Source organism: Thunnus albacares, chromosome 21, assembly GCF_914725855.1.
Source record: "Thunnus albacares chromosome 21, fThuAlb1.1, whole genome shotgun sequence".
In the NCBI taxonomy this organism is placed as follows: domain Eukaryota; kingdom Metazoa; phylum Chordata; class Actinopteri; order Scombriformes; family Scombridae; genus Thunnus; species Thunnus albacares.
The window spans coordinates 14,687,143-14,797,970 of record NC_058126.1 but is presented as its reverse complement, the minus strand read 5'-3'; the positions used below and the strand labels follow the sequence as shown (position 1 = coordinate 14,797,970).

General features: G+C 40.8%; 3 protein-coding genes across 4 annotated transcripts; all 3 read left to right on the top strand.

The window, feature by feature from the left end:
- The first annotated feature begins 568 nt into the window (after positions 1-568).
- Positions 569-3,504, top strand: eloca (elongin C paralog a). The gene is made up of 4 exons (XM_044340384.1): positions 569-682; positions 1,199-1,224; positions 1,470-1,613; positions 2,997-3,504. Exons 2-4 carry the CDS (start codon positions 1,221-1,223, stop codon positions 3,185-3,187), a joined length of 339 nt encoding a protein of 112 aa, XP_044196319.1. The 5' UTR covers positions 569-682; positions 1,199-1,220; the 3' UTR covers positions 3,188-3,504.
- Positions 3,505-5,553: 2,049 nt separating this feature from the next.
- Positions 5,554-14,727, top strand: ube2wb (ubiquitin conjugating enzyme E2 Wb). Its single transcript, XM_044340137.1, has 6 exons — positions 5,554-5,646; positions 6,566-6,657; positions 9,571-9,673; positions 11,889-12,044; positions 12,164-12,239; positions 12,327-14,727. Exons 1-6 carry the CDS (start codon positions 5,632-5,634, stop codon positions 12,338-12,340), a joined length of 456 nt encoding a protein of 151 aa, XP_044196072.1. The 5' UTR covers positions 5,554-5,631; the 3' UTR covers positions 12,341-14,727.
- Positions 14,728-16,737: 2,010 nt separating this feature from the next.
- stau2 (staufen double-stranded RNA binding protein 2) lies at positions 16,738-105,682 on the top strand. Of its 2 annotated transcripts, XM_044339606.1 has the most exons (16): positions 16,768-16,828; positions 18,157-18,208; positions 18,677-18,884; positions 20,060-20,190; positions 20,419-20,578; positions 23,522-23,657; positions 40,647-40,806; positions 45,014-45,121; positions 52,120-52,332; positions 52,798-52,935; positions 56,405-56,533; positions 59,048-59,105; positions 67,124-67,482; positions 78,619-78,732; positions 103,379-103,444; positions 104,652-105,682. In XM_044339606.1, the coding sequence occupies exons 3-16, from the start codon at positions 18,686-18,688 to the stop codon at positions 104,685-104,687; spliced, it is 2,007 nt and encodes a 668-aa protein (XP_044195541.1). In that variant the 5' UTR covers positions 16,768-16,828; positions 18,157-18,208; positions 18,677-18,685; the 3' UTR covers positions 104,688-105,682. The 2 variants fall into 2 exon arrangements, with proteins under 2 accessions (XP_044195542.1, XP_044195541.1); XM_044339607.1 differs by lacking the exon at positions 18,157-18,208 and having other exon boundaries at positions 16,738-16,828.
- The last annotated feature ends 5,146 nt before the right edge of the window (positions 105,683-110,828 follow it).

Below are 110,828 nucleotides of genomic sequence, written 5' to 3'. Positions count from 1 at the left end.
CACAAGCGCCCCCTATAGGCTAAAGAGCACAATCTCATCTCCTCAAGAATGGCCTGTGCACTAGTGTAAATTCGGCAAGTCATCTCAGCTCTTTATTCAAATTAAAAATGAATATCCTTATTTCCCCTCTCTTATCTAAACTTATTATCTGGTGACACAGACTTATATCGGACAGCAGAAGTGTAAATGTGCATTATCCAGAGATAGCATCTACTATATTATACTTGCCAGAATAATTGAGATACCAACTTGGATTGTATTGCATTGTACAGGTGTGTCTAATGGAGAGGCTAGTGAGTGTATATTAAAATTCTCTATGTTCGTCCAGAATAGTTTTTGTGCAAATACCATGAAATAAAGAGATATAAATAGTTTCTTTTTCTGATACACAGACATTTTCAATATCCAGTCAAGCTTTACAGTCTCTATTCGGTGCAATCTAAAAGAGACCTCACTTACTTTATTATTAACCTTATTATTATCTATTACCTTTTAACCACATTTTTATGCCAATTCAGTTTGCCATAAAAGGATAGGAGGATCGTTTCTCTCTGCAAGTGAAATTCTACGGAATACATTTTAAAACGGACGGGTGTTCTTACAAACTGGTTCCGGGTATCGACAGCCTAGTGGCTACCGTTAGCAGAAACGCAATCTCCACTCCACATCCAGTTGAAGAGTGGTAAGAAACACTGTTACGTGTCGATTACACGCTCTTGTGTTTAGTATGTCTTTGGCAGTTTGTATGATAGGTGTTTTTAAAGACTGAACAACCGATTAAAGAAATTAAACCGTTCGTCTGTCGAGGCGTTAGCTTGTTAGCAACGTAATTTAGCCGACGTTAGCTAACGCCGACGGCTGCGAACTCAGTTAAAAACATTTGATTTAATGAAAAATGACACATCCGTTATTTGTTGTAAAATTGGATTAGAGCAGAGAAATTATACTTTATATATTCTGGTTTCTCTGAACAATATGTTTTCTGGTAACGTTACGTTATTGTTAGTTATTTTATCTGGTGTTGTTAGAAATAAGCTTAAAATGTTTTAAGGCCTAGCTAACGGAAACCTTAACGCAAGTGTGATTATTTTTCACAATATCATTACAGTGTCCAGCCTATAATACTCTGTATTTTATTTCCGAGCTGCTAATTGCCCTATTAACTGTTTTTTTTGTATGTTTCTGTGCTCTTCTTTAGGAACAGAAATAGCCGGAACAGGATGGGTGAGTTATTAACTGACTTATATTTTTTCCTGAACCTTTCCAGAAATTAATGTTGCTTGTTCGCCTAAAATGTCATGTTCATATTCAGAAAATGTCAGAAAAATTGTATGTGAATTGACACAGTGAGGGTTTCTTACAGAAATTACAAAATGTCCTGCTGCTGTTAGTACAGCTGGTCAGATGTGTGAGTTGTACCTTAAGCTTTGTCTTACACCTGTTTGAGACTGTCAGTGTGTGCTTCACAGATGGTGAAGAGAGAACCTACGGTGGCTGCGAAGGGCCAGATGCCATGTACGTGAAGTTGATATCTTCAGATGGCCATGAATTCATTGTGAAAAGAGAACATGCCTTGACGTCTGGGACTATCAAAGCCATGCTGAGCGGGCCAGGTGAGGATTCAGGCAGATTACATATGGAAAAGTTCAATGATCTTCGAGCTGATTTTAACTGGAGCCACTTAAGTTTTAATAGCAATTAGTAATAACCTGTCATTCCCAGAAATTTACATCAATGCTTAGCAAATTTCTAGTATTTTTTTTAAAATTGTATTATATCCTGTGGACCTCTGATACAGCAGTCAAATTTGATATGAAATAAGATATAATACAACAATATGTCTCACTTTTGACATTTTAGAGTAGGTCATGGTGTTTTCTATCTAGACTGCTAGATAGCAGCCATTCTTTAATCTGTTTGTGCATTACAAGACAAGACATTACAAGACATTTCTCAGTACTAAGGTTGAATATGCCTTTGGGATTAAAGACTTGATTATACCAGCCAGGAGAGGTGGGAAGTTGTCTTTGGTTGATTGGAGATGTGATAAATTTTGGAGGTTAAGCAAGATTTATTCTTCCAAGAGCCCCAATGGGAGACAAGAAACTAAACCAGGAACTGGAGGTTTTGGAGAAGAGTTTCAACTTTGACATTGAGGGAGTTGTGCTTTTTGTAATTATTGGTGCGGCTCAGATACATATGACTTTACTGTAAACTGTAGATACAACACTGAAAGTTATTACAGCTATAGAGGTACTGTAGAACAAAACTGTTCCACAAGAAGATTGAAGATCTTCAGGCAGCACTGTCTTAATCACAGCACACTGTACTGTACGTCCCATGGAGCAGTGTAACCTGAGATTATTTTTACTGGCCATTTAAAAGTAGCTAAAATATAATGGAATCTTTATTGGTGCAGAAGTGCACAGTCTGTAAAAATTACTGACATGTCCAACAGGCCAGATTACAACCAGAGCAGCTCTTCTGGTAATGTGAAGTAGGAACAAGGTTTGTCAGCCTATGTTGACATTTACATATATGGTGTGGGATACCAGGATCATAACTGTGCAACCACATTGTCACCCTCTTAACTGCAGTACTGGCCTGTCTCCCTTCAAAGTGTGTGCGTGTAAAAGGATTTGTATAGTCTACTGGTGATACTTTGCTTGCTTGCTTGCTTACTTGTGATTTGGTCAGACAGGAGATTGAGTCTGCTATACTTCAAATTAATTTGTTCTCCAGTTGGTGGCACTATGTTCCTTTTTATATAGTGGTTTTGTTACCTGCTGTTAAACATACAAGATACTATTAACGCTGCCATGCTCTTGTTTCTTTTCTTTTTGGAGGGGGGAGTATCTTGCAGAATTATCTATAATAACTGCTTAGCAGAATAGGATATTCAAAGATATAAGTCACTAATTGCCTGAGTTCATAATTGTATATGTTTCAGTTTTTGTTTTCATTACTGATGGCACCCTCTGTAACCTTCCATGCAGGTCAGTTTGCTGAGAATGAAACCAATGAAGTCAACTTTAGGGAAATCCCATCCCATGTCCTGTCCAAGGTCTGCATGTACTTCACCTACAAGGTCCGTTACACCAACAGCTCTACAGAAATACCTGAATTTCCCATAGCTCCGGAGATCGCACTGGAACTGCTCATGGCTGCAAACTTTTTGGATTGCTAAAGTTACAGAGATAATGTAGCAGCTTAAAATACTTTTAGATTATTTTGACTATTTAACTTGTTTTGCTATGTAAACCATATAAAACAAAAATGTGTATGCCACCAGAAGATGTTTCTTAATTTCTTCTTCTTCTTTTTTTTTTTTTTTGCACCTGTATTTCTTTCATAATTTTAGTATTAAAGGATTTCATTTTAATATAATGAATGAATATGGCAGGCTGCATCACTTGCCCAGAATGTGACAAATGTGTCCCCTTGCCCCCAAAATCTTTCCTCGCCTCTCCATCCTAATAAAGACTTGTTTGGTGAGCACTTTGATTCCTGTCGCTACCTTATTTCATGAGAAGTATATCTGACTTGTAATACCACTTTCAAATAGCGCTTGCACCATATTTTATGTATTTTAGTGTAGTACTAGTAAAACAATAGAAAAATATTTGACTGCAAAGAGCCTTGCAAAGCAGTTCGCAGCAGATTAGGGAAACCTAGTAGATTTGTTTAATTATCTAGGACATTAATGTAATAACAGTGAGGAAATGTAATTAAAATTCACAAGCTGTTACAAAATGAGTAATGTATCGTTATACCCTGTATCCTCTTGTAATGGGGGAACTGCAGTGGTTGATGTTTTCATTGTAAGAGGTTATAACCATTGAAATTGCATCATGAAAATATGTTGCATCTCAAATGTGGTCAGTTCATACAGTAGGGTCAAATTAGTGTAGGTGCTTCCAAACAGAATGCCAACTGTGAGATGAAAATTGATTTTAGGAGACTGACAGTAATCTAATTTAGCAGAACATTTTCCTGGAAAGACTTAATTTGTTCCTGCGCTGTTCCAGTGAACCACTAATGTGTCACCAAGCGAAAGATGTGTCTGATTTTTCCTGGATGATGAAGGGGGTAGTTCATAATGTGAGTACATTGTGACCTAATCAACAGATAAGTGTTTGGCCGGATAAGCAAATGCATGATACATGTTCAAGAGGAAAGTTATGGCTGTATAGTATATTGTAAATATCTTACAATATACATTTTCTTATCATCAAATGGGATCAAATGCAGTTGCTTTCAACACATAAATTTTCAATGTGTTAACATATTGCTGCATAATATACTGTAATACTAAATGATAATGAGAAATATGGAGAGTATTTTGAGCTATTATCTGTTTTATTAAATTACTCCTTGGGCGAACCATATCAGATAAGAGCTCACATCACCACCACCACACTTCAACACTGACCGCAGAGCGATGCTTTATTTTTTATGGGAAATGTAATGGGGCTTAGTCATATTACAGCTCACTTTAATCAAATGTGCCAAACTTTGCTGACACTGATAAATGAATATATTATATATTTCTGTGCTTTAGACAATTTGCCCTTTGTTATTCTTCTTTATACACAATTTTCTCAGGTGTTAATATGCTTTTGGGATATTACAGCTGGGACTTAAAATTCTAATAAAACTGAGCTGTAGATAACAGCAACAGTGGTGGAATGTAACTACAGTAAGTACATTTACTTATGTATTTCCATTTTATCCTACTTTGTACTTCTACTCCACTACATTTATTTGCCACTTATAGTTACTTTTCAGGTTAAGATTTTATATAAAATAAAATAATTTAATATTGTAATTGTTCTTTTTAAAAAAAGCCTTTTGTGCACTTTGAGCTGCATTACTGTGTGACTGGTGTTATATAAAGTATTATTGTTATCATTATAAAAACATGATACAGTAATATGATGCAGTATTATTACTATCAATCTATCTAAAATAGCCACAGTATCTAAAATTGGCTCCACTTTGATGAACTACAGCATTAAAATGCTCTTACATGCATTTATTAGTTTTTTATTTATTAGTGATAAAAACAAACAATATATTATACTAAAATAATATAACACTCTAAAAGAAGCCAGACTGCAAACTGAGTACTTTCACTTAAAGTCACCCTCCACTCAAAAATGTGCTTTTCTCCTTGTTCCTACAGTTGGATGTTTGAGCCTCACTGTGCAAAATGATGTATATGCAGGGTTTGACACTGGAAGACTGTTTTCACATTCATCTGCTGAAAGTGGAAAGTTTTCTTTGCTTTATAATGTAATTTAGGAAGAATATATAATGTTTGTAATCAGCAGTATGTTTTTAATATTGCACATCAGACAATATTTAGTGTGACCCTGGATCAGGGATGTGATGTATTCACCCTCCCTAATGTCCTGTGTGGATTTAACATCAGATTTTATCTATTTTATTAAAATTAGTTGTAGAGATTCCAAATAGTCGGCACAAAAAGAGGTAGGGGTGACTGGGGTCCTGCCTCTGAAGGGAGCACGTCGGTGGATTGTTTTCTTCTGTCAAAAACAACTTCTCCTGTCACGTGACCAGCTGACGTTTCCTCCTCCACTCTGCACTGATGCAGGGGGGGTTTCCATCATGGCGTCGATGCAGGTAAGAATACAATTGACAGCGATCGCAAATTTACAATGTACCTGACCTTCAGCGCGGTCTTTTCCTGGCATTTTATTAACCACTTCATTAACGTACATGTATTTGTTCGAAGTAGTGATGACATTAAAGTAAAAAGCGATGATATTTATCCTAAACTGTAAAAGGCTCAGCGCTTGGTGTTAGCTAGCAACACAACTAGCCCATCATCATCAACAGCAACCAAGTCGAGGAGGCTAAGCGTAGAAACCACTTCCTGGAGCTAAATGTTGATGACTAATTATGTTTCTTTTCTTAGGAAGACATCAATGATAATTCAAGGAATGTAATGTTCCCTAGTTGAATTGTATTTGTATTCTTTTTAAATGTGTACTGGCAGTTATTTGGCCGACGTTTACGTTAGCTTGCTAACGAGGCAGTGCGCAGATTGAGCAGTTTCCTCTTGGGGTGAACAGGTGCATCGCTTGTATAACGATAGTTAACTGTGTGTCGAGTCGAGGGAGATTTGCCTATTATCTGAGTTCACAAATGGGTTTGTTGCTTGTTTCCACTTATTGTTTTATCTGCCACTAGTCGTTCATTTTTGGCAGTATACAAGCTGCTCTTAGCGAGTGCAAATGAGTCATTTCTTCAGCATCCACCCTGGATGGTATTGCTTTTTTTGATTAACACTTACATGACTATAATTGCACTACTATTGAATTATATTGTATATGTCCATATAGATATGTTAAGGTGGGTTGTTTATGTGTCTTTTAATAAAGTGAGAGAACAAGTGGGCAGTATTTTCCATAAGTAAATTTGTTTATAATCGATTTACTTTTGCTAATACTTCATTATGGTCTTTATATTGTTGTGGTGCAATATATCAACGTTTATGAGTGTGGTAGAAACCCACAATACATTCTTTTTTTTTTAACAGAAAAGGCTACAAAAGGAATTATTAGCCCTGCAAAATGATCCACCCCCAGGAATGACGCTCAATGAAAAAAGTGTACAGAACACCATAACACAGTAAGTATTTTCCTCGTCTTTTTCTAAATTAAAAATGTATTTTTCCAGCATGTCAGCATTAAAGGTGCCTTTCAAACAGAGTACACTTAATGACACTATCACCTATGCTTAATAGTTATTGAATGGGGTTTACACATAGTCAATAAATGCCACAAATCCCATGCGGTTGTGCAAATGGGATCACTCATCACTCTGAAAGAGCAGTGTGGTGGGCATGCTTGGTGCCACACATGTAGTAAAGATGGCTGTTGTAGTTGGTATGAAGACACAAAGCTCTTGTAGCCTCAGCAGCGACTGTTGAGGAGGAATCAGGGTCATTCTAGTGACTGGCAGCTCTGGCCCCCTCAGTAGAGTGTCTCTAATGCACAGTGTCACTTATTCGTCCTCATAAAATATTTAACGGTTGGCATGCAGGAGTTGGACTAGGATAGCAAGGAACCAAGGCTACTTAGCTGACCTTTCTGTCTGGGTGTCTTGGTGATCCTTTAAACGCCCATGAATACTGTCTGTGTGAGTCAAATTGTGTCTGATAAGCAGTAAGGATGAACTGGGTTGTGGTCCTGAAAAATGATTCGAGACGGATTTCTGGCTGTCATTCAAATGTCCTTAGGCAGCAGGCTCACAACATTGACTTTGGAAGTTGTTGTGCTGTTCAGAATGTCTTCTAGCATCGTTGGCTCTGTCCGAAATCATCCCCTATTTACTAAATAGTGCACTACATTTACTCTCTGCTATTTTATTTGAGTGTCTGAATGCTGAGTGTGCATTATAGTGCCTTCAAAAATTCCACAATGGTACAAAAAAAGTAGTGTCCACGGCATGTACAGTACAGCTGCACACAATGCCAATGATTAGTTAGTGTCCAAAATCTTGTCTATTATATTGTCTATTATAAAGGGAGTAGTGAATGAGTGAATAAGGGGATGATTTCAGACACAAGCGTTGTCTAGAAAGATGGAATATGTGGACAGTGCTTTGGTTCTTAAAGGTTTAGGAAAATCTTGTAACAACGAAAGATCTATTATGTTGGCTTCATCCTCATCTGATAACAATCACCCGGTCAAATCAACAAATGTTCTGTGTTTTGCTTGACTGACTCAAGTCTCCCAACCAGTTCAGCTGGCTTCTGTGTTCACTGTGCGTCATGGTTTGAGACAGTTCGTATGGGTGTGTCTTATTTTCTCAACTCTGATGACAAACAGTGCGTGGAGCCTGGGTATGTTTATGTTATGATGACTGACATTAGTAGGGATTTTCCCTTTTTATCCAGCGAGTCCTAATCGAGTAAGACACAAATACTCTGTTCCTGCTTGAAAGTCAAGCTAACCTTAACCTCTTTCATAAACAAACATGGATAAAAAGCACACTATGTGTCAATACTGTGTGTGTGTGATGGTGATAAGGTGTCCATGTGTTTTCAGTTTTATAGCTTTTGTTTATAAAGTACGCCGTCTTTCCATGTAATCGTGCAGATGTTTTTGCTCGATAGTGCAATGAGTCAACCATTGCGAACAGGGGAAACTCCTGCTTCAAAGCACTGCAGAGTCACACATGTACTGTATGTGTTCAGATTGTCCCTTTTCCCTACTTTCACTGGGGCTCAGTGTTATTTTCGTTGTCTGGATCATATTATCACCTGACTGTGGGGAATCTGAGCAAGATGAGCCCAGTGTCCTTGGAGTCCTTTCCTGTTGTCAGCGTGGGTTGCATCAGGTGTAGCTCAGGCGCAACGTACAGTGATACTGCATCCCTTTCTAAGCTTTACTTCTTGAAGGGCCCCTTTCAGATGCTCTGAACCATTGGACTTTCTAAGGGTGAAGTTTAAAACAGGACTGACCTCATATGCTGGCCTAAATGATCATGCGCCCCAGGCTACATTTGACACAAGGCTATAAATCCGAACAACAGCCACAAGTCTCCTCAGTGTCCTATCTGCACTGCTTGCCTGGAAGAAATTAGGTCAGAGATTGTGATGCTGCCATCAGTGTTCCTTTTTCGTCTCCTTTTGAGGTTTCTTCTGTGAGCAGGCAATCCCCATAAATTTTTCGAGACATTAATATTTGGCTTTTTTTTTTTTTTTTGCTAGTGAAGCTACACGCATCCTTCGGGATACAGGCATAGAGGAATACTGAGAAGCTAGACTGTCCTTCACCCTAAGGTTCCTGGATCAAGCCCTTGTGTTTTCAATAATCTGCCATCCAGAGCCAATTCAAGACATTGAATCCCCACCAGCTCAGTCAGCACAGTTCCGTCGCCAGGCTACAGAAGCGAAAATAGATTTAGTCCACTGGATCAATAGAGTATCACATTATTACTAAACCCCTGTCATAACCCAGCTGAATATTGAATGTCACTGGAATGAGTCAGACTGAAAGCTTTTGATTACACACTTGCTGCAGCATTGGCAGCTCGCATTAGGTTTGATTCTTTTTTAATGATAATGAGATAGGATCCATGCAAGTTATTCAGTGCATGTTCCCAACTAATGTACTCCAAAATGATGAGAACACAGAGTACATTATTAACCATTAGTTTAAAACAAAACAAAACAGTCAAAGCATAGCCAAAACCATTCCCTCTCAGGAACAGTAAACTGTCATTGAGTGTTAAATCTAATACTATGACTTGACAGGAGGAATGTAGTTTGTTACATTTTTTAACACTTTAACACGAAGGTTGTCACATTGTTTGAAATAAATATAAAAATTTAGAGTGAAGAAGTGGTAGTACTAGAAACAGTTTGAACCCTCTTGGTATGTCGCCTCCAATCGAGGTTTTAGGGCACAAAATGAGACCTCTCAATGATCTGTTGCCAGTTTAACATTTGTTTTTGACTAATCGATGTTTAACGGTATTGACTTATTTTGTTTAAATGAGATGTTTAACATATGTCAATGTTGTGCCTTCTCTTAGGTGGATTGTAGACATGGAGGGAGCACCTGGCACACTGTATGAAGGAGAGAAATTTCAGCTGCTTTTCAAATTTAGTAGTCGATATCCTTTTGATTCACCTCAGGTAAGAACCAGTGGCTCGGTCGTCAGTGTGTGAGTGAGTGAGTGAGTGTGTGGATGTGGGTAAATGTGCAGTCTATTTACCATCTTGTCTTCAGGAGCTAGAAAGTCCTGTCTTCGCTGGATGCAAATAAACCAACTGACATACAGTCCGGTTCAGTTTAGTTTTGACTACACTGTTCCTGTGTAAATGTGAGACAACCATTCTCAGCGATCGATTGTTTAAATAATGAAGTTAACTTAAGGTGTGAAGGTACAGCGTACAGAGGTGTCACTTTTCCTAATAAAATAAAAGAACCGAAGACCTGTGTAAACAATCCTGTATATCCACCGTGCATGCCTGCAAATAATCACATGAAACACATCAGCTCTGCAGTTGTTAGTGGAATGAATCTCGGCTTGGAAACACTGGAGCCAGGAATCACTGACAGAGACACAGCACCGAAGCCGTGTTTGAGGGGATTAGTTTAACTCACCAATCTTATTTCACTTATCGGGAGGCGGCCCACCTAAAAATAGAGAACAAGCCAGTGTAGAGAAAATTAGATAAACATAGCTACTTAGCTGCCATCCTCTCATCTCAAAAGGAAGGCCAGGCTGTCAAAGTGGGCCTCTGTTGGACTCTTCTCGGGGGGGCCCCTGAGGGAACTTGAGCGATAACTGCTGAAATGCATTATTGGTTATGTGAGGGGCTTTAGTTGTTACTGTGTATTGCATTCTGACAGCGCTGAAGATGTGTGCTTCATTTTGGAAAACCCCCATGCTGAACGCTATCATTATCAGGAAAAAAAAAATGTGTCGGCTACCAAAAAAAATTGATGCCAGGTTTGTTTTCCACACTGTGGGTAAGCTGACTGGCTGAATTTGTTGAAATTTTCTCACAGCCTCATCCAGCTGCTTACAAAACTCTTTCATCTGCAGTTTTTTTTTTTTGACAATGTCAGGCGATCGGTTGCAACTTTTGTCTTTTTTGGGCTGTTTTTTCTGGTTTTCCCACCATATGTCTCCCTTACTTCCAATTGATTCTTTGAGTTTATCCCTGGCTGTGCAAATATTTATTAAGTTTAAGGCAATTAAAGTTAATAAGTCAAATTGATTTTGTTGATAATACATGTAAATCAGAGTGTGGAAAATAAGAGATCCAAGAGTTACACCCGAAAGAAAATGTGCAGCTTGCTTGCAAAAGTGAACATATTTATTAATATTAATTATATTTATAAGCTTTTGTTGCATACAGATCAACAAAAGCAGCACAGAGCAGGATACAAAAACACAAGTAGATGGGTATTGAGACAGGAAATCAACAGTATATTGCCTGCAGTACCTGTTCGCTCTAAGCTCGTGCTCTGAATACTGACCTTGAAATATGTTGCCTGCATGATGTCCTGCAGCCACTCATATGTTCATCCTCTGCACACTTTTCTTTGTATATAGCCAGTAAATATATTACATTTTTATCTTTTATGGTTTCACATTAGTGTCAGCTCCTATCCCCCCCCCCTCCTCCCCTCCTCTCCCACCCAGCCCTGTAATGTAGAGCCTCTACTCTCCTGTGAGGCCCTGTCTGGTGCCAGACTGCCTCAACCCATTGTTACTCTCCATTAGTCTCTTTACCCACTCAGACCCCCTTTCTCTCTACTTCAGCACCACAATCTTGAGTCCCTCTCCTCTCATCACACTTCCTGTATCTTCCTGTTCAGCCTCGACTCTCGCACCCTTTTAATGGCTAATACGCTTCCATCCTTTTTATAGAACATGTCCCCGTTTTTTAAAAAGTTTTTTTTATTTTATTTCACAAAACACGTCTCCTCTCCTAGTCTCCAGTCTCTATTCGCTCTTCCCCTCTCTCACCCCATCTCGGCCCCTCTGTCCTAATCCCAGAGCCTCATTTCCCTGTAGAGAGCTAAGCCTGAGCTTATACAGCAAGTCTCATTATTTTCTGTCGTTAATGAAAGTTTTTCCATACAACTATTCCTTTTTAATTTGTATCTTTGACCACCAAAATGCCCTCAATTCAGTATGAAATATGTTAGAGGTTATTAAACTTTTTTATTTAGCATAAAATACTCACCACCTTCAGGCTTAAAATGTGGCCAATAGAGTCAATAGAGGCAAGCGACAAATACAAACTCAAGCCTGCAGGCGACGACTGTGGAGCTACATTCAATGAATTATCTTAATAACCACTGTTTTGTTTTTCTCTATTTTCACTGTCACAGGTAATGTTCACAGGAGAGAATATACCTGTCCACCCTCATGTGTATAGCAACGGTCACATCTGTCTGTCTATTCTAACGGAAGATTGGTCGCCAGCCCTCTCAGTGCAATCAGTTTGTCTTAGCATTATCAGCATGTTGTCCAGCTGCAAAGAAAAGGTATGTTACCTGGAATGACGCTTTCGGAGGACAAATGTTTTGATTGATGTAAACTAAATGGCGATCTCTGTCACGTGTTCAGTCAAAATATTAATGGAATCCCGTTTCTCTTCTTGCAGAGACGACCGCCTGATAACTCCTTTTATGTAAGAACGTGTAACAAAAATCCAAAGAAGACAAAATGGTGGTATCACGGTGAGTATTTCAAAACAAGAGGCACAAGTAAAGAGAATTGTCACATAATGTAATTTAATAATCTTTGGTTATCATTTGCTTTCACAGATGATACATGCTAATGTACAAACTTTGTAATAATCGTAGAAGAAAGAAGTCCTACTGACCTACATAAAGCACTTTTTAATCATTCAGTCTTTGAACTCTGACCTTTGACTGGAACAATGGACACCATGCGCTGGAGGCTCTTGACTGCATTCCCCCCCCCCCCCCCCCCTCCCTCCCTCCCTCTGGGCAGTTGGATGCATGTTTTAGTCGGTTGTAATATAGAGAACGAAAAACAATGGAACATTTTGATGCACCCAAGATGGATCGTTTTAGGCAAAAGGGTAGTAATGCAGCAAGCAGGCAAGCAAGGTGGATTTGTAGTGAGATAATTATATTTCCTGTTTTCAGATTATTATTATTGTTACTTTTTCGTTTGTGTGTGGGTGCATTTTAAGGTCCTTGTGTTGTGCAATAATAACCGATGGATGCATGCTTGGGCCTACAAAGAGAAATCCAAATCTAATCGTTTTCTGGAAGGGATCTGACCATCATAACCCCAAGAAAATGCTTCATCTGTTTGTTTTATTTTCTTTTTTTATTATTATTATTATTATATGCACTGTGAAAGTATCTAGTTAAAAAGGCACTATTAGTACATTATTCCCAACTTGCAGTTGTGCTGTAAGCAGTCCTCCACTTGTTTATCAAGTTAAAGGGTTTTTTTTTTAGTTTGTAACCATTTTATCAAGAGTGAACACAGTATTCCTCTTCATCTTCCAACCTGAGACTTGGTTTGCAGTTCTTCCTGCTGTCGGCCAGAATGTTGGTACAGACGGGAATAAAACAGGGCGTGATATTAGATCTCCGATGACCTCAGCGTACATCTCCTCGTAAAGTTGGGCTGAACTCGTGTAGTGTTCGCTAGTCCAGCCTCGGAAGATGTGCGGCGGCCTCTCTCTTCCATTTAAAGAATGTCTGCAAGAGAACATTGTCGCATGATCCATTTTTATTTGTACGATACATTTATTTTTTAATATCATGCTTTAATCTTCTAAAATGTCTGATTTTTAAATGTCTTGAGTTCTTTTTTTGTACTGTTTTTCAACTAGCTGATACTTTGAAAAGGGGAGGGCAGGGTGTTTTTGATGGGTCAGTATGTTTTTTTTTTTTTTTTTTTGTATTATTTAATTTAAATTTTGGTTCGATCTCCACAATGGTAGTGAATGACGAAAAGGAGAGTCTTGATAGAAGTCGTAAAAGGCGAGGCTTTTGTGATTCCCCCTGGTCAGAGTTTTGGCTCAGGTACTTTTTTCAATAAAGAGATCACCTCTAAAAAGATACCTATCAGATATTTTAACTATATTTTCACCAAAAGAGACTGTTATGTTGTAAAATTATAACATGTCTGAAACTATTGTATATAAGTCTTTAAATTGTTGGATGATGTGAAAGACATTAGCAGGTGATGCGTTTACTTTATAGCAGAATGATAATAGGAGTGCTTTCATTGGAAGTTAGTCTGCATCTTTTTGCTAATTAGGATGTGTACAGTCAGCAGCAAACACAACTGTTGGTTTAAAAAAAAAAAAAAAAAAGTTTAGTAGTTTTACAGTGGGGGTGCATGCAATTTTAAAACCCTACTCTTTCTTATTGGCATCAGACATTGTGACAGCTACGAGTCTTTCCATAACTTTAGGTAATGGTTTATGGGGTATTACAAACCTCACCTCCAGAGGCTACGTGGCTCTTTTGTCATTTCCGACTGTAATCACTCCATTCCTAAAGAAATGTTTATCGCCATCCAGTCAGAGATACTTGAATTTTCCATCTTGGGTTTGTATTCCATTTGCTTATTATTATTTTTATTTTTTTTTTTCCCAGGGTCTAGCTGAGTTTCTTGAATAAACTTGAGTGAATGTGATGATACTCTATACTTTAGAGGAGATTACCACAGCACACCGCTATCTCAAAACTTATATTGATAACTTAAAAAGACATCTATTTAACCAATGATTTTTATTTTATTTTATTAGCTTCATTGTAAACGGTCTTATCTGCTGTCAACGTGCTGTGAGGAAAAAAAGACAGTAGGACTGAAACGATTGTGTAAAATGCAGTCACGACAGCATTCGCGTGGGGACAAAAAGCCTCCACCCAGTGGGCAGTAGATCAGTAGAGATTTGAAAAAAAAAACTTGCGAGTGACTATGTTACAAGGGTTTGGATGTGACATGTTCTTTTTTTTTTTTTTTTTTTCTTCTTAGGTTTTTTTTTTTTTTTTTTTTTTTTCCTCTTTTTAATGTGGTTTGAACTCTTAGCTTGCAGGTTGTTGTGAGTGATCAACACTAATGAGGGTGTGTTATTTATATTTGAAAATTTGTTCTGGGATGTGCAAGCTCCATGTAATAGGTGCCTGTTCATTTTCATAATCAATAATAAAAGCAAAGATCACTTTTATTCAACCCTGGTTTGCACAATATGTAAAGCGTCTGTAATGGATTTTATGATGGAAGTCATTAAAACAAAATATAGTCTCTCTCTCTTACATTGATGTGTGTGGGAGGTATAGTGTCATAAAAAAATGTAGATGCGATCACTTGGTTCCTACCCCTCTATCCTTTTTAAAGCTCAGTTTCATTGAAAAGTAAGTTCAATCAAATCCTGTATAGTAATCGGTTTATACAAAGAGAAGAAGAGAGATGGAGACTCTTGTGTTGGAATCCTGTAGTATTTGCTAAAAATACATCACATTAAGGATGTCTACAGTGACACTTTGAGAGCAGAGACAAAAAGGTGTTGATGAAAGTGACACATGGTCAGTCACATCTGTTAAGCAGTCTTTTCATTGCAAAACTTCCCGTTTTAAGTATATTTTGCACATTATCAGCTATGTGAATTTACATCTGTCAAACCATAAATGTCAAAAACATGGCAGGCTGAACCAAATCGGGGAATAATGTATTGCAGAAATGTAAAATCTTACATTGCAAGCCTTTGGATGGATTAATATATCCTGTTTGGTCTTTAAATTTTATTCAACCCCTAACTACATGTATTCTTCTTCCTTATTGTGTGCACTAATGTTGGCCAAACTTGAAAAGGTGTTCATTATCAATTACTCCTCATGAACTTTCATTCAGTTTTGTTTATTTTTTTGTTATTAAATTAAGTATGTAGCACCTTAAATAAATGGGGCAAATATTGAATGGTGAGCCCCTTTCCCCTAAATGCTTGAAATATTTATTCAAGCACAAATCAGTCACAGTTTTGCACAAGTTGTGTCCTTCGCAGTACCAGACATTAGACTGCTTGACATTACGTAACTGTGCTTGTGTGGGAGAGAGCAGAAGCAGACAAAGAATCCCTAACAGTGTGTCACACTGAAGAATTTTACCTTTGTACAAGAGAGCATACTTGTCTGTGACACACAGCTGACTACCATAACACAAGAAAAAGTGGTTTAGTAGCACCATCTACTGGGCACACCACAGCAGTATTCTTGTCAGATGTGCCTGTGACTATCTACAGCTCACATTCTTGCTTTTTGACTAATGCTCATATAGTAGCAGCAGGTTAGTCATATAATATTTTGTTGAGTCTGTTTTAATTTTCTCACTTCGTGTCCTAAACTAAAAAACTCAAAGTTTAACAGAATAGCACATGTGGATACAGAGTTGTAGCTAGGAATGATTGGCCCTTTGATAGTACACCTGAATAAATGGTTCCCACTGGGATTTATGTGGGTTCTCTCCAGCTGTGAGGCCCCAGAATCATCACCACCTACATAATAACATCCATGACCACCGTCATATCACCTTGTAGCAGGAGCCTCACTGCCAGGACGGGACGTGGTATCTTGTCTGAGGAGCCTGCTGACAGATCTGGTGGTTTATTATGAGACAGGTCTCCTCATTCAAGCCTGAGGTGAACACCTGTCCTGCCGAAGTGCCCATGAGCAGAGGCATTTAATCCTACTAGGTGCAGGAAGTGCTGTTCTCCTCTGGGCAGAACAGCCTAGGTCTAAGCTTTATAATTAACTCCATAATTAAGCTTACTCTATAGGTTTTTCTGAGGAAAAATAGGCCATTTTTTAAAAAGATAAAAACATAAAGGGTAATTTCAAGTAACTATAATAGTTGTGTCTAGAAATATGCATCACACAGTTATATGTTATTGAATCAAACTGATCCGCAACATTGATACACTTTGAAGAAAACAAGTTAGAAAAGATTCATTGAGGTTTTGAATCAAAGTTGTTTCAGTCTCTGAGGAAGCAAACTAGGACTAAACCACTGTGCTCACCGCGGGGGTGGCCGATTCATTCAAGATTCAACTCGAACTCGAATGATGGTAAGACAGCGATGTGCAATATTTAACACTGGCAAAAGAAACAAAACACAAACTATACACATAAAATATTAAAACGAACAGTCATTTGCCTCTAACTGGACGTATTTTCATTTTTTACCCAGACAAATAAGGTGGTCTGTTCCCACTTCCATCCAGTTCTCTTTAGTGTTTGCCAATGTTGGAGGTGTAACTGGGGTCTGGCCCTGGACAAAGGTAAAATATACCCTAAAATATTTGTCCCTGTGTTGTCAGATAGTGTCAGGATTATTCGCCACGCTGTCGTCAGTCCGTATACGTTGCGGCGGACTGAAATTCCCCACACTTTCGTGGAAGGATGGGGCGGTGTGGAGATGCTAGCTAGAGGGGTGCTCGGCCGATCAGCCATGATGAGCTTTAAACCGGCTAAACTACCGTAACAGGAGGCGGCTAGACGGTGTATATTCATTAAGAGAAATCACAGTGACCTAATAATGACAGCATGCATGCTTGCCCATTCCGTTGGCGCGTTTGGGGGAGCTGACATTTGCAGGAAACGCCGTTTGCTTGTTGGTTACGTTAGCTTCCTGCTAAGCTGGACACAGTCGAGGCTGTAATGTAGGTTCAGGGGTTGCAGACAGCCAGTCGACCCTAACACCACCTCCATGTTCAAGTTACTGTGCAAGACAACCATGCATTCAGGTTGCTGATTTCTCATTTATATTTGTGCATGTTGCTGCGAGAGTGTTAAAAGAAGAGCAAGAAAAAAAAGTGACCCCGAGAACTTCAGGGGCACTCCAAGATGCACCGGAGATATAAAGAGGAAAATATTGATTGCAACGGAATGAATTGTGGTCACACGTCAGAGTAGAAAATAGCATTTAATCCTGTGAATACAGTCGATATCAGTTGTTTTCGGGATATGGTCATTGCTGTGTTGTTTACCCCAGTCCAGCCATGGCCCTCAATTGTAAACAGTAAACACGGATAACACCTGTGATCATGATCTCAGGGGGAAACACATACAAGAGTTGACATTTGAAAACCTGCAATACTTCTCCATTTACCCATGTGATATCCAAAACCTGTCTTCAGTTTGATCTATTAATTAAAGATGATAAAGATACCAATGTTTTGTTTTTTTTACATACTCAGTTCAATGATCTTATAGATTATTTCAGGGTGACATGATGATTAAAGATATTGTCCATCACCTAGAGATGCCAGGTTCATAGACAGCATTTCATAAAGAGGCAGACAGTGAATTGTCTCCACACTCCAGGAGTTCAGCCCTGTTGCTGCCCCTTTGCTCTGCCCTCTGCGGGGACATGTAAAGAATTTCTCTCATTTCCCCTCACATATTAATGTGAACCAGTAGTAGAGCCCTCTTGGCAAGATGTTATTTACCTGCCCGATCTTCATCTCTCATTGATGAAAAATAGATGGTTGTATATTATGTTACTCATGCATACCCATAGGCCATGACCTGTGTGTAATTGCATTCACTAAAATGTTGCATGCATACAAGATAAAGAAGTTAATGTGTGTTTTGTTAACTTTCACAGGATTGGTGGTCCCTCTCTGCTGGTCATATTAATCTATGTCTACTTAATGAAGGTCTGCTTACGTCTCTTTAGTCTCAAATAAACTTGATCAAATGTCCATTGTCTTGTTCAGGCTGATATCACAGGATTCCCTTCCTTTTTCCGGGGAGCTTAGCAGCAGTAACATGAGCAAAGCTCCTTCAAATAAAGGTTCATTGTCTGGGTGTATTAGCTGCCAGCGGATCAGAATGTGAGATAGGGCTAGGGCTGCTCAGTTTGAAGTCTGTTCTCCTAGCTTTGCCTGCATAAATCTGTCAAATGACACTCAACAGTTTTAAATTGTGCAAAAACTGAATTTATTAGTGCATTTGTGTGTAGACCTGTGATCTGATTTAAAAAAAATCATTATTAATTTTGATCTTTTTCATTAAACAACTTATTCTTCTCATCACTAGTCTATTTAAAGTGATATGATTAGTCTGTAATGATCATTTTGCTCCTAACAAACTTTGAAGTTGTTGATGTTTTTGTCTGTTTGCAGGAATAGAGCATGGCTCAAGTGAAAGTACAGACCTCAGCACCCCTGGCTGGTCCTGGCCTCTCCCCCGGAGTCCCCCCGACGGCCATGGCCAGCCCAGGATCACTGGGTCTGCAGCCCTCCGTCAACGGCACAGGCCCGGCCCCCACACCCGCCTGCCCTGCTCCTGCAGTCGGATATGGGGACGCCCCTGTGTGTGCCTCACCGCCAGGTAGACTGTCTATAGAATAGCTTACCATCATTTTTGCAATACATTGTGGTCTTAAATATTATTCATGATAATTAGTTTCTGTTATTACCAGCAAATTACGGACTATTTGCTCGTCATCAGCATCTTTTATTTTGTATCGCAACAGGTTTCAGTGCAGATTTGCCAGCATTGTACAGTCAAAGTTTATATGTTAGAGTAATTTATATAAGAATATTAATTGTTTGACAAATTAATCTTTCTCTTAGCTGAGATAGATAGATACATATACTTTATTGAAACTACAATATTCACCATATGCAACACATGACAAGAGGAAAAAACATAAAACAAAGACAATCAAATCCAGGATAAACCAGTTACAAGAGTCTGACAGACTGAAACACTGATTCTGTGCATTATTGGATTCTAATCACTAGATACACACACGCACACATCTTTTGAGGCTTTGGATGCAGGTTGACTGTCAGTGGAAAAGGGTTGCACTGTCCGTCAACAACACAATATAGACAACCTACTTGAAGATTAAAGCTGTAGTTATGTGTAAAGAGTACAAACAAAGGTCGGCATGAGATGAGCAACTGACATATAGGGCTGCAGCACCAGTTCTCTCCACTGCTTGTTAAAATCTTATGGTATTGACCAGATAACCCAACCTGAATACAAATTTTTCCAATCCTATTCTGAACAGGAACAGAATATTTAACACTTCTTGTGTTCCAGACTTGCCACATGATTATGTTAACCTGATAGGAACTAAATTACTGATAATATCCCTCATCATTAAATCGACTCCATTGAAAGCAGTTGTGTATTCACAAGGATGTAAAATCCTGTTTAGACAGATCAAAACACACCTGAGCCCCTGCGCTGAGTGACGAAAATATCTTTAATTAACACTCACATCTCTCCTACAAATCGACTCATTTATGTCTTTAGTGATCTGTTAACTGAATTTTGTTTCTTGTGCATAAGAAATTATAATTATGCTTTCTGACCCGTGAATGCTGCACAAGACGCATGCTATAATATGTAAATATCCCATGCCAGTCCTGTGATCTGTCAGGCAATCAAATTATGTGTCAATACATGATAACGATTCCTGCGTATAGTTCTCTGTCTGATATTGTAACCACATTGCTCAGTATACCGTGTATTCTGCTTCGCTCTGTTTTCAGGCCCGCCCCAGGAGAACATGGCAAACCCTAAAGAGAAAACTCCAATGTGTTTGGTGAATGAGTTAGCCCGTTTCAATAGGATCCAACCACAGTACAAGCTCCTCAATGAGAGAGGCCCTGCACATGCTAAGGTGACTGGCTTGACAACATTTTTAGTTAAACCTACTGTTACTCTGAGATAATTCACGCTTGTTTATTTATCTCTTGCGATGATGCTTCGTGACTTTTCAGCACTTTTCATGAATGAATGTTGATTATGTAAAATACACGGAGCTCCTACCATATGGTCCCAGATGGATGTTGGTAAAAATTCAGTTGCTGTTGGGTAATGTCTTTCCCTCCGTGTGTCACTGTTCCAGATCTTCACAGTGCAGCTGACTCTTGGGGAGCAGGTGTGGGAGGCAGAGGGCACCAGCATTAAAAAGGCCCAACACTCCACAGCCGCCAAAGCGCTGGATGAGAGTGTCCTTCCCAGGCCAGCGCCCCGCTCCCCCAAAGTGGACATCAACAGCAACCCAGGTACTGCAAACGCAATAACACACAGTATCTATAGTACTATGTAGGAATGTGTCTTTGAAGAATTACCCCCTTTTCTCCATTACTGCTAATGTGATATGTCTGGAACAGCTGCTTTTATCCAGATACAAAAAGGCTTTTCTAACTGAGGCAGATTAAATTGGAAAAAGCTGCAAAGCAAGTTAATACTTGTCATCAGCATCACTCTCAATGCGGGGAAGTGTGTTTTTTTTTCTCTCTAACTGAAACATTTCAAGAAAATGGAGGCAGCACTTAGTGCACAGACTAATCTACAGTATGTCTAATATGTGTTTAATACTGTTAAGACTTTGAAACCGAATATCATCTAAAAATATTTTACTTGGTCTGTGTCTCACATGCAGCAACAGATAGCAGATAACAGATACTGGCTGCACCAGCCAGACAAAATAAAGTGGAATTATGACCCGTGTCAAAAAAAAAAAAGATTTAGAAATATCTTCTCAATAAGGCTGTCAACCACCAATTGTAGCTCCTACTAGCTGCACTGTATATTAAGCCTCATATTTGTAGTAAACAAGTGTTTATAATGTCAAATTTGCTCTCATGCTAAACTTGTTTTCTTGCTCAATATGTTGATCTGAAGCATCGCAACCAGTTTCATTTCCTCTAAATGCCAGTAGTAGGATTCTACAGCATGTTTCTATCTCACTGAAAGTAGTTTGGAAGTTTTTTTTTCTTAAATGTTGTTCCAAATTGAAAGTTTGAGAGTAGTTGTTCAGCTATAGAACTTTACATTACTCATTACATAATATAATAGAACCCACTATTAGATTTGATAGTGAGGTTATGGATGGGTCATCTTTTCTCTACTTCTCCTTATGTGGTTTAGCGGCAGGTTGCATCAGGTTTAAAGAGGTAGTTCAGATTTTCGTAAACAAATGCTATGAGTTACTGGGTGTTAATAACAGAAATCAGAAATAAATTGCAGTTAACAATGACATCTTCAGCCAACACACAGTTTTCAAAAAGTATTTGACCATCCACCATAAAATGCAACATTTGTAGTGTAGTTTCAATGCTAAATTCTTCTCTGACCTCTGCTTATAGATAGATAGATAGATAGATTATTATGTAACTATTCACCAAACTAGCTGATACACACTAAATATGTATATTTCTTTTGTGGATGTTTTTTTGCACGCCATGTTGTGGTTACATTTTTTTATTTTAAAGTTTCTGCTGTTCATTTCTGGCTGACAAGCAGGCACCTTGTGCTCACATGACTCATAGCCTGAGCTAATGTCCATGCATTGATACCACTACTACCAAGTCAGTGACTATGTTTACATGCACAAAATATTCCAGTTTTTGCCCTTATTCCGAAAAAGACAATATTCCCACTAAGCTTTTTACATGGCTAATGAAAACGAATATTCTACTAATATTCCCGTTTACATGCAGAGGGTTTTCAGGGTGAATCACAAGATCTCTGCAGGCAGTGAAGTAAACCAGCAAGGTGAAAAACATTAGTGAGCTGCATTCTGATATTGACAGTATAAGTGATATTGACATGGCTGACATTATAAACATATAGTTACAGGCACATCTAGTACCTATGTTGTACCATGATGTTTACTACACCGCTGAGTGTTTTTGGTGCATCACACCGAGTCGTCACTGTCAGTCCATGGCTACATGTCACAATAATAACCAATCCCTTCTGTCCCTGTCGTGGTGAAGGCGTGCTCTACTTTTCCAGCCCACCCTGAACAGCTCTCCACTCTCCTCTCATTCCTCTCCTCTGTCTGCCTTCCCCTCATTTTGGCTGCGCAGGGGTAAATAGGCAAGAGGGCAATGTGTTGCAGACTGTGGTAAAAAACCCCATTTTAGACACACATTCTGAATGTGCTGTATACATGTCCAAAGAATGCTCCTAAAATCAGAATAATATTCACATATCCCACATGTCTTAATCATAAAATGATACATTCGGATTATGGCCTCGTTCAGAATATCCAAACAGAATATTTACATACATGCTATTTACATGACAAGTATCAAATTCGGAATATTGTCATATTTGGAATAATAGTGGAATATTAGTGAGCATGTAAATATACTTACTAACTCACACTACCTCATATCAAACAATCTGAACCACCACTTTATTGTTGCATTGCTGCCCTCTACTGTTGTTAGTGAAAGGTGGTGGAATACAGTATGTCCAATTGGAGGGAGATGGGAAAGTCACTTTACAGAGCATTGTTTTACATTTCACATGTAATCATGAAGGCTGTGGTTAAAGAAGGAAGGAAATACTACAAAGCATTGCAATTTCTTTCTCTCTCTCTCCACTATTTGTGTTAAGTTTCAGTGTTTGTTTGAATTTTCACCTGGAAGAGTTTGGCTTCCAGGTACAGCTCTCAAGCCACATTTAAAATATCCATGTTCAGAGCAAAGCCGGTAAAGTCTCTCTCTCTAAGTGCAGCCTTATGTTTCACCGGCCAAATTAATACCACTAGCCTTGTCTTACCTCTCCTGCCCTCTGCGGCATTGTAGTAGTGAAAGGCCTCATAGCCAGCTCTTAATGGGATTAGGAATGCCCTGTGATAGATTATGCAACATCAGTTGGGAGCTGTGGGATTAGCAGTGCAAGCATCATACAAAATCAGTCAGGTAGGAAAGTTCTGCAGTTTTTGGTTAGAATGGAGACTTGAAAGGGTGAAGAGTACAGCTCGTAAAATCAGTCGGTACACCTGTGATATATTCTTAAAACCGAATTTGACGCAATCTATCTTCAGAGTCCTATTTTTTTATTTTTTGCAATTTTAAAGCTTTTTCAAATGTCAGATAGTAATATTTAATATTTTGACAATCTTTCATTATTTGCACATTTTCACTGCCTTGTTTTTAATCTTCCATATTTAATTTTCTGTCCTTTTCTATGCACACTCACTCACACAGGCAGTATAACACCCACAGTGGAGCTGAATGGTCTGGCCATGAAGAGAGGGGAACCAGCTATCTACAGGCCTTTGGATCCCAAGCCCATGCCCAACTACAGAGCTAACTACAACTTCAGAGGGATGTTCAACCAAAGGTGAATAAACTGTTAACCGTTTCAGTCCCACAGCTGTGTGGGTGACGCTGGCGAATTGCTTCAACAGTTGGCTTTTGGTACGATAGTCCCTGAGATATTCCAAAGTGAAATCAAGTCAAAATGTATTTTTGAAGACAAGTTATTAAAGTAAAATGTGAAAAATTAGTATTTTTAGGTCATTTTGCAGTAGACAAACAGAAAAATCTCTCCTTTTTCTGCATCTTTCTGTTGGCAAATACCAGAGTTGTGCATTACAGCCATCATCTGGTTACTCTGCTGAGTCTCAGCTGTTCTGATGTGTCGCTTCCTGCTCCACATTATGAGAGTTGAGATGTTTTAATTGTAAGTACATAGCTGTTAAACAGTCGATTAAGCTTCAATTTAATGCTTCACATCTCTCTGAAAACCTGAACATAACCATGGGAACACACCTGCACTGTGTGATCGACTGTATTGGTATTCAAAATGACTGATAACAGAAAAAGTTAGTGGCGGCAGGAAGTTGTCCTCATACATTACTGCCGCACAGTGTACAGCTATGTCTAAGGTGGCCTGAGGACACCGTAAGCTCGGTTTTTCCATCCACACTAAAGCAAGACACCAGCGTATTTGGATTTATCCTCTCCGGAGAGTGCACTGGCAAGGTTTTTTTTCAGCCTTTGGGTGCAGATAAAAGGCGGATGGATAGCTAGTTTGGATGTGGTCTTGATATGTTTCGGAAGTGCGTTATGCCTTTGATCCCACTGGCTCAGATGTGTGTCAGACATGGCCTTCCACTCCATATGTTTTCTAAACCGATGTAATGTGGTGCCCTCATGGGTCCCTTTGCACTCAGTCTCTGTCAGCTCTCTGTTTTTCCATTTGTTTTGCTTTTTTTCCCCCCTTTACTGGAGCAATCTAGTCATTTTCAGAACTCTATAAAATGCCACAGAGATGCAATTAATGATCCCATCTCCCTCAGTGAAGGAGTTATTTAGGCTAGTGAATGTGTTTGCTTGCCTGCCTTGAAATCCAGGTACACTGTGGTACTTTCAGTTAGGAAAGAACAGGGCACAACTTTTAAGATAGAACAGATAAATCATCATGGTAAAGTAAATTGTGAAAGAGCAATTGGTACAGTTCTTATTTCTCTCGTTAAAACCAAGGCTTACATTTTGTGGTTGGCTTATCCTGTTTAACTGAAATGTCACCTTAATCTAAATATTATTCTGCCATAGTATTTATGGTGTTATTAGAGTTCTAAATATTATGGTATCTTTTTAAATATGGCAACAAGGTGATATAGGTGGTGCTTACATTTTGACAGAAGTTGAGTTATGTGGCTCCAGAGAGAGCTCTGTTCTTGAGTACATTTGACACATTTGATAAAACCAAGTTAAAGCCAACTAAAGTTAGTTACACCGAGTCACTTTGAGGAGACATTGGGAGTCCCTCCAGATGGCAGTGTGTCCTCATTTTTAAAACCTTACAGCAGTGCATTTTGTAAGGTGATTGAGCACCCATTTTGTAACATGCAAGATAGGAATGTAGTGAATTAATATAGGTTTTCATCCGTTTCATGCATCTCTGCAGTGTAATATCTAGGATTTGCATATCTTGTGCATATTAAAACAGTAAATACAGAAAAGGGTAACTGAGAAACGCACGTCTGTTTTACTGTTTACATAAACTTTAGCTCATTAAAGTCTTATGGTAACGTGTTGTGGCGCCACATGTATGGTATTTATTTAGTAAATCTGGATAGATTGCCAGAAAAAGTCATTGAATCAGTCTCAGTGTTGGGTAACCGAGTCTAGTCAGCAGACAGTCTAGCATCTGGCTCACATCTTCTACTTGATCCATGCAGGAACAAACAGGGGGTGAAAGACAAATGTCTGTGGGGTAGAGGAGAAAATCTGTTTTCCAGCATCTGTCTGTCAATGTCATATGTCACCGTGATGAGTTTCTAAGAGACAGGCAGCATCCCTCATGGTCTGTTCTGTTTCTTATGCCACTTTGTAAGCGTGAGAGTAAGAGAGAGGGGGGAGGGGGGGGGGGTGAGTGGATGTGTGCGCGCCTGAAACACAGAAAAGACTTAAGAGCATGTATTATCTCAAGGTCACTTATGTTTTCACGAGGTCTCTTTCTTTCAGTGGAGTTGAGCCCTGGATTAATGAAAACGAGACCTTCTGAATATGAATTCTCTTCATCCGTTGACTGACTATGTGGCGGAGTGACAGGCCATATCCACTATCAGTCACCTTAACGACGCTGCAGTGAAGCGAAGGTTTCCATATGCCCATGTCCTCACCTATTATGATGAATAAGAGTGATCCGGAGTCATGTTGATGGAAAATCTCACCATTAAAAGGGCAACCTGGCTCTGATCCATCAGCGCTCTAATCACCACAAAGACCAGTATTGATTCATTCAGAAAGTGCCCTGATGAGAAAAAATGGCGATAATATGTAATGTGCATTTATCAGCGTCCAAATGAATCTTATTTATGGCGAAGGGCCCGTGCATAATTTCTTACCATCAAAGCCCACGTTTAAATCAGCCATTCATCTCTGTTATCATGCAGTCATAACCACACCATTGTTCATTCCCAAACACTGAATCTAAGAACATGATACATGTTTTTCACCTGATTCAATCAATCAATGAGCTGCTATGAAACATTGTATGGAAATTCAGCCCAAGTGATTCACATAAACGATCATCGAATGAGGAAAAATATTTTTGTTATCAAGAAATGTGGTTACATCAACCTTTTTCATGGTTAATCCCCGACTGCCGTGTTATCATTGGAACACCTGATTCCTATGAGTCATTCCAGGCTTTCCAGTCTATCCATGGCGCTCCCAATTTTCCTCCTGTTCCTCTTTTCCCAAGGGGGCGGGGACGCCCGCATCCTGTGTTCTGTCAGAATTTGGAATTTGGATAGGACTTTCCCTGTTGGAGCAACGCTGCACAGTCTGAGGCCACCCACCTCCTCCCAACCCTCATTTGATTATGACAGTAACATTATGTCAGCTGGAAGAATAGTGGGCTGAATGACTGGGGGTGCTTTGCTCTGTGACATTTCCTTTTGTGATGATGTTCAGATATCGTGGCTGGCTGTTGCTGCTTTCTCTGTAGGACAGGGAGAGGAAGAGTGGATCACCTGTGCTGCAGAGGATTCAGTAGTGTATGCTTCCAGACACTACTTCCAGATTTTTCCATACTGCATAGTATGTCTTATCGGCCAGTCTGGAAACATACTCTAACAGGAGCTTAAATAGAGCTCTTTATTTTTGGTTTATAATCTAAAAAGGAAAAGCATCCTTGAATTTATCACTGGTTTGGGTTTTTAATATTAAATCCATGCAAAAATCGAATCAGATTTAAAAAAAAATCTCTGTGGGCATTAGATTTGCATTGCAAACACTGTAGTTTAACCATTAGTTGTGCCTTTTTTACTTACTTTATGGGATGCTGGTGCTTATTCAGCTGCTCAATTGCGTTTTTTCTATATGGCTATAAATATAATTTACATGATCGATTAATCTGCCAATGATTTTCTCAGTCATTTGGTCTTAAAAACATCAGAAAATGCCCATCACAGTTTTCCAAAGCCCAAGTTAACCTTTTTAAAATGCTTAAACCCAAAGATATTCAAATGACCATCATAACAGACTAAGAGAACCAGTAAATATTCATATCTGAGAGATTTTTTTCAGCAGCAGTGCTGCCCATGATGCCAGGACTCATATTTGCACACACCAGCAGTGGAATAACTTAAAACTACCTTAGAATTGTTCCAGATAGGTTTATCTATGTCCTCAGAGTCATGTATGTGATCATTTACAGGAGCATTTGACACCAGAAGGGCTCTGGAGGTCCAGATGAGTCATTGTAATAAATGTCATTTGATGTCCTTTGACTAAAAACAATGCATTTTCACATCATTTTGGACCATTATCATTACAATATTTATAAAAAAAACAACACAAGTTGTAGTTTGTTTGTTGTTCACAGTACACTCAGACATCAGCAAGAAGAGAAGTGAAACAAATATGCCCTCTGATGAGGTAAGCACTTTGTCCGGAAATAATCCTAATTCAGAACAAGATTAGAATTGATTTAATATAACTAAATATTGTTTTCGAGAGCATCAAAAATAATATGTACAATAGCGAAGTTACTCAAATAAACTCAATAATATCTCACCGGAAACAAATATAATTAATTCCTGACATCAAAATACTGAGTGAAGTTTAGAAAGAATGAACACAGACAGCAGTATCAGTGATTCACCCTTTCCTCTGCCCTACTTCCTCTGCTGCTGATGTGATTTACTGTCAATAGGTACCGCTCGTAGAGGGAGGGGGGCTGCCGTTTCAGCCAGTGGCTAAGTTTACAGGAATTTGACTAGTTTTAATATACGTGGCAAAATCAACTAAACATTTACAGCAGCTACATACAGACAGCTTTTGTTTTAGCTTGTTTATAACACTTTATATCAGGTTAACAGGTGCGCTGTGGTTGAACATGCCGGATGCCGGCGGTGGACAAAACAATTAACATATTGCTTGTTTATGCTTGTTGAACAGGTGGTTTGATATATCACTATATCACATCTTGGCTTTTTACTCGCAAAGGTTTTATTGCATTTACAGTGAAGAGTGTACTTGTCATCAACTTGAGTAAAACTTTTTTTCACTTCACCTGATTAACTGTCTCCACTGCAGCCTCTCCGCTCTGTGTGTGTGTGTTTGTGTGTGTGGAGGAGCTGAGCCCCCGCGCTGACACAGAGAGCAGAGGGGAGTACAGATAGCAGAGGCTGCTGTACGACCGTACAGGACACCAGTTCCCATTCTCTTCCCGCTTGCTCCAGTCAGCTGCTGGAAGTGGAGAAAGTGTGCGTGGTTTGCGTTCGTCATGATTATTATGTACAAAGGGAAATTTCAGCGGTGGCGCTCATCATTTAGCAGCAGTGCTGCGCCGCTGTTGAAATAAAGGAAAACACTGGAATGACTGGAACTGGTGAAATTTGGCTTTAAAAACTGAGCTGTCCCTGTTGTGAGAGGACTGCCTCCTCAGTGTATTTTGTAACAGGAAGTCAAATGAGTTTTGGATGCAGTTTTACATGAAATCTCAGGAGAATCAGTGAAAACTGACGCACTCTTTTTTTAAAAGATACAACTGGGTATTTTTTTTAATGGAAAGCTGTAAAAAACATTGAGCCTTAACCATTAAATATAGATATCAGTAGTTTACTGACCCCCTTGACTGTTGTATGTTGCACATTAAGGGTTAAAATGCATTATGGCTGTGTTCAAAGACTTGCCTTATTGCTATGTGGCAGTGTCCTTGTAAAAATCAATGACACATGCCTCAGGTTCAAAGTGTGTGTGAGTGTGTACATGCACATGTAAGAAATGTAAAGAGAAAGTTGTGATGGAAAGACACTTATCCTTGAAAAATGAATAGCCTTCTCATTCCTGCAGGCCATTAGAATAACATCAGACAGCGAAATTGCAGCAGAGACACAAAGAGCACACACACATACACAGGTCATCTACATCTCTAATTGGGCCAACCTGGCTCGCTGAAAATGCAAATCTGCTCAGAGTTGTTGTATTGGATTGCATTAGATTGCACAGGTGTACCTAATGAAGCGGCTGGTGAGTGTTTATCCTCTGAGGTCATCTTCACACACAGTTTTTTGTTTTTTTTTGCTTACTTTCTCCCACTCAAGTTTATTATTTTTTTTATAAAGCTCACTGGCCTGTTGGGCTTTACAATCTCATATAGCCTAATCGGGACACTGTGTGCTCTTTCGTCCACTCAGGCATTCCACAGATATGGTTTCTCTTATCCATCCCATCACCATAGCTACCCAGAAACAAAAGGGAGCTGCCAAAGCCCACAAGGTAAAGACTTCAGAGGAATAACTTTTTATTGCATTAGGTTTTTTTTTATTATTTTTTTTTAAATCATCACGCATCTGCGTAGATCAGTAAATCAGATGCATTCAGTCAGAGACAAAATAAATTACTATGGGCAACACGCCAGGAACAAAGGATAATCTGTTCAAATTTTACAAATGGGTGTAAACTCATAAAGCAATGTTTTATAGAGGGGACTGGGGGTGGAGGAGTGGAATACAGGTCCAACATAAACAAATGCTCGGAATGATTTGTGCTCAACAGACCCAATGACACAGAAGTCTGGTCTCTCCTTTCATCTGCTTCCCTCTGAGTAGAGTTTCATGTTTGTGTATCACGGCGTGTCCTCCTCTCCTCTTTCGCCTTGATGTATTGAATGTAGAAACAATCCTGTGACCGCTACTCACCAAGCAGGTTACATCAGCAGAAACACCTTTCGTAATGCTGCCTTTCACTATGTTTGGCAGAGTGAGTCAGGCGAGAGATGTTAGCCTCTCTACAAGAACACACATCTGTATGTTCGTAGGAAACCGGATCCCTTCTTTTGTTGTATTACTCAAAGCGATTTTTTTTTTTTTTTGCACTTTACGGTGTGATCACATACTGATAGATGCCAACATGCGTCAAACATGCACTTAACATTGTACAGATCTTAAAAAAACACACCAAAAACCTGAACAACATGTTAGTAAAAATCAACAGATGCTCTTCTTCTTCTCCACCCGTCTGCGAAACGCCTCCTCAAGAAATTCCAGACATACTCCTATATTGGAGGCATATTTTGGGATCACCCTTTAGGATGTACCCTCCCAGGTTACACAGGCATAAAACAAAAAACAGCGGCAAACACAAGAAGCAACCTGTGGTGCATTAACCGGCCGACATTACTCTCTTTCAGAGGCTGTAGCAGGCTCAGTTTTAAAGCTACAGCGCAGATACTGGTATCACATGAAACTAGACGACCCAAGGCGTCCATTGGTACCAACCATGTCATGCAAAATAACGCTCCAAAGTTAGGCTACATTTTGACAAGGGAAAAACTGGCATAGTCATTTTCAAAGGGGTCCCTTGACCTCTCACCTCAAGATACCTGAATGAAAATCTATTCCGTGGGTACCCATGAGTCTCCCCTTTACGGACATGCCCACTTTATGCTAATCTCATGCAGCTTTTGGCAAAAACTGTGCACTTTTTTGCATGCAGTATAAATGTGTTATTTTAACTAGGGAGTGGCTTTTGTGTCCTTACAAAGTAAACTCTCTGGCCTTTTCTGTAATTTCTTAATTCATTTTCCCGTCAAGCTTATGATCCAGCAATACACAGGTGACTGGTGACTGTATGAGTCTACTATCTCCACCTCACTTCCTGTAATCCTGGCAGGGAGGACGGGCTCTTTTTTCTGAGAAAACAGATGCTTAAGCTCTTACCGCAATGAACAGCAGAGAGTTGTCTTCACTACACACTCCAGTCACTAATCATTCTTCTGTGGTTGGATGCATCACTGGAAGGAGTGATGAAGAATACAACAAAATCTCAAAATTTATACTTGGTTTACTTTGGTTTCAGTTGCATCAGTAGAAGACATACTGTTGGATTAGGCTTCTGGTTTTGTTTTTAGGGCTCACACTCCCGTATTACTATTTGGGGACTTGCCATCTCGAGTAATTTTAATACTTTTCGGTGCGTGTAAAGTCAAAACAAAGTTTGTTCTGTTAAGTGAAGCTGCAGGTCTTCTTTGGTGGTCTAACCAGTTGAGAGCTCACAGGGAAACGGTGGAATCTGAGCAACTGTATTTTACATCATGTAATTGGTTTGTCTTGAGTTCTCAGCACAAGCAGACCACACTTCAGCATAAAGATCCAAATTCTTATAGCGTTAGTGTTGTTTAAAGTTTAAACAGCATTGTTCTCACTTGACTGAATGAATCAAACTCAAGAAGTAAAGATCAAACCTGCTAGAATACACACAATTAACTCATTTGTAACTCATAGATTATACAATTAGTATGACAATATTCATACATTTCACAAGGAATAGTTTGCAACTGAATGAATGACAACAGCCAATTAAGTAAACCAATCATCAGTCAGTAAAATAAGTTGCATGTCACACTAGAGGTGAACTGAAAGATAAAAGAAAACCATTCTCAGGTTATAATGCTGTGTCATTAAGGCAGTGAGTGGGCTCCTTTCACAGTATGCTGGCATAGAAACCAAGTCACAACAGATTCATATGATTTCTTTTTAGAAAATGGCACCAGGGCTTTTTTTTTTTTTTTTTAACAAAGCAATTAGTTTTTCCCTCTTAACGACAATGAACACAAAACAGCAGGTCACAATGTAATATTCTTAATGAGGACAGCAGGGTCTGATTTTAGACTGATCCCCAGCCAGCCGATCCTCTCAGCCAGCCAAGTCATAACAGTTGGCACTCGAAGGGCACAAGGGTTAAGAAGCAGGGTTTGTTTTTTTTGGGTTTTTTTGCTATGTCGCATAAAGGCACACATGGTGTAATTGTTTTGCACACATTGGCAAGTCTTCTATTACTCAGATATTTTTTGTGCTTAAGGAGACAGAATTATTCACACGGTGCCTGTTTTCAGTCAAATGAGTAAAGAATAGACTATTTTCCAGCAGTTGCTTTTATTACTAGAATGGTAAAATCAGCTCTTTGGTTCTTCTTCTAGTGAGCCCATTTGCATTTTCTTTTTCCTGTAGTGTGCTACCTGTCAGTTACAGTGCTCTAAATCTATTACATTTGGAAATTATACTTGATGTACCACTATGACTCAGCAATAAAGTGTGACAGGAGAGCTCGGGTAGGTTTACACGGGGCTCTGACTTCTCGTGAGCCAGGCATGGTAGGAGGGCACTAAGACTAATTACAGAGCTTGCACAAAGAGCGCTTTAATCTCTTGTTCAAAATTGAAACCACAACAAACAGCAAAAACAATGAACACTGTCAGTCTGGACAATTTAATTAAAATAAGTTATGAAACCTCTGTTTTATGCACGGTGTCTGTTAGCCATTCTTGATAAATAGCTGTTGTCAGTAAAGGCAGCGATATGAGTATGAGACACCAGCTGTCTGAAGCACAGAGAAACGAAAAGATTACGCTAGAAGGATATGAGGGAGTAAGAAGATTGCTCCCATGGCAGACTTTAATGAAAAGGTTCGGTGATATTAAATTGAAGAGCAAGAGCTGTTGGCGACTTAAGCGTAATAACTGATTTGATGCGTGTCGGTCACAATGTGTGTTTGAACATTTAGAGTTTTTACATTAAAGCTTCTCCGCAAAAATTCTTAGATTCACATTTAAATAGCGCAACACTGATACTTTGACAGAGGACTACACATAAACCCTTTTAATCTTCCACCTTCCACAGTGAATGCATGTAGCATCTCTGAGTCAGAGTTGCTCCAGGGGATGTCTGATTGAATAATGCTGCGTGTTGCTTCTCTGAGAGTGCTACAGGACTCTCACACACACAGTTTTTCATTATCACCCTAAGCCCGTCTGTTTGCACTTGCAAATCAAACCAACACCTCTGAACACTTTCACTGTGTCTTTCCTAAACTGTTTACGACTGTAATCATTTTTTAACTTGTAGTCTTCAAGTAAAAGTGCATATAGTTTTTAATTTCACTTTTGTGCGAGTGTGTGCGCTACTGGTGTTGAGCTCTGTTGACAGTATAAAGGCGAAGTAAATGCTTATGACCCAGGGAGGTGGCAATCATGGTGTTTTCTGGAAAAGATGGAGAGTATCTGTATACTGGCTTAAAATCTTTATTAGAGGCTTAACAGGCTTTTGACTAGCATAACAAAGGACAAGCATACAATATATAGGCACAAAATTGATCACAGCCTGCTGATGTGATTAAAAAAAACTCTTTAGATACATTACTAAAACTTGAAATAGTAAAAAGTGATAGAAATGACAGAAGTAATACATACAAAATATTTTAATGTGTATAAATAAATGTGCTGATCCCCTCCACACGTTTAAGGACATAAAAAATATCTGCTATGAATAAGAATTTGAGTTTTAAATGGTTTTTCCACAAAAAAATGACATCCCCTCCTTCTCCCTCATTGGAAAAAAAACAGAATATATGAATATGCAAACATTTTTATATTCAAAAGAGTCCAGCACAAGATGTCTTCTGCTTCCCCGTACAATCCATTCTCAGTGTATTTTCACCGGAGGCTTCAAATTTCCACATCACTCTTGTGTAAGTTGCATAATGGACCCAAACTGGCTCCAAACTAGTTGTGATGTCACAAATCATGCGTTTTAATTCAGATTTAAAGTGAGCTCAGAGAAACTTTTCCTCCTTCAGTTTCATACTAACAGTCTTAATGTGAAACTCTGCACATACATCATTCTGCACAGAGAAGATCAAATATCCAAGTGAAGGATTTTTGCATAGGGGGGGGGGGGGACATAAAAAAAGGGAACTACAAGGATAACATGACAACACCACACAATATTCCATAGATTCTGTAGACCAGAAACACTGATAAAGGGAGGAAAAATCCCCCCGCATGGTCTCTTAACTATGATGCTATGCACAATAAATTGTTCTCTTCCGATCCAATTAACTTATTTATGTTACTTCTCATTAATTTAAAGCACCACTAGAATTATATCAGTAAAGGCATTGAACATAGACATCTGTGGTTTGGAACAGCCTTAATTTGTCTTGTTGTGTTTCATGTATGGGGCTTCATGGAAAAATATTGCTTAATGAGCAATTACTGACAAAGAAGCAATTTCATGAGAAACCGCTGCACTACCATCACATTGGGTTCTCTCTTGTGGGTTAATGGTTTCTAACCTCAGACACGGTCCAAGGAGCTTTGAATACACCCCCCCTCAACACCAGGATGTTGGCGGTTTAAGCACTATGTTTACTTGACTACATGGGCTGTTTTGTCACACTGCTATGTATTTTCTACATTAGCAGTTGCGTGAGGCAGAAGGGAAGAAAAGCAATCAATAATGGACACAAGGAATGAAGTATGGAAGGAGGGAGGGAGGGAAAACAAGTAAAAGTCTGGCAGGAGATTGGAAGAAAGTGCAGCTGGTGGAAGAGCAAGCCTGTCCAAGTTTCTGCTTTTTTTTTTTTTTTTTTCCCCTCCCCCCCAAAAAATAAAATCTGTCACCCTTTTTTTTTTACTCCCAGCGCAGCCCTGTCCCCTTTACAAGGCTCTTGTGTGTGTGTGTGTGTGTGTGTGTCAGTTGTGTGTGTTTATGTTTTTGTGTAATTGTGTTTAAAGCATGCAACTATTTGTGTTTGAATGTGCGGCCAGTAAATGTCTTGGTGGTCAAGCTCAGTGATGCTTGGAGACAAAGACGGCCAGTACGCTCCCTCATTCATGTTGTGTTATTTGTCTGTGTTTGCTTTCCTGCCTGCTGCTTTCTGCTGAAATCCAATACATATGTTTCCATGCTGTATACAAGTGCAACCCACAAGTATACTTTAATTATTTTAAAGCTACTATACTTAGATTATTCCAATATCGTTTAAGTGGATGGGCTATAAACTAAACTGCACTAAAATATATAGAAATCTGGTAGTTGTGGAGAAGTGAGATATGGAGCACATGTTAATGATAAGGGCTTTTAAAGGGGCAGCAACTAATGTAGTAAGTCTTCTTCAGGTAGTAATGACACTTAATGACAGTTGTGAGAGGAGCATGGTGAAATCTATGGTTGTCAATCAAAAAAGGTGTTCTTAGATCCTATTGTGTTTTTTAGACAGACTTTTTTTTACCCCAAAAAAACTTTTTAAAATCTGCATTTCATGTTGTCCTGTTTTTCCTGGTGGTGACCAGGTCCACATTGTCCTCCTCCCCTGGCATAGATGGATGATGTGAGTTGATGACATGTCTTTGCACCCGCTTTACACCTTCCTACTCCCTTTAATGAGTAAGCATGTCCAAACTTTTGACTGGCACTGTTCATTTTAGAGCCACAATTCACCATCTGACCTGCCACAACATACCGCATATAGAGCTGCAAGGATTAATCGACTAGTTGATTGTCAGAAAATCAATTGGCAGCTATTTTGATAATCAATTAATTGTTTCAGTCAAGCAAAAATGCCAAATATTTGATGGATTCAGCTTCTCAAGTGAAACAATTTCCTGTCTTTCCTTGTCATGTAAGACAGTAAATTGATAATCTTAACATGTTATGTTCTTATTTAAACAAAACAAGCAAATTAAATACATCAACATGGCCTCTGGGAAATTCTGAGCACCATTTTTTCACTATTTTTTTTTTAACATGTCATAGACTAAATGATTAATCGAGAAAATAATCAGCAGATTAATCAATAATGAAAATAATCGTTAGTTGCAGCCCTAATTGTGTGGTCTGACACAGGATTTTATGAGACTGATGTGACAGGCAGTAAATTTATATTATAAGCCTGCTAGTATTGCAGTCTGTTGCCAGCATCAACAGTCTTGCATTACTTAATTAATATCCTATGCAATTTTTAATGACTAATAAGTTGTATTATGTGGCCACCACTGGGGACACCTGCTCAGTTAAAAATAGTCTGGATCTGGCGCAGTTGCACACACGTTGCTCTCCTAGGACAACAGGAGCTCTAACAACAACTACAGTCGACTGGGCTGGTTAAGGGCGATGTTAAATTCCAAACGAAATTTCATTCGATGTGTTCTTATGAGCAAAAAAGACAGATTTATGACTAAAAGGAAACTCTGCATTTTGGTTTTGATTGCTGCGGTCTACGCGGGTTTGCCAGCCAAAGCTGTTGAAATTTTCACTGCTCCCTATACACTGCCATCTGCAACTGGTCAACAATGTTACGAGTCGAGTTACAAGAAGCATATTTCACTTTACTTCCACAGAGCTACTGTATGTAACGACAGAAAATGAGACAGGATTTCTGAAAACGTCACACCCAAATATAAAAACAACTAGAGGCCAGCTATGAGAATATTAAGGCATGTCTCTGATACATTTTCATTAAATGTGCTTTTCCGTGCTGTTTTAGATATTAAATATTTACTGAATATTGTCTAACTGACATCACTAGATAGATATGTCTTATATGGCTGTATCAAACGCACTTATGCTTTAAAAAAATGAAAGTTTTGAGGAAGCGGATAAGAGGTAGGTTGTTCAATTTAGAACAAATGTACCATATCCAGCAGCAGAGAAAATCTGCAGGTTTTTTTTTTTTCTTTCTACATGGCATTGAAAAGGAAAATAGTTTTGCATGCCACAGGAGAAAATAGTTTCCAGCCGAAATGTCACCTTGCCATTTATAGTAATAATTGCAATGCTGTATCTCCTATTTTCCAGTTTGACTGTGTGTGGGCTCAAAAACGGCAGGATCTTTGAATGCGTCTATCTCTGTGTGTGTTCGTGTGTGAGTCTTTGAATGATTAACATGAAATAGAAACCTTAACAAACGTGGCCCATGTTAAAGAGAGCTGCAGGGAAGCGTCTGCCTTCAAAGTCATATTCATTACTCACTGCTAAATGCTGACGAGTTATCATTTGATTGAGTTATGGCATGTTTTCTCTCTCTCTCTGTCTCTCTCTCAGTCACTCTTCCACGAGTCACACTAGATACATATACACACACGTCATCACACACACAGACGCACAGTGGTGCTTTTTTTTTTTTATTATTTTTATTTTTTTCTCTCCCTTCCACTAGTCTCCACACCCTCCCTACAGGTGTCCTGGTCCAATTCCCTCTCTGTAGTAATAATAATAATAAAAATAATAACTGATAACACAGAACAGGCAGATCCAGCCAGCATGTGCTGATTTTTGTACTGGCCATGGTGCGCTGACGTGATCTTCCTGCCTTTTTTGTCTGCATGATTTTGATGTGTGTGTGTACGTGTGCTCGCCTGTGTTCTTGGCTGACTCGCTTGTGTGTAAGCCACTACTTTCCCACGTTGTAGAGTAGGTTCTCCCACAGGCCTCCCTCCATGTCCCTCTCTCTTCTCTCTCTCTCTCTCTCTCTCTTTCCTTCCCTCTTTCTCTCCCCTTCGCTCTCCCTCCGCTCTCCGTCTTATCCCTCTCTCTCTCTCTTCCTCTCTGCACCTGTACTCAGTGCTCCAGCCCCAGCTGCTCCCATCTCGGCTCAGCGCTGTTGGCCGGAGCCCATGTTGCACTTGGCATGTCCTCTGAGACCCTGGGGCCACGCTTGACGTGCGAGGGCCAGGCAGGCCCCCGCCCAGGGAAGGCTCCCGTGGCCAGGAGGAGCTGAGAGCAGACGGATGAGAGGAGGGCTGTGGGGCTGGAGAAAAGACCTGCTGCAATTCTGGAAGTAAAATGCTGACTCATTGCTGGGAACGAGATTGTGTTGTAAATAATTATCTTTTTTCACCAGTAACTTAGAAATGAGGCAGTATTTTTGGAACTTTTATCTTCAGTAGAATTTTACTAAGTTCAAGGTTAATTCTAGTTTATTACAGCTTGGCTCTTGTTTGTGTAATTTTTCCATAGTTTTTTCTTAGTTACAATAAACATTGCTACAACAGAGTCTGACGAAGGAAGAATCAGGGTCTTTCAGATGATCAGTCAGGTTATAAACAAGCCAGCTCTTCAGTTAAATTATTTACCACTTTATCTGGTGGTGAAATGTTTTATGTGGATGTCCAATCAGCATGAAGGTAAATGTAGTCAGTTGAAGTAATAAATTCCTCAGTGCATGCTATATTGACTGAGAAAGCTGAGTTTTCCTGCTCGCAGAGCTGTGCCGACCGTGCCTACATGTACCAGGATGCATTGTGCACAAGCTTCTGATGTTCAACCCCCAAACCCACTCTGGCTCCAATAAATGCGGCTAAATATCCAAGTCAGCCATTTTACATCCATTGTAAAATGTATCTTCCTACATAACATCCTCTGAACTCATATTTTGGGATGCCAGTTTCACTCTTGGAAATGTAGCTGGTTTGCAATAGAAGAAGAGAAGTGAACAAGGACGTTTTGTTTTCGAGCGGCATCTAGAGCACACCCCCTGGCTACCCTGAGGAGAAATCCAAGCTGAAACAGCCTGTAGTTCTTCCTTGCCCCCAACTACATCCCTGTACATGTCAAATGAGGTGTTGGTGCCGGAAGAACAACAGATTTTGCAGCTGTGCCCCAGAGAAACACACGTTTTTCACACTATATCCCTAAGTCGGATAGCTAGAGATGAGGTTGAAAATCAGTGAAATGGTCCTTTAAGGTCTTGTATGATTGGTTGATCGCTTGTGTGTCTTACTCCATGTGACTTTTCTACAGATGTTTTTAACCATGCTGATTGGTCGGTTGGTCCACCACTTTGGTCGACTGTGATTGTTTTAAATGTGCTATACAAATCAATTTTGACTTGACTTGACTTTGGATCAGAGTGAAATATCTCAACAACTACTTGACTATTTGCCAAGATATGTGGTACAGATGTCTGTGGGCCCCAGAGGATGAATCCCACTGATATCAGTTACTTTTCCTTCAGGGCCCTCAGCATGTCAAAATTTTCATTTATTCAGTGAACTATCTCAACATATACTGGACGGATTTGGCACAAATTTGGTACGGATACTCATGGTTCTGAGACAATAAATACTAATTACTTTGGTGATCTTCTGACCTTTTCTCTAGCACCATCATTAGATCTAAATCTCACTTTATCCAGTACTTTGGTGTATGACCAAATGTCTTCAACACTTAGTGACACTCCGATAAGCCTGAACTGTACTTTGTGTTTAGTGGTAATTAGCAAACGGTAGCATGCTAACACGCTAAACAAAGATGGTGAACATTATACCCGCTAAACTCCAGCATGTTAGCATTGTCATTTTGAGCAGACTCACAGAGTCCGTAGCACGGCTGTAGATGCTTAGACTTGTCATATTTTAAAAGAGTAGGGAGTATTTGTGGTTTTCAAACATAAAAAAATCCCCCAAAAACATGTTGAGCTGCTTTTGAATATGGTGCTGCGACTCGACGTCTCCACATTTAGTGATGTGCGTGTGAGTGATTGGTTGTGAAAGAGACTGTGCCAAAGTTTCAACAACTTAGGTTGGCCTTCCAGTGCACAGTTTTCCTGTCTTATATGTTTGAGCTTCTCTGGTTCCCCAAATTCCCACACGTACTCAGTCAAGTATTAAATCTCACATCTCACAGCCGCAGCAGTGCCAAGTAGGATGTTCTGGAATAGCTGAAAATGAATAGAAATGTATACACGGACAGAAGGGATAGCTTAATTTTCGGAAAGCTTGTTTTAATTTTCTTCGGCATGTACTGCAATTAATGACACGTTCACTAAATATTGATTTTCATTCTCTTATTAAAAGCTAAATGCCTCAGCCAAACGTGAAAATATTACATTTCTCAGAATAAATGAGGCACCAGACTCATTCATCTCCGCTGCTGCTGCTGCTGTCCGCTTGTGTCTGCCACATATGGTGGCTGTGTGTCCTTGTGAATTCAAGTGTATACCGTCAGAGAAGAAACAAGACAGGGAGACGGATATTAAAAACTCCGGATTCCTCCCTTTTCTTGTTAGCTTTCCCACTATTTCTCTTTCCTTGTCCTCAACTCGGCAGACATTCTCAGCCTTTCTCCCCCTGACCCAGGAGGGGGTATCACACACGCGGACTTGCAGACCTCTAAATCTGCTCGGTGACAGCTCAGTCCCGCTCTGTCAGGACCCAAAGAAAGAGAGGAAAATCTATGTTCAAGGCCAGAAGAAAGAGGAGAGAATATATATGTTCCTGTGCTTTGTTTGGCAACCCTAAGCTGAGATCCAATGAGACATCAGTCAAGTGGTTGGCCAACAGGCTATTGTGCAGTAATTGACCCTGATGAAGTGGTGAGCTTTTAATTTGGGAATGGTATGAATGATGTGAATTCATAACTTTGCTCATAATGTTCAAGTCTCTCCCTTCGCTTGCTTTTCATGTGTTTTTAAGTCAGATATAAACGTTCACTGAGGGGTGTAAGCAATCCACTAATTTGGATAATTTTTCCTAATACATATTTCTTTCTCTCTCTCTCTCTCTTGTTTTCTGTGCTCTTATTCCTCCCAGGTACCATTATCCTGTTCCTAAGATCTTCTACGTGCAGCTGTCTGTGGGGAGTCATGAGTTTATTGGCGAGGGGCGCACCCGCCAAGCAGCCAGACACAACGCTGCCTTGAAGGCCCTGCAAGCCCTCCGCAATGAACCAATCCCTGAACGGCCACCACAGGTAACCACACACGAACTCGTATAAAAAAAGCTTACACTAGCATTGCGTGGTTTAACAAGCATTTGTTGACTTCCCCCATGGGAATCCCCGCCGCCATATTAAAAGGGCACCAATTTTACGCATAAAGATCAGTTTACTTGTCATGGGGAGTACTACTCAGCCTGTGAAAACACTTTTATAATTGGGCATTTACTAGACCGAGAGGGCCAAACGTAATGATGAAAAAATATGGGTTGCATTACAGGAAATGTACAATCCAGCTTTTTTGGATCTTGACACATACTAGGGACCAAAACTTAAGATGTTTTCAGCTTTGTTGGCCAATCTTTTGACCATTCTTTTTAAAAAATATCCCCAACTTCATGGAAGTACCATACTAAATTGCTGGAGTTCTTCTCTCTATACAAGTCTACTACTATAAAACTCAAATAGGCTTTTCTGGCTTCTGAACAAAACCACAATTGTCCAACTATGCACTGTATTGTACCAATGACTGTTTGGTTGTTTTTGACACACTTTGTACATTTTACATCAGTCCAGTTTAGTAAACTAAATGAATATAGTTTTATTACTGTATGCTGCTCTATTTGCACAAGAGCACTAGAGAACAACTGCAATAATCTCTTCATTGCATTAGTACTTGTACTGTGCAGTGATAATAAATGGAAGAAAAATTGTTATTAATTATTCTCAATGTCTGTGTTAGGCCCGCTATAAGTGCAAGTGTTTTTCATTTTCAGTGCTCCACTCCCTTTGGATCCTTCATCCTAACAGTGCGAGTGGCCACTCATGTCACGTACGGTGCCAAGTGCTGACTACAAGTGACGGCAGTTGCACTCAGCACTCGGGCATATTAAATGAATTTCTAGTGAAAAGCATCGTATGTCTACACAACTGATACTTGATTATCAGTCATTCTTACTTAGTCTTGATATATCAAGGAACAAAACATCAAACAACAAAATCATTCTTATCATAACATCCCGATTCTTTACTGCTTGAATGAGTATCCCAATGAAATGAAATCTTTTAATGTAGCTAATATGTTTGTGGATATTCTATGTTTATTAATAAGGAACCTGAAATGGTTATATAAGACTAGACATGATTAGTTGTGCTGCCTTCACACCCAACCTTGTGAAACGTTGCCTCTTCCCCCACAAAGCTCATTCATTCAGTTTATAAAAGGTCATTCTCCACTCAAATTGTCAATCATTGCAACCTCATCTCTCCAGCATTTTTGCCACCTTGTGACAGCGTTCACCTCAGATGACTGTCTCTCCACTCTCCACTCGACCCCCTCCAACTTGAAAACTCTTCCCTTAATGGAAAGTCAAAGGATTTGTGCTGCCGATCTGCTGGTTCTCTCCCTGGAGAGGCTCTATAAAGAGTGTTGGGCTGGTTTTTGCAGTTATTAAGTGGAATGCTTAACCAGCTTTCATCAGATTGAATCCAAATCCACTTTAGCTCTAACTACTCAAATGTATAATTTAAGCCCTGCAATCTCCATAGTTTTAGTTTGCACCTGCCAGGGGTCTTGCCCATTACTTTTTTTTTAATGTTCTTTTTTCTTTCTGCTTAATCCCAATGTCACCGTACCTTTCCAGAGTTTCCCCGCAGGCATAGCTGTTAACTGTTGTTATCATCTCCCACCGGAAATCAAATTACCCCATATCCTCACAGCCTGGCATCCCCGGCAGTTATTCAAAACGCTTTGGCTCCTCTCACTCGCCTGATTCACTGTCTTGTGGCGTCGGCCTCCATAAATGAGCTCTTTGTTTGCTGCTGCTTCTGAGTCTTGCTTTACAAATTGAAGCACATTGTGTCTACAGTATATGTCTTTCATTCTGTCTCTGCGTGCGTGTGTGTGTGTGTGTTCCTACACGTGTAAATGTGTGGACGCCCTCAGGCTAGAAGTGTTTCTTTCACCGAGGGCTGTCATACCTTTATTTTGAGGAAGACCACAGGTAAATATCAGTGACTCTCTAATTAGAGTGTTTACACGCAGGTAGAGCAACAAGATGTAACCCTAGGAAACACAAAAAAAAAGACTTCAAAGGAGTTCAGGCAATAAAACAGAATAATGAAACTGCTGACTTACTTGTAAATCCCTGTCAGTGGTTTCAGATGTTTGTGATACTGTTAAAATTGTGATTCAATAAATGCACTTCCCATCTTGAACAAAGCAGGTTGTTTACCCCTCAATCAATGGTTTAATTGTATAACTACAAGAGGAAATCTGCATCATCAGTTTCCAGGAGCAAAGGTCACTTGCTTATGGCATCGATGGTGTGCTCTAAGAAGAAAGACATATTTACATCTGGGGAAACTGTGTCATTGATAATAAACAGTTATGACAGAGTCATGTTGTTCTGTCCATTAAAGATCCCCTTCATCCCATCCTTTGATCTAGGAGTCTGTTCCCTTAATACGAAACCAGTATCCCAGGAGCATAGATTTGAATGTGAAGCATTCTGTTCGCCCACGGTCACTGTTCATTCAAACATTTCCTTTCGGGTGTTAATGTCTCCGAGCACTATATGGGTCTTCACTTGGTTGTATTTTTCCCAAGACTCTCTGTGCAGTAGATCCATAAGCAGAAGCATCACCAAAGTCACATTTGGTGTTCTATTCATCTTTGTCACAGCAAGGTTGCTGATCTGCTTGGTCATTCCAGTTTGCATGCAAATACACACCCCCAGACATACGCAGACTCTTAACACACGGCTGCTAGTAAATGCAGCCCTTAGAGAGGGAATTCACACTATTAATCACTGATATCAAGAAAGCCTCAAACAGTGGCATAAGAAAACCTAACTATGAAAACCATGAATGTATAATAGAAATGGAATGAAAACAGTCCACGGAAGAAGAATGGACTGAAGCCCTTTGGGCTCACTCATTCTCGGGTTTCTTTCATTTTCATCCGCCTATACTGTAAAAGACAGATAATGTATGTCTTTGAACGCAAAACAAAGCCTTAGAGCACAAATATATGCCTGGTGTGGTAGGTGCATTTTACCATGTGACTGTTTCCTGTGAAATACAAGAGATCTAGCAGTATGAATCATGCATTGTATCAGGTCACACAATGAGGCAGGAGATGAGAAGGAGCCCAAAGGGAAAGACCACAGCCATTCAGACTTAATCAGACAAAGAGCTGGACATGAGAAGATAAAGATCGAGACACAACTCTGAATTCCCATAGACAATTGGCACCGAAAAGCCCTTTGTTGTATGGCACCTGACACGATCCTGTTGCTTGAACTTGTTTCTTTATTAGTAGAAGCGACCATTTATAAGACTTGTATTCAGAGGTGAAAAATAATCAATTTAGGAATTTCTGAAAGTTATTCTTATAGATTTAGTCAGTCTGATACATATTTAAACACCTCAATGACTGAAGACACCCGAGTCATCTGGTATCAATCCAGAATTGCTTCATAGACTACTCATGGGTGGCAAACTTTGTTGATTGAGAACATTTTCTCTGGATTTGTTACATGCCGATGTGGTTAGGCCTGTCTGGGTCCTAAAAGAGTATGATTATCCCCACGAAGTGTAGTGGTGTTCTCCAACCGACCTCAACAATCTTTTCCTTATTCATCATCTCCACGCTTCGTGGCTGATGACGACTCAAATTTGAGTCCTTGCTCTCTAGTTTCTGTTTTGACGTGGATATAGTTCTTGATGTTCATAAATAATAATTTGACTATCTAGAACAGGGAGTTGATGTACAGTAATTCTTAAATTGAATGGACCACCCCTTTTAAGAGACTTTCCTGTACAGACGGGACCACCAGTCGTGATCTGGAATATTGAGTTCTCAATTCCACATCAGATAAGGGCCATTGCCAGAAAACAGACAACAGCTTGGCCACTATCCACTTTCTAGGTGTGTAATTCACAAAATGTGATGTGAATTTGATGTGCCACAGTTTCGGGGACATGGTTTTGTACATGTTTGGTACAGTCGGGGGAAAACAAAAGATAATATTTCTTTCCATTTATTTTGGAAAACCTCAACTTTAAACAGTGGCTCATTTATCATAATACTTGCTGCCAAAGTTTAGGAACTCAGAGATTTGCATATTATCATTAAGTAATCTAAAAGAAAACAAAAGACAATGTGTATTGCTCCAACTTAATTACAGAAATATCTGAACATGAAGGAATATTCGTAAACCTTTTTTTTTTTTTTTTCCAGAGCCCGGAGGAAAAAGGAGAGACTGAGGAAGGCACTGATGCCAGCAAATCAGAAATCAGCCTGGTCTATGAAATCGCCCTCAAGAGGAATCTGTCAGTCAACTTTGAGGTGAGCAAGACGTGACAGAAAAATGACATAATATCCTCAAATACTCACAAAATATGACCATGTGATAGCATTATTATTGGCACTGCTTTAAATTGCAAGTCATATTTCCTGCGCCTTTTTCTGCCTCAAAGTTATCACAGAGGTGATAAGTCATTAAATGGGTGTAAGGTCAAGCAGTTAGGGAATGTGTGAGTAGTCATGACGTATGTCGTACGTGGCAAGTATTACAAAATTTAAACAACTCATTAGCTTTGCGAACGGATAACGATGAGAAAACTGAAGGAGTACTGTGCTGTCATCACACTGGCAGTTCTCTATTTCTTACTGATAATGAAATAAGAACTGTGTGAGGACGTGTGTTGAGTTCATTTATCTGAAACGGAGTTTTGAAAAATGTGTGACTGGGAAGTTTTGGTTGGATCACTGCCTTTTAAGGACATCGAATGGGATCAGTGGCGTATTCCCTTTGACTTTGCAAGTGACTCAGCTGATAAGGTTCTGATTGTAGTGGGCCCATCTGCAATAGTAAGATTGTGTAAGATTAATCTGTAGTAGTCAGCCCTCTATACAGTCCTGCAAAACAAAATGAAATGAGCTTATATTTATCCGATTATTTTCTCCAACTCTCTCTTGAACCAGTATTCCTCTTAAATTGCCTCTTATTTATTAGCTGCAAAGTTTGATTCTGTGCTCTCATATGAGCAATCAGTACATTAGCCCTCCAATTAATCTTCCAAGGTCTCAGTTTCAGCAAAGACAGAACCTCATAAGGTTCCAGTGTTTCACTGACAAAATATCACACCTGTGATTCAAATACAGATCTAACACACTGTTTATTAAAATTGAAAATTCAAGATATCTTGTGAATTATTTTGCATATTTCAACATGACACTCTGGTTGTCTTTGGAGCCTTGAGATCTTGACTAAAATTTAAAATTCAATTCTGTTGACTTGGAAGAGTGCTTGCCTACACAATGTAACCAATATAAGTTTGTAGTGATGAATCCAGTAAAGGTATGAAAGCATAGGAAAGTAAATTAGATGAGATTATTTTAGATTGAATCTAATGTATGCCTTCATACCTTTTATTGGATTTATCACTACGAACTTATATTCATTAAATCAGTTGAAAGTAAACCATTCACTGAAAAAAATGTCTGTAACATTGCTTTCCGATATGCACCAGCAATGTCCCAAAGAAGGCAAAAAGACTACACAGTACAATACAAAGAGCCTTTTTCTTGTTCAGTTTACAGTCTGCCTGTGGGTCCAAAATTACAAAATGATTCCAATCTAATAAGGTGCATTTAAAACAGAGCTATTGAAAATAAAATACAGGTCCAGCTGCGGAATATCAAGCATCAAATTAACTTAATTTCAATGCATTGCCTAAAAAGTGATTCCAGCTGGTGATTATCAGAATGAGCTAACTTCAGCTCAGTGATTGACCAGCAGTGCTGCTTGTACATGTGTGGTGTGTTATTCCTCATACAGCTGACGGTGACATTTTCTTCCATCATTACCTGACCGGAGAGGTTTTCCTGTTCAAGCACCTTGCAAAGTGCTTGATTAATTGCCAGGAAGCAAACGTAAGATGTGTGATCCTGATCAGTCAGTCACTGTCACCTGCTGAGTCTCGCCTATCCCGACAGCATCTCATCTTTGGTGATCTATTTAGTCACAACTCAATAATTGTATAAACAAAAGCCTTCCCTATGTGATATACTATATGTCCTTCACTATGGGGAAAAGCACCTTAACTGTGGGAGACCCTGGAGCATGTTTGATATTAATGTCAAGATAAAAATGTATAAACTTACTGGGGATTTTCCCTTTCATGTCACGTCAGCCTCAGTCAATTTAACACCCAGCATGCAGTGACCATCAAAGGAAATAAATCTTAAGACACCTCTGCATTGCCGCACTTGTTCAGCTATGCTGAACAGTTCATATTTTCAGAACTTTTTCACAGCTGCTCCTGATGAATTGTTTTACATTAGAGAGTCTGACCTTGATAAACTCAGTTGGGTGCTGCTACAGTTTCCCACTGTTTGCCAATGTCGTTTTCCACAGGATAAGATGAGTGTTAACTGCTTTGCTCAAGGTTTTCCTGTTAAGATTCCTCCAGACATTCCAGGGAATCTCATCACCTAAACTATTACACTGCCACTGCTCCAAAATTTTCTAAAAATCCATGAAGAAATTTTGTGTGTCCTTACATGACCTGCTGGGTCTGTTCTCCTTGGCTTTCACCATATCTCAGCTGACTCATCCAATATTCTCTCCCTGATCGCCCCCTCTTCTTCTTCTGCACTCTGCAAGGTGCCAAAAACAAGGGAGGCTCAGTTTACTCTGTGTGCCCCCTCCCTTCCTCCACAGAATCCTTCCCTTCCACCTCTCCTACCATCACTCCCAAAAATCACACAGAGGGCGGTTGCGTGTTGAGGCTAGGGGGAAAGGTGGATGGGGGTGAGAGGAAATGGAGACAAGGATGGAAGGAAGGGAGGGAGACTCTTCTCACTCCGTTGACTTCGCTTGCTAATAAGAGTTTACACAACACTGGAAAAATTATCTGGAAAGCTGTCCAATCCTCCCCTTTCTCTCCCCTTCTCTGTTCTAAAATGCATTTGCTCATCAGAGCATGACATGGCTATCCTTCCTGGAACTGCTATTAATAATTTAAGCCAGCTAAATCTGGATTGATGTGATTCATTATCTGTCATGTCTTTGTCACTGTCAGCAATTACACCGCTTTCATTTTCAGTCCCTTTTCAAAATTGGAAGCTGAGAGTGGCGGTTTTAAAAGCAACCACAGCCACATTCCTTCAAACAGTCTCTCTTCTGCATGCTGTCAGTCTGGAGACTGGCTGTTCATTATTGCTGTCTGATGAGCAGTAAATCAGTAACTTCTCCTCCACATGCTTTCTCTCCCACTTTGTCTATCTCTCTCTCTCATCAGCTAATATTATTTGCCTATTTCACAAGTTATTGATTTGTGTGCCTTTTGATGACAGGGATGTCAAGCTGGGTTTGTTCAGAATTTTCTGTACTATAAATAGATTTCATGATTTAAAGTAGAGAGGGAACATAGAGACAGGTCAGACTAACAGTTTGTTTTCCATGGCTGCTCTCTTTTTATTTTCTTTACTCCCAAAAATTGTGCATAAAGATGTTGATGACTGCTGACCTCCTCCTCTGCATATCAGTCACACCACATTTATTTTCCTGTGCCATGTCTAAACTAAACTGTCTGAAGGCCAGGCTGCATTGAGGCAATCATCCTCTTCCTCTCCTGGCATAATATAACTTTTTCTCCCCCTCATAACCCTGATGGCTCTCCAGCAGATTCACTTTCATCCTCAATCAGTGGGTTGCATGCAATATGCTCTCACACTGCCACTATGCTGTGGCTCGAAACCAAGTGTGAATTACACATGTCTCTGCGGGTCTCTCTTTGCCCATTGGGTCCATTACATTATAACTCATTAGACTAAGTTTGGCTTCATCCCCTACCCTGCCATGTCACATCTCCTTTACCGTGTCTTCTTTGATGCAATGAGAAGAAATGGTTCACTCCCACATCTCCACTCACACACATACACGCACAGTTACGCATTCATGCAACCGACACAAAACCGTAACGGTCATCTCTCATGTGAAAGCCTTTCACAGCAGCCATGTTTTCACATCATCTCATCCTTGCCCTCACTGGGGCATGAAATTACCCGTGAGTCACCGCTAGCGAGTGTCTGCTTTCCCATCCCTCCGCAACGATGAGGGTCGCCGCCACCCTGAGAGCCAGTTGGCTCATTTAATCCCCCCGTCAGGCAATATCAAACAGATGTCAGCATCAAAGAGGAACCAATCTATAAATCACAGCTTGTGTGTTGGATCGGAGGCTCCCTTTCCAAGGAGGACACAAGAGAAGAGGGTCTGGGCCAAGAACCACCCATCTTACAAGAAGCAGCTTCCCTCAGGGCTTGTCCATCCACCACTCATCACAAAAGAGCTTTTCTTCCCTCTACCAGTCCTCACCATTGTCCTACCCTTCTCCCATAGCCTCCTCTTCCAGAGTACCTGAGGTCTCGCATGCACAGATCCTCAGACTGCTCAGGGTATTAATGTCTCTTTGAGAAGGCGAAGAGAAGGCCTCCCATGTTATATAAAAAAAAAAAAAAAGACGAGATGAAGAGACAAGAAGAGAAGGGGATTGAAAAAAAAAATCAACCTTGAATTACCAAGTGTTTCCTGTGTACAACCTGATCCTTGTCATTAGGTGGCAGACGGGTGTGTTTTTGTGTTTGTTAGCATGTATGTGTGTGTGTGTGTTCGTGTAAATGAATGAAAGCGCTGAAATACCATCGGTGTGGCACAGATCCCGTGTCGTCTGCCAGGAGACTGACTGCAGCTCGTCTGCCGCCATCCCGGGCCAGGAGTGTGCGATGTGTGTTCACAAACGCACACTTTGTCTCATATTCTTTGTTGACTGCGCCCTAATACCTATTCAGTCCACATTTGATTTCTTGCTTTTTGTTAGTAACTGCATGTTTTCACTTAAGATAGCATAAATTAAGTCTTATCAGTGCAACACTTATTCTGCGGTATTTGTGAAAGTTCCAAGTGTGTCGCCTCAAGAGGAGGAGACAACAAAAAACATCCTGATGGGGGGAAAAAAAGTAGTGACTCAGAAACAGGCCTCCTTGACAAAAGACTAGATAAGGGTGGCATTAGTTTCTTTAGTCTTTAGTAATCAATATACAGTATATATGCTTAAACAGTTTAAAAAGATTTTTAAGTGCCTCTTTAGTTATTTTGATAGCATGGCAGTACAGAGAGACAGGAAACTTAGTAAGAGAAAGATAGTGATGACATGCTACAAATGTTTCTGGCCAGAATCAAAGCAGGAATGTCGAGGTTACACGGTAGATGTCTTGTCTGTATGTGCCTGTATCTGTGTATGGAAAATTATCCTTTATGCAAATCCAACCACTGTTGCAGAAGTGTTTATTTTCTTGGGTAGCTTACAGTCTTGCTCAACCACATAAGATGAACAGTTACACATGTTAAAGGGAGCCTGTGATGGACAAGATGAGAAAGAGAGCTTGAGTACGTGATAAAGTGAGTGCAGAGACAGCTGAAGAAGCTTCCTGCCCCGCACATTCCATTATTCACTACATTTGCATCGGACTCGCGCCTGCTGGTCCATAACCAAGCTCCGTCCACATCTACATTCTGCTAAGAGCTCATATTTATTTTTTTTCCAAGTGACATAATCCCGGCCGAACCAGCAGGCCAGCGATGTGCGGTGTCATCATCGACATCATCAGCTGAGTTTCTAAAATTCAGAAGTGGGATGCATCTAGTCCCACTGAATGTTGTAATGTACAAAATGCTGCCATGTTACGTTTCCGTTTTGTAGTGATGAGCAAGACCAGAGCGGTTCCCCCGGGCGGGAGTAAGTTTGGCTGTTAGCTCCGACAGCTAGTCTCCAAGGCTTCTCTTCAACACGCATCCTTAAACATGCTTACACTCATCGTGCAGGAATGCTGACAGATTAACAGGTACATTGACAGCAAACACAAGGTCAATGTCAGCCATGTTAACATGAATGTTCTGCAGTTACACAATAGAATAGTAAGGATGAGGAAACCTAAGTATAACCCTGTTGATTCGTCAGCGTTTAGTCAAGTTGAAATGCAACTTTACAGCAAAAAAAAAAAAAAAAATTCAACAGCTATATCTAAGTTAATGCAGTAATTGCTGAGTATTTTGTGCCTGTGCTAGAAGTCATTGGTGTAACTATCGCTAACAGTGAAGTTTTATTGATTAACATTTAATATTTGAAGTTATTTGTTTTGGTTTTCATGCGCTAGACTTGCACCGTCATTTTAATTTGTTAATTGAAAGGAAACATTTTGTGTGGGAGAAGAGGGGGGGGTATTATCCTTTGTTCTCCTGATGGTCTGGTATTAGGCTGTGTTGATGTGTGAAGTATTTGAGGAATGCTCAAGGTTCCGCTTATCAGTTTAATCTGTTTTATCGGTCACTGGGTTCAAATTAACTGTTTCTATATTGCATCTGATTGCTACAATTTGTGCTGTCTGCACCGCAAATTGAGCTCTAATAAAGGAGAGTTGGGAGGGTTTGGGGAGGGGGGGGGGGGGGGGGGGACAGGCGGGAGTTGGTGAGACAGCCTGCGGAAACACACACTAGAGGGAGAGCAAGGGAGAAAGTCGGTGAGCTATGAATCGAAAAGGCGTCCACATTTGCTGAACATGTACTTTTGGACTCGGTAAGTGTGTGAAACCTAATTCTTCCTCCAGTGTGTTTTCCTAAATAAGGTTTGGGAGAACCCCACCTGCTACACACACAAACACACACATGCACACACTTACGCACTGTTCTCGGACTTCACAGGAAGTAGATGTGATTGCAGAAGCATGACCTAACGCCAGCCGGTGTTTGTTTTAGGTCTCCCAGGTGACCAGAGGCTAGAGGAAGGAAACTGAGCCCGTATCACTAGAGACTGTCATCTAGGAACATGTTACTCTTCTTATGTGTGTTTGTGCGTGTATGTGTGTGTGTGTCTGTGTGTGTGTTTTTGTATATGAGTAACACGCGCGAATGTGGGTGGGTAGCACTGTGACCATTGAGAGCAGATGTTGTGGACCACCTGGTGTAGCTGCTTGCAGAGTGCGCTGCACACACCCCCTCACACATATCATGCACAAAAAGACACAAACACATATTCATGGGAGTGTGCGGAAGCCCTCACTGTGCATGCAGGCTCACACACACACACACACACACACACACACACACACACACACACACACTCAAGCCTGGTTTCATTTTGTTTTTCTCTTGAAAAATACTTTGTTATCTCTTTGTCTGTTTTCTGTAAAACATCTTTGACAACTCTGGAATAAAATGAACTTTGTGGACATTTTATCTACACAAGTCCTTAATTTCCAACTCGTATCTCGTATCTCCCCAGGTGTTGAAGGAAAGCGGCCCCCCGCACATGAAAAGCTTCCTGACCCGCGTCACCGTAGGGGAGTTCTCTGCCGAGGGCGAGGGCAACAGCAAGAAGCTGTCCAAGAAGCGTGCCGCTCTGTCCATCCTGCAGGACCTGAAGAAGTTGCCCTTCATCCCCACGGTGGAGAAACCCAAGACACACTACAAAAAACGTACCAAGACCATCCTCAAGGTACTGCAGCTGGGCTGGGGGGGGAGCTGGGTTCTGGGCGTACAGGCATGCTATGATTTTATTCTGCGGATTCAAATCTGAAGGCATCTTTGTTTTTCTCAAAAGTGACATTAGTAGCCCATCATTATGTCTTTTTGCATGGCAGAACTCAATATTCATTGTTTTAGTCATTTACTTGTAAATGGGTAAAAGTTAACATGTGGAAATTCACAACATGATAGCTTCAGTGTTACAGACATTTAAAAAAAAAAGTGAGATATCGATCTACTGATAATTTCCTGCTTCTTGATCAATTGCAGATGAATCTGATTTAATTTTGTTCACCCATGTGCTGTATATTACAAACAAACACACTCTCCTCTTTTCAGTTAAACCCAGTAGACTACTGATGATTGCGATAATACCATAAATGAATGTGATAACTGGAACTGATAGTGTCTCTCTCTCTCTCTCTCAACCTCTCAGACGGGACCAGACTATGGCCAGGGCATGAACCCTATCAGCCGTCTGGCCCAGATCCAGCAGGCCAAGAAGGAGAAGGAGCCCGAGTACCTGCTGCTTTCAGAGAGGGGGATGCCCCGACGCCGGGAGTTCATCATGCAGGTAAACACTGGTTTTGTTTCATATTCTTTTCATTTCATTTTTCACCTTTGGCACGGTTCTTATTAAATGCTGCTGCAACAAACTGGATGTCTCATTTAAGAAGGATTAAGATAGCGAAGGATAGGGGTTATATATACCCAAGAAGAAAAGGAGGTTAATGATCATCTGCTGAATCTTTCTCTAATAGATAAATCAAAGGATAGGTTTATTAGGATGAGGGGAGGACACTTCTCACAGTTTGTTAATGTTAAAAATAAAGTTGTTGTCATCTTCCCAACTCATCTTAAGAAAAGAACAAGAGAGCGAGAGTGCGAACAAGTTGAAAGCGTGGGCGAGCGAGAGAGAGAGCTACGGCGGTTGAGCGAGTACAAGAGTGAATGAAGAGAGAGAGCGGCAGTAAGGAAAGCAAAGCCAGTTAATGAGACAAATAAAACATTATTTTCTGATTGTTTCATGGCGTTTATGTTCTAAAGCAGAAATAAATAACCATAAAACACGCAACAGATGATTAACTGTGGAGACAGGCGTTCTTGAGTTTCATTTTTCTTTTTCCATTATTCCTCCTTTTCATTCATTCATTAAATCAAACTCAAACATCAGTCATGCAGCAGTACAAACAAAGAACAACAGGACAAATCTGTGTTGTTTTTTCCTCATGTGTTAATACTGTATTTCAAGCACCGCTGTCTTTTTTTTTTTTGTTCGTCATGGATCCAATTTGCATGATCTACTTGGGTCCTCAGATGCAGGTGGAAACACAAACAGGATTGCACAACAGGGACTTTTAGTTCCAAGTTTAGTTCCTGAGATTAGTTCCTCTGGAACTTTTGGTAGAAAAGAGGCTATAATCTTGTTCTGGATGGTCCTGAACCCAAAAATCATATATACACATTGTATTTTTGATGAAGAAGGAGAACAAGCCAATGGCAGACCAAGAACAAATCCTCTCTGTCTGGCCGAAGGCAGCCAGCATAATTATATAACCTTTTTACACTGGAACACGAGTTTCTTAGTTTTCTCCTGGGACTATGATCTGGTTTCCTATTTCTGTCATGCGTGTAGTCCCAGCCCAATCCTGCATACAACCAATATACTTTTTTGTAGTATTGTCAAGCCACCAAAGTTGGCAGTGCAGTTGTGTACTGCTTTTCTCCACTTATGTGTGGATAATATGTAATTTAATTAGAGAGTCTCCTCTGCACACTGGTAGGATCCCTCTAACTCCGTCTCTCTCTCCCTCTTTCTCTCATCCTCCCCTTTCCCTCCTGAAAAGTTCTGTTTAATATTCATTATATTTATAGCAGGCTGTTAAAGCTCAGAATAGATGAACTTCCATTTTTACAGCCCTGTTTTCCTCTATAGAGCAGCCAACTACTTTATGCTATTAAATCACCATTTCAAGCTTTGGTTGCAAATAAAGAAAACACACAGAAACACACAGTCATGTGTACTATAGAAGCATATCAGAATGTGCGCTGTGGTAAGGAGACAGTATTCATTAACAGAATAAAATTTCATAGTCTTGCTGCAGGAATGATCTTTAACCTAGTTGTGGATGATTTGTTGTTTATCACTAATCCAGTAAATGAAGCAAGGACTTTGTATGGAACCTCATCAGATACCACACTTAATCTTATTCAGTGTCATTTGGACTGTTTGAACTGATGCATAAAAAGCCACATTACTAGATAACAGGAAAACAGATTGCTATGTCTGCAGGTTATGAAAACCTGCCGATTGGTGGTTTAGATTTGGCAGCAACATGTTACTTTTAGTCAGCCTTAAAATAGATCTGCTTAGTTTTTAATAGAAACTGGCGTTGCGTAATTATTTTATCTCTTTAACTTTTACAGCTCTCCATTACCATTTCTGCCAGTCTCAGTACGCTCACATGCACATGCTAAATAATTCAGTTATAACAAGATTAAGAAGCCTACATACATTAATGACCACTCAAAGCATAAACTTTCCTAATTAAAAAAAAAGTAAAAATGTGAACTTGTAATTTATTTTATCTATTTAAAGTGTTTACACTCATGCTTTAATGGGCAGTTCCCTCTAAGCGACCACATGTCCTCTCAGGCTGAAATCCAGTTACTCACAGTAATCAGGTTATTGCATGCATGTAAATATTTTGAATGGGTCAGAATCACAAGACTATAAATAAAATGTTCTTGTTCGTTGTTTTTATCGTTGTAATCTCACTGTCAGAGACGGGAAAATATGCGAAAAATGACAGGACTGTAGTTATGAACAATATGTCAATCAGCTTTTTAAATGTTGAGGTTGAAGATTTATTGGATCTACATGGGAAACACTGAACTGAGGACAAAGTTAGTTTGTTTCTTGTCATTTTGATTGTTGTTGCTGCAATCAATGTGTATCTACAGGAGCCAACAACAGCAGTCAGCCTTAGCTCTGTTTCTTGTATGAGACAAACAACTGGCAAAGTTGGCGTACCCCAGTCCGTTTTAATTTATGTTCAACATTTTAACTGCAGTTTCTCCCCTTTTTTCCTTGTCTCTCCTTCTTTTTATTAGTCTCTCCGTCTTTCCGTGTCTCCGAGTCAAATTCTCACTCTTTGTCTCTCTTTACATAATCCTCTTCTTTCATAAGAACAGAGCTTCTCTTAGCATCGGGCAGTAATTCAGCCTCAAATCTATTCTCCATGCCTCTTTGATACACACATTAAGCCCTTGCGAGTGTATGTGTGTTCCCTTTGTGCAATCCACTTACTCTTCTAAAATTTCCACATTGTTTCCCTTGGTAAGCAGCGGGGACTCAAATGAGTCTCTGTTTTCTGCATCTTTTGTTTGAACCCATCACCGGTTACAGAAAAAAGGCTCCACCTTGTGTCAAACGCCTTTTGAGGGGCTGATCATCTTTTAGAATTGACTAAAAAAGAGCGATTGTGTTTATTTTAAGCAATTTAGCCATTTATTGAGGCTTTCCTTCTCTTTGTATGGTGTAGCCGACTTGATGCATTCAGACGAGCACTCAGTGAGCATGTCAGACCACTTTGAGTAAGTGCACGGAGGCCTGGCTGTTCACAGGCTTTGGCTCCCAGAATGTTATTTGTACAGTGTAATTGTCTGTTTGCATAACATAACGACGTCTGATATTCTCTTGGAAATATCTGCTTACATTCTGTGTAGACAGATTTAATGTTTTGGGATCACTGAAAAACAAACACTTCACTTGGATCCTTTTTTTGTGCGATGTAAATTGCACGGCTGACTCGGCCCAGAAAGCGAAGCAAAGTATCCTCGAGAGTGAATGGAAGTGTGAAAAGAAGAGGAAACGCAATGAGAAACGTGCATTTATACCGTATTCACTAACACATGAAGTGATCCGTTATCACCTGAGAGTGCAGCCATAATACTCAGTCGTGAATCTGAAAATATTGTCAGTCTGTATGTCTTAATCTACATGTGTTTCTGTGCACGCCTCGGCGTCTATGCTCATGTAGGTGAAGGTGAATAACGAGGTCGCCACGGGAACAGGACCCAACAAAAAGGTGGCCAAGCGGAACGCAGCCGAGGCCATGCTGCTGCAGCTGGGATACAAGGCCTCCACAGTCCCTCAGAATGCCACCGAGGTATGAAATCGTTCACTTGTATATTTTGTAGCCAGTTTATATACATGCCTCCAGCTTTGTTAGGATGTGGAACCGTTCATTTATTTTATTGGCAGATTACTGTAAGTGTGGACACAAGTTTTAAACTTTTTGCATGTAAGCTGCTAGAGCTCTACTGAGGAAAACGTGCTGGAAAGGTAACTTAACACCAGGCTGAATAGAAGTGTTTCACTACCTGCTCTGATTGAAGGTCAAGTCTATTTCACCCCTAACCACTCCGAGCATCACTGATGGATGTGGTTGGGTGTGGTGCTCTTTTGTACCTGTAACCACATCCAACAGTGATGTCACAGTGCATCGACATGCTCTGGAGTATGCTTCTACATCAGTGCAGCAAGGTGAGAAGTTAAACCACTGGAGGTCAGTAAAAACATTTTCAGGGGGTGTTAAATTACTTTTTCAGTGCTTGTGGAAAGAATATATGGCTGCATCTAACAATTCTTTTCATTATCATTAGAGTTTAAACAACAACAGAAAACAATGAAAAATGCCCAATGTGACACCTTCACATCGCTTGTTTTGCCAACAAACAGTCTAAAACCAAAAAAGTTTAGATTAACAATGATGTAAAACTGAGAAAAGTAGAGATGTTTCACATTTAAGAAGCCAAAACCAAAGAATGTTTGGCATTTTTCTTGTTAAATGACTTAAAATATTAATCGATTATCAAAATTGTTTCCCCTAGCCCTGATGCCTGGATGTGTAAGATTACACCAGAGGTGGTTTTAAGATGAATTCATGTTTTATTATATCTCACAAATGAGATTTACATTATAATTTATAATTGTTGTATACTGACAATATAAATGTATAGTAAGTAGGGCACTATTTTAGCCCCACATAAACTGTTTCCATGATTTTTTCTAGGAAAGTACCTTTTCCTACAAATGACACACACACACACACACTGAATTTATTATATAGGACGCCTTGCAATTGGTATTCTAGCCACACTGGCAACAGAGCTCTAGGGATGGTGATGTTGGTCGATTGGTACTTACACAGCAGCACGCTGAAGGATTACATAAAGACACTCTTATTATTTTTTTTCTGTACAGAATCTCTTTTATACAACCCTGTGCAGAATTCAAGGAATACTGATGCTCAGGTGCTTCTCCGATTTATCATGAGTCCCTGTGCTGCTGACATGGTCGACCTGTTATGTAACCTGTTCAGCTCATCTGATCCGAACGTGTTTTGCAAGCCATCATTGATCACCATCATCTTTATTCACCTCGTTGGGTTTTAAGCTCAAGGGAGCCAATTCAGATAGAGATGATGTTACATAACTGCTCTCACTGTAGAATATTCATCCTTCCCCAGACATCTCATTAGGTAGATATTTGCCGCTGTATATATTTTACTATCACGATACCGTATAGTGTAGCTAAAGGATGGTGCATTGCTCTTATCAGAATGACTCCAGTTATTCTCCAGCCCAGTTTGCAATGTTTCCCTTTGCCTTCATCCTCATACTAAATAGTCAAGCTCTGACATTATTCAGTGTGTTCTTTTATGTAGTTGAGTTACCGCTGACAAATCTCTAAAAGCACTTAATATTGAACCCACTACACCCTGAAAATGTTCATGTTGCATGTGTAAACAATGAAAAGCCTTTTTTTTGTTTGTTTTGTTCACCCCATAAACTACTATGTTTTGATTTCTGATCTTTCAGATAAATGAGGGGTCTTCTGTATTGGATATAAGCAGTGCATTTAGTATCACTGTTCTCAGGCAAATTCCCAGCAGTAGATGAGACCTTTCTGGTTATACTCAAGCTAGAATATTTAGACAGAATGGAGTTAGCGGCTGATACATGGTTGTGCACTGGCTTGACAACTCTAAAAACATCTCTATTAGAATTAGTTGGACGGCCTACTTCTCTCTAGATCCTTAGACAACCCCGACCTCTATGGAACGATTAAACGGTGTTTGCCAAGCTCCTGTTTTGTAGGATAGGCTGTCTTTCTCTAGATCTCTCTCTCGCTCTCTCTCTCTCTCTCTCTCTCTCTTTCTCGCTATGTCTCTGTCCCTCTCCATCCTTCCCTGCCTCCCCTTCTTTGGGAGCTCTGTAGCGCTACATTCCCACCGTGGGATTGTGGGTGATCTGCGCGAAGAGACAGAAGAGTGAAGAGACTGTTTACAGCCATGTCATCTCCACAGCTGTCACACACATCAGAAATGATTTGTTTCTCTGTTTCATACACGTGTGTTTGTGGCTGGCATACCACAGAAGAAGTAACACACTGAATAGGAGCCTTTTTTAGGGTACTAAACATTGACAAACCCCCCCTAATTAAGTAGCTGGCCTAGACAGACACTAGGCTCCTTAAGCATCCCCTCCTGTGAGCGCTCGTCTCTTTGTGGCCCAAACAGTAGGAAGGAACTTGTCTGACATGCGTGAAGAAGCTGTCTGTTCAAGAATCTACATCTCTCTTACCTCCCCCTTCTCTCCTTCTCTCTGCATCACTACAGATGGACAACAAAGGCTGGAACGGACAAAAGGCGTCTTTTACCGAAGCGACAAGTAACAGTGAGTATCCGCACGTCTCCCTGTGTCTCTTTCCATTTCCTCCTCCTCCTCTCCGTCTCTCCGTCGCTCCCTCCAATCCCGCAGGTGGTTTTAGCCGGCGAGATGGCCCGGCGTTTAATCTCTGTGACTGGTCAATGGGCCTCTGACTGTCAGCTTAATCGGCCGTGCGTCCTCGTGGAGAGCCTGCGAATTCAGGCTCATTCACACCGGCTTACAGGGCCGGCACACTGAGGCCCTCCGGGGAGTCCCCCCACTGCCTTCCTGTGCAAAAAACATAGCCTTTCACTCAGGATTAACACACAAGCACACAGGAGCACACACACACACACACACACACACACATGCCCATAATCCTACACACACAGAGACAAAAAGCACATGCACGCAGGATGTATGATGATATGATATGAGAATATATGTGAAGATTTGATGATTGCACAGCAAACAATACACTACAGACAGTATCTTGCTAAGCTTTCCGTCTCTTCTACATACCAGCTGTAGACAAAATAAGATAAAGACCTAGATTATAAAAAATATAATGTATATTACATACTGTGCGCTACAAAGGAGGCTCATATTAAGCAGTTAGAAGTAGTACGTCATACTGTTTATCTCTGTCATTTCTCTTTTGGTTAGTCTCAGCTTGTGACTGCTGTTCATTTCTGTTGATGCAGTTTATCTGTGCTTGGCACAAGTTTAGAGGATGATCCTTTATTAAATCATTTGTCCCTTCGACTGCATATAAACATGCAGCTAAAAGTGGATTCATACTTGGCACAAGCGATTGATGGGAATCCTGCTCAGATGCCGACGTCGCAGGTTTTGATCGGTAGTTAAGCGTCAGATTTCACCCACTGATATCACCACCGCAACATTTAACGGATGAACCATACATGATTGAGCTGCACAGCGCTTTAATCATATTCCCCATGGTAACTGCGCTTACAACGTTTCATTCACTTTGTGATACGAGCGATATTCATTACTGAATATGAGACTACCTCCATGTGGTGCATATTAACGTTTCATTTGCATGAGCAAGAGGTTTGCAGTGGAGATTGCCTTGCTAGATGCGTGTTACTGAAAAGGAAAAAATAAATGCTTCATGTTGTATTCGCTCTGATCAATATCTACTCTCATCTGAAACTTGGAGAAAACACAAACAACCCACGCTGACCAATTACAGTCCTTGTGGTCCACACATGCTATCTCCGTAGCTGTTGTTGCTCTTTTGTTTAGTTCAAACAAGGACAGGTTTACAATTTTTCAAGTCTGTCTTAAAACAACAGTCAGGTGTTCATATGAACACTGACAGAGGTTTTCCTGGCTGTAATCATGCCTATTGTTCATACTGGCTGTCAAAAGATCCCCAGCGAATTATTATCATTATTATTAGGCTTTATTTACTCAGGAAATCTCATTGAGGCCAAGATCTCTTTTGCAAGAGAGACCTTAGACCAGGTTATGTATACACACAGGATCACAACAAGATGGTTCATTGACATCACAATCACATAACAATCGTCAGTCGCACTCAGACTATTTAAAACAATCACAAACATTCTGAGGAATAGCATCTAGTAAAACTTTAAAGTCCCTCAAGAGGAACAAGCGTCTCTAACCAGTCATTCCCACTTCAGACAAACTTTTAAAGGCAGCCTGTTCTGATCTGGTTATTATCTCTGAGCTCAACTAAAGATGTTAAATAACTCGGCAGGCCTTTAAAATGAAGACACAGGGATGCTGGTGCCCTCTAGACGCCAGTGACGACCATCCAACCATCTTATATAATCGACAGTGTTGAAGGTGATAGCTATGTGCCGTAATGAATTGAACGGCGCTGTGGTAGATAGCGTCCAGGGGTTTAAGGGTGGTGGCAGCAGCATGAGCATACAGTATCTCTCCATAATCCAATGTGGACAGGATGATGCATTGTATAATGTGTTCTCTGCTTTGAAAAGAGAAACAAGCTCCGTTCTGGTACAAAAACCCAATCTGAATTTTTAGTTTTTGTGCAAGATGTTCGACATGAGTTTTGTAGACAATCTGCTGTCTCACTAAAGTCTTAAGTGTTTATAATGCTGCACTGTGTCAAGTAGTTCTCCATTGAGAGTATGGATAGGTGTAGGTGGTTTGTGCTCTTGTGAAATGCACACATTGATTTTTTGTTTTTAAATTTAGAACAAAAATGCACTTTCAATCTAAGTGATGGAGGCCAAAATCCATAATTGTGCAAAAAATGTCTGATATCTGGAGCTTCAGTGGAAGTTGAGTAACAAAAAGAGGAACTTCGGCGCTAAAAATAATGTGATGTCGAAAGATGTCTACATGATTTGACTAATTTGGACGGCTGAAGCTTCATATTATCTGCAGATCAACTTTTAAATACATTTTTGCACAGAAGACTGTGGATTTTGGTCCCCATCACTTACATTGTAAATGCATCATGGAAGGGATCTTCTAATGGTCAATATGAACAGGAGGAACGATTATGTTTTAGGACAGGCTTGAAAAATCGTGAACCTGTCCTTTAATGCAGAACTATAGAATTAGCGAAAGTTTCCATCCATTTGTCTCTGCCTAATCTAGAACCAGATCTGAAACAAATGCAGAGACAGGGAAAAGACAGATGCTGTAGTCATCACCTCATTTGGAAAAAATCCTCCACTTATGGATAGTTTCATCTGTAGACAAATACAAAATACTTTCATGACAAGATTTATGTCTGAATTTACATGGGAATGCGATGGCCTTAAGGGTTGTTTCATTTCGCAGAGGGAGGTAGAGCTCGAAGGACCCTTCACTGAGAAGCGTCAGGATGCGATTTCGTAGGAAACAGCTGGTCTGTATCAGCTGTATCTGTTGTGAAGTTGGCTGTCTTGTCTGTAATCAAAATAAAAACAAAGAAAAAGCCTTCCGCTCACTCAAGTCAAAACTCTATTTCAAGACTTCACTTTCTATTTTCAGTTGTTTTTCCTGGTCTCCAGAGTCTGGCAGTGCAGTTATTTTTCCGTTTATTCCGCATAGTGTGGGAGCTAAGGAGGAAGTTAATTTATTACAGGTGAAATAAGTTATGCAAGGAATTCATAGTGTGGTGTTGCTTAAGCAGATTTACGTACATTATAATATCTGGGTTTAATTTCTAGTGATGTCCCAGCTTGATAAAAGGACACACTGCAAGAAGTTTCACTCTGGATGCCAGCAAAGTGAATGCCAGCAGCTTGAGAAACAGCAGTTTAGGGGACAAATGAATAGTCTGTGCGATGTTGAGCAGCAGAGTGGAAAACAAACAGATAGCCTTATTAGATTTGAATGTGCTGTCGTCACTCGGATCTAATGGAGGCATTTGGCAGCGCTGCGGTGCTCTGACACGGGCTATCCAGCTACAGTCTGGAGAGAGGAATGAATGTGATGTTTCAGCTTTCTCATGTTGAAAAGTACAAAGCAGACTAGTAAGACTGATCACTGAAGAATTGTTGTGTTTGCTCATTGTTGGTACGAATTCCATATACAGTATTCAGACGAGAACTGAACCGCCGCCACAACTTATATAGCATCCGTTTCTGTGATTCGGTCCAATTTGTTGAAAGATATATTGTCTAAATTATGTTTATGGCTAAATGATTGCTCTTTCATATAAACTGTTTTGGTGGTTGTGGTTTCTATGGTAGTCCAAATTCCAGGCATTGCCCAATACCTCCAGCGCAGAGCCCGCTGGGAAACGAAGTCTTTCTTATTTGGTGATTACTCCTATTGTTGGTTTGGAGCGGGCCCTTGGTACGGTGCCATTCCCACTCATAGTTTATCTCACACTCAGCATGAGGCTTAACTATCTGCTAATTAGGTCTTTAAAGTTCCCCAAACCGCACAACACTCACATGACGCTAATGTCTGAATAATTTTTATTGCATAAACACCATTTACAACTCATTCAAACACATACAGCTGGTCCCAGTTTTCTCTCTCTCTCTCTCTCTCTCTCTCTCTCTCTCTCTCTGTGTGTGTGTGTGTGTGTGTGTGTGTGTGTGTGTGTGTGTGTGTATGATTGTTGAATGGAAGATGTTTCTGGTTTGTCCGTTGTTTTGATTGACTATGCAGTTTATTGAATAGAAGTGGGAATAACTAAATCAGTTCACAGAATTGGAGCATACTCAGTAAAAATAAGATCTGGCATAAGCATGTTTGTAACATTTCTGATGTGATAAACAGTGATAATTGTAGTTTGGGCTGAAGTGTGTTTTATGGAGAAAACTCTGGCTGTGAAAGACAAACATAGCGGAGAATGTGTTCTCTTTGTGTATGATTAGAGTTCAAAGCTAATTTCTTCTTCCAGTCAGCTTTTGACAGCCTTTACAAGTGTTTAAATCACAGGAGCTGTTTTCACAGCTTCCTTCTCACTATTAAATAAAATTTTACAAGGATTACAATCCTCAAGCTTTCACTCCTGGTCGATTAGACGACACCTGTGATTAATGGTAGTGATGGCATGTGTATTTTAATAATCCAGGTCCCAAAGGTGTGTTTGAAAAAGCAATTGTATTAACCACTGGGGGCAGCAAACATACCTTAGAACAGATACTTTGTCAGAAACATGCTCACAAAGGTCAGTGCAGCATGGGTCAAAGTTACAAATTTGGCGCAGCATGAGTCCTTGCAGCACAATGCATAAATCAGCACGATACTGTTGCAAAAGCTGTTTTGCCTCGATAATGTGAATATGACACAAAGAAGACAGTCAGCAGCATTACTAGCACAGTAATACTGAAGTCATGATCAAATTGAGTATGCACCTTCTTTTATCTTCCACATCATGTCCAGTACCTGCATTCATCATTTCAGGGCTGCAGCAAATGATTATTTTCATTACCGATTATTCATGTGGTTGGTAAGATGCCAGTAAATTGTGAAGAATGTCCAGCCCAAGTTCCCAGAACATATAGTTACTCCTGAAAATGCCGACCATAGTCAAAAACCCAAAGATAACCGGTTTGTTATCATAAAGGAGTATGAAAACCAGATAATATCCACATTTGGGAAGCTGGAGTCATTGAATGTTTATCAGTTTTGCTCAAAAAGTTGCTTAAACAATTAACAACAATAATTGCCAACTAATTGTCTGTCGATTGACTAATTGATTAATCTACTCGTTACAGCGGTACATCATTTCCTGTGAATTCCTCGCATTTAGTATGTAATTTGAATCTTGCATAGTCAAGGCAGGCACTGAGATTCACTTACAGAAATACTGAATGACTTTTTCTGGAAAACTCCAGCCCATGAATAGTACAACAAATGGTTTTGATAGAAAACTCTTAAGGATTACAACTTTAAAGGGTGTGGTTTGTTGACGTCCAAAAAGGGAGTTAATTCTCTCAATGTGGTCGGTCGTCATACTTTACATACTCCACATAAAGAGCATTGCTGAATTATGTAAGGCAAAGTGGGAGAAAATTAGGTAAATATGTCACAGGCTGCTCATTTATTGCTCTGTCCTTCCGTTCTTGCTCTTCCACACTCACACCTCAGGCAACCACAAGCACTCATTGTGTGTGTGTGTGTGTGTGTGTGTCTGTGTGTCTGTGTGTCTGTGTGTGTGTGTGGTTCTGTCTTTTGCCCTGTGTGAGCTGTGGGATGCATTGCTACAACAAACAGGGTGGCTTAGAGACAGGAAGGGAGCGTAAAAGAAAAGAAGAAGAAGAAGAAAAAGAAGTAAGAAGAGAGTGATTTTTCTCCCTTCTATTCCCATGGGTATTGCAGCAGGGCTTTTCACTCGAGTTGCCACATTTCATTTCCTGCTGTGTGTGTGTGTGTGTGTCTGTGCGCGTGTGTGTGTGTGTGTCTGTGCATTGTGTGCATGTGTGAACTATGTGAAGGTCTTGCTCCACTGTGGTGATTTATAGCGGCGGGCTCCGGCCCTATCTGTTTTCGATCAGTCTCATGCTTGGCTCTGGCTTCCCTCCAGCGCTCCCCTGGCCCACCGGACGCCGAGTCTGGGTGGGACCCCTCCGAAACTGCCTGGAACCAGCACCGCAAACACACTCTCTCCCTTACTCTTTCATTCCCTACTTCTCAGCTCCCCCCCCCCTCATCCCTACCCCCCACCCCCACCCCGCTGCTCTCCTCTTTCTCCAACTTGCTCCCACTTCATGTACACAATTTCACAATCTCCGTCCGACGTCCTCACGCACAAATACACTCCGTCACTCTTATTTATTCACTCTCGCCGTCTCTCCTCCTTTGTCTCACTCTTGCTCTTTCTTGCTCTCACGCTCTCGGTTGCCATCTGACACCAGCTTCAAGCACTCGATCACACGCAAACATCCTCACATGCACGCACGCACACACACACACACACACACACACTTCAGCAGACAAACATACACACTCACATGGATTACATTCACCCCCTCCCCCCTCAAAACTCTTTGTCCACAGCTGATGTCATGTTGGCTAACACCTTTCTTTTTTTATGATGCTACATTCAGAATGCACAGGCCTGTGAGTTTTACTTGTGTAAATTCAGATTAAAGTTGTCATCAAGATTGGGAGGGGGGAAAAAAAATCCTAGCAGTTGTGTCATTGCTGGCATGGGGCAGTTTGTTGTAGTTTGAGTAATAAGTCCTGAATTTTATTGCGGTTTCCTTCAGCTTCTCTGTTCCTCTGGAAAGCAAACTTCATTGTTCATAATGGGAAATGTTGTCTGCAGGTTCCCAGAACCCTTAGTCTAGAGTAAGCTACAAGTGCGTAAAACTCTCCGTCTTTGTGTATGCATGTGTGTATGTGTGTGTGCGTGCGTGTGTGTGTGTGTGTGTGTGTGTATGTGTGATGGTAATGTTAACTCAAACAGGAAGTGGCCTGTCAGTCATGCGCTCAGTCCAGTGCTTTCTCCCAGCTGTTGGTCCGTACGCACACAAACAAGAACACACACACACACACACACACACACACACACACACACACACACACACGCACACACACACAGCTGGTCTTCCTGTCTCTGGTGACCTTGGCTGGGCTTCGGAGGCTCTGCATGGTTTTCACATCCACTCATCCCCACCTCCTCTTCCATCTGAACTGGCTCCCAACTCATCCTTCTCTTTTATCCTTTCTCTCCCTTCACATCTCCTCTTCTCTTGTCTTTCACGCCTCATATTCTTTTCCTCTCACTTCCATCGTAGCCACAAAGTGATGAAAGAACTGAACCTAAACCCGCTGGTGTTTCCTCCTTCCACCTGTCACGACCATTTCGGGACAGTGATGTCAGAGTGCAGGAAGCCAACATAAACGAATGGTCTGAATTGGAACATAGTCTTGGAGAGCTGTTGCGCTCAGCTGGCTAGAACCACAGCATGTCTGGATCGAGCTGTGTCCTGTTAAATAAAAGCCGGTCAGACAACAAAGGTGCCTCAGCCTCTCCGATCCAAATCGCTCAGGACGTTTCCTTAAGCCACTGAAATATTCTCACAAGAACCTTGTTCTGAAACTGAAACAGCTTCCGAGATCCGATTGTCTGTGTTCGAAGAGACAGTGTAGGTGAAGCTGGATGCTGGTTGGCTGACAGTGCTGTTTCTCATCAAAGATGAAATCATAACTGCTCTGTTGATATTGGTAGATGCTCCGTTTGTGTCTCGATGTTTGTGTTACAGAGTGAGAAAGACAGAGGCTGTGTGTGTGTTTCCCAGCAGATGCTTTGATAGTGTTCGGAACTGCCAAACCACATGAAACTGTCATCTACGTTCGATGATGGAATGCCAGTTTGGGAGCCAACACACACGCTCGTACACACACAAACGGGCAGTTAGGAACACACGCATACACAAACTCACCCTGGCATTGTGTGGTAGTGAGAGGGAGAGAGGAATGTGTATGCAAATAAATTCAGCAGCAAATGAGAGTCATGATAACCTTTTTTTTTCTCTCTTCTCTTTTCCCCAATTTCCTACCCTCACCTTCTTCTCCTCCACCCATCCATCCATACAATCATTCTTCCCTCCCCTTCTCCTTGACTCCTCCAGCCCAGAAGGGTCTGCTCCACCTCAGCCCCGACGTCTACCAGGAGATGGAGGCCAGCAGGAAGCAGGGGGGCAGCGCTCCGGGCCCCGGCGGCAGCAGTGGCTCCGTCAACTACATGACATCCAAAGACATGGGGCCCTGCTCTGCCCCGCTGCCCCCAGGACACCCTCCATATTACAGCGGCTCAGCCTCCTCACCCAGCCCAACAGCCACCATGGCCAGGGAGCTGCTGCTAAACGGCCAGTCACCCACAGGCGACGCCTCCCTGCCCATGAAAGGGAAGAACTCGGCCCTGGCCTGCGGCGTCTCGGTGCAACCCGCACAGCAGCTGGACTACCTGGCTCGCATCCAGGGCTTCCAGGTGAGAGACAAAGGAGCGGACGTGCTGCTGCTATGTTACTATGCTACATCTATAAATCCAGAAAAATGTTAAAACGTGCATCTTAAGGGAAAGTTCCAATTTCATGCAGCCTGGGTTCTCTAGTGAGTGAGCTCTTTCATAGATCTGGGCAGTAATAACAACACTTATTGTTTTTACAATCCTTTCCTATTGGTTTTAATAAAATCATGCTCACCAAGTTAATTGCTGAGATCTGGGAAGTCAGAAAGCTCAAAAAATAGAAACAGTCAGATGATCTCACAGTTTAGCCAAACTTATTTAAAGGTCAAAGCAAAGGCAAAGTGTGAAATTATTACCCAAACTATCAATAGTAAACATCCATCACTCTGTGCAGACTGTCATACTGGTCCAACTTTGACATATACTCCTTACTATACTATTGAATCTCTTTTTAAAAGCCTAACCAGGGACTGGGGCTGCAAATTAGCTTCAGCTAGATGCCCTGTAATATATATTCCATCTACTGCATTGCTTATCTGTATGTAACAATGTTTACCTGTACAGTCCCTGGTAAATAAACTAATACAATTTTAAAAATTCTATAGTTGTGCACACATACAAGTATTACCAACATTTTTGATGCACTCACTCTTGGTTCCTCTTCTTTATGGCCTGTCTGACCACCATGTTTCAAGATGTACACATCAGAGTAATCTGCAGTTACTTTGCTGGTTATAATGATATCATAACATGGCTAACATTAAAAAAATAAGACTCAAGTTGTAAAAAACTGGAATTTTCCTTTAGAGTAGTTCAGTCATGAACTTCCATCATGGAAGCGTCTATTTTGATACATAAATTGTTTCCAATTTCACATTTATTTCAGTGGTGGAATGTAGGCTCGTGTTTCACTTTAACTGTCATCAATTAGGTCTTAAAAGTCATCATTTAAAGTTGGTAAAAAAAGTTTTAGACGCCCAGTGGTACAGTCATACAGTATGTACTCACGCTAAAGTGACAGCACAGATGTGAGCGTGACCATGCATAAATACAACCCCTGCCACACACACTCATGCCCTGATTCTATTCCCTCTGGGTCACTGCTGTAAATACACATGTGGTCTTGGTCAACTTGTGTGGTTATAAAGAAACAAAATTGCACATTAACACATCACTTGAAACCTCTCCACAGAAGAGATGCAAGCTTTCTGTATCAAAACACATTATGTAGCATGTGTGCTGTATACACAAACATACACACAGCAGTTACAGGTGATGTGAGATGGGGGGGGTTATTGTGCACATGTAACATTGTGTAGAAAAAGCCTTTCCAGGAAGAGATGAAAGTGAGATGAGAGCCTCCTCCAGGACAAGTGGCCTCAAGTGAAGAGTCTACAGTGTAGAACTGTGGACATTATTGGCAAGCTATGGATTAAGAGCTGGAACTAAACCTCACAGGTGCTTCTGTCATTACCGGACTGGACACACACACACACACACAGAGAACACACACACACAGAACACACACTCTCAGCGCTCTGTGTGCGTCTTTTTCTTTGTGTGCGAGAGAGAGAGAGACAACCTGGTGTCCGTTTTAATCAGCCGGCCAATCTGCGGTGCATACCACGCCACTAATACCAGCGCCTGTTCATTTAAGCTGCAGATGCTTTTTATCAGTTTGAGCGAAAACATTTTATCTTAACCTGCTGAGGGTTCCTTTGAAAGGCCTTTGTTATTGCTCTGAGCCTTCCTGTGTGTGTGTAACCTGAGAGAGCTCTGCTGCCTGGCCAAGCCCAAACACACTTGTACATATGCACACACACACACACACACACACACACACACACACATACAGACACAGCAGGTTCTGTTTAGTGGAATGGAAGAGTCGGGATAAGCCCGTGTGTGAAGTTTAAACCCTTGTCGTTCTCATACTGTACAACTACTTTACATAAATATGACTTTATTTTTCTTCTATGCATCCTTACTCGCATTTATGTCAGTAAATAGACACACAAGCGTTAGTGTATTTGTATATTTCCATGTGTGTGTTGCTTAAGCAAAGAATTCAGGCTGTAATCGAGTATGCAGACAATATGTGTTCCATTGAGGGGATGTTTCGTATCATGTGGGTTTGTAATGAGAACCTCTGGTTGCCTACACAGCCATGTTAGGCAGACTTTTTAAGGCTTATGTATTCTCATGTGTTTTTGCGGGCTAAACCGACACAGATTTGAAATGTTTTCGCCAAAAAGCGCACTTGTCTGCTTTTCCATTGGACACGTCATGTGCCGCTTTGTGTGTCAGGCTGGCTTTTGTGTCGACCACACCGAACTACAAACAAGTAAAATCCACTGTGAGATGGGTTTTTTTTTTTTTTTTTTTTTGTAGTAATTTGATAATAATCTTCTGGTCTGATTAGTTACTTTGTTTTTGTATTGTAATTATGTTATCCAAGTGAGCGGATTACAATGACCACCCAAAACTGGATTAAAGCAACTAAAGCAAGCACTGAGGACATTCTCATAGTGTCTGTTTCATCCATCCAGCTCCACAGACAAAAGCCCGGGCCTACCTGCTAAGCCCCTTCTTTTGATTTGATTGGAAAATAGCCTCTGGTGGAAGCTCTGACTGGATAAGCAACAGTGTGTTGTACTCACGCCAACTTGGAGCAAGGATGCTGGCACTTATTCCAGTGTGTTTGTATGTGTGTGTGTATTTCCTATTAATTTGGCTGGCGTGTTGTTGGCACGGCGGGTATGAGCGCTGGAAGTAGGGCAGAAACAAAGAAGCAGGAGGTAATAGACAACACATGGACCAAGGATGAAGTACTGAGTAAGAGCCACGTAACAGATTCCCCCTCTTTCTTTTTGTGCCTTCTCTCTCTTTCTTTGCTTTCTCTGGTTTATTATTGTTATGTTTCAGTCTTTCTGCACCTTCATCATAATCATTTCCTCCATCCTTATTGCTTCCATTACTACTTCACAAATGTCTAATATCTCTTGCTGTTTGTGTAGTTTGGAGATGTTGAAGGGTTTGATCCCGACATTGCAGTCACCAGCTGCCCATTTACTCTGCCATCACATTACTTAATAGACTGCCACCGCTTCAGATTATTAACTGTTACCTCCTTTTGAAGCAAGCAAGACATTTTTAAATGGAAGATCAATGATTGATGGAAATTTGATGATTTTTTTTTCCACCCATCAGACTCAAATGAAGCCACGAAACACACCTGGACAAACCGGTCGCCTCAGTGCTGATTTATTCTCTCATTCCTGCACACCTGTTGGATGCTATTTGCATTTCAATACTCTTCTTGGATATTGGAAATTATTTTAACAGAGCAGCTCTCTCCGTTTCTGTATATGTCTTAATGCGGGCTCGCAGAGTGATTAGTGGTTGAGTCAAAGAACAGTTCAATAGGATGAGGAAAGTGAGCAGAAATTAACAGAGAGAGAGGAAGTGTGTGTGTGTGTGAAAAGCCAGTTTCATGTGAAAGCAGCTTTAGTATGCGTCATCACACGCTGTGTTTTATTTGCAGACCAATACTCCGAATGAATGATCTGTCAGACACTGACGGCAAAGAGGTGTAACCCGTCTCCACTTACATCAGTGGCCAGTGTTCAGGCATGTGTGCAATTTGGATTGATTACACATCCTGTTTTTTTGGGGGTTTTTTTAAAGATGACGATGATGATGATGTTTTTTTTGTTTTTTTTTAAAGATGACGATGATGATGATGTTTTTTTGTTTTTTTTTTACTTCCCATCCAGAAATGATTTTCAGCCTGCTATGTGCGCATCACAAATTAGGTCCACTCATGCCCAAACATAAATCTGATAGAATCAGATCAGATTCATGATGAGTTTGAGATGAGTGGACCTAATTTGTTTACATCTGTATATCATTTGAGCTATAAATCATGCTCTCGTTCAAAGCAACGTGCAGTAGCTAGTTTAACAACAGAAAACCCTCATTTTAAATCATGTCTGCTCGGGAGACCAAATGTTTTCAAAAAAGTTCCGCTCATAAGTTGGATTGATCTTTTATTTCATACTGTATATAGAGCAGGTTAACCTTACTGAGATGCATAAAAAAAAAACAATATGACGCAATGCATTAAGCAAGCTCTCATTATTTTTTGCCGTGCATAATACAGTAAGCCATATTCCTAAGTAACTGGCAGGTATCGTGAATGTAGCACCTTTTCAGCATGAATTTGAAATTACACCCCTCATGAGGTTGTGTTGTGAGTTTAATAATGGAAAATATGACAGAATCACTTTTTGTTTTGGAGTTACGCCTGTAGAGTTTTGATTGTGGGAATAAAACTCTGCATAAAGCAGAATCTGATAGATTAGTTAGTACTGTTGCGGTGCATATAAAGTGCGATGCCTGCACTTGCCACCACGGGATCGCTCCCATGTGTGATATAAAAAGTTAAAAAGTATTTACACATTCATACGGGTCAGATCTTAACGCATTGTGACACAGGATATTGCAACATTTTAGCAAATGTTAATTTCCTCTCACATATGGCAATCAGAGATCAGCATACTGTGCTATAAAATTCCCAGGACATGTCTGAAAGGGCCGTATGGTATCTACTATATCTATCAGTTCTGTCCACCTGCTAAAGCCGTACGCAATTACACAGCAGAGATAGCTATCAGCTGAGTTATGTTATCTAGCCATGACTGGCTTAACTTGGCAGATGGATTTAGAGAAGAGGGGAGGGCCTGTGGTCTTTGCTGTGCTGGAATCAGAACTTCAATGTTGGAAATCCCATGTTAATAAAAACACTATCCTTGGCGGGTGGCTGGTGTTGATATCCATTCAGTTCGGTTCCCAGGATTTCTCACACTTTCACGTTGTTTGTTCTTCTCTCCCTCTGCTTCCTTCTTTGGCTGTGTAGAAAAAACCACTTCAAATAGTGCCGACTACACCTTGTACCCTGCCTGGCAGTTTCTACCCTCTCTTTTTTTTTTTCTTCTCTCTCTCCTTTTTTTTTTCCACCTTCTTCTTCTTTTTCCTCCTCCTTTCCTCATCTTCATTGCTGACTCTCATCTCTCTGTATCAACATCAAACGCCTGATCTGGTCCAAGCGTTCAAAGACTCTAACAGTTTGTTTCCAACCTTCTTGTCATCGTCTCATTTCTCTACTCTCTGTTTACTCTGGGATTTGCAATAGAAAATACATTTTGGGGAGGCTAATCCCACCACGTTTGATTTTTGCGGCAGCATGATGGCTTCCAGCTGCGCTCTGCGGCATATTTGTGTGAATAGCGATCTTCGAAAACAAGTTTTGTCGGTGGTATAAATCAGACTGTTAATGCTGTGCTGGCTCGGCGCACAGTCTCTCTGCTTACATGGTGGCCCTCTGTGTGCGTGTCGGTGCGTATGCCTGCAACTGTGTCTGTTTGGCAAAACTGAGTGATGATGTTTTTACACCACAATCAAGCCCATTTGCAAACCTTTAAATCAAATACCCTCAAGTGCCAGAACAACATATTGCAAATTTGAATATGCAGCATAATCTTTCTTTTTTTTTTTTTTTGCTTGCTTGCTTTTGTTCTTTGTATTTTGATATTATTGATCATATTTCATGTAATTCTCAATGCTAGGCAGAGATAGCAGTTGTGTGCCAGCACAATCCCAGCATGGGGAGATGGAGGGTGTGTTAACCTGGCACTTTGTTTGGAATCCAAACAGTTCTCTTCATTATCTGCACACTAGCCGCTGTTGTAAGAAACACTCTGGTCTGCATTCTTCCACCAGTTTAAACTCTTTCTCTACTGAATGAGCTCTTTCACAAACTGCAAACAGAGTCCCGAGTGTTTTGATGATAATTTAATGATGGATAATAACATAATGAAAAAGCCCTTTTGTGGGGTTTTCTGTGCCCAAATCTCTCTGGACATGGTGCTGAAGCTAAAACAAAGATGTCCAGAAAACAAGACAAGGTTTGATAGTAATGTTTAATCTTGAATGTTTCTCCTTAAGAAAGCAAACATTGCACTAAAACCAGATTTTGTTTTTCTACTACTGCAAAGTCATGGGCGAGCAGTGTACTTTTTTTTTGATTTGCTTTGGTGTTAAGGTGCTGGTAGACTCTGGGAAGTCAGCGCACACTACAAAGAAATCGTCCCGCACACAACTTCCCGTAAAACCACTAATTGTTGATTTTACACTTTTCGTTTTTGTACAGATTAAACAAACAAGATATGCGTTCATGAGTGAGCTTTAGCGGTGCTGGGAGGCAGAATATTTTACCTTTTGGACAGAGCCACACTAGCAGTTTCCCCCCCACTTCCAGTCTTTATGCTAAGCTAAGCTAATGGCCTGCTGGCTCCAAGTTTATATAGATATGAGAGTGGTATCAATCTTCTCATCTAAATCTCAGCAAGAAGGAGGTGGAATGGTTTAAAATATTGAACCATTCCTTTAAAAAAAGAGAGTTCCTTTTCCACTGATGAGGCACATTGCAGTACTCTACACAGAGTCATAGTCATAGTCAAGTCATATAGCTGAATCATCAGCTTTGTAATAATGTCAGCATTTAAATATTTTTGTCACAAAAGTTATATTTTAATGTGATTGTATTACACTATACAGGCGTGTCTGTTTTTCCGGTCACTCAGGTTATTTCCCAACATGTATTTCTCTGAGAAATCTATTTGTGAAGCTCTCAATAATGATCTGACTTCAATAGAACTTGGGACTCACTTTGTTTCATCGTCTTGTGACTTCTCTCCGTGAGTCGAGCAAAGTGCACTTAAAAGTTTGTAGAGTAGCGGCTTTTGTTTGCCCCCATCCTCCTGCCATTCAGAGGAGTGAAAGGTATATCAACAGCGCGCTTAAAACACTCTTGACCCCAGAGGTCTCCACTGAAGTGGCTCGGCATGGACCTCTAATTGCTTCTCACCAACAATGACAGCGTTCCTCAGCTGAGAGGTCTTGTTTATTATAGTAAAGTCGAAGTTATTTCCGTGCTTTTTGACTCTCCACAGTTTGCACTCTTGCTTATTCTGGAATCAAGCTCTTTGTCCTGCAGTGCTTGTGTTCTGTGGTTTTAAGTGGAATGACATAACAACACACCTAATACGTATTTGTTTTTGCAGTTACCTTGACAGTATTGTGTAACCCAAACTTGACGATATGGACATTTGCATCTCTGTCCTTGCACGTGTATTTTCGCCTGCGTTTTCATGTCTGTATAAATTGAAACCTTCATTTTGAGTTTGTGGGTCTGCGCATGCATATTTTTGCACTTAACATAAATTTGAGCTTGTCTACATGGGTGCTATGACTGTGATTGCTTTTTTAGTTTGTGCATGTTCGTGTTTGTTCGGATGAAGAGGAGCATTTGAAGAGGAGCCATCCAGCTTTAGAAGCCAGATGTCAGAGGTCGTTCCACATTAGTGCCGCCGATCAATCGCAGGCCTTGCGTAACTCCCCTGCTTCTTTGTCTCCAAAGGAAGTGGATTAGAGGCTGTTTTCTGAGTTGGGACCTGGGATGATTAGTTAGGCCTGTTTAGAATGCATGCACTCACAGATGCATACAAACATGCACTCAAAACAGACGTGCTGGACAGGAGAATAGACTGTTTGTTTTTAAGATGCTCGTTATTTCAGTTTCCGCCAAATCATCTCAAACGAGATGTTCTTTGATGCTGACAGACCGGGCAACTTTCTTTCCTGCCTGCAAGTCAGAGTCGCTGGTAAATCCTCAGAGTAATCAGGCACTTGCGCTGTTTTATCAACAAGCCACCAAGAAAAAAAGACCTCCAGGTGATGATTGGTGACCTGCCAAATTTGCTGTTTTAGCCAGAATTTGGCTGGTGGTTGGAGTAAGTGATGTTTATTTATATAGTCGAACATCACATACAGTGTGTCAACTGGCATTATAGGCCCGCAACAGCAATGTTTCCAGATGCAGATCAAAATCTCTAACAAGGAAAAACTCCTAAGAGAAGACATTTAGCAAATAAGGATATAGGCAAATTAAAAGCAAAGGAAATTCAAAGAGTTTCCACCTTCTCTGATAGCTAGGGATGCATTATGAGTAAGAAGAGGAGGGGGTGGGGGGGAGCAATAACAAAGAATCGAGAGAATTTGTAAGAGTTAATGGATATTCAAAAAACAATGTGATCATAATCGAACAGAAAGATTAGAATGAGTCAAATAGTTTCTGGTAAATTTCAAAGGTATTTTGTTACACAAGCTTTACCCTGTGTTAGGGACTTATGATCAAAGATGCTTTGTAATTGGTAGTTTCCATCAACTGAACATGCATGTGTGCATACATGCAGACAATAGGTAAAGTAGGGAATTATTAGAAATTTGATATAGTCGAGCATAAATCTCTTTAAAGTGGTAGAGGGAGACTGCACGTCTGTTTCCTCCAGCACCGTTGCAGGGCCTCACCCTCGGCTGGAGTCCCGACAGCTTGCAATAGATGAAGCAAGTGGAGTGCCTGCTGATCAGACAGCATGATTACACCATACATCACAGGCTCCCAACCACAGGCCTTTATACTGCCTAAATGAAGCAGCATACTGGACAATTACACACACACAAAGACACAAAGATTCATATCTGCGTCTACACACTCCCTGGAGTACAGACACACAGTTCTGTTCCTCTTCACACGCAGGTTGAATTCAGAAGATTTAAAGTTACTACAAGGAACTTTTAAGTGGTTATGGAACAGTCTCATGATGCCTCTGATGCCTCTATGACCTACATAAGCAAATGAGACCATCAGCGAAAAGATCGGCTATTTCTGTATTCTAAATGCCTGCCACTGGTTCGGATTCTAAAATCAGAGGAATGGATTTACGACACGCTTGATAACGTTAAAAAAAAGGTACAATTGGACTTGTTGTTGGCTTCCCGATTCATTTTAAAAAAAGACGAGAGAAACAGAGAGCATGCGAGGGAGCTGAGAGCCAGAGAGAGACAGAGGCAGAGACAGCAGCGGTGGTTAAGCAAGCTAGAGAGTGAATGAAGAGAGGGAGCAGCAGTGAAGCAAGAATAAAGGAGTGAATCTGAGAAATAGAACATTTTCTGATTGTTTCACAGCAGTTATGTTCCAAAGCACAAATAAACAGACCCAAACCTCTGCACAACCCTGCGGGAAGGTGGCGCATTGCCAGATTTGGTGGTGAATACAGCCTTACATGTAATCTAAGTGTACTAAAACAAAGTTTAATTTGCTTTACCATCATTATATTGCAATTATTAATCTTACATAGCCACAAATAGACACATAAACTCATTGCTATGCATCCTGCAAACAGCTGTGTTTAACAAAGAAAAATAGTATTAAAAATAAGTAGCTTCTTTCTTTCACTTACTTCCAAAACAAATGCACATGCTAGCCAAGATCTTTATGACACGAGGCAGTGGTGCTCATGGGAAATGCAGTTTTCATTCTGGGAAAACACTACCACTTCTCTCCACAGGGGCCGCTAAAATCAACACAAAATGAAAGACCCTTATAGTAACTTTAAGGAATATTTTCACACATTTCCAAGTTTCTGAAACAGGGTTCTTGTTACCAGCAATCATTTTCTTAATCCTGAGACGCCAGGAGAGGCAAAATGTATTTAGTTAAACCAAAGCCCCCTCCTCTTTTTTTGTTTCTCTCTTTTCTCTCTCCTTATGAAGCCTGGAGAATTTATTAGAGATTAACTTGTCAGAGAGGGCTTTTTCCACGGCTCACTTTACTACATTCATCATTCATACACATAACAGATAGCATTCCACAATTTATCACCGTGGGCCCATCTCCTCATCAGCAGGTGTGTGTGTATGCGCGCCAGTGTGCATCTTCTCATGTACCGTACGTAATATTGCGTGTTTATTCATCCGTCTGTGTGCGCACATGTTCATATCTTTGCGTGTTTGTGTATGTTATGATGGGTCTGCGTCTTTACAGGCAGACTTCCATGTGTCTGGCTAGGCTGGAGCGCGCACACACACACACACACACTTTTCCACATACGATCATAACTCATTCAGAGAGAGACACACACGCCTCGCTCTGGAAGCTTTCAGTCACAGATCATATACATGTGCGTACACAGACACACAAGTTCAGCACGTATGGCCAACAAATTGTAGGCTAGATAAGCTGAAACTTTGAAACACACACTCCGACATTTTCTGCTGATTAAAAGAAGGCAATAACTTTAAAACCTCTCAGCCAACAAAAATATACAGAGACAAAGCAACACACACATTGTATATAAATCCAACAGATACTGACATCAGCATGCTTTCACCACAGTGTTGTATAATATTAGCTGTTATGGAAATTATATATTGACCTAGATGTATGGTGTTTTAAGAAATTCCACTCACCATTACTGTGAAAGCTAGAAATAGCCTTTTTATTATGCCTGATTTATCTAAGGAGTTTGAAGTGCAGTCCATTTGTACTTCTGTCATGTTAAAAGCTACAGTCTTCCATACCTGCTAGCTTACTTTTTGCATTTGCTCATTGAAGTATTAAACCACTTTGATTCAATAATGTTCTCTTTTGTCTGTCCCTTTGTCTCTCTGCATCCGTCGGATACTTCTCCTCTAGTTATTTGTGCCATTTATTAAGATGCCTGCAGCTGTCCTGGGCATAAGTAGGCCAGGCAAACACATACAAAGACATACACATGCAAATACACACGCGTGTACAGAGTGAGAGGCAGTGAGAATTAGGGCAAACAAGCAGGCAGTATTACCAAAGCCCTTGGATCTCAGGAGCAGACTGTCCCAAAGGAGCATCATGTCATAACAGTCCTGATTGCACAGCATTTAGGAATGCCTGCAGTGTTAACCTCTCAATGATGAGGGGTCGCCAGTGATGTCATCGCTACCCACCGCCCCACCCCAACCCCCCCCCCCCCAATCACACATACACACCCTTAAATTCATTCCCCCTCCATTGCCATCTCTGTATGTTGTGGAGTAATTGTCCACAAATGCTCTGTGGTGGCAATTAGACATGCAAGATTTACTCTCAAGGCAACCACTTCCAAAAACACAAGACTGTATCCCGCTGAAAACTGGAGATGATTCAGGTTCTCTGGTCTTTTTTGCTTTGATTGATCCTTTCCTGTATTTGCATTTGGCTAACTTTGCCCTCTCTTCCAGGTGCAGTACAGTGATGCACAGAGTGGTAAGGATTTTGTGACCTATCTGACCCTCTCCCCTGTGCAAATGACTTTCCACGGCACCGGGAGCACCCTCCAAGCCAGCCATGACCAGGTATTTGTGACTGTGTGTGTGTGTGTGTGTGTGTGTGTGTGTGTGTGGGTGTGTGTGTGTGTATGCAAGTGACAGGAAGGTGGGTGTCACACCTGTTGAATGCTTAGTGCTATAGAAGCAGTGCATGAGAATCAAATACTGTATATCAAAGTTTACATCAAGAAGTTAAACCGAGTCGTCTTGGCATCAGCTGATAACCAGAACCTATTTGGCTATTTGTAAGTCACATGATAGATCAGCAATATATTTAAAGGCTGTTGAATGAAGCTGGTTAAAAACGCTTCATGCAGTTTTGGATTAATGCATCCTAAAGCTGTATTTTTTCATTATTTTTTTTTTTTCCTACCTAAAAAAATAACATAAAAATTGTATACTTCAGATACAATGATACGATGTCTGAATTTTAAATTGTGAAGAAATAAATACACAATCCTAAATTAAAGATACATTCAGAAAAGTTAGATATACAGTATCAGTCAAATGTTTGGACACACCTTCCCATTCACCTGAATGAGAAAGTGTGTCCAAACTTTTGACTGGTACTGTACATAAAAATGCTTCCAATAAACCATTTATTGCTACATTTAACTGCTTTACGATTTCCTTTAGCATATCTACCGACATACACACACATGCCATTATATCTGTGATAACCTGCAAATGGAAATAATATTGGTCAGCCTCTACCCTTTAGGTTCTGCTTACCCTGCTTCAGTGAAGTGAAGCCTATAGTATATGTAGTGTTAGTACAGTATATGGACCATACTGTGAGCAGACTTTGGCAGGGGTCTGATCCTTTAATTAAGAAAGAAGCCTTGGCTCTGTAGCTTTATTATTAATCACTAGGGCATCAAAACCACCTGTGATAATAATCGCTCACTGCATTTCTTTCTGACATGCCTCCCACACACCTGCCAGTCTTCCACGATTTTCAATCCATCAAAGTAATCGCCATCCTGTAATCTAATGGAGTATCTTCACAACTTGTGGCGTACCCTTTTTTTCCTCTCGCTCCCTCCCTCTCTAGTTTTCTCACTCACTCTCTCGCTTACTCTCCGTATTCAGAAGGAGGCTCTTTGTCTTGTGTTGCCCAAGCAGAAAACCAGTTGCTTACATTCTATCATCTAAACATAGGACGCCCCTTTGTTCAGCAGTCTTCAAAGCTTTTAATAAAGGGCCGGCGCGGCCCTGAATGGGACAGCTGACAGGGGGCTAGTGCCGCCACCGCTAACTGAGAGCCAAGCCAATATAGGCCAGGCAGGTCTGCGTCCTCAGGACCTGTTGTTGCCAGGAGCATTGGGGCATGACCGACTGTTAGAGAAGGCCTTTCTTTTCCCTCTTCTCAGTACAGTGAGGAGTGTGACCACAAAGGGAGCATGTAACAATAAGGGGTCACCATCAGCAGCCCCCCAAACTCCGACACTTGAACAAAGTAGGCCTGAAGGCGTCATACACTAGGTTGAGTTTACCATGATGGTGATGCATGCTGCTGTGAGGATGGGGCGGTTGTTGACATACTAATAAGGTCCTACCTGTAAGTGGGTAGAATAGGTTCCTGCCCTGCTGAACCTCAGGCATCCTGTTGTACATATTTGGATCGTCATGTCTTTAAGTTGCCAATTAATAGCTCAGTAGAGTTCCACGTGTTTCCAGTGCCACATGTTGGCCTTGATGCACACACACTCACTTTTATCTATGTAATTAGACATTGTAAATCTGACGGAACAGGGGATCTCCTAGCAAAGAAGAGATAAACCTTTTCCTGGAGACCGTCTCTGCCACACATACACACACACACACACACACACACACACACATACACACATACACACGACTGATACAGTAACGCGTGGTGGCTCCAGTCCATTTCATTATACATCTCTCTGGGAATTTCCTGCTATGTTATCTGCGCGCTCATGGAGGTTTATGTCAGATAGACAAGAGCGATTGATAAAGATCAACAGGCAAAGGAAGTCCTCTCCACACCTCACTGCCCGTGATGTATGAAGGAAAAATGTGTAGGATGTGGACTCCAGTTATGGATGAGCGGCTGAGGAAATTACCGCACCTTCTTCGGGCAAGACAGCACCGGATGGAACGTAAGCAAGAAGTGGGTTAATTAATTCCGATTGGAAACGTTCTTTTATCAGTTTGATTTACAGCTTTGTGACTTTGTTTCACAAAATAAAAAAAAAGCAATTGTCGCTCACGCCTCCATTGATTAGAGTGTTAAGATGCGTTTCTGATTATTCAGTTAATTTCATTGTGTATTTTTGTGACATTTCAGACTTAATATTTAAAGGATGAGAGCTATAAAAGAGTTAGCATCAAAGCATGTTAAATCAGAAAGAGAGACATCAGCTACTGATTACCACACTTAATTAGCCTCCATCAAATGGCTGTTAAACGATTCCTTGAGGAGTACATGGTCACAAAACCTTTTACAGATGAAAAATGTAATCTCATCAGTTAATCAGCCAAATGTAGATAAGCAGCAGTAGTAATAGTGGTAGCAATGCTTACTATAAATAATGCTTAAAGGGACAAAACTTTGTTGTTTTTGGTTGAAGACTCCCACCACTATGTACTCCTCCTACTTTCTTTGCCCCTGGTGCACTAGGTCATGCTCCCAAAGAGCTTAGATGTACAGTAAATGTGGGCTTTTGGGAGGATTGTATCTTTAACACACTGAAAGAGACGTGAATTGTGAAAGATAATTACCTGTAAAAGGTGCAGAGTTAGTAAAAATGTTTGTACAGCCTGCTGTTGGACAGTAAACCTTCATGATCGAAAGCAGCGGTGTTGTCAGTGTAATTTTAACAACGGTCTGCTCTTTATCAACAAGTGCACACACACACACACACACACACACACATAAACACACACCGCTGTGCTTAGGTGCCATAATCCTTGGCCTTGTGCAGACATTCCCGGAGGGCCTGTATGTGTGAGAGATATACAGCTGAGTGCTCTTTCTGACCTTATGTGCCATCCACTCTGTGCCATCTGCCAAACACATGTGAGCCCATAGGCTGCTACGCTAGCTGAGGCTCGCCTCAAGCCGAAGATGTTTGTCAACATGTCCTCCATTTTGGCTCTCAATGATTATTTTTTTTGATAGTTTCAGCCTTAGGTTACAGGATGTTTAATTAATATCTTGAGCCACATAAATGAGAAGAAGAAAAAAACTGCACTTGTTGACAGCTTTTTGACTGAACAGAAGTGTTGTACAAACAGTGTTTAACCCTGGCCTCTTGTTCTCAGTTACCATACTCAGCTGCAGGATTATTTTTAGGTGGCCTCTTGTTTAAAGCGCAGTTGAACTTACAACCACGAGTTACTCCGTGAAAACAAACTTCCAGCCTTTGAGTCTGCTCAAACACTCTCAAGGTCATATCAATTTTGTTCAGCTAAAGCCACTCGCTCACTTGATATCAAAGCCAAATTAAAGGCCACGGCATAGGGATATATTTAGACATCTTTTTCAACAGGACTACATGCTTTTTTAGAGAGGCCGATTTCTGTGTTTGTTCTCCAGAGCTGAAGTAACTCTTTGGCAGTCCCTCTGTGGCGGCAGTAGGACACCAGGGGGGCCAAGACCCACTGAGCTGCATTTGAGGTGTCGCTGGTCCAACATGAGCGGGCCGCAATCGAAGATGACAGGGTGACTGTTGTCTGCCACCAGACTCTGTGTGTGTATTTGTGTGTGTGTGTGTATGTGTGTATGTGTGTGTGGGTGGGTGGGTGGGGGGGCGAGGGGGTGAAGGGGGTTAGTTTGCGTGCAGTAATGTCCTCAGCTGAGCCACCCCGGTCCCAGGGGCCCTGTCTGCCAGATTGTCAGCTGTGGTTGCTTGGGTTTCCTGCAGCAAGAGCACATTTTAGCTGATTTGATATGACATGTTGAACATAGTGAATCAGGATTAAAATGTGTTGTAGACGTGTTTTCAGGTAATGAGGTCCGCTTTTTTGGATTGATTTTTGTCCCGTTTTTTTTTTTTTTTTTTGCCAGTTTTCCTCAGTCTCCCAGGAAATGTTGTTTTTCTCTCGTCGCTTTGTAGTTTGTCATCTAGCTAAGTAAAGGTTAAGTCTTCCGCAGCCCGTTTATGAACAGACCTTATTCATTGACATAGTAGTATGACTCCCCTTGTGAGAAGGTCTTTCACTAAGCTTACATCGCCTTAACACAACACCATTTGGTCACATGCTTGCTCTCTTGACTGCCTCTTTTATCTTATGCCAGTTTCACAAACACATACAGATCTCATGCCATCAGGTTATCCAAAACTCCCTACACAAACAAAACACTGGACAGTTCTGCTGAAATTAATTGGGCATCTGACCTTGTCCCTTGTAAGCAGATTTTTGCTGCAAGCAGAGCTTGCAATGAGGAAACAAAGGATGAAGGGACAAGGCTGTAGGGGCAGTGATAATGAGGGTCAGTGGTGAGGATGTTGCACACATTCCTGCTTTCATTCATCTGTTTAGGGATGTGTTGAAGATGGGTCAAATGAGGGGAGAAAAAAAAAAGAGTGACAGTTGGAGAAGGTGGTGGCAGCGAACTGATTCATGGCGTGGTGACTGCTGGGATGGTCTTCAGAGATCCCCCGTGGAGCTCAGGAGAACAGCAGGAGAGGGAGCTGGAGAGGGGTGGAGGTTGCACGGGGCTTGTGTTTGAAGTCCTCCTTCCCGACTGGAGCGCAGACATTACCCCAGGCTGGGCTCCTCTCAGGGGGTCCCGTTGGAGTGTTACCCAACCAGGCAGGCAGCTGTCGGACACCCTCTCCTCCCTGCTTATCTGTCTTGTCTGTCTCCTCTTTATGTGCTAGTGTTGTGTAACCAAACACAGCACCTGGAGGTATCCTAAATCACTGTGTGTGTGGAGGGAGTGGGGCCTAATCTGCATCAAGGTTTTGAATGAGTGTGAAGCAGACATTTCTAGACTTCTGACTACATTGATGACCTTCTGCCGGTGTTGTTTGAACATGCTGACTTGGCGGGGAGCTTTCAGTCAGTCATTTAAGGACATTGTAGCTGAGAAATCTGATGAAACCCTCTTGACAGGATTTAAATGTTGAGAGTTGTGACCAGTGTCCCTCTGACAATGTGGCAAGCAATGACACTGACAATACTACGATGCCAAAAACATTCAATCACAGACTCTTATGTGGAAGGCGGTTGCTGTTATGCAGTAATTGTCAAGTTAGCAGAATTATATTCTCTGTAGGCAAATGATCTCAAAATATAGGAGGAGTGGGGAGTGGGAAAGCAAGCATTATACAAGTAATTAAGACAAAAATGGTGAGTGTTTTTGCTATTTTGTTTTCCCTTGAACCTGATGTTGACACATTGAAGGGTTGGGTTAAATGCAACATGCCAAAAGCTTGAAAAATAGATAAAAAATATTTGGCTAGTTTCATGTCACAGCTGAGCGTAACGATGATTCAAATTTTTGGCCCGCAGAAGCGTTCATCTGTGGCTTCTATGAGTTTTGTCAGGCCAAAGACTCCATTGCAACACTGCAAGAGGTCATAAAAGAAAATGCAAGTACTGTTATGACCGAGAGTACATACAAGGGTGACCACTCTCGTTTTGACTAGCCAAGGCACAGTGTACGTGATGAAACAAGTGTACTTGTAGTGGAAGAGCTTTCTGTTAAATCCTGTGTATTCCGGAGCAAAGTTTTGTAAGCTTGAACTGGACACAAAAAGGTTCATAGGGTTGGGGAATCACTATTACTGGGTTGAACAGGTGAAGGGGTGACATGAATGTGGGATATCAAGTATGATGCAGATTATAAACTGCTGAATGTTGGCCAAAGCATTGACTTTGAGATGAACTTTAATCTATTTTTAATATCTATGCTGTTTGAACTCTATCAAATTAAGGTTGAATTTTTTCCTTATTAACTCTGAATAGTGGCATTAGCTGTGCTTGTGAGATTTTTTTTTTTTTTTTTGCATTTACAAGATCGATATAGAGATTGATAAACCTAATTCCTCGTTTAAGTTTGAGATCTAATACAGGACAACTACTATAGACAGTATACTCACCACTATAAATGTTTAGAGCTCACCTGCATCATCAACTCAGAGTAACAGTGTGAATAACATTAGGCTTATGTGCTAAGTTTTGCACAATTTCTTAGAGATGCTACATTACCAAGAGATGTTAACTGTAAAAAGTTGAGACCTTTTATTAATATAAGCTGGGTGGAAAGAAAATGTGGCTGTGAGGGGCCTTTGGCAGGGTAGAAAATTCTTGTTTGAGCTGAGAAAATGCATCAATGCTCTCGCCGTTTCATCAAAGGAAATGGAAGTATTATGAGGGCTTGTCGGAGTAACAGTTTTAATGACATTCTTGAAAGTGGTCAGAACTATGAAAATCATATTGATCATATTAGTGATCTTAGTGGTACAGATGAAAGTTATGGCAGAAGAATAACTTATTTTTATTTTATTGTGTGCAGAGGAAAAATATGTACTGGCGGATATGTTGATTTCCCTCAACACAGGCCGGTGTGGTCTGAAACTGATGCTGTAAGATAGGTGACAGTAAGGCACATGGAACTCATCACATCACTGCTGCACATATAAAAATGTGTTCTGATGTGCAAACTTGCATTTTTGCTCTAAAAGAAATCATTGGCAGTTTGTGTGTGTTTTTATTTAAGTATTTTAAGTAAAATTAATTTAATGTGAAGAAGATCCCATACTATGATCCATGGTCCTGAATACAGTTAATTGAATATATAAGAAGACGTGATCAGACTTTGCAGCAGGAAGCACATACGTGCACAGCTCTCATTCTTCACTATAATTAGCTCACATCATACAGAACCAGAGGGGGAACAGTGAAAGAGACCTCCCCTGCTTCCCCTCAACACCACCTTTCAAAGGAGCTAGTACCTCGCCTCCCTCCCAAACACCACCTCACCCAGGACTCCCACTGTAGACCTAACCGACCCCTACTGCTCCCCCACCCTGTTCCCGCCCCGGAGAGAGGACAAAGTAAAGCATCCACGGTACGATCCATCACTCCCACCTGTCTTCCCGCATGCCCTCCTCAGGAAACACCTTTCAGACCAGGAGATTAGAGTGTGACGGGAGAGGAGAGGAGCAGTGAAAGAATGATGGAGGAGGTGGAGGGAGAGGGGGTAAACGATTCAGAGAGGCAGAGAGAGAGAGAGAGAGAGAGAGAGAGAGAGGAAAAGGGGGGAGAGACGGGGGCACCGGAGAAGAGGAGCTGGAGAGAAATTGATTGAGTGGGGATGCGAGAGATTGATGGAGACAGGGAATGAGAAAATTGGGGATACAAGCGACTGTCTTTTTTTCTTTGCACACCAGAGGAAGCAGTGGCCAGTGGGGGGAGAATAAACATGAACTTGCCCATTAGGGGACTCATTGATAGCTCCAAGTGGCCCCTTGGAACATTAGCATGTCTATTAAGAGTTGACATGGTGTGGAACTGAACATACACGCACGCACACACACACACACAAACACATATGGTTACACACATGCAAACACTTAAGTAGAATGGAGCCAGATTGACTTTGAAACGTATGAAAGATGAGCAACAAACTCACATTGTTCACATAGTTCACACTTTATGCAGTCTAAGATGGAAAATGGTGAAAAGTCCAAAAATGAAATTCTATGGTGTGGCTGGCATTGTATCAACAAATAATGAGAAATACCTCTTGTATTATCAGTGTCCAAAACTGCCCCAAAAACCATGAGTTATGTGTTTATAATGCCTCTTTTGTCTGATCAACAGTTAAAAAGATGAAGTCAGGAAAAAAGGCGACAGTCCATAATTAAAAAACAGCAAAAAAAATCAGCTCATATATTGGTTTTTCAGATTAATTTATTCTCAGTCAATGGGCTCTTTTAGTTGAATTTCAATGGGCTGAGCCATTGATTGTGAAAACCAATCTGTTTTTTATCTACGGAGTGCAGCCTTTTTCCTGACTTTGTTCTGGAGAACATAGACTGTTCTTTTTTTAAAGGCAGAGCACCTGACTGAATTTCCATGCAGGAAAAGCTCATCTGTTTCCTCTTACAAAGTTAAAAAGATAGATAAGATATTCAACTTACAATCATATAAAATAGGGAAAAACAATCAAATCCTCATTTTTAAAAATCTGTAACCAGCAAATATTTGGTATTTTGAATTGATTACCTAGACAACTGCCTAGCAAAATTCATTGAGAGATTATATTTACCTTTAATAGTATAGGATAGATAGGATAGTATAGGTTTTGAGATAACCACAGGCTTTGAATTTTCTGCTTCTATCAGTACAACAGAGATGAATAGAGGTGTGTCTGTAGTGCTTAAAGCAATGAAAAACTACAAAATATTTAACAGTGACATCTCCTTCTCTCTAAAACAAACTCCCCATTAATGAAGATAACACACAAAACATGTTGTCAAGAGCTTTCATAGGGACTGTTTGTTTGGTAGAAAGTATGAAAGTAAAGTCAGATGAAAACAGTACATACTGTGTGTAAAGAGTGAGAAAATTTAAGTGAATCGACCCTTTAACACCGTGTAACAAAGCAGCCGAACTTGGGTCATGTTGCATGAGCAGTATGAATTAACACTGACATAAACCTCCTGTGCAGCGCTGTGAAGACATTACCTCAAAACTGGTTTGCATGTGACTCATGTCATCAAGACTTGAATGAACACAGAAACAATCTGTTACAAAATAGTGTTTTTGCAAAAACTAAACTGCTTACTAGAGCCATGCTGTGCAGTCTACAGTACATTCTGTTGCCTTGGCAGTGATGCATCTAAGAAAAATAACCCATTTATGAGGGATGATTAAGCAGGCCTCTCTCACTATTTACCCACAAGTGCTGGCTAACCAGATGATAACAGATGATAACTTCTGTTCTGCCCTTATGAAAACAAAACTGAAATGCTTGTGTCTGAGCTCCAGGCTGTTGGCATGTGTTTGTAAAGTATGTGCTAGGAAAGTAACTTGACCCGTCTTAGTTGTCAGAGATGTGTAAAATTGTCAGACACTTAAATATATGGTGAGCATGAGTGCTATTTCACTGACAGATAGTGTTACCCTACCTGCCAGTTTAGATTAAATTCCATAATGTGGAATTTCTCTGACAGCTGAATTGTTGATGTGATACATTCAGAGAGCTGAAAACATTGAAGCCTTGTCCACAAGTGATGGTAAATGGGTTTTTTTTATTACTAGTAGTAGTATAAGTAGTATTTTAGTACTTGTAGTAGTGTTATCATTGTGATTAGATATTATTGTTAAGCATTTGGGGAAGAAAGTGAGTAGGAAGTGTTTTTTAATTCACGGATTATATCTGTTTTTATGTGGATACAAATTAATTGTTTTCCCTCCCTGTTGGTTTCATACCTGTCAGACCAGTGTGATTGCTTTAAGGCAACAAATGTGTTAGATTCATTATCACCTCCGTGCTAAGAGGAGCAAGATGTTTTAGCAGTGGCCTTGCAGCCTTCACTGCCGTTAGGCTGTGTGTGTGATTTCCCACACACACAAATTTGGCACAGCTAAAGGTCTAAACCAATCACACCTCCCTTTACTCATCACCCCCATGGGAGGCATAAGCAAGCCAGGCAAGCTAATTCGCTACCTACCGCTCTTTGAGGCGTCTTTGGCTCATTAACGTAATGTCATTTGATACTGAGTGATAGTTCGCCTCGCTGAAAAGGTCCCCAAGATAAGGGCCAGGTATTTAATCTTTTCCTCTGCTTTGCCATCTCCTTGTGACAACGTGTGAGATGTGTCACCTGTGGAGAAAACACCTTTTCTAACACCAACACGGTTAGGTTTTCACTCTCCAAAGGTTAACATTTCTCCTTTGTTTCATAATCAGCATTATGCAAACTGTTTTATTGTCTCCTATTGTATGTAGTTGTCCCAATATACAAACTGCACTGCAGCAGAGGGATATTAAGGAGATATTTTGAAATGCTCAGCCTCTGCTTCAAAGACATGAAAGTGAGCATGAATGAATATTTTCTTTATTTGCCCTCATGAAAGAATCAGCTTTACACAAAGTTGTTAAGGCGATGTGTTTAAGGACACTTTCATTTGGTTTGGACCAGGGAAAAATGTTATACAACGTTGCTTTTTATTTCTGGTGCGGTTTGCGTTCACACTGGCTTTTTATAAACGCACCAAGAGCTGTAAACATGAAGTTATACAGACTGACAGGTAATTCATTGAGTGGACAGTTTTGGCGACTGTCATGCTGCATCATCAGCGCCACATGGACCCTTGTGGGGAAATCAAATTGTGGTGACAGACAGAATGTCATGCTGCACTTAAATGCCTCTTATGTGTTCATTTACATTCTTTGGTGTCACAAAGAGTTCACAAAGAAATAAGAGATTATTAGTATTATCAGAGAATATCCCTGTAATCACGTGCTGATACGCAGGTACATGTTACTGTGGTTATCAAATGATTGGCACACATGGCTTATACAGCTTATTATAAGATCACTTCCTGAACAGTTTACAATCAGCAGATGGGTTTATTAGTTGCTTAGCTCTTGAAATAATGCTAATCACATAGCCACTATAATAAAATCCTGTGGTTGGTCTGTTTGATTTCAGATCTGAAACAAACCGCACCAGAATCCATTTGGAGACCCTGGTTTTCAGGTGGTCTCAATCTGGTAGTTTAGCCCATATCCGGAGTTCTTGACAGTTTTTCCACCAGCCCAAACGAACCAAACTAAACAGAAGGCACTAGAATTCATTTTAACCAAATCCACAGGTTAGATGTGAAAGCACCATAAAGGCTGGCTAAACTCCTGTTCCACTGCTTCCTAGTCCCCCCAATCTAGTACACGGACAAAACATAAGACCACAAAGCAACACTGACGCTGTTAGTTACGTCCCACGCTTGGAGAGTTGCACAATGCATTGAACATCTATGGTGTAACCACTGCATCACAACACTCCATGGAAAAGCTCTGAATGTAAAAAAAGCCCTTTAACTTGATATGTGACACACATCTTGTGGTTAAGAGCTTCTAAGAATTAATCATCATAAAGTGCTCCAAAAGCAAATCACACACTGACAGTAATTGCAGGCATACACGTTTACCTCACAGGCATAAATACAACCACACATATACATAGAACAACAATCGCACATTTTACACAATGACCTGTATTGTTGCTTGTAATTATCCTCTTTTGTTGCTTTCCTGACTTAATGAAATCGGATCTCCCAGATGCTTAGATGTTATTTGTTTGTAAAAGTTGTTTTTGATTTCCATCATACACAATATGATCAAGGTATGTCTTTCTGAAATTATAGGCTATCACTCAAATTTCACCGACAGGTCCACAGTCATACAAGACGTGGCTCCTCCTGCCTGGAAATGTGCCTCGTAGGATATAAAACAGATTTTTTTTGGGGAGGGGTCAAAAAGATGAGTCCTTCTGTCTGCAGTCATGAATCGGGCCCTAAATTACCCTTATTGTTCAGCAGCAGGTAACGACGCTTCCAGTGGTGGGAGTCAGGTCGTGAATGTCCCATGTTAGGATCAGTGCTTTGTGGCTGCGTACTGAGTTATGGAGATGAGCGTAGCGACTGGGGAATGTTTTTCTGTCTGTCTGAGCCCCCCCCCCCCCCCCTCCCTCCCTGCTCCCAGCCTCCCCCCCCCCCCCAGCACCACCTTCCTCTCATCTGGATGTTAACGCATTCTCAGGCCTCAAACAGCAGACATTTTGAAACACTCAAAACAACAGCCACATTGGGGGTTAACACCAGTTACGACCGAGGTGTCACACACTCCTGCGGTTTAAGTAAACACTGTGTGTGTGTGTGTGTGTGTGTGTGTGTGAGTGTGTGTGTGTGTGTGTCTGCCTGCCTACCTGACTCATAACAGTATCTTCATGGATCTTCTGAATCTCCTCTATAAATAAAGTCACAAGTGACACCTTGTGTTCTGTTTCACATGCAAATTCAGCCCAACTCTTTGCATTTAAAGGAGATAAGGGCAGATTAAGCAAACCGCACTGTCACTACCTAAATGTGAGAGGAAGAAATCACAGTGATGAGTGAAACAGGAGATGCATAGCCTTTTTTTTTTTCTTTTTCTTTTTTTTTTTTTTTTTTTTGAAAAAGGAGATCCACTGTCCTTTTGCATGTCTTAGCTAGCTGCACAACTAGCAGTCTTGCTCAGTCCTGTTGAATATGACAGCTATCACAGGCTTGGAGGCTTGCAGTGATTTAGCAACCATTCATTCTGAATTTGATCCACTGAAATGATAAATGATACTAGTCCCAGGTGCACAGTGTGAGTTTTAAATTTTATTTCGACTTCTCGTAACAAAAAAGTAATTTATTTAGGTGTCCCCCAAGGTTTTGTGTAAGGGTCCCTGATATTTTTCTTTTGCTACTCTTTGTCTTTTAAAAAATATATTGATTGCAGAGAAATATATTGTTTCCTTTTCATTTATGCCCCAAGAGTGTCTTTATGCATCTCTGTTTTGATGATGTGCTATCTGCTCCATCCAGATGATGGTGTAGGGAGACTATATATGTAACAACAAAACCTGTAGTCATCTGGCTTTGTTATGAATGCATAGACTCAAGCAAACCACAGAATGTCATTATCTCAACGATCACTTATACTTCTATAGAAGGCAAACCTCAATTTGCCATGGAGAGAGGGGAATTATGGTTTGATTGCACTTCTATAGATGCACCGTCAACTGCACACATGCAACAGATGAAGGCTTTTTTTTTTTTTCTGCGCTACATTCACATAAGCCCACTAGCAAACATTGTTGTAGAGTGATGCCATAATGACTTTCCCAAAATGATGTGATTTATTGTACATGCTTTCAATTGAGAGGTCTAATGCAGCATAGTTACTAAATAAACATTTGTTGTAGAGGCCCCCTTTTCCTCCGGGACATCGTCTCTATTCCTAATCTCCCTCTACTTCTCTCTAACTAAAACTCATTCTCTTTTCTTTCACTCTCTGTTTCTCTGTCTGTCTTTCCCTCTTTGAGTATCCCGCTCCCCCCCCCACCCACACACACACACACACACACACACACACACACATCTCCCTTGTGCCCAGTGAGTAAACGTGGAACCGTGTGAGCCTTCAGGAGGACTTTGAAATGAGACATGGCTGGGACATCAGAGGACTCTGCCACTCTCAATGAAGCCTGTTTGATTTATAAGAGAGCAGGGTGTGTGGGGGGGGAGGGGGGTTGTTTCCAGAGGCACACAAGGCCACAAGGTCCTCCATTAGTACCCTGACCCCTGTTTCATGGGACCAACCACTGCATAGGAGGAGAGGGAGGAGAAGAATGGAGGGATGGATGGTTGGTGGACATGGGGGGCTTATGTGTATGTCGGGGGGGTCTTTCTTTTATAACATAGAAAGTCTGCTATTTACATTTTCACCGCAGAGAAGGCAGCAGAAATGAGAAACCCAAGCTCGATCATTTGTCAGCGGCCTGCGGTGTCCTGACTTAAACGTCTGCTGCTTGTACCTGATCCCTCGCTCAGGCTTGCCCCTGCTCCCTCTTTTACGATTCTCCTCACAGTTTTACTGTCCGCAATCTAATTAGCTGTGTCTTAATCACGTGTTAAAGCACAGCGCCTTCCTGGTGTTTACTGTCTGTTTGCCATGCTGTAAAAATGTGTGAGGTGGCTCGTAAAAAGCTTGCCCACCGAGGATTAAGTACTTGCTCCTTTTTGTGGATAAAATCACCGCATCACTGACAAATAATGGGTTATAGCCTCTGAACTGTGTTATTCCAGAAAAAGTGTAATGCCAGTGTACTTGAGTGTAGAAAGGGTTTAACATTGCTGCATCTATTAAACCTTTTAAACACTTCAGGGAAGGCCAGTTATTTCTGAGAAAACTGGAAGTGAGATATGCTGATCCAGTCATTTAATTGGTCTAGTCCATGACACTTTTGGGAAATACGATATTTTAAAAGTGTTTTATCTGGCCGAAATTGTGGCATACAAGACTTATTTAATTGCCTTTGATATCCAGCTTTAGAGAGGATCATATCATGCTGTTTTTATTCTGCATGTGAGGCCCACCACTCCTACGTCAGTCTGTGTTTGCTCGTCACGTCAGCCACTCTGCGCCTGGTCTTGGCTCACATCAGTGTTTGCAGACTGAATCCATAACACGGCTTTGTTCCTGTTGAGATTTGTTCCTCTTGTTTATGAACACTTTGTGGCAGGCCTGCTTGCTTTAAACCAACACGGTAATGGCATTATGCTAACATTTTAAGAAAGACATATGTTTTCAGTGTGCATTACATTACATTTTTCCCCATCGCGATCCATCTTTGGCTAGTTAGTGTGGCCCCTGGACCTATTCATCAGAAACCAGCCTGGTTGGAGGAGGTTTACCCAGCAAGGCCTGCCTCTTGATATAAGCATATTGGAATTTATTGTTTTCAGTAAACATGCCTTATATATAATCTGTGTCTGCAGTACACACTGCCAGTTGCCATAGGAACATAGTAGGGTTTACATAACACTTCAGGGGCTCCCTCAGGCATGATGGGTCTCAATCGACCCCTGTCACACAGTGAGTTGCAGACCCACTCAGTATTTCTTGGGATTTAGGTATAAGACGAAACGTCCATCCACATCTTATAGGCCCAGCGAGCATGCTGGGTAATGAGAAACAGTCACAGGCCTTGCGGGGATCCATGGCAAATTATAAAACACTGCAACAGGTTTTACAGGCGTGTCCCTTGTGTGTATGAGGTGATTAAAAGTTAACGCAGAAAGGAGCTGAGGGAGCTACAGGGAGGAAGAGACAAGAGGAAGAAGGTGTAAAACGCCGTCTGACTGCGTGTCCTCTCTTGTTACCGGATGTGATGGTCCGCCAGACATCAACTCTCTCATACACACTGCTGTCTCTGGCATGAAAATGTAAGGGGCTTTGTGATGGAGGGTTGCGGATTATTGCATGCAGCTGGCGGCTGTCACAGAAAGACACTTAGCCCCTCTCCCCCTCACCCTTTATCGTAACCCTTTCATATACTACATTCCCAAGTTTCTCTTCTTTTTTTTTTTTTTTTGCCTTTCCACACCTGTAAGTGTCTTCCGTAAATCTTGTCACCCTTTTTTTGTGGGTCTAAAGGTGTCAGAACACTTCAGACAAAACGCTTATTGGATCGTCAAACAGCCCTTGAAACGCCTTCCCCGCCCCAAACGTTGAAATTGTAAAAGACTGTCTCCGATAGTTTTAGTTACTTTTCAAAACCGACTATCTGATAAGTATGCCTACTTTTTCACCCCACCTTTTGAGTGTGGCTGTTCGGAAAAAGTATAAACACATACGGCTTCATACGTCACGTTTGGATGAAACGTCGCAGGAACTACTTATTTCAAGCAAACCCTGGAAAGAGAAGAGTTCTGAAGCATGAGAACTGAAGTTTAAGACAACCAGCAGATATCATTGTGATGGAACAGTAGGTTTTATAATTTATGTAAAGTAATGAAAGTTATAAGTAGTTGCTCTGATGACACATTGGATCCATCTCCACATCTGCTCAGACCATTTTTAATAAAAATAGTATTTTGGCTTCTATCACCCACCCAACAATGAAGAAATAATTGGATTCTAATTTAAGAGAAGGGCTGATAACAGACCGTAATGCTCTTTGACACTCACGCTGATATCCTCACTAGCGATTGATACGGCCCACTGCAGTATCTTTACTAAGTTTATTATCTATGCAAATGACAGGGAGTGATTAAGACCTTGGATCCTACATCTGGTGTGGGCTGCCCATGCTTCCATGCTGTGGATAGAAAAGGTCTCTTCCTCTGGTTGTATAGCAGCCAGGCAACAGCAGCAGCCATCAAATTTGCATCCCCACCCAACCACTGCTTGTACCACTGCCCACTTTAACTAGGCTGTGCGCTTCATCGCCAAGTAAACAGGGTGATTTAGTCATTTGAATTCATGACAATGAAAATTGGCAGGAAAACAAGCATGGGAAAACAGTTATAAGAATCATTATATGGTAGATAGTTGACACATAGAGAAAAGTGGAAGGGAAAGGGAGATTAAGAAGCAAAGAAGAGCAGAAAAAGGAGAAGTGGGGCACCCCTTGGGACCGATCAGTATCTCTACGCTGATAAGAGAGCGAGTGTCTGAAGGCTGCCTTTTCTTCCCACAGCTTTTCGTGGCTCCCCCAGGGCAATTTGAGTCCAATTGTTCAAGATTATAAAAGCTTCTCCCTCCGGCATAGAAAGGTGGATCTCTGCAGGTGGACATGAAGTGATGTAAAACTGCTTTGGAGTCACTGGGGAAACCTGATGGAAAGTTAAACCATACAGGACAGTGAAAAGGGAGTTTCCTTAATCTCACACCATGACTTAAGCATTAGCCCATGAGGTGAATCTTCTGTCTGACATTTGATGATCTCGTTCCCTATATTTGTGAAGCATTTTCAATCCTTTGGATGACTTAAAGACATAGTAATGTTGATGAAGCAACATTACTTTTTGTGTATGTCATCCACACAAGTGAAACATGCTGTAGGTTGTGAATGAATGAGTCAAAAAGGAATTGTCCACCCTAGACTATGTCTCACCAGTGTCTGGTGGGGGGGTGTATGTCCATGAAAATTCAAGGACCCTTCTTTTTGTTGAGCAATTCAGCTTAGTCAGTGGTCTTTTTGGTGAGTCACTGGCCTTATCTTCACAGGCAGTAGTCCCTTCACCAATGCATTCTTCATGCCTTGTATCTCATCTCATGCTTTATGTAGTCACTGATTTAGCAGAAACCTTGGAATAAGTTAGCAATATGGAGAATGGACAAAGATTCCCACCCCCACCCCCACCCCCACCCCCTGTGTAACTTCCTGTGGGTGGCAGATTTCTTTCTCAATGAAAATGTGTCATCTTCTCCATTCTTGATGAAAAAGGAAAGTGTCATGCTTTCTTCCTCTTGGTCAAAGAATGTGTCATCTTGTCAGTGCTCAGTCTCTCTTGACCCAGCCCTTATGTTTACAATCTACTGATATGGGTTATGAATAACCAATTATAAGATATGTACATGTTGTCTCATTACTTATTAACTGTTACCTACTTATTAACACATGTACAAATCATGCACCGGCGAAGTTATTTGTCTGTCCTGTATTGCCTAATTTAGCATTCATTAAATAGTGCTTAAATTCTACAATTGCTATGAATGCTTTGTAGGAGGAGTTTAAGTTGTTGGTGACAAATATATCAATAATGTTTAGTGCTACATTGTGGTGTTAAAATGAAGTGTCACTAATTAAGTGTTCTTCATGTTTCATTTTTGTCATTTTATAATTATGATTTGTCAAACTAAGGTTAGAGATTAAATTACTTTTTCTCTGCAAAGTGGCATACTTTCACTATACTGCAGTGTTATCATAGAGGCTGACTTCAGATGTATCTGTGTTTCCTCTGAGATCCTTTGCTGACAAGGCAGGAGTATGGTATGCTGAGGTGCTTCTGCCCCTCGCCCTCTGCCCATATGTTTTGAATTACGCCCTAGGAGGTGCCATGCTCAGCAGCTCGGTGATAGGAGGGGATAAAGCAGGCCTCTCCAGCCCAAATGACGCATGACATGGTGCTGCGCCCCGGGCCCTTATTTATGGCTTCCCATGTCAGCGGAGGCTTGCTCCCCTGGGGAGCCCCATGGACGTTACCCACTAACTTAGCTCAGCCAGCCTTCAGCACTCATCTCAAGCTTGAAACACACACACACACACACACACAAAAACACACACTCCATCCGCTGTAGGAATTCTGATCACCATAATGTGACAGCATGCACACATAACTGAGATGTATGCTGAAATCAAATACATTTCCTCATAAAGAAGTTTATTTAGCTGTACAGCAGCCACAGTTGCTACACTGTTACACAAGAAGTGAAGCGGTACATATGAAGTGCTACTTCAGAGGAATTAACGTCATGTCAGGCTACAGCTAGGCAACTGCCAGGCACACACTGCCTCTTTTATCAATGCCTCTGATGTGGAAGAGGATGTGAAATCTGGAGCGAGAGTGAGGAAGAGATTTGGTCAGAGGATCTGAATACATTTTCTCTGTAGTTACTCAAGAATCCATGTACATATCACACCACATTAACAAATAGACGCATACACTGCCAGCACTCATGCACACACAGGTGTTCTCCATGAGCTATTCGGGAATGTTCCAGTGATCCCTGTCCAGGGTTTTAATGTGGGTAGGAGGAAAGGAAAAGAATTCAGAGGAAATGAAAGCCAAGGGATGAGAAGAAGCTTGAGAGTAGATGACAGAAGTAAAAAAAAATCTGCAATAGATAACATTTAAAAGAATTTATTGAACATCAGAGAAAGATGTGATGTGATGACATGGTGCTGCCAACAGGGTTAACACAGGACAGAAAGATGGCTGGGCTTTTCTCTTCCCTGGTATCTCATATTTCTTTGTGCTTTCGGGAGTGAGCACAAGAGAGGGAGCACTGTCAGGGTTTTATGTGGCCTTTTGAAAACAGAACAAGCCTTCTGCAGAACAATATATCCAGCTTCAGAACTTCTCTGACAATACACTCATTTTTCCAACTTCCCAGGTGCTGCCTGCTGCCTGTAATACACCCTGTTTGAAATCCACTCTGCTCATTGTTTAGTCTAGTGGACATCCTTTAGATCATCCTCATCAGAAGCCATCCTGCATCCCCTTCATGTTCTGAGTCCTCCCACTCTGCAGCAGCTCTGTGTCACCAGAACCGTCCCCCCGACGTTAATCTGACTCTTTCCGGCGTTGTTAAAACCTGACAGCAAGCATGTTATTGCAGAATAAGAGCATGAATGGTGATTGTACAATTGAACCAACAAAAGCCAGCAGTTTGGGTTACAGGCAGTCCACCCCAGCGTCGTCTCGAGTTCTAAGAAACTGTTCAGCCAGTGGTTATGAAACAATGCTGTGGTGTGCTATATATCTTTGGTGGAATGGTACTTTGCAGAAGAGGGGAAGTGCGTCTCGCCTAATAACATTCCTGTATATGATGCAATCCTCCACCATCTACCCATAAAAAAGACTATACAAAAATGATTAAATGTCAGACATGGTATTGCAATGTCCATCCGACAACAATGTCTAGTGTAGGCCTGCATGACACAACAGACACCCCACCATGAGCCTTTAAAATTTTATCTCCAATGTTTTTTTTTTTTGTTTCCTTTATGTATACATGCCCACATGCATACATTTTCATGCACCTGCAGAACCGTTCAGGGATCAAAAGAAGAATCGGTCCAAGGAAGAAACCAAGCATTCCTTTTCTCTTGCCTCTGGCTCACTTAGATGATGTGGATGTCCAAATACATGACTTAGACGATGACGCAGGATCAAAACAACGATGGGAGCCTGCCACTGAGGCTCTTGGCCTGGACTTAAGATTAGGGAAGGGTTTTGATTCGTCCAGCTGGACTGTATAGAGCCAGAGAAAGCCCTGGGAATCTGGATCTGCTCGGTAAAAAGGGAAATACCACACTGTACTCTGAGACTGGGTCATTGGGTTAAACTTTGAGCTGGTGTTTGCACTTTCATCTGGCCTCCAACAGAGCATTGGCTGGATCTGACCTGATAAAGTCAAGAGAACAGGCAAACTAGGCTAACATCTCCCTTTCTTCTACTACTCTGAAGATTCAGAGTAGGAGGAGAGAAAGAGATGCAAGTATGTGAGACTGAATGATGTGCTGGTTGTCTTCACCTCATTAGGACCTCCCTGGTGTCTTTGATGGCTACTAAGGGCCAGAGGGCCAAGCAATGGAGATGGAAGGATAGAAGTCTCCCATCCTCTCTTCTCTGTGGTTCCCTTCCCAACAACCATTTCTTTCTTGTTATCTGCCCCTTTTCCAGCCTTACCCTCTCTTCCCTTTGTTCTTTTTTACACCTTTTCTCCTCAGCCAGCTTCCCGTTCCCAAAAATGTCTTCATTGTTTCACTAGATCCCAGTAGTCCAGCAGTGAGAGCTGACTCAGGGGTCTGATTTGTCAGGGTCAATGTGATCCAACGATCCATCAGATCCATCAGGCCGATGCCACGGACTCCTGAGGGACTGGGCCTTTGTTTGGCTAAGCCGTTGATGGAAGCGAAGCCTCTGTCGGGGAAGCCATTAAGAGCGCAGCAGGCCCAGAAAAATGATTCGCCCTTGTCACTCCACATCAGGAGCTCGGCCACGGTCGCAGATCCTCCTCAGACGCCATCACATTCGACCGCTGTTTGGCCAAGCCTTTGAACTAGGGACAGCTAGATAGATAGATGAATAAGTCCATGTGTGAAGTGGCCGTGGGGTGATTCAGGTTGGCTTCCAGTCTTGGATTGATGGTGAGGGCTGGTTTGTTTTCTGAAGTTGGGGTGAGGAAAGAGGATAGGTGAAGAGGGAGTGATGAGGGTGACTTCAGTACCTGTCCTGTAGCAAATTCAAGGGGCTATGTTGGTGTGGGCGCATTGTCACAGGTACCAATGAAAGATGATACAATCAAGGAAGTCCAGTTTTAGTGATGCATTATGAAATGCAAAAACATTACACAGTTGCTTATAATATTATGAAGCAGGACTTTATAACTCTGGAAAGCTATCACGTAGTTTTCTTTGTCTAAATTGACAATTTCAAGGTATCAAGGGTATTACACTGTTCTTGTTACAAGGTGTTATAGCTAGAATGTTGCACTTGTAAGTGTTTGCATTGTTGGATGACAGTGCATTGCGTTGCATCAAATGGTTTTAGCCGAACTACCCTGTGTTTTGTTGGAGGCCTCTGCGACAGCACTCCCTGTGTGTACGCAATGATCTCATTGAAGAGAATGAGGCTGTGTTTTTTGATGCAATGCTTGTGTTTGTCTGAACATGGCTTAAGAGGTAGCCACTTAACCTTTTTTTTTTCTTTCAGTTTTAAGCTTCAACTTCAAAAGCCATATTCAAATGACTCAGCGCACAGCAGCTTCTCTGCACATTTTCTTCTACAACACACTTTTTCCACCTCTTACTCTCTCTTTATTCCATGACAGAGATGGAACACCTCCACCTTGTGTGTCACGGCCTCAGACTAAACATACTCTTGTGGTGTTGATGCATCAGTGTAGCGGCTGCCACTAACGATGGCCAACTTATCTCATTAGAATAATAATGATTTCACTGGCTGCCATTCCCACAGATAGGCCCAGTATTTGTCTTAGGCTCCATGTCCTTTGCTGAGCTGCAGGGCCCAGAGATTGTCTGTCTCGGCCCTTACGCCTGCCTGTCGTATATCAGCAGCGCTGCCACCGTCAAGCCCCTGATTTATGGCTGTTTATCTCCAGTCACCCCCCCCCCCCCCCCCCCCCCCCCCCAACAGATGGGCTCTGGCTATTTACTCAGGAGAGAAAGGCCCCCAAACCGATTGAATAAATACAACAAACAAGAAGTAATTATGGGGAAGTTGGTTGTGATTACAATTTATAGGTCACCAGAGAAAACGGGAGATTGATCTGTGCCTGTTGTTTATCAGGTGTGACGCTGATCAAGTGTCCTTGATTAATCTGGCTGTGTTAAGTTTCGCCCTTATCTTAATGACTTTTTCCGCTTCAGTATGTGTGGACAGTCCTGGTCATTGTAAGATGACATGATGGTACTACATGCATACAAAAAAAAAAGCATCTGACTGTTATATCAAGAGTCCCCTGATATGATTTATGTTTATTAACAGTGTAATTGTGAAAACATTCCTTCAGCTGTCATGTTCTACAGGGTTGTCACCTTAAATCTCTGCAAGTATATTCAAGCTCTAAATCTTGTTGCCTGTCAGATCTTCACAGAGAAAAAAAAACACATTGCACCATAAATTGTCTGTTACAGACTTAGAGGGGCTTCAGTTGATTTCTGAGTCTCTGGAGAAAGGTCTTAAGTATAACCCAACAGTATCAATTTTTCAAACTAGTCCTACTATATTGTTGCAGATATTTCAGTATGTATATGCATCTGAGATTTTTTTTTTTCGTCAATTTGATGGATACAAACCAGATTTTGACCCTTGCACCTGTCAGTCATAAATTATGATTCCTGGTTTATGTTTCTCATAATATGAAGTTAAACGCTTTGAAAATGATTTTGGACGCAAGCGTACAGATAATAGCTTCTAACATCCTCCTCTGCATATTGCATTCCATAGAGACACATTGATACGCCATGCAGTGGGATTTATATTTTCACAGGATTAAAGTGTGATGAATGTTTCCTCTCCGTGTATATGAACTTAAAGAAAGGCTGTTATTCATGCGGAGACATCTCTGTCTGTGTGTCTGAGAATATCAGAAGAATGTCTCCCAGTTGAAGATACTTGTGAGGAGAATAGTTAATTTGTCAGCACCACATAATTGTTATAAGTAATAAGAATAAAGTACAAATTGACGTTGGTGGGCTTCATAATGAGGTAAACCCAGCCAGTCATCACATCTCACTCATCTACTAAGCAGAGCCACTAATGCCTTATCTTGACTCTGATTAAACAGTGATGGAGTGTAAATGATCCAAGCTAGTTCTGACCACTGAGCCAGATGTGTGCAAAATGATGAACTGGAGTTGTGGGAAATTTTTTTCCTAATTTTTTCATAGCAATGTTAATTTACCATGTGCAGTATTTTGAAGATAATAAATACTATAGGCTTAAACATTCTAAGCATCAGGGACCACATCCCAGTTGTGTAAAAGTAAATGTGTCACTACAATTACTGCAGAATCTGAAACAACTGCAATAATAATGGTTTGCATTTACAGCAAGTTATAACATAGAATCCACAGACTGGATTAATGACTCTGCAATGTTAAATATTCATGAAAACTTGACATTTTCATGCTCATCAAATCAAAACTAACAAAGGAGCTCTTTGTAGGATATGTGTCTACAATTAGTTTTTGAAAGCAAATATTTTTTTAGGATTCAAGAAACTAAATTACAGCTGCTGAAAAGAACTTGAATAACATTTTTGTGTTGAAGTCTGGCTATTGTGCTTTTGTACATAATGTTTGACGATCATCATTAATTGTCTGGCCATTTGAAAACAGTGACACCCACATTGACAAAACAATAGTAAGCATGCAATTAAAGCCATCAGTGGTGCTTTTAAAGGATAATTAAATCCTTGTTAGACAGCATGATAACACATTGAGTTCTTATGTCACAGATATTGAGTGACAAATGTACTGCAGGAGAACAGATTTCCTGAGGCTGTTGTGTGTACTTTAGGTAGTGTTTGTATCTACAGTACTCCAACAGTGGTCCCACATGTGCATGCGCACGCACAGGCAGACAAACCCCATTCCTCACAGTGATAGTTGGTATGGAAGGAAGAGAGGGGGAGGATGAGAGATGTTAAATGTGTTCCACTATGCACAGCCAGACCCAGTGGTGTCAGCTCAGCTGGGAGATATATTCTCCAGCTACCCCTTCTACTCCAACTCAGCCCACACTGGGAGACAGAGACAGAAAGAAAAGGGGAAAGATGGCGAGCACATCTGGAGCCAATACTTATGATGGCGGAAGGATCCGTGTCAGGATTGGACCCGCAACCTGGTTAAGATCAGATCGACCAGTTCACCTTGGCACACCTTTTCTAGAAGTGGTCAACAAGTGGTTTCTGTTTGTGACATTGATTGCATTTGGTAACGATGGTTTTGTCAGTATTTCTCCAACCAGCAGCACACTGTCACAACAGGAGAGGATCAATACTTTAAAGTTAAAGTTCCCATACAAATCCCAAGAAAATATCACTAAAACACCTCTTCCAATCAATTTTATCTCCCTGTCTCACTTAACTGAGCATGTGTGGTAGTCTACGCCGCACCCCTCCGACTCCCACACATGTTGCATATATTATGATAGCAAGCCGACCCTCCTCACATCACCAGCAGCCTTTATAGCTGGCACAGACAGGCGGGAGATGAACAGGAAGGAAATGACCTCATGGCATTTTCGATCCACGCCTGGCACAAGGAACAAGTCACTCAAGCTGCATAGTGTGAATGCACAGAAATGCAGATAAGACATAGTTATTTAACGGTGTGGTGTTAGATTGCTACACATGTCTGGTTGCGATTAGGAACTGAATGTGGCAAACACAGTAAATTCAAAGCGAAATATTCCCTTGATAGCGTGTCATTTTGCACTAAACGCTTCCCCTCTCAACCACAGAGCATGAGTAAGTCATTACGCAATTAACAGTAAAAATGTTACACGGTCACTTGTTGTTTTTTGTTCATTTATGGTTATTTGGTGTGGCTTATTGTGCATACCGTGTTTCTAAATCTTTATGATTTATGGGTATTTCAGACCTGCTGCTATTCGTTAAGCTGTGGTCATCGAGAATACAGATGTCACTCATATTGACTTAGGAATATGCAGAGCAGCCAAAACATAAAGTGGAAATGTTAACCCAATAACGTTAGATAAACAGACAGAGGGGAGAAGCCAAAGACAACAGAGAACGAAGGGAAAGTGTCCTGCTGGCATCAGGTTTCCCAGAGTAAGTGTTATTTGAAAAGCAGCTGAAGGGTGACACTCACTCTCCTCCCTCTCTCCCTCCTCCCTCCTTCACTCAACCATCTGTTGTTCCCTCTCTTCTCAGGCTGCTCTAAGTGCCTTGAAACAGCTGTCGGAGCAGGGACTGGACCCGGTGGATGGCCCCATCAAGGTACGGAAGGACGCGCATCACGCCGAGCTCACAGACACACACTCACTCAGTGTTGGATGTTTTACTAGTCAACCAATCAGTGTAGACAGAGGCTTGTCTAGTCAGGAGCCAGATGTGTGTGTGTGTGTGTGTGTGTGCCAATGTGGCTTATTGCAAATCCTCAGCACTGTGGGCAGGCCCATCATCAGCTTCCCTCCCCACCCACCCACACACACACGTCCAACATTTCCACTCGACATTTTTCTTCCATACGAAAAGAAACAGTAGGCGTATATATTTACATGGACTACAATCCTGTCAGCACTCGATACTTTGCATGATGGCTATCACCGCTAAGGCTCAGTCATGATTGCTATAGAAAATAGGACTTTCTCCACATCCCTCCCCTCCCTCCCCCTCATTCCATATCTCCTCCAGGATGAGGAAGGAAGGACAACAGCGGAGAAAGAAATAGGAAAACCGTGGGCCTTTTTTTTTTTTTTTTTTTTTTTTTTTTAAACCAGGGTGGAAATCACTGTCCAGCATTTCTGGAGTATTTTCATAGTAGGTGTGTCCTGGGAAAAAAAAAGTTTAGGCTGGGCTGTTTTCTTGCAGCCCCATGTCTCATTCACAGAGAAAGAGGAAAGGAACAAAGAGAGGAAGACAACCACGGCGTTCTAACAGCTTCATTTACGTCACCGTCAGAGGAGAAAGGAAAATATGGCAGCAATTACACTTTCACCTGTGCAGTTAATCACTCATTTCTCAGTGTGGTCTTTCCCTTCTCTTGGTCTCTAAAACTCATTAACTTGCCCATTCACATTCTTGGTCATAAGGTTTCAAATGACTGCAGTTATCAAAGTGAAAATACACTCCTTTATTTATTTTTTTTAGCTCTTTGTGTATATCATCCATTCTTCCCTGAACCCTCAGGCATAATGTATTTACAGTCCTTCCTGCTAAAAAAAAAAAACCCACATCACAGGAGTAACAGCTGATCAGTTATTGTGAAACAAATTGAGGTCAAGGACTTGTCAAGTGTCTTGAGTCACAGACGCAGCCCTTTCGTTTTTGCTTTCATTTACAAAAATTGCTTATCGCCCTTTTGAAAGAATGACTCATTAATTAGCGAGGACAGGTTACCCCAGAGCAGGACTTCAGTGTTGTACACCTTGCTTGAATCCTTAGACCATATCCGCCCTAACACAGTTTTATCTGTCTTTTTCAGAGCACCGAAGCATGTGGGAGGGAGGACGGACATTAAACAGACTAACTCAGGCACCACCACTCAGGTCTGCAAGGATTCAAAGGCTGTCGTCTAGGAGCTGACAACCCCGAACCCCTCCTTCGGCATACACAAACCTGACAACCCCCCCCCCCCTCCTCCTCCTCCTCCTCCGCCCTTCCCCACCCTTCACCCTGATCCCCCATGACCTACAACCCACAGTGTCCCCACAACTCCCAACCCACCCACCCAACCCCACCCCACGATTGCCACTGTATCCTGCAAAACCTGTCAACATGCAATAGGGTGGATGTGCACCGAGAAATGACCGACTAAAACACCATTACCTGAGTCTATGTGAAGACAACGCTATCTTAACACGTTTATTGATGATTTCAAAATTTAGAGGTCAAAAAGATAAAATAAATACAAACTAATGAGATAAATGCATGGTACTGTATGAAATCAAGGGAAATCCAAAGTGATACACTGCATAGACAATTTTCCCTTTGGATAAATGTCTGTTGGTATGGTTAAAACAAATATGTACATCATGCCATTGAAATACAAAAGAAACATTTTAGGGGAGAAACCAACTTGCGTACAGTAGCTTATTTTTTTCGGGGGTATTATGTTTCCGTTTGTTTTATTTTCTTTTGTTATTTTATTAATCTAACAATGCTTGAGTACTGTATTTAAAATTAACCAATGCCAGTGCTGTGAAAGTTGTAGTTGTTGTCTTCATATATAGTCACCCAGCTTACCTTGTATGCTGACATAAAAAAAAAAGAGTTCATCTATCTATATGGATGTGTATGACTTGCAAGAGTATCATATTCCGAAAAATAACACAGAAAAGTTTTTTTCATGTGGACAAAAAGGACAAAACTGGTGTTAGCAGTAATCAGTAGAAGTGTGACCAACCGGGAGTGAAGGTTGGACCGACCTTTACTTCCTGAAGGGTCTACCTGTCCCGTTTTAACATGTCCCCACACTGGCATAGCATCACTGGAGCATCACATGACCAGCAGCAGCGGAGGCAAAGGGGCCACCACAGTTGTGCTTTTTAACCCGGAAAAGAGGCCAGTTACATTCAACAGTGGCTATTTTTTGAGCACAATTTCTGCCAGTAAACTTGTAGAGTCCGCCCTCTAGAGAGTTTTGAATGGGCGTCATGCCGACTGCATGTCCTCCAGTGAATAAAAATGTCCTCTCCATTCCAGTGATTTTGTGTCAGTGGATCGCCCCCCCTCCCTCCCTCCCACCCCCACCCACCACAGTTTTGTCGATCACATCTACACCCATTGTGTGTGTTGTATTGACCCGCCAAGGCATCAACTGGGTGCTTTTAATGCCTGCATTCTGGAGTGCTTCTTTGGAGTGGAGAGAGCCTGCCTCCAATTCGCAGGCTCCCTCCCCTAAAGACCACTTTGAATCACTTGTTCACTGACATTGAGGATGTCTTCCTCATCGCTGTGAGTGCAATGTGTAATAAGGCAGTTTCTGTTACTGAAATGCAGTAAAAACACCTCAGTTCATGTGGAAAAAAAGCTGTTTTTTTGTCTCTTTCTTTCTCTTCTCCTAACAGGTGTAAACACAACATTTCACTCTGAATTATTAGTCCAACTGCAATTAACACAGTTTGATCTTGTTAAATACAATCCTCTTCACACATTTTCTAAGGGCATAGTGAAAGTGAGAAACAGGGTGATGATATAGGCTGTTGTGCAACCTATTGTGTTGGAGAATGGTGAAAGGCCATCATCATCTATTGAACACTCCCAATGGCAATTTGACAAAATAATCAAAATTAGGTAATAGTTTGACATTTTCAAAAAAGTGTTTATTTGCTCTTTTAGCTGAGAGTTAGATGCGAAGATCAGCTTAGTTTTTGTTGGATATGAAGCAACAGGCAGGAGATTTTTAGCTTAGCTTAGCACAAAGACTAGGAACAGGGAATCAGCTTTGCTCTGTCTAAAAGTAAACAAAATCTGCCTACCTATTAACATGTTATATCTTGTTTAATTCGTACAAGAACTGAAGTGTAAAAATTTGCAAATTTCCCAAAATGTTTAAGCACTCCTTTAAGGTCTACTTGTTAGCTTTTTGCACAGCTTTAAATTGAATTTCTAAGCAATTTTTGTCAGAGGATGGAGTTCACACAGTTGTCATTACATAACCTAAGTATGGAACTTTGATAACGTGGTGTGTTTGAAAACAAAACCAAGCTAAAATCATAATAATGTGTTTTTATTCTACCTCTCTGCATAACACATTATCTGTGGCTTTATCTCATGGTTATGATTTCTAAATTATCTGGTAACTCTCCAAGCAAGCAGGTGATTTCTGAACCAAAGCTCGCCACGGTTTATGTAGCTGCATACAGTGTCTCTTACTTAAAAGGCTATTCTATGTTTTTCTTACTGTTGACAGAATATCTATAGTACTCACCTCAAGCCTGTCTTTAAAAATGAGTGACATGGTTTCATTTTTTTTTTTTTAAGATTCAGTCATTTTCTAAAACACCTGGACATTGTAGTTTTTAGCATTTTTTTTTTCAAACAGGAGTAAATAGTGTGTTTGTTGGAGACCAGTCATGCACTAAAAAGTATTTATGTGGCATTCATGTATTGTCAGAATAATCAGAAAAATTAGTTCCGGACTGGGAAAATTCAAGTGAACGCCCCCCCCCCCCCAAGTTGGAACAACTCGGAAAGTCAGCAAAAAGTTTGGTACACAACCTGCCGAAAGTTGATGTCATATATGCCGAAACATGGCAGACATGAGTAAATGTTTGGGTGATGGCAAGAAAGTTTTTACTAATTCACATATTGCATATCCATTTTTTGCTCACATAAAATTTGTAATGTGGTTTTTGGCCTTTTCATGAGGTTTGACGACAATAAAAAAAAAAAAAATATCTGCAGTATTTTCAGGATGACTCACTGGTTCAACCAACAGTTTCATTTGTAACTATGCAACCCAAAATAACAAATCACTTTCTGAGGACAAATATGCTGTTTCATGTTGTCCTTCACCTTTGGTATTTGAAAGTTTAGCTTTACAAATGACTAACTACAGCTTTTTTAATGTTACGACACTCGGTTAATTTGTACTGGAGACTGTAATAGTCTTCATCACTTAGTGTTTTTTCCAAATAGAGACACTTAATCTTTAACTTGGTCTTTATGACTCTCAGCTGGACTGGTAGCACAAGGATAGATTGTGTGCAGCTTATCTGTCGCATACTTCTTGTTGCATCATTCCAGCACCTTAACTTGCTTTCTACGTGTTATCCCATCACCTGTGTTGTCCTCCCAACACATAAACCGCCTCTGCATCACCAACTCTGCTCTCTCCCATTAGCGAGATGAATGAACGAAACGGGACGACGGTGGTCTAATTCAGCTTCACTGACTAATGGACTCAGCTGGCAGCTACATCTGCTAGCCATTGAGAAGCGCCAAGGCTGTTCACACACATTAGCAGCAGATCTCTATTCCAGAAGCTTGTTCAGGTAGTGGCAGACCAGCTTGAGGCCCTGTTAGGCCCAAGATGAATTGCTTTGCTCTGACCAGCCAATATGGGAAGTGAACCTTACAGCCCAAAATAGAACAAAATCAATGGGGCTGTGGAGCTTGTCCATGGCATGCAAAAGCAAATGCTAGAGTCATTGATTTTTCCATCTGAATTATGTGCAATCGACCCCCTTGAAGTCCTCTAAATTAGAACTGTATTAACAGGAAGATGAAAGAGTGAGAGAAATCCTATAGATGTTGATGAATGTCCAAGCAACGATTCAAGCCAAAATCCTAATAGTTTTCTTTCTTGGATACGTCAAAAGCATTTTTATGTGTACTTAAACAGACCACATAAAGGCTTATTTCACACAATGGGGTCTTTTTGAGCTACATGGCTACTAACAGTAGCTGGAAGTGGCTGCAGTGGTGCTGATTGCTTCTGTACACAGAGGGATCGAAACTGTCAGTACAACTCTCCCTCATATTAGAGCTAATCTGCCACTGAGCAACTTTATCCAGCCCCGATTAGTCACGGCAGAGGAGCGCTGCGTGCTGCGGGCTGAGGCACTGACATCTCCGCGCTTCTCTGTAATGCACCGAGGAGGTTCGAGAAGAACAATCAGAGCGTCTGGAGAATGGGTGTATTCTCTGTCACTGACCAGGAAATCAATTTGTTCTGTGGAGAGATGAGTGCTTGCTATCACACTGATAGATGTGTGGAGGATCATTTTAACTCCTAGACTGGTCTGCTCTCCACTTTGGAACTCAACAGCTTTAATATTTTAACTGCTAAATTTTGTTTGAGTAGTTTATTAGTTCATTCCAGAAACATTTAAATTGCATTAGGTAATTCATTTTCTGAGTGGTCTGAGCCTCTAGAAAGCTCAGTTTTCTGGGTAAAAGATTACCACTGTGAGACCTATTAAGATTTATTAAGTCTTAAAACTCTGTTTTTCTCCTTTATCAGTGTTTGGACTCGAGGCTGAGTCAACTTTCATGACTCATCTAAAATTGATCAGCTGCTAACTGACTGCAGAGAGAAGGAAAGTGATGAAGAAAGGCCCGAGATGGGACGTTTTAAAAACACTGCTGTTAGTCTGACCCAGATTTAGGAATACAAAGTTCAAGCCGTCATGCTTGGGCTCGTGACCTTGGTATTTCTAAAAAAATTTTGCAAGGGAAAGACTGTCATCTCGCTCTCTCTTGCAAAACATTTTGTCCAGATTCCAAAAATAGAGTTTTTTTAATATTTAATTTATTATATTTAATTCCCATGAATAATTCATTTAAAAGCAGTAGTTTCCTGCAGAGTTTAGAAGTCCTCTACACACAAGTAAAAAGACATTTCTGGCAAAGACGATGAAGATGAATCATTTTATTGTTTTTTTTTGTTGTTTTTTTTTCCTTGGCCTAAAAAAAAAAATCAAATTTAAACTCACCCTTGATTCAAAAATGTGTTTTGTTTATTGTTACTTCACTTGGATTATTGAGCTTCATTGTGCACGATGATGTATGTTCAGAGTGTGACAGTAGAAAGCTGTTTTCACATTTACTACTGAAGATGGAAAGATTCTCCATGCTCACCTTAGGTTTCAGGTAAGACGTGTGCATGAGCATGATTTTGTGACATCCCAAATAGTTTGGAGGACAATTGTGGTCCATTATGAAACATTCACAAGTGTGAGGAAACCTCCAGTGCACATACACTGAGAATGGACTTCAGCAAAATAGACAGTAAAGGAGACATCTTGGGTCCTGTACTCATTTTTAAAACAAACAAACTAACAAACAAAAAACATAAATCTTTGCATATTCATATATTATGGATTTTTAAATGAAGGATAAGGAGTAAATGTAATTTTAAGAATTTTAAACTAGGTCACTGAACTTTTTGGTGGAAAAAACAAATTATTATCCAAAGCAGAGTATTTTTATATGTCTTAAAGGATACAGAGTCTAAAATGTTCTAAAATGTTTCTTTTAAAAAGGATTACATGCTCCTCTACGGATTGAGAAAACCCACAGAAATGTGTCCAAAAGATTTTTTCCAAAATTGACATTTGCAGTAAATACCCAACAGCAGCCATGTCTAACTTTCAGTTGTACAAAAAACACTTAGGTTACTAAAAATCCCCCAATTTTCTGAAAAATACCAAGGACGTGACCTCAAAAGCAACCACAGCCCTACACAGTGTACAAACAACTCAGCAGTTAGAACATGTGAGTCCAAATCTAGCTCATGACATCTTAATGTGATACTTAGCTGACACCAATTAGGAAATTTTGCTTTTTCCTCACTTTCCTTTAGGGAAGTAAAAGGTCAGGGTGAGCTTCATAACAGCTCCAGCAGGAATGGTGGGAATTCATTCTTCTGCTCCCAGTCACTCGTCTCAGCAAGGAGACAGCTGTCAGAACTGGTTTTAACTGAAGCAGCACCATTAAATGCTAGTAGCCACCCAATAATTTTTATTCTGTATGAAGCTGACTTAGAAAAATATCATTGTGACCCACTGCTAACCTTTCTGTAATTCACAGTATGACTATTTTTTTTGCATCCTCCTTCCTTTTTAATGGTTTTATAGTGTGACTTGTCACTTTTCCTGACTCATGGGTTAAGACCTTTTTAAATGTCACATGTCTGATGCTGAAACTATACTAT

Bases quoted from the DNA above. Each gene is read 5' to 3' on its own strand.
- stau2 (XM_044339607.1), top strand. From the start codon at position 18,686: ATGGCTCAAGTGAAAGTACAGACCTCAGCACCCCTGGCTGGTCCTGGC. The intron at 59,106-67,123 runs GTGAGTATCCGC...TGACTCCTCCAG, and splicing joins TACCGAAGCGACAAGTAACA to CCCAGAAGGGTCTGCTCCAC. The intron at 103,445-104,651 runs GTACGGAAGGAC...TGTCTTTTTCAG, and splicing joins CGGTGGATGGCCCCATCAAG to AGCACCGAAGCATGTGGGAG.
- ube2wb (XM_044340137.1), top strand. The intron at 6,658-9,570 runs GTAAGTATTTTC...GCCTTCTCTTAG, and splicing joins GTACAGAACACCATAACACA to GTGGATTGTAGACATGGAGG. The intron at 9,674-11,888 runs GTAAGAACCAGT...TCACTGTCACAG, and splicing joins ATCCTTTTGATTCACCTCAG to GTAATGTTCACAGGAGAGAA.
- eloca (XM_044340384.1), top strand. The intron at 1,614-2,996 runs GTGAGGATTCAG...CCTTCCATGCAG, and splicing joins AGCCATGCTGAGCGGGCCAG to GTCAGTTTGCTGAGAATGAA.